Raw genomic sequence first — 117,655 nt, forward strand, 5'->3', positions numbered from 1 at the left:
ATCAGCTGATCAACCGATCAAACAGGTTGGGTGTGCTGAGGAGTTGTGTGTGTGTGAGTGCACGAGTGTGCATGAGGCAGTGTTCCGTGTGGACCAGCAGACTGTGGCATGTGGCCGTTACAGGGGCCCTGGCTCACTCCCTGCACCAGGCAAGGTGGCGTGGATGCCCCACTTGCTTTGATGTCAGGGTGGCAGGAGACTGGCTCTGGTCAACGAAACGTAAACAGAAGTGGGGACACCACCTTCAGGAAGCAGCTTCAAGACCAGGATTGCAGTTCCCTTCTCCCTCTGCCCAGAGCTGCCCGCCCTCACTAGGACAGAGCCCCATCAGCTTGGGCCCTGGGGTGACTCTGATGAGGGGTGTCTCCCAGCTCCTCGGGTCAGACGTGCAGCCTGAGAAGTCATCTCCTTTTCCTCCTTTCTGCCTGTCTCATCCTCTTGACAGTGCCTTTCACAGAGCAGAGGTTTTAAATTTCAGTGAGGCCCAGCTCATCAATTCTTTCTCTGATTGACCATGACTTGGAGATGTATTTAAAAAGTCATTGCTCAGGACTTCCCAAGCAGTCCAGTGGTTAAGATTCCATGCTTTCACTGCAAGAGGTGAGGGTTCTATCTCTGGTCGGGAAACGAAGATCCTACATGCTTCCCAGTGCAGCAAAAAGAAAAAAAAAAGTCATTGCTCAATCTTTGTTCTTTTAAGGCTTAAAAGTCACTGAGATCTCGGGGCTGCCTGCTATCGCAGCACAGCCTCACCTGTCCTAACTAACACAGCAATTAGAACTGAATTGTCAAATTGTCACCTGGCTCACAGAGTCAGGCTACAGAATGGACTGTCCAGCTCTGCTATGACCCGGACAGTGGGGAACCAGGGACCCTCTCGCCACTACAGCAGCCCCCCAACACTCGCAAGCCTGGACCCTGGAGGCTGGGTGGCAGCAGCGGCAGCAGCAAACGCCTAAGGCGGGAAGGAGCCCCTTGCTCACTCTCCTTTCTGGTCTTGGGGGTCAGCACACTGTATGGTCGGGCCAATTTCTAATCTGGAACCTAGCTGCACGAGATCAGGAGCAGGGTCTCAGCTTCCGCCTCTGTCCAGGGAGGCAGAGAAGGAGGCAGGAATGGTGCCGAGGGTCCCTTGACTCTGGTCCACTGTGGGGGTGGGGAGGAGGGTACCGCTGCCAACAGAAGAGGCAGAGAATGAGGCTGGGGGTGACTGGTGGGAGGGAAGAAAAGCCTGAGTGGGCAGGGGGCAAAAGTAAGAGGGAGCCAAGAGGAAGGGCAGGCTGAGGGTTGGCTCTGGAGAGGGAGGCAAACTAGGGAGAGGTGGGGGGTTGGGAGATGATCCTGGCTGTGGAGGTTCAGCAGTGCCCACTCCTCCAAATTCATGTTCCCCTGGTCCCCCACATGTGACCTCCTGTGGAAATGGGGTCTTTGCAGCTGTAATCAAGTAAGGATCTCAAGGTGAAATCACTGTGGATTTAGGCATGAATCCAATGACTGGGGTCCTCAGAAGGGGAAGAGGGGACACAGAGACACGTGGAAGGTGATGGTCACCATCATTCCCGGTCAGTCAGCGACCCCAGGGAGCAGGGGCCACCTGCCTGCATGACAGGATGAAAGGACACTGAAGACTTCCTCCAGCATCCTGGCTTCCTGGGCCTGGGGATTTCTGAAAGGGAACAGAACCAAGTCCAGATTGAGGGTTAAGGACCACAACACAGCCCAGCAGTCCCAGAGATGCTGTATCCACCTGCTGGTTATTCACAGGTTTGCTGACCTGCCTGTGACTGATTCTCCACATCGGGCCTCTGGAAGTGAAAGCGGGAAGGACCCCGGGCATCACTGGGCTGGCCAGGCACGTGGCTGCCTCTGTATCTCGTCAGTGACACGCCTGCTGGTCGTCAGCACTGAGGTAGGGAGAGGGCTGCACGGAGCCCACTAGTCAGAGGCATCCTGAGCTTGAAGGGCCTACCCAGACTGGGACCTTGGGTGGTGTCCGCGAGGGGCGGAACCCCAGGAAGCATCGTCAGAAAGAAAGTAAAGAGGAACCAACCAGACAGTGTTGGTGACCAGGGCGAGGCGAGGGCACTGGGGACCGTCCCCCCACCCGCCACCGCCACCGCCACCGCCACCGCCACCGCCACCGCCACCGCCACCGCCACCGCCACCGCCACCGCCACCGCCACCGCCACCCGGCGGCCAGTGCCGGTCATGCTCCCGCTGTCCACCAGGTGGCGCTGCTCCCCTGGCGATGACTCCCTCCGTCAGTTTCCAAAGCGCTGTTGACGCCCGGGTTCCACCTGCAGCCCTTATGTCTGCTCTCCCAGGCTTAGCTCACCTAGTGGAGGAGGCTTGGCAACCAGCCCAGGGTGAGCCGCCAGGAGGCTGCAGAGTCGGGAACTGGGCCCGCCTGCCTGGACGCTGAGCTTTGGCGCTGCCTGGGGCTCAGGATCTGATGCTGAGTGCCTGGCCAGCATACCCCGCCAGCCTCAGCTTGCTCCCAGCGCTTCTGGGAGCAGCAGCCACCTCCCACAGAAGTCACTGCTCTGGAGGCCTCATCTTGGAGTCTGCCTCCAAGGACACCCAGCCTGAGCCCCATGTGGGCCAGGGCAATTGCAATGTGGCCCGGTGAGGGGTAGGGAATGGGTGGGGGGGGGGGGTGCAGCAGCTGCAGGACAAGCACCTGGTGTTGATCTGGGGACAGGAGTGGACACGGCCCAATGGCTCACCTGCCCGGGCAGTCTCTAGTCACAGCCAAGGGGGCCGATGGTGGTATTGCAAGGACCCTAGGGCGTGATCCTCTCGGCACCTCATGGCATAGCCCAGTCCTCCTGCCTGTGATATAACCAGGGCTGCCCCTCTGCCTCCTGCAAACCTGGCCCCCAGATCCTCACCTGGGCCACCCCCAGGTGTGAGTGAGCAGATATGCTTACTTTCTAGTCAATACACATCCCACAGAAAGGACCTGAGAGTGGACGGCCCACCTCCCGGTGAGCACTGTGCGTGTCCGCCTCCTCCCAGCCATAGAGGTGTGTTTAAACACTTCTTTTGTTTCTGTGAGGTCAGCCCAGAGCTGGAGCTTGTCATCAGGGTGGTTTGGAGGGGTCAGCTGTGGAGTGGGTGATAACAGCACAGCAATGGGTGGGAAGGAACTGGTCAGGCTCATAAACCAGCCACTGGGTGTTGTGCTCACATGTCACTTGGACCACTATCTCAACAATCACACGAGGAGGGAAATCCTACCACCACTGAATCGATGCGGAAACCGAGGCTTAGGGGGATTTGTTCCGGTCACACAGCTCAAGGGCTCACTTCCTGCCAGCCCTGTTCTGAGCACTTTACCTGTGTTGATACTAATACATAGTTTTCCCAGCGAGCCTAGGAGGTAGGTAGTGCTATCATCCCATTTTATAGATGAGGATACTGAGGCACAGGGCTCATGTACAGCCAGGGAACGACAAGCTGGGGGACCACAGAGCTCACATCTTCACCCCAACAGCCGTGGTGTCCGGTCTGTGGATCAGGGAGACGACAGAGCTTCCTGAGCTGGCTGAAGGGCCCAGTGAGGCCCTGGTACCTGGATGAACCTAGGTCAGCACCTGGCACACAGTAGGTGCCCTGCCCCCAGCCGCTGTCGTTACCCTGGGCTCGTCCCCAACCCCTCTCTCTGCTCCTCATATTTGTCTAAATGTTGTCTGCCTGGGAGCATGTCCTCCCGCCTCTGGCTATTTTTAGGTCCGTTTCTTTAGAATTCCGGATTCTACATGTAAGCCCCACAGTTATTTGTGGGGAGATGTGACAGCTGCTCAGATGGAGTAACTGGGAATGCTGTGTTTATTCTGCAGAATCCACTGACCCAGCCTTTGCTGGGCAGTGACTCACGGACCATCCTTCCTTCTCCTGGGGACGCAGTGCAGCGTCGCCGAGTGACTGGATGATCTCTGCTGGGAGAGGCCTCCTGGACAGGTGTCGAGGATACACTGAAGGCTTCCTGGGAAGATGCACAGGACGGAGCTGCAGGTGGACAGGGGAGGGTAGGCACAGGAGCCATGGGCTCTCCCCTGACTTACCCCCACAGAGCCTCGGGCCTGGGAGGAGCAAGCATGAGGGAGAAGCGGACTTTTCAGTAGCAGCCCCAACTATAGGACTGGAAATTGAGGCGGACACCATTGGTCTCATTCCTAACACCTATTCCTTTTGACTAGTTTTTGATACAGTGCTCTAAGCCAATCATGATCATTTTGTCATCAAATTTCCCAGTTTTTAATGCTGGTTGTGTGACCCAGTTCTGGCCCATCAGTCCTAAAGTGACAGTATGCTGGAGACATTTCTGGGAAAGCACTTGCTTACCTGATGAAAAGAGGTGAAGCTACTGCAGCCCTTGACCTTTCCTTTACCTTTGGCTTGCCTGGAACCCAGGTGTGATGACTAGAGTTATGGCAGCCATCTTGTGACTGTGAAGTCAAAGCATAAGGCTGAGAAGTCAGTTGTATTAGGGATAGTGGAGTCAAGATTCCTATGCTAGCAACTGCCTGTTTCTAGTTGTGTTAATGAGGATAAAAGAACTTCTTATCCATTTGTTTGCTTCTGTTGGTTGTAATTTGGTGCTTTGCAGTTAAATGTGTTCCTCCTAACTGATACAGACATGAAGGCCAGGTGGGCAGCTGTGAGGCCCATCCATGCTCAGAGGTCCACAAACAGCTCCTGGGATGGCCCTGGGCTAAGGCCTCTGCTGGACTTTGGTGAGGTGGGGGTGATTCAGACCCACCTAGACTTACCCCTCAGGGTGTCATGGGCCACCAAAAGAGGCAACAAGTTGTGTAACTGATCTGAACTGCTCCCAGTTCTCAGGGGGCAGGAAATCCCTTTTCTTTAGGAAATCAGATTTAACTCTACCTTCGTGCTCATGTGCCAGGGTTGGAAGACCTGCACAAGAGTGTGATGGGGGTGGGGTTCTCAGGGTCAAAGTGTGGCCCTAAAGCTTCAGCTGTAAAAGCCCAGGGACCTGGCCCTGCATACATGAGGCCTGTGCAGATCCAGGAATGTCTGGGTCCAGGTCTGGGCCTGGTTTACACCAGCATCTCAGGGACTCCCTGCGTGGACGGGAGCAGAGGGCAGGAAGCCACACAGGGTTGCCCTGGGCAGGCCTGCATGGGCCAGACAGAAGGCAAGCGGGTATCACCTCCTCCTGCTCCTCTGCTGGAAGGTGATCACATGCCCCCGCCCCTGTGCCCTGGATGCACCTGCATCTCCCAGTGAATGCCCACAGGACCCAGGACTGCCCTTGCCCTACCCATACCTGGATGGACATCTGCCCACGTTGGAAATTTCCTCAACCCCCTGGCTCTGGGCCTGGACCCCGCGTTGTAGGAGGCTGAGCAGCATCCCAGCCTCACCGGTATCCATGGCACCTCCCAGCTGTGGCAACCACGGATGTCTCCAGATGGTGCCCAGTGTCCCCTGATGGAGAAGCCTGGACTTGCAGAGGGCGGAATTTTGGAGAGAGAAGGCAGCTGCCTCCTCCTCCCTGGTAGGGGTGCAAGGCGGGGGGTCAGGTCTAGGGTACTCTCCCCGCGCCTACGACAGGAGAAGGGACGTCAGGATGGCAGTTCATTTCCCAGAAAGTCATAGATAACACAGTAACTGAGTGAGATCGGCATTGTGATGGGGTCTCCAAAGGACTGGAGGTGTCTCAAAGGCAGGGCCAAGGGCTCAGCTCCCTGGCCCTTTGTCCACTGTGTCCTAGGCCCTCGCATACAGTAGGTGCTCAGAAAACTGAATGAACCAGTGAATGAAGGAGGCCACTCATGGCAGATTGCCTGTGCTGCCCTGGGAGGCCTGGGTTTCTGTCTGAGCAGTCCAGAGCCATAGCAGGGGTCTGAACAAGGGCCACCTGCTGTCGGTGGAGGATGCTTTGGAAATGGGGGAGGGAGGCTGGGGAGGCCAGCCGCCTGCATTGTGCAGGTGGGAGGTGATGAGACCTGAGTCCCAGAGGAACAGTTTCAGGAGGTGAGGACTGATTCCTTGTGGTGGTGTTGGGGGGCGGGGAGGAGCAGAGGTCGCTGGGTGGGGGACCAGGGAGTAGAGAGGGCTGGGGGCGAGGTGCTGGAAGATACCACTCTACCCCAGGTGAGGAGCTCGGCAGGTGGAAGGAGTCTGGAAAAGAAATCTAATGAGAAATGGAAAATCATGAGTTAGTCATGTGTAGTGACTGGAAGAAAAAGAAGCCACTGTAGCTATTTCTGTGTTCATAGGAAGCGGCAGCAGCACTGATGCTTAGAGGAAGGGCAGCTCTTGGCTGGGAAACACTTTCAAGAGCCCCGGATTGGGTGGAAGACCTTGGGTTTTCCTGGAAGCAACCTCCCAGGGGAAGGACTGATGCTAGAGCTGAAACTCCAATACTTTGGCCACCTGATGAGAAGAACTGACTCATTGGAAAAGACTCTGATGCTGGGAAAGTTTGCAGGCAGGAGGAGAAGGGAACGACAGGATGAGATGGTTGGATAGCATCACCAACTCGATGGACATGAGTTTGAGCAAGCTCCAAGAGTTGGTGACGGACAGGAAAGCCTGGTGTGCTGCAGTCCATGGGGTCACAAAGAGTGGGACACAACTGAGCAACTGAACTGAATTGAACTGAACCTCCCAGGGAAAGCTGTGCTCTATCCTCCCTGGATATGGGGGAAAGGGCAGCCTGCACAGCAGGAGCTCATGTCCGGCGATGGAAGCTGAGATGTCCTGCCTTCTGTTTTAAAGACTCCGATGTGTGATTACCCCTTGCCTTGGAACTCAATAATAGGAAGGCAATAACTCAGTTAAAAATGGGCAAAGGAGCTGAATAGACGTGTCTGCAGAGCTCAGAGCTTTCTTTAGACATCAGGGAAAGGCAAACCAAAACCACACTGAGGCACTACCTCACCCCTGTGAGAACGGCAGTCATTACAAAACCAGGGAGCCGGCATGGAAGATGTGGAGAAACTGGAACCCTTGAATGCTGCGGCTAGGGACGTGAAGTGGTTCAGCTGCTGCAGAAAATGGTCTGGAAGTCCCTCAAAGAGCTGAATACAGAGTTGCTGCGTGATTCAGCAATTTCCTTGCTGGAGCACATCCAGGAGAAATAAGTGTCCGTTAGAAAACACCTGTGCATGAATGTCCACAGCAGCCCTGCTCACAGCCACCAGAAGGTAGAAGCAGCCCCGGCATCCATCAGCAGGTGATCAGAAATGTGTGTCCAGCCGCACAGTTGGATGTCTGTCATTCAGCTGTGAAAAGGACTGAAGTACAGACACCCGCCACCATGGGCGTGAAGCTCACAAACATCACACTCAGTGGAAGAAGCCAGACATAAAAGGTCACCTGTTGCCTGGTGCTGTTTGTGTGAAACTTCCAGGACAGGCAAACCCCTGGAGACAGAATATAGATCAAAGGTTGCAGGGGTAGAAGCAGGATGGGGAGTGACTGCCAATGGCTTCTGGCTTTCCTGAGGATGCCAGGGATGTTCTGAAAAGAGAGGTGATGATGGTCACACAACACCATGAAGGTGGTGCTGCTGCTGCTGCTAAGTCGCTTCAGTCGTGTCCGACTCTGTGCAACCCCATAGATGGCAGCCCACTAGGCTCCGCCGTCCCTGGGATTCTCCAGACAAGAACACTGGAGTGGGTTGCCATTTCCTTCTCCAATGCATGAAAGTGAAAAGTGAAAGGGAAGTCGCTCAGTTGTGTCCAACTCTCAGCAACCCCATGGACTGCAGCCCACCAGACTCCTCCATCCATGGGATTTTCCAGGCAAGAGTGCTGGAGTGGGGTGCCATCGCCTTCTCCAATGAAGGGGCTAGAGCCACCTAACTGTAAACTCTGTTTTTTTATATATATTTCTATTCCATTATGGTTTGTCACAGGATATCAAATATAGTTCCTATGCTATACAGTAAGACCTTGTTGTTTATCCATCCTATACATACTGTTAATAGTTTGCATCTGGAAGTAGTGTTACTTTATTCATTTTTAAAATTTTTTGGGCGTGCCATGTGGCTTGTGAGATCCTATTTCCCGACCAGGGATCAAAAGCATGTTTGGAAGTTCAGAGTTGCATTCACACTTTAACATGGTTGAAATGATTGCTTTTATATCAGTACAAAACCATTTTTTAAGTATATGGGAACTGTCTGTACCTTCTGTTCAAATCTTCTCCAAACCTAAAAGGACTCTGAAAAATAAAGTCTGAAAAAGCAGAACGGAACATGAAGTGGCCATGAGCAGGGTGCAGTCCTGTGGCTCTGTGCCCCACGGTGCCACCTGCAGGCCTCTGGGTGCCAGGACACTGCCCGTCCACTCAGGGTCATCAGCACTGGAGGAGCCTCCCCAGTGCCCCAGCTCACCGTCTTCTTCCTGAGCATCCGACGGTCAGCAGAAGTCATCTGCCTGGAGCCAGATAAAGGGCTCCTGCCTTTGACCCTCATGACAAGCTCATGAGGACCTGGGGGCCTGGGGAGGCCGGGGCATCCTCTTGGGATCAGTCAGCAGGTGAGTGCAGAGCTCGTGTGCCTGGCCCCGCAGGGCAGGAGGGTGCTGCTCTCGGGTCAGCTCCCGGCCTCTGGACAGCAGTGCTCTGAACCCTCGCATCTCTCCGGAGGAGATGCCTGTGCCCAGAGGTCAAGCTCGAGCAACAGGCAGGGCAGCTGGACGCAGGCTCGGAGGACACAGCACTGAGGAGGCACTCTGGCCCCGACACCACCAGACAAAACCCACTCAAGGGCCGGTCTACGTAGCAGGACAGTGGGTGGAATGCTGACAGGGCCTCGGTGTTAGCCGTGCTCTGGATCAACCATAAACTTGATTTTGACACGACTGTATTGAGATTTCCTAGCAGAATGTTTTTGTTCTTAGGAGATATTCAGGGAAGGGCCTAGGGGTCAAGAGTCTGCTACACACGTTCAAATAGTTCATATAAAAATAACTTTATGAAGGGACTTCCCAGGTGGTCCAGATGTTAAGATGCCATGCTTCCACTGCAGGGGGCACAGGTGTGATCCCTGGTCGAGATTCACATGCTGAGCAGCACGCCCCCCCCCCCCAAATGCTGAGGAATAATAAGGGGTCAATCCAGGTGAAGGATATGGAGGTGTTTATTTCATAATTTTTGCAAATTTTTTGTGGGTTGGAAAATTTGCAAGGTAAAAACAAACTTTTAATCACTTAAAAATTACAAAGGCCCAATTCATTTAATTAAAAAGTTCATGTATTTGCTGAGGTTGAAGCTCATGGGTTTTTTGGAAAGAAGGCCCAGGAGATGCGCTGGTAAATACTGCAAATAAACACTATTCTGATCAAAAAGAAAAGCCCATGGGAAAATGGCCAGCATCACAAACAATGGGGGAAAAGACAAGTTAAATAAGGTATAATTATTCAACTATTAAATTAACGTAAGTGTGTTTGGAATACTAGGAGACCACGCTGATGAGTGAGCCAGGCACAGGCCTGTGGACCCAGCTGGACTGACTGAGTCCTCTTAACTCCTGGAGTCCCTTGCTAAGGAAACGGCCCTAAGCCAGATCCCACACTTCGAGCCAACCCTGCGCACAGGCGGCCCTGCCGAGCCTTGGCTGTGACCAGGGGCTTCTAGCCCTGCTCTGCCTCCTTCCTGTGCATGTGCCCTCGGGGCGGGCGGCAGGGTCTTCAGCCTGAAGACCTGCTGGTGTCCCAGTCGTCCTGAGCTCTGGGCCAGGACTGTGGGTTCCCACACCTGATCAGCTCCTTGGAGTCCCACAGCCCTCAGAGCACCCAGTGCTCTTCCCCAGCCCCTCTCCTCGCTCGCTCCTGGAATCTGGAGTTAAAACAGGAAAAGCTGCTTTTCCTAGAGTCTCCTTGCTCTAATCACTCCAGGTAAAGTTCTTGTTGGTCCCTGGACAGCTGGCCCAGGTAGAAGCACCTGGAAAGCATCACTGGGGTTTAAGTAAAATGTTTTGGTTAGTTTCCAAAGGTTGGGATGTGAAAGTCACTGAGCTGTGTCCGACTCTTTGCGACCCCATGGACTGTATATGTCTACTCCGTGGAATTCTCCAGGCCAGAATACTGGAGTGGGCAGCTGTTCCATTCTCTAGGGGATCTTCCCAACCCAGGGATCAAACCCAGGTCTCCAGCACTGAAGACTGATTCTTTACCCACTGAGCTATCAGGGAAACTGATAGTTGTCTTCCTGTTTTCTGGCTTAATCCCACTGTTTGGGAGAATAAACCATGTGATCACAGTTCTTCCAATTCTGCTGAGATTTGCTTTATGTTCCAGTGGTTGGTCGATTTGGGGAAATGCTCTGAGTGACCTTGATAAGATCACATGATCTTCTGCTGATGGGAGGAGGCTCTGTGGAGACCAAACCCTATGGGGCTTTCCCTGACCTTTATGCTCCGTTACCAAGGTAAATATTTTAACCCCCACAAGATATTATTGTTACAAACATCTAATATCAGATTTACTTTCTTGTGCTCTTCACTCCTTCCTGCATCCCCGGGCTCCCAGCTGGTATCCTGTTCCTTTTGTCTGAAAACACTTTTTCTTTGCCTCCATTTTTGAGGGATAATTTCCCTGGACTGAAATGCAGCTTTGACCTTTGTCATTCACTTGTGTCTTTGACGAGAGCTGACTGGTGCTGAGCGTGTGCAGGTGCAGGACATGCCCTTGCTCTCCAAGAAGAAGGGGACGGGTATGCATGGAGCACAGGGAGCAAGAAGGGCTGCAGAGTGGCTGTGCCCGAGCCACACGGGACCTCGGAGCGAGGATCACACTCTGCCCTCATTCTTACAGGAGCAGTGAGGCTTCTTGGAGAAGACATGGCTTTAACTGGCCCATGATGGGGGCAGCGGCATGTGTGAAAAGGAACCAAGGAGAGGGCAGAAACAAGATGGGTTTGAGCACTGAGTGTCCGAACCAGTGCTGGCTCCAGCAGGGGTTCCCAAACTGGGCTTCCTCTGTCACCTGCTCTAGGCTGGCAGGTTCCAAGCCCGCCACTCACTCAGCTGTGTGATCATGGCACTTCCCACGTGAGTCCACTTCCCCTCCCTCTCTCTTCCCCTCCCTCCCACTTCCCCTCCCTCTCTCTTCCCCTCCCTCCCACTTTCCCTCCCTCCTATTCTGCGACTCAAAGAAAACTGCACTGGGCTCTGGGCCTGCAGCTTTGGAAGAGCTCAGACTTCTTAGCTCTGGTCTTTACAGTTAGATTTCTTCTTCTGAGAGTCAGAGAAGGTTGATCAGTCACTTGCCGGAGGCCACACAGACAGGATCCTTCACCCTCTCCATTCCACAGATGGGGTCTGTGAGGCCCAGGGAGATTGTTTCCAAGGATGCTCCAGACTTGGGAGTGGCTGAATGACTCATTCACTCACTGTTTACAGAGTGCCTGCTTCATGTGTGGAACCAGGAACGAGCCAGGTGCCAGGGAGAGTTGTGTAGGAACAGACAAAACCCTGCCCTCTGGAAGCTCATCTTCTCCTGGGTGGGGGGAGGGGGGACTGACACTATAGAGAATAAATAAGTAAACTAAGTCCAAGTCTTTGCGACCGCATGGACTGCAGTGCACTAGGCTTCCCTGTCCTCCACTATCTCTTGGAGTTTGCTCAAACTAAAGTCCATTGGGCTTCCCTGGTGGCTCAGACAGTAAAGAATCCACATGCCATGTGGGAGACCTGAGTTCAATCCCTGGGTTGGGAAGGTCCCCTGGAGGAGGACATGGCAATCCACTCCAGTATTCTTGCCTGGAGAATCCCCGTAGGCAGAGGAGCCTGGCGGGCTGTAGTCCATGGGGCATGACTGAGCGGTTAAGCACAACATCCATTAAGTTGGTGATGCCATTCAACCATCTCCTCCTGTCATCCCCTTCTCCTCTTGCTCTCAATCAGACTGATTCCATGAACAGAAAGGAGACTCAAGAGTAGGGAACGGTTTAGGCTTTACCCAAGGCCACCCGTTAAGCAAATGTTAGCTTTAGTAATAAAAGGAGCCAGGTGCTCAGATGCAGGGCCGCTGGGGGAGGGGACAGTTGGAAGAAATAGCCATTAGCTTTGATCCTCTCCCAGCAAAAGTCAAACGCCTGGCCAGAGAGGTCATCTGGAGACGTTTGCCCTGGAGCCTGTGACGGTAGCTGCTCATGATAAACAGCTCCGGATATGTGGAGAGCCATCTAGGGGTAAAGAGAGATAACCCCAGGGTCGGGTGTGGGGCCGGCTGGGGGAGAAAGGAGCTATTTGTTAAAGCTCCAGAAACAGGGACTTTGGGTCGGAATCTGGAACAAATACTTTGTCCACAGAGAAGCACGCTGCCTCAGAAGTGACTTCTCTGTTTGCCAGGGATGCGGGAGGAGGCATAGCCCCTGAAAGAAGTCAGCCTGGGTGGCTTCCCTGCAAGCTCAGACAGGGGCGTTTCAAAGGCCCAGGCTGGACTTCTGGCCCCAGATACCTTCAGCAGGAGGTTCTTGACCTGAACAGTTCCAATCCACTGACCACACTGGAAGCTGAGTCCGGTTTCTGAGTTTTGGTGTGCTCCTTTCTAGGAGGGTTGGAGTGGATTCCGCTGGTTGCATCAGCTGTGCTGTGATCTCTGACATTTTCTTTGTTCCCACATAAACCAAGCACACAAAAACTAATTTTCCTGGCTTAATAAAAGAACAAGGTGGGGGCGGGGGGAAAGAATGGCCAGGTGGGGAGAAAACTGGGGCTTGGGTGAAATGGACTGTGGTGGGTAGGGAGTGCCCCCTGGGGGCCCTCCCTCTTGGTGAGCTCCCCAGAATCGGCTCTGGTTCCAGCAGGCCCTGCCTTGACAGCCTGCACGAGGTGGTAGTTGGGCAAACCAGCCCTTCAGCACCTGCTGTGCACCCAGCCCAGTGGTGGCTAGTGGTTCTCAAGCACTTTCCAGCAGTCAGGTCCTGTGCTGTGGGTTTTACCAACAGGTACCTCATTTGTGCTTCTGAGGAACTGACAGCTGCCCACAACCACGGAGCTGGTGTGTACACCAATGCCAGCGTCCTTCCTGTATCATGGTGGGCTTGCCTCTGCCCCATCCCAGGGGTGTTGTGGAGGTTGCACATGATTGGGCACACGGTGGCAGCTCACAAATGCCCTGCGCTGGCAGGTGCAGGGTGGAGGGGAAGCAAGGGAGAGAGGCGTGGGCTGGAATCAGATGGCTTGCCAGGCTTCCAGGTATGTGGCAACTAGCTACAAAGAGGGCTCTCTAGGGACCCAACCAGCCTGTAACCCACCTACTTTCCAAAGCCTGTTCCCTCCCACTGTCCCCCCCCACCACTCCTCCAGCCTTTTCAGGATTTCTGAAGGACCCCTCCTGTCTCCTAGCACCTGCACAGGTGAGCCCCTTCCTACCCCCAAAATCTGCATGTCTGGCACCTTCTCCAGCTCTCAGGCCTCCCTCGGGTCCTTCCCTGAGCATTGCAGGGCAGTGCCCCCTCACCTCCCCGTTTTGCCATCCCAGCTTGCAACCATTTATTGCTGCTCGGCTCTCATACCCCAAGGGACAGTGAGGGAAGCCCCGGTGAGTGCTCGAGGGCCACTGGAGGAGGGTCGTCGACTGGAAGCGGGAGGTGAGGGGCGTTCCCACCCCTCAACACTCCCCCTCGTGCCACAGTCGGCCCCCGGGAAGGACTAGGGGCTGAGTCGGCCAAAGTCCAGGTCCTCAGGTGCTAGGCAGCACGCTACTTAAACCTACGACCCGCCGCTGGCGGCCTCCAGCCAGACGACGGCCAAGAACAGGAACGCCAGGTCAGTTGGCTGGCCGAGTGGGTAGCCGGGGGCTGGGGGTCGGGGGCCGGCAATCGAGGTCCCCGCGGCTGCGTGGCAGCCTCGGGACCGGCCAGCGCCGCCGCGCACGGCCCTGGGACTTGTAGTTCTCGGCTCCCGGAGAGGCTAGCGCGAGCCCGGGAACTCGGCGCTGCGCGGGGACGGGGACTACATTTCCCAGAAGGCCGAGGAAGCAGGGTCACGGCGAAAGGACCCCGGCCGGCGGCGCTTCTCGGGGCCGATGGGGCCGGTTCTGGGTGTCGGGGGCTTCCTCGAGGCCCAGCGCGATCCCTGCAAGGCAACCCGCGGCCAACGAGTCCGGGCCGGGCGGGGCCCGTGCGCAGCTCGGTGGCTGCGCCGGACTGCTGCGGAGGCCTCGGCAACCTCGACTTCAGGAAGGTATCGGGCGCCGGGCTGGAGGGGTGCCGCGGGCGGGGCCTCTTCCTACGCCGGGGGGCGGGACCGCCGTTACCAGGCAACGGAGGCGGGGCGCCGGGCGGTGTCTAGGGCCCCGCGCCTGGGCGCGTACACCTGTGCACCCCGGGATTTCGAGGCTCCGGGAGGGCGGCGCCCTTAGCCGAGGCCGGAGGACTGGCCTCCTCCCCGGTGGACTAGCGGGGAGTTCGCGACCTGCCGAGCCCTGCACGGGCCGGGGCGGGATGGAGTGGGCGGACCCGGTGCTGGAGACCCTCCGGCCCCCGGCCCCCTCCCTCGGAGCCGCCTCTGAGACAAGACAAACACGTTTCCGGAGTCTGGCACTCCTGGTGGAGCCCCAAATAGGTCTCTGCTCGAGGCCACCTTTTGTGGTCCATTCGTTTGTCCCGCTGGTCTTGATCGAGAGCTGGTGTCCATCGAAGAAAAACGCACAACCTCAGGGTTGCGAGTTATGTTCTGTTTAGCGTCTTCCTGCGGACTGGAGCCCGGGAAAGAGCCTCTCAGGAGCTCTGAGAGACTGTTCCAGAGAGGTTAGGGAGGAACCAGGATATATAGAAGTTTTTGCTGGAAACACAAAACCCCAAAACATGTCGTGGAACATCAAAAGATTACTGGTAATCACACACACACACACACACACGAAACAGACATCTCTTTCATGATTTTAGCGCATTTCTGGATCTGGGAAGATGCAAGAGTCTGGGCTCCTTGAAATTATTCCTTAGATCTCATCCTGTCTGGGGCCAATCTCCTGTTTTTCTCCATCTTAAACCACCTCAGGGCGCACCTGGGTTGGCAGCAGCGGCCAGTGGCCTGATGGGGCAACTTTTGTTCTTATTGGAATGGCCGGTGACATTCTTTGTCGGTTCTCACTGACTTTTCACTCTAGTGAGCCTGGAAACCTAAAATTCTCTCCCAGAGATAAAATTGGACACTGTTTTAGAGACTGGCTGGTGGGGAGGGGGACTGCGATCCCGAGATAGCTCGTCCCCTACCTAAGGAGGTGACCTCTGATCTGAGCCCTGAGAGGTAAGCCAGGGGGTCAGGTGCTCTGGTGGAGGGCTGGCAGAGCCAAGGCCGTGAGGAGGTGGATTTGTTCCGGAACAAAGAGAAGCCTCACGTCTGTCCCCAGGAAGTGCCGGACAGCCCAAGGGGATGGGAGGAAAGCAGAGGAGGGGAGGAAGACTTATTATTTCAAAGAACTTTCCGTGAAGTGCTGGGTCACTCTGCATGACTTGGGCGGTTCAGAGCAAGCTCTCTGGTGTAATGGGCACCCAGATCCAGGTGAATATCACCAGCTGCCCTGGGAGGACGAATGTATCTGACGGCATCCTTTGAATACTGGATTCCTGATGGCGTTAGAGGACTCAAAACCCATGAGGTCATGGTGTGCCGTGCTTTCTATCCTAGCAGATCTCAGATGAGAAGGGCAGAGATCTTATGCCAGAGGGGACCTTTGGGATTGCCCAGCCTGGGGTGGCTGCTTCACGGATGCGAACTCCGGGTGGAAGGATGGGCACCGTTGACTAGAGGTGGGGAGACCTTCAGGGCTTTGGACAGTGGAGCCCCTGCAAGATTAAGGTCTGAGCAAGGCCTGGCAGCGGGGGAGGGGGAGACTTCCTGGGTGTGTGCAGGCAGCCCCTTCTCTCTGGGGCTGTGCAGTGGGACTGACCTGGGAGCTTTTGGGAGATGGGTCAGGGTGACCCTCACTGGCTAACATTCCATTTTCCACCGCTGCCCCTGTTGGTACAGTTAAGCTTCCTGTTGCCAACAACATTCCACGTTGTCTATTTGTGCCTCTTGGCAGCCCTCCCTCCTCTGTCAGAATCTCTGGTTTGGAGAGATATTGTCTCCAGGATGGTTTCTTTGCATCCAACACATCTGAGCTGCAGGCTGGCACCAAGCTGACCTAGCCCCGTCTGATGGCCAGGGCGGGGGTGGTGGTGGGGGTAACACGGTCATGGTGAAAATCCAAACTCCTCTAGTAGCCACAGTTTAACAACTAAGAAGAAATCGGAGAAGTTACTTTTAATAGTATATTTGACCCAATACATAAAAAAATGTGATTCTGTCATGCACTACCGCACGACCCCAGCAGCCACACGCCTGCTGACATGGGCACAATGCCCTTGACCAGTAGCTCCTGGGCCTGCTGCAGTGGGTTTGGAATCAGGACTTTGTTTTTAGCTTAGAAAGTAGCCCCCCACCCACTGCCGCGCCCCAGGCTGGGGAGTGTCCCTGCTGCACCCTCATTGACCAAGGCCCTCTCTACCCTGAACTTGGCTCGGCTCCTCCTTGGCTCAGCAGCCGCGTGAAGCCCACTGACTGGTGGGAGATGGAGCCGGACAGAAGGGCTCCGATGGTGCCTCATGGTGCCAGCTTCTTGGGGAGCTTGGGCTGCCAGGGCACAATTGGAGACTCCGCTCATGCCCGTTTCCAGATGGTTCCCCAGCCCTTGTCCCTTGTGAGCATGGGTGGGGTAGATGTCCAAAGGGGCCGTTCAGTTACCTGCTCTGTAAGATGAGAGCTCTGTCAGCTGTGAAGTTCGGGTGACCACACTGAGGGTGGGTGGTTTTCAGAAGGCAAGGTTCAGGCTGCGTCCAGCTCATGCTTGGGGGCCGGGCCCCTTGGGCTGCACAGTCCCTGTATGTGACTGCTCTGTGACCATTTGGGAGGCAAATCCCAGGGGGTGACAGGCATGTCGGAGCTGCCTTCCCGGGTAAGATGTTTGCCTACTACACAAGAGTTATTTTTCAAATTCTCTTGGCATTATCACATTGGTCAGAACAAACATCAGGCCATTTCTTTGGACAACTTATTCTGTGAAGTTCTCAGGGATGTAATTTTTGTCTTCAGTGTTTTGGGGTGAGAGTCCAGACATTTGGCAAGTCATGTCAGTGTACAGAGCGTTGGTTTCTCCTGCCTCTGTTGAGATGGCCATATGGCTTTTCCTCTTCTGTCTGTCCGTGCAGATGTTGGTTGTCACACCAGCCCCACATTTCTGGGGTGACCCCCAACTTGGTCCTGATCTGGTCTCCTTGTATTCGTTGCAGGCTTTGAGTTTCCATCATTTTGTTCAGGGTTTTGGAGGGCTGTGTTCATGAGGAGTATGGTTTGTAGTTTTCTTGTAGTGTCTTTGTCCAGTTATAGCGTTAAAGGAATGCAGCCCTCTTAGTGGGAGCTGGGAAGTGTTCTGGGAGAGACTGTGCGGAATTGTGGTTCTTTGTTCCTTAAATGTTTGGTAGGATTCATCACTTTGCCGACAAAGGTCTGTCTAGTCAAAGCTATGGTTTTTCCAGTAGTCATGTACGGATGTGAGAGTTGGACCATTAAGAAAGCTGAGTGCTAAAGTATTGATGCCTTTGAACTGTGGTGTTGAGGAAGACTCTTGAGAGCCCCTTGGACAGCAAGGAGATCAAACCAGTCAATCGTAAAGGAAATCAGTCCTGAATATTCGTTAGAAGGACTGATGCTGAAGCTGAAACTCCAATACTTTGGCCACCTGATGCGAAGAACTGACTCATTAGAAAAGACAGGTTGCACCTGTTTCCCCCGCTTATCACCCCCCCAGGGGAGGAGGTCACAGAGGCCCCCTCTGGTCCTTCTGGAGGGTGGGAGGGAGCCCCCAGCCTGGATTGTCTGCTGCCTGGAGACCTTCTGTGCCTGGTGCCACGATCGAGGTCATGGCTGCCTTAGTACAGAACTTTGTGGCCCTCCTTCGTGTGTCTGTGCTAGTGTGGGGCTCACAGCACTGGTTTCCTGGTAAATGTCTCCTGAGTTGCCCTGAGATGGAGGGTCCTGCTGGAGGCCGACACACTGTCCCCAGCCTGTCTCCCGCCCTCTGTGCTGAGCAGTACGTGGGTCCCACCTGCGGTCGATGTGACTTTGACTCCTGGGCCCCTGCTGTTTGTTTGGATGTCACAATGTGACCCGGGTGCTGTTGACCCGCCCCGTCTGTGTACCCCTCACAAGGCAAGCGGTATGGTCCAGCCTCTGAGCCCCTCACGGAGCGTTGCTGGGGTGCGGTAGGCGGAGCATCTCCTTTGCGTTCCAGCGCCGGGACCCTGCAGCCCGTGACCTTGGAACCGCAGGGGCTGCATCGTTAGAGTTACCAAGAGCAGAGGGCCAGGACTTCCACGGCTTTAGTAAGGTGGGGGGACCCTTCCCATAGCTGAGGTGGCCTGGGGCGGAGTGCAGGGTTCTGGGGGCAGCATTGGGGACCCACCTGCTCTGCTCCTGTCTGACGGGGTTTTGGAGGGAGGGCCTCCTTGCGTCACGGAGATGACAGCAGCCCGAAAGGGACCTGCCGGCCTCAGAGCCTGAAGCCAGAAGGGGCCCCTCTGCTGCCGCCTAGCCTGTTCGTCATTCTCTGCTCCGCACGCCCCTCTCTGGGCAATGCAAATCCCCTTTCAAGGTGACCAGATGCTTCCCGGGTGATGAGGGCCCTGGGACCTGGGTAGGGGCCATGGTCCTAACGGGGGGTTGGGGGGGACCTGGCTGGATGTCGGCTTCCGGTGGCCTCAGCCAGTGTCTTTCTTCTGCTCACTTGTCTGGCCCCCTAGGGAATGTTCAGAACTTACCTTTGCCCCAGTGCCTGAACCTGGAATCTGGAATGTGGAATCTGGAATCTGGAAGGGCTGGTTGACCTGGCCTCTGCGAGCCCCTGGCTTGCTTGTCTCCGAGCGGGCATGACAACAGGGCTGGTGCTGCTGAGTGACTGCCTGAGGTGAGGCGTGAGCACTGATGCATCAGGAGATGCATGTTAGTCTTGCTGCAGCGGCTTAGCTGGCAGAGTCCCCTCAGAGTGGTGCCTCCTGGGGGTGCTCCGTGTCTGCTGAATGTAAATACCTGAAACCTGGCAGGAGGACCACGTCTCTCCCTGGGCCCTTTGGGGAAAGAGGGCCAGTTCCCAGTTCCCCTGCTGACTTTCTTTCCTGAGGTGTGATTCACATAGTGATGTCTGCCCAGATGGAGAGTTCTCATGTACCCCTGACCACCCAGGCTCCATCACCCCAAAAGACCCCTCTGCGCCCTCCAGGCAGCCACTGGACTGCGTGCTGGCTTCCTCCTGCTCACTAGCCAGAGCCTGGGTGACCTCAAGCCCCTGGCCACCATCTGCACCTGCTCCCCACGTGGGCAGGCCTCACACTTGACCCTTTGCCCTCTCTCCTTCTGGCCCTGCCAGCCCAGGGTCACTTGTGGGGCACGAGGCACAGCCTGAGGACACAGGGCTTCTATGGGACTGTGGGGTTTCCTATCCTTGTACAGGTGTCTGCTGGCTGGTGGTGAAAAGTGACAGGGGCTGAGGCTGTGTGAGTGGTGGGGCCTGGAGGATCTGACCCGCCGGCAACCTCTGTGAGTTTCCCCATAAAATGTGATGGGTGTCAGGGTGGACACATTGAGTCCCAGGGTTGCTGGCACGGCTGCAGGGAAGGGTTTTTGACTCTCCTCTGCTGAATGGGAACAGTCCGCCGCCACCTGCGGGCCCTGGCAGTTGGGGGCGTTGGTCTCCCCATGGACACGGTCGCCAAGCTGGAGGCTCTGGATTCTTCCGGTTCAGAGGAACTCCTTAAAACGGCATCTACTGACATTGACACCCTTGTCTGCAGAAATGCCACAGAAGCTCCCATGGGAGTTGTCGCTGTCATAAACATGTTGAGAAGCACGTTTTGTGTGCTGGCCCTAAGCCAGACATGGTGATTCAGAGGACAGGCCGGGCCTGGGGGCCATTAGCGGGAAGTATGGTTCACGGAGTTGGTGAATGTGATCGAATATGGCTCAGGTCAGAGCTCAGACTCCCAGTACGTCCCTGGGCTCTTCATTGCACATGGCTGCCCCCCAGCTCCGCCCCCCTGGGGATGGGAGACTGACCCACCCTGAGTAGGTTCCACCCCTGGATTTCTAAGGAACTGAGGACTACACCCACACCCCCGGTCAAGGTTTGAGAACATTGCTTGATTTCTCAGCTTAAGAGTCGCCAGAAAAATACATACTTAGGAAGCACAGCTTCTGGGCAGCTGGTGCATCTCTGGCCTCAGAAGCAGAGGGGTCTGCAGGCTCAGGGCTGCTCCCTGCAGGGCCCACTCACGCTACCTGGGCTGCTTCCTGTCTCGCTCTGAAGTCAGAGGGAGGGGGTTGAAGTCCCTGGAGCACAGGCGGCTGAGATATTCCCTTACCACCGTGTGTTTTACTGATGAAGAAACAGGGGCCACCATTCACCCAACAAACACTCTGTGCCAGGCGATGATACAGAGATGGGGAAGAAATGGCCCCTCATCTGGAGGAACCATCACCAAACAGGGACAGATGACAGGGACAGGGACAGATGGGGTACACACAGAAGACACAGGAGGGGGCCATGGGCGAGGGTACCGGACATGCTCTCACTGGGTCTTGAGGGATGAAAAGAGTTTGAGGGACAGAGGGTATTTCAGAAGGCATTTGAAAAGGTTCAGAACATGCTGTTTGTGGGTGAGGGTGGCAGGAAGAATGGCAGGTAAGACTGGTGGAGGGAAATCCATCAGAGATGTTGGGCTGGGTGGGGAGGCATGGGTGCTGGTGTGGCAGGAAGTGAGGCTTGGGAGCCAGCCCCTTCCTGGGGGCACTGGGACACTTGGCAGAGTTTTGAGCAGGAGGATAATGGGGGCACCACCAGAGAAGACTTGCTGTGAGGGGAGGGAGCTGGCAGTGAGGCAGGGTGAGCAGGAGGAGCACTGGGGCCAGTGAGGCCCCCTGGCTGCGAGGGTCTGCTTTCACAGGGGGGGCTGGTGCCGGCTAAGCAGGACCCAAGCAGGACTCTGGTCCTTCCCGCCCTCCCACCTCCCCCGCCACAGACAGCATTTCAGTGGGCGGAGCCTCACAGTCAGACATGCTTAACCACTCCTCAGCCACTCCTCAAGGCTTTGGGGCTGGTGGGGTCTCCCTCAGGCTGCAGCCTGTCCTTCCTAGGGGCTTCCACACCTTGGCAGCCACCTGGTTGTGGGGGGGGGGGGGTGCTAGCCGAAAGGGTGGCAGCGTACAGGGTGCCTCGCTGTGGCCCATCCAGGCAGGGCCCTGTGTTCAGCCTTGCTCCCCATGGTTGCTGAGGGGGCTTGGCCATCCTCTGTATCCTGCACCTGTGCTTCCATGGCCCTGGCCTGGGCCACTGCGCCCAGCATTCCCGCAACCATGCACCTCTGGTTCTTGGCTCAGCTTTTCTCCTGTCTTGGGCGGTCAACTGAGTCCGGCTTTTCCCTGGTCCCTGCCAACTGACAGGCAGAGGAGGCCACGTGGGAAGGACATGCCAGCATCTGAGCTCCGAGACGTTCCTGAATCTTTCACAGCCATGCTCAGTGGCATGGCGGGCCGAGCCATGCTGGGAGTGGTCACCTGTGGAGTGTCTGCAGGGCTGGGTGGCCTGAGACAAACATTTTCCAAAAGAATGAAATGTGTCTCTGAGAGAAATGAAGTGCAAACGCCATTGCAGGTGATATTATAGGAAAGGCCAGAACCCCCATGGTCCTGACTTTCTTCCCAGTTGAGGCTTATTTTTATTGTGGATTGCATGTGGACTAAAGAGCCTCTTGATAAGAGTGAAAGAGGAGAGGGACAAACTTGGCTTAAAACTCAGCGCTCAAAAAACTAAGATCGTGGCATCCGGTTCCATCACTTCACGGCAAATAGGTGGTGGAACAATGGAAACAGTAAGAAACTTTATTTTCTTGGGTTCCAAAATCGCTGCAGATGGAGACTGCAGCCATGATATTAAAAGACGCTTGCTCCCTGGAAGAAAAGCTATGACCAACCTAGACAGCATATTAAAAAGCACAGACATTACTTTGCCAACAAAGATCCATCTAGTCAAGGCTACAGTTTTTCCAGTGGTCATGTACAGACTGAGAGTTCGACTATAAAGACAGCTGAACATGAGAGAATTGATGCTTTTGAACTGTGGTGTTGGAGAAGACTCTTGAGAATCCCTTGGACTGCAAGGAGATCCAACCAGTCCATCCTAAAGGAAATCAGTCCTGAATATTCACTGCAAGGACTGATGCTGAAGCTGAAACTCCAATACTTTGGCCACCTGATGTGAAAAACCGACTCATTGAAAAAGACCCTGATGCTGGGAAAGATTGAAGACGGGAAGAGAAGGGGACAACAGAGGATGTGATGGTTGGATGGCATCACTGACGTGATGGACATGAGTTTGAGTAAGCTCAAACGAGCTCCACGAGTTGGTGATGGACAGGGAAGCCTGGTGTGCTGCAGTCCATGGGGTCACAAAGAGTCAGACATGACTGAGTGAACTGAAATGAACTACATGTGGAGAGGTACCATAGATCTCTAAAAAGAAAAACAGAGAGTGATGCAGTGACTTAGCACTCAGAATGTCAGTGGTGTCTCATCCTTTTTAAAGAAGGAACTCAGTGCTGGAAGCATCTGGCTGTCTCCTCCTTGTCCCCAGAGGTGGGTGGGGAGCAGATCTCAGTTCTGTCCCCAGGGATGTCTGGGCTGTGTCTGGAGCCGTTTTTGGTTGTCATAGCTGCGGAGGGCTACCAGAGTGGAGTGGGTGGGGGCCACAAAGAGTGAGTGGCCAGAGGGTGGACAGGGAGAAGGTGGGAGAGACCCAGCCCAGGCACAGGAGGGGTGCTCAGCTGTGTGGTGGTAGTTCCTGAAAATGCACTAGGGCTCTGAGGTGCTGCAGCTTCCTTGTCCATTTGATGTGTGTTTGAAATCAAGGCAGGTTGGCACAGACCTGGTCTGTTTGAATTCTCTAGTTGCCTTGGGAATGGTGCATCTGGTTTTCCCAAGCTCCTGTGATGCACACATGTTGCATGCGTGCCAATAGGAGCAGCCATGCGCACATGTGTATGTTCCTGGGGCTGGTGCCTGGGGTTGGGGACCCCCCACCAACATTCAGGAGCGCAGTCCAGCAGGTGGGAAAAGCCACTGCTGCTCTTTTCATCTGGTCCTCAGATGCTGAGCATCTTCACACAGGTGTCGGCCCCTCGGGTTGGCTCTAAACACCTCTGCAGGGTCCTGGTTACCCTAGTGGGGTCGCTGCCCTACAAGGTGCTGGATACTCACCTTCAGAGTCACTGATTTTCTCCCTGGCTTCCACTGTGGCCCCACCGCCCTCCAACAGGCACAACACGGCTGGCTGGGTTTTGCTTTTTATCTTCAGATTTATGAGATTACACTGTAGTAACTTTTGCCGGACTTGGACGCACCAGAGCCTGCTGGCCTGTTCCCGGAGGGTAACTTTGCTTCTGAGCTCTGGGCTTGTCTTCTCTTTGGTGTTGGCCAGGCGGGGCCAGGTGGGGCAGGCCCGTCTCCCACTGACGTCACTCTGTCCCTTCAGGCAGACCTCTGCATTATGACCCGGCTGCTTGGCTACGTGGACCTCTCGGAACCCCACTTTGTGGCTGCCGTCCTTGCCATTGTCTTCAATCCGCTCTTCTGGAATGTGGTAAGTGCACCCAGGGCGGGCTGCACGGACAGACAGGTGGACAGACGGACAGACTGGCAGCTCTTCCCTCCCCATCTGTCTCTGGTCAGCGTGGGAGCATCCTCCTGCTTCCCTGCCAAGGTCGGCACCCGGGGAGGACGCCCCTCCCCTTGGGGTCCTGCCACATCTTGGCTTTAGCAGACAGCCCAGGGCTGCCCTGCATGCCTAGGGGGGCCGTGCTGTTCCGGTGGGTGAGTTGGAAGGTCTTGGCTGGGGTTGGCTCCCCTCCTGCTACGTGCGCAACAAAGCCATCGTCTTGTGAATCTCCCACCCCAGCACCAGATGTGCTTTGTAGCCATGGTCACTTTTCCAAAATGCGGCTTCCCTCAGAGTGGTCTGCAGCCCCTGGGCTGACAGGCAATGGGGAGCAGGAAGGAACCCACAGCAAGTGAACTGGGTGGCAGACCCCTGCCAGGTCATCTGTGGGCATGGGGCCTTGCACAGTGGGCTCTGGGCCATCCCTCTGCCAGCCCTTCTGGGAGACGCCTCTCCCCGGGAGGATGAAGGGAAGCTTTGGGGGCCTCTGGTCTGCTGTCTGCAGCAGCATCTTGGGGGTGGGGGAGAGGCCACCCCCAAGGCGCCGGCTGGCAGAGCTGTGGACGCCTTATGCTCACCTCCAGGGCGTTGGCACACGCTGTTCCAAGCTTTCTTCATCTCAGGTAGCCGCTCGGTCCCCGGGGCAGAACAGGACATATTTGCATTTGGTTGACCAGTTAGGTCTTCACTTCATCTGGTGGGAGCAGGGTGGGGGTGGGGCTGCTCATCACAAAGAGGCCACAGCCAGTGTGCTGTCCCTCCCAACAGAGTGGTCTCCTTGAGGGGAGGGACACGCGTGATCAACGTGCCGTCCCTCTGTCCTGACAGGCTGGTCTCCTTGAGGGGAGGGACACGCCCTGGTCAACCTGCCGTCCCTCCCGACAGACAGAGTGGTCTCCTTGAGGGGAGAGACACGCCCTGGTCAACGTGCTGTCCCTCTGTCCTGACAGACTGGTCTCCTTGAGGGGAGGGACACGCCCTGGTCAACATGCTGTCCCTTCATCCTGACAGACTGGTCTCCTTGAGGGGAAGCATTTGTGTCCTTTTCCACATGCCCTGCTGGTTTCCCTGACACGTGACCACAGGCTGGGTAGTCCAGAACAGCAGGGACGCTCTCCCCCAGATCTAGGGGCCAAAAGCCTGAAACCAGTGAGCAGTTACACAGAAGCTGGTGTCTGGAGTTGTCCTGGAGGCAGGCAGCCAGTGGAGTCGGGGCTCCTTGGTTGGACTGAGCTTCCGGAGGAGCCAGGCAGGGGTGGGTGGGGAGGTGGACAGGCCGGCCGTCCTGAGGAAGGACCCTTAGTGCTGGCCTGCACCCTGGTTGTGTTTCAGGCAGCATTGAGATGTGTGTGAGAGGTGCACACGTGGCTGTACATGCATGTGCACATGTGAGCACGGGGAGCTGGGCTGGGTGTGGACAGGCTGTCTGACACCCTTGCTCCCGTCTGGCTCAGAGTCTCACTCCGAGGGCATGGCTGTGCACGCACTGGGCTCCACGCCGAGCTGGATTTTTGCAGAGCTACGGGTTGTCTGGCCTCGGCTCCCAGTGGGGACGGTCAGCCCGGTGTCACCAGGCCCCACACTCGCTCCTCTGGCCTGGCTGTGCCATGTGTATGTGTGTGGGCTTCTTAGGACGCGCAAGCAGCCCTGCCTGCCCCATGGCCCGAGCTCTGAAGGGAGAGCTGTGTTGGGCAGCGGGCAGCAGCTGGGCTAACTTTAGAGTCTAGGGGTCTGAGCAGGGCAGCATTAAAGCATACCCTAACCCTAACCCTAACTGGTACGTATGGTACCAGGTAGCTCGCCAGGTGCCCAGACCGTGTGGCGGGCAAGGGAGCGAGGAGGGAGTCCCAGCGAGACCCCAGCTGATTGGGCTTCTCCTCCCCCAGGGTCCTGACGGTCCAGGGGTGCAGCCTGAGTTTCCTCTCAGTCCTGCCGGGGCATGGGGATAGACAAAGCGCCTCCTCTGGGGTGCTTCACCTCTGGAGGTGGTGGTGGGCAGTGGGGCGGCATTTGCATCCAAGCTTGTGTTGATTTGGTAGGACAGGTGTGGGGGGCTAGTGGGTTATCTCTGGGGTCCCTGCTGCATGGAGGGGCGGTTTGATGACACATACCCCCTGGGTGTCCTTGCGTGCCCCCTACCCCCCTGCCTTTGCAGGGTCTGCTCCCTCCGAGAAGGGCCTCCCCTCTCCCACCAGCCCTCCCTGAGCCCTGGCCCCAGCAGACGTCTGTGGGTCCTGATCCTTGTGAGTTTGTGTTTCACCCCACCCCCTCTTAGACCGAGGGCTCCTGGGAGCTGAGGGCAGGGCCTGGACCAGTAAGTTGTTGTGGGTGAGCCCTGAGTGGCCTGGGGGCCAGAGGCCAGCCAGGTCGTTTCTCCATTTGGGGTGAGTAGTAGGTCCTCCCACTGACCTACAGGGCCAGCCTGGCTGTGCTGTTGACTTTGCACTACTCCCTGGTCCTCCTCTGACGCCATCTGAGATTCAGGAAAAATGTCCAAGGCGTGGGGTTTGTCTCTATTTACTGCCCACTTGCTCTGGCCTGGGCCTCAGCTGTATCATCTGAGGTCTGGAGAGTGTTGGGGCAAGGGGTGGCCTTTGTACAGCTCGCCTCCAGGGTGGCTGCCAGACAGCAGGGGAGGGGAATGGGTGTGAAGGGTCTGGAAGCCCGGGCCACGCTTGGCCAGGAGGAGCAGCCGTGGGAGCCTGTTCTTGCCACGTTTCCTCTGATCCCGCCTCCTGGCCCTGCCCTGGCTCCCTGAGCCTCAGGGGGGCTAGGGTGGGAAGCGGTCAAGGCCCAGCCTGAAGACCCTGGGACTCGATGCCCAGGGCACCTCAGGGAAGGCCCCTGGGCACATAGTGTTTCTGGACCTGAGATCCCTGTAGTTTCTCCAAAGAGGCATTGGCCTTGGAGTGTGGGCTCCAGGGGACAGAGGTCATGAGAGGGGAGGGGCCGGACCCAGAGTCCTGGGCAGAGCGGGATGGAGAACCAGGCCACCTGATGCGTCCGGGGAATCAGGGGAGGGTGGGACTGGGGCTGCAAAGCTTCCTAGACTAAATTTGTCCAAATCCCATCCTTGTTGTCTGAGGTTCCAACCAGTCTTGGAGGACAGTCCCTGTGCCCACGACCAGCTTTGCAGGGAGGGGGGCTGCCTTGGGAGATGATGAGCTGGTGGGGGGTCACCCCGGGGCTGGGCCTGTCCTTGCTGCTTCTGGGACCCACCTTCCTCGGGGCAGACCCACCATTGTCCCCGGTGGGGACAGAGGTGAATCTGCCTGAACTCAGCTTTCCCTGTCCTCTCTCAGGGTGTCAGGCACGAGTGCTGCTCAGCATTGGGGAGCATGGGAGGAGAGGGTGCAGGCAGAGTGCTCCTGCCCATTCCCTCTGGTCTCAGCTCTGTAGAGTCCAGCTTTGTCCTGCGGGTCCTGGGCGAGGTGGTGGGCGGGGGTCAGCCAATTGCTCTCAATGTCCCCAGCAGCCTTGGGTGGGGGGTCAGGGGGCTGCTCTGCAGTGAGGTGGGTGGGACAGAGACTGGGGGCGCTGGGGGCAGATGTACTCACTGATGGCCATCCTGGGACCAAACACTGTCACCACCTCCCCAAAGGGATTTGATGTGCAGACTCCTGAGAGGGGGATGGGCGGGTCCACCCCAGGTTTTTTCAGAAGTGGCAGGTAAGGACCAGAGAGGTTGCTTGACCTGCCCAGGTCACACAGCTGTGAGAACAGAGCCGAACCTGACAGCCAGGGCTGCTGCTCCTGTGTGTTATCCCCTCCTCCCCGGCCCTCTCCTCCCTAGGCCCCCCTTCTTCCCCAGCCCTCCTCCAGGAGGGCCTGCCCGGTGCAGACACAGACGTAGCCCTGAGTGGCAAGCTGGCTGGCCCAGCTGGGGCAGGACCAGGGGCCCGGCTGGGCAGGAGAGGCCCTCCTGGTCCCTGTCGGGGGTCCAGCCTTGCAGCCCCAGCCCCACCCCCTGCAGCTTAGGGTGCGCCTACTGGGCTGGGGTGCACCCCGCTCTGTGGGCTCTCTGTGGGGTGGCCTTGAGAGGCAGCCACCTGGGAGGGGTGCCAGGGGCAGGACGGCTCCAGTGACCTTGGGCCCATCCTTGGCTGCTTGGCCCCAGAAGCCAAGTGCAGCTGTGCCTCTGCCCCCTAAGTCCTCCCTGCCTGACTTGCCAGCCCAGGGAGGGGCATGGGCCTCTGAGCACAGTGGCCTGTCCTGCTGCTGTGGTCCCCTGACCTGGACCTGGGTGGGAATTTTGGCTTCTCTGAGCCAAATTTTGGTTTTTCTCATCTGTAAAACAGGCACAGTTGTCAGGGACTCGAGGTTGGGACTAGAAGTTTGCTTGCAGCTGGCTGGCAGCTGCCACCCCTCCTCCTCTCCGGGCACCTGGCACTCTCTGTTGGCCTCTCCTGGTCACTCTTGTGGCTGGGCTGCCCGGGCAATGGTGCTATCCTGCAGTGACAGGGCTCCACTTGCAGCTCAATTCGGGACAGGTTCTGGGATAGTCACTCCATTGTCAGCCACACTTGGATGCCACATCAGTGCCTAGCAGGTGGCTTGGAGGCAGGGCGGGAAGCATGAAAGGGTCAGCCCTGACTGTGAGGCTGCTGCCAAGGGACTGGCCAGGTCTCACAGGTCGGCTGGTAGCGGAGGTGAAGGGTCCTGACCGCCTGAAGCTGTCTCCTTGTGCCGACAGCCAAACACCTGCACGAGCTGCTTTCTGAGAATCAGGCGTGGGGAGAGGGCAGGTGTGGTCGAAAGCACCAGGTTTCTCGGCTGGCAGGACCGTGACCTCCCTGAGGCGGCCCCATGGATGCGACAGGCAGGGGCAGGGCCCTGCTGGGAGCACCTCGGGGTCCCTCCAAAACAAACCCCGATGGCAGTGAGAGGGTGTTCCATCGTGGGCTCAGCCCTCCGGCAGCTGAGCCCTGACGGCAGCCTGGCGCCAGGTTTCGGGCAGAGCGCACTGGCCAGGTCTTCCCATCTGGGGCTTAGTTGGACCCCTGACCCTGGTTCTCTGGCCCAGGTCTGAGCGTGGCCTATAGGGTGTCTCAGCACTTGGTTCGAGGACGCGGCGGGGACCTCACAGCCTTTTTATACCCCTGCCTGCCAGGTACCCTCATGTTTGAAATTGTGCAAATGGTGATCGGGGGGCTGGGACCCCGAGGGCTGTGGCATATAGGCAGGCAGCCAGCTAGCTACCTGGCGGACGGAGCAGCGTGTCCAGAAGATGTTGTTCCTGATGCAGATTTGACACCTTTCTGGATCAGCGCTGACACCCCCCCTTCCCCAGGAGCTCAGAAAGTCAGGTGTGAGATCCAATGGCCTAATTTTAGACCTTGAGTGTGCATGTCAGAACAGCAGGAGAATTAGAGAGGGAACAAGGACAGCCCGGCCTCACCCCTTGTTAGCTGTGAAGCCAGCACGTTCCCCAGGGTGGAGGAGGCACCACCGGTGGCCTCCGTGGCGGGGGAGTGGACAGGAGCAGAGCTTCTCTCTCGGGGCCCCTCCTGAGCGGAGCTCGATGGAGACACAGAGAGGGACTGGCCAGCGTGTGGGCCATGGCCTCCATTGCTGGAGGGCAAGTCACTGGGTAGACAAGGCAGGTTTGGCCAGCACCTTCTGGGAGGAACCTGCTTCGGGCAATATTTGCCCAAACTGGTCAGGGAAGCACTTAGGTCGCCCGGCCCTGCTCTCCTTGGGAGCCCAAGGGCTCAAGAGGACGGGGCACAGGGCAGGGGGTGAGCAGGCTGGGAGGCAGGCCCTGGGCTCATCCGGTGGTTCTGACTCCTCACCTGCTGACATGTCTGCTGCCAGCATCTCCCTCCTGGCCTGCCTCTCACCTGCTGTCTGGGGCTCCTTAGAGTTGTGCGTGAAGTGCAGCCGTGTCCACTGGAAGCAGTAGTCATCGTTCCCCAGGGGGGGTTCACCCGGGAAAAGCACATGACCCCCGTCTCTTTGGCCTTGAAGATGTAGGATCTTTCGGCTCCAGCTCCCCTGGGGTCCCTGCTGTCTGCCCCTCCCCCGGGGAGGGGAGGACGGTCTCTTTTTCTTGGTCTCTCTGAATTCAGTATGTTGAAAGTTTAAATGTTGGCCACGCACATGCGTGGCCCATGGCCCACGGTCTGCAGATGGTGGATGGTGAGAATGGCTGTCTGTCCCCTGCCCCCAGCCCTGGCCGTGCTCTGCATCAAGGCTCGGGTGCATTGAGATGCCTCCTGCTCCCGTGGCAGGCCCAGTAGGCCCCTCATTGTCTCCTTCAGAAAACTGGGGGACGCTGACCTCAGAGCAGTCGTGGGAACTGGCCTGTGCTGGGGTTTCCTAAGTGTTGGGCCCTGTTCCCATGACCCTCCACGGCAGAGGCCTCTTCGCTCTCTCAGCCCCTTGTGGGGACGTGCTATCCTCAGCTCACCGGGCTTCACCAGCGGATGAGCACCCAGTCTCAGACTCGGCCCATAAACAGCTCTAGAGCAAATATGCTCGTCCTGCTTATCTGCTTACATCCAGGATCCACTTCGGGGACCTGGCAGCTCCAGGTCCCGGGCAGCAAGGCTCTGATGGGGAAGATGGCCGGGAGGCCCAGGCCCTGTGTCCCGAGGCTGAATGGAGGCCAACCGGCCAGGTGGCTTGCGCATGATCCTTGACCCTCAGGTGCCGCAGGAGTCTCTGAGCCCCTCAGGAGGCCATGCAGCCTCTTCCTGGAGAGAGCGTGCTGCGGCGGGAACCACACTGTTCCGTATTCTGTCTCATGTGTCCTCGGGGACACAGAGCCGTGATCACTACCCCCCGCCCAGGTCCCAGGCATGTTCCTGCCCTGCTGGAGGGGGAAGATTAGCTAGCCCAGAACACAGTATTTTGACCCAGGCTGTACCCAGCGAGGAGAGACTGTCCCCAGTCACACAGCTCTGTGAAGGGGATTGGGTTTCCATCAGGATGAAGCCTCTCTGTGCTTCTCTGCTGGGGGGTGGCGTGGGAGGGGGAAGCCGCTGCTGTGTCTCCACAGCCTCTGGAAGGACTCAGGCCCAGGCGGTCCATGGCCGTGACCAGGACGTGCTGCCTCGCAGCGCTAAGGCCCAGTGGGAAAACACAGCTTCTTCCCAAGGAAGGGGTGGATTTTCTTAGCTGCAGTTGTAACAAGTGGGCAGGGGGTCTGGGGGGCGACAGCTTCGTGGGGAGGGGGCCAGTAGCTGGACATGGGGACCCCCATTCTGTCTCTGCCACTTTAACAGAAACTTACTTGAGTCCAGAGTAAAAGGCTAGGTTGCGGTCACTGCAGAGCTGGACCCAGCGCCGGGTCAGGGAGACCTCTGGACACGTCATAGATTGGGCACATGTGTGGCCAGTGCCACCTCTACATCCACTGCCTGATGGGCCTCCTGCCCATCTTCGAGGCCTGTGTCCACACCTTTGCCCACTGACCGTGGGGCCTCTGGGCCTCTGGGGGCCACAGGCATGATGACTCCTTGTCCTTCTCAATGCCTCTTGAATCTTCCACCATGGGTCCCCCTCCCGTCGAAGCTCCAGGCCTCGTACTTGCTCCCCACTGGACACAGGCAGCTCCCAAGTCTGGTCTGTGGATGGCAGAGCCTGATTAGCTGTGGTCCCAGTGAGGTGGAGTGGTGCCGATGGGCCTGGCCGCCATGGGTTCCCCCTCTTGGCCCCCGTGTTTGCCCTTCTGACCTGCTGCGTCTGGGGTAGGAATTTCCCTCTGTCTCTGGCTCCTCTGCTCTGCTGTCTCCTCTGGTTGTGTGATGTCCCTTGTTGCTGAGACTGCCTGGCCCTCCTAGCACCTCTGGCTCTTCCTGATAAAGACACCTTACCTGCCAAATACCATGTCCGAGGTGTAGAGCGGAACCCCGGCCCACTCTGTCTACCCTGCACTGAGGCCACACACGGCCTGGCCAGCTGGATGGGGCTTGCTGGTCTGGGCAGGACAGCGCCCCGGAGCATGGCAGGCTACCTGCTCCTGCTGCAGGACCCTTTTCTCTGCACTGTGTTGACCTCCTTTTCAGCCCTTAGGCCTCCAGTGAGGGTCACCTGCCAGGGAGGCCTCGCCTTGCCCCCCATGCCAAATTATTCTTCCTCCCAGCACCTGTTCTCATCCAAGGTGATCACATCCTTGGCATGCCTGCCCACACTGGAGGCCCCGAGGGCAGAGACCACACTCCCTTGGTTGCCTCAGTGCCCAGCAGCTGCTGGGAGCCTGCCCTGGCCTGGGCTCCTCTGTAAACACTTCCCTCTGGTGCCCCTGGGTGCTGGATTAACTGTCCTGAGTCTCTGCCCCAAGGAGGCCATGCCCCTCTGGCAGCAGGTGCAGCAGGAGGGGTGCTCAGCTCCGGCCTTTGAGGAACCGCGGGCTCCCCAGCCTCAGGGGGTTACCAGGCTCAGCCCTGAGATCATGTAGACTTGTGCAGAGGCCCAGCCGCCGGCCACCTTGTTCCTGTCCTTTAAAAGGAGAAGAAAGAACATGTGGCCAGGGCCGGGCTAGGCATGTGGCAGAGGGCATGACCCCAGCTCGGTGCTATAGCAGCTGTGAGAGCCCGGGCGCACCTGTCAGTACCGGAGCCTGGCAGTTTTCAGGAGCTCTGGGACTTGGTGGAGGCCCTGGGTCATAAGCCACAGGCTACAGCCCTCCCCTGGGATGGCAGCCCCTCTTCACCTGTTACAGCTGAACCCCAGGGGTGACCAAGGTGGTGTTGATTCCCACCCCACCTGGGGTGAACAGTGGGGTCCCCCTCCCTGGGCTCCCCTGGTTCCCAGCATCTTTGTGCTGGTCCCCGGCCAGAGGCTGGTGGCCAGCAAGACTGTGTGTGACACAGTCTGTCACGCCCACCGTCCCCAGCCTGGCCATGTGCGTACAGCTTCATCTGCTTCTGCTCAGAAAGTCCCACTGTACCTGCCAGGGCCCCAGCTCATTTGAATGAGTGCTCAGTGAGTTGGTGGGTTCTAGGCTGCTGGGCGGCACCAGCCCTGTGGGCTCCTGCCAAGCCGGGGCTGAGTGACACACTCTTGCCGACACCGTCACTGCCCTCCGTCCCCCTTGTGGCTCCAACTGGGCTCCTGCACACGCAGAGGCGGCCACGGATGTGAGCTCTTAGAGGGTTGGGGATTCAGCCCATGTCCACACACACGATGCCCAGGAGGCTCAGGGAGGCCGAAGTGGCTCCTTGTGGCTCCCAGGCTGCTTGGGGGGGTGTTGCCTCTGGAAAGACTCAGGTTCAGAAGATGTCCCGGGGGGAAGCAAGGTACAGCATGTGGGCCCAGGGACGGAGGGGACAGGGTAGAGACCCCTGAGGATGGGAGGCAGAAGGAACATTGCTTTTAATTGGCAAAATTTACATCCTTGGAACAGAAAGCAGCCCGCGTCACCCAGGTCCCAGGACACCTTGCACAGTTGCTGTCCCCACGTCTCCAAAGCTGAGGACGTCTCCTGCCTCAGCACGGCCTCATTATCAGGAGAGGGAACATCGTGAGCAAAGTTTGGAAGCAAAAGCAGGGCTTGTTCTGTGTTCTGGAACGAGTAGCTGAGTCACAGCTCACCCTGGAGACGGGGGACAGGAGAGGCTGTCCAGACCCTGCGGTGGGGAGTCTGCACACAGTGAGGCCGGGACCCAGTTTGCAGGACGAGGTGGAGAGGCTGCCCGAGGAGAGCCTCCGTCATGGCCGACAGCATGCAAAGGGCGGGGGTAGCCCCTCCAGGTGGCAGAAATGGGCAGGAAGCCATGGTGTCTGGGCAGATGGATGTCAGGGACACGGGGCCTGAGGCCTCTTGCATGGGTTGAGGTGCCTGGGGTTGACCCACGTGGCTGGGCTCTATGGCCAGCCTGCCTGAAGTACCCAGGACCAGTTCAGCTCTGCAGGGTGGGGCTGTTTGGGGGCCCGGCGACCAGCAGCCCTCAGGAAGCTGGGGTGCCGTGGCCCTCATGACTGGGAAACGCCTGGTGAGGCTGAGGGCTGGGGCCAGGATGGCTCAGGAAGGAGCTCAGGGTTGTCACCTCCGCCACCAGTGCGCCTGTCCTCACTCCCACCAGCATTTCAAGCTCCCATGATGGAAACACTGAAGGCTTCTGCAGAGCAGTGGGGTGCGTCCCCGCCCCTCCCCCGTCCCTGGCTTCACATGGGCAAATTCCTGGTCTGAGGGGAGAAGGCTGATGGGCCGCCAGCCTGCCCCCTGGGAAGTGGGGCTCAGAACCAGCAAATCAGGGGTGGGGGATGCCTGGGCAAGAGGTAGCCAGGAGGCCCAGGGGCTTAGTGGTTAGAAACAGGCTCTGGGTTCAAGGGTGGGCTTTCCCACTTCCCAGCTGTGTGGCTTTTGGTGGGTCACTCAACCTCTCTGTGCCACTGTTCCTGTGTGTGTAGACTGAAGCGCTTTCCTGGCGGGCAGTGGCAGGGACTGAGATGGTCCCTGGCTGGTGCTGCTCACAGCTGGTGCTGTGTCCTGTGAGAGGTGCCGACCTCTCCCGGGAAGGCATTGCTGGGACCCCTCAAAGGGGGATCTCCATCTGTGAGCTTGTTAATACAAGTGCCTGACCACTGCTAGGGTCCCCTGGAGAGTGCCGTGTGTGGTCAAGCTCAGGCATCAAGGAAAGCAGGAGCTTGGTTTTGCTGTCTGCCTCCAGCCGGCCCCAGGGGTATGTGATGCCATGACTGCTTCTAGGACAGCAACCTTCAGGGGTCATCCCATGGGTGGAGAGAGCTCACACACCAGCTAGGACCCAAGGAGTCGAGTGTCAGCAGGGCGGTGAGCGTGCCCCAAGGGGCCCAGGGCTGGCTATGGAGGAGCTGAGTCAGTGGTCAGTGACTTCTGGGCCCCCACCTGTCCTGGAACAGCACAACGCTCCTCCACAACCCCAGGCATCTGGTGGAAGTTCAAACTCTGACTCGGTGGCTACCCTGCTGTTCTGGGGACCACGCTGGGTTTGATGAACCCACTTAGAGGCAGCGGGAGGCCAGCCTCAGAGGGGAGGCAGTCAGGAGGAGCAGCACCCTGTCCCCAAGCCCTCCTGGCGTCAGGAACCCCAGACGGGGCTGCATCCCCGACGGATGGCACCACCAGGCCAGCCCGGAGGCCTCAACCTGTGCCCCCGATGACCTCAGGAAAATGAGGGTTCCAGGCCCGGCTCGTCCCGCTCACACCCGGTGCCAGAAGGGGTGCCGTCCTTGCTGAAAGGTTCAGGCCATGCTCCTGCCTTTCTTCCTCGAAAGACAGTCCCACCAAGCATGAGACCCTGCCTTGGCCAGCTCACTCAGGGAGGCCAGTGGTGGCCAAGAGACAGGCGCCTCCCAGCCCGACGCCTGGCCATGTGCATCCTGGAAGTGAGCCGGGATGAAGGCCCCGGCGGGGTGAGTGCCCTTGGTGGCCTGAGCTGGCCGCCTCCCTGCGAGCCGGGCCTCCTCAGGCTGTGTCACTTCAGTCCATGGAGACCTGCCTCTCTCCTGGATTAACTGTGAGAAACACAATTAGGCAAAGCACTTTGCTCAGTGCAGCGCTGGCCCCGGGGGATAAGAGGATTAGCTGCACCCTCGGGCTCAGCACTGATGTTCTGATAGTCCCTGGGGGGCTTCGCTAGCCCCATAGCACCTTCTCGTAGGCAGCACTGGGCACAGGCCCATCCTCTCTGGGCAGGGGGCTCACAAGCAGGCCTCTCTGTAGACCTGGGCACAGCCCCGCTCTGTCACTCCTATCTCTGAACGCTGAGGTCTCCCCTGGAACATGGACACATAGCTGTTGATCTCTGGGGCCTTCTCTCCCCTTCCCTGCACCCTCCCCAGAACCCTCCTGTACCCTGCCTGTGGCCCCACTGGCCGCCTCTGCCCTGGACCCCTCACCCCTTTCCTTTCTGTGTTGCTCTCCAGTCTCGGGAGGGGATCTTCGTGCCCCACACCTCGGTTCCTCGCTGTCTGTCGGCAGGAGTCCTGCCCCCACCTGCTCTGAGCCTCGGGCTGTGGACTATGGGAAGTACCCCCCGAGGGTCTCCTGCCCACCCCCCTGGGGTTGCACAGCAAGGGGTGGGTGGTGGGCACAGGCCCCCAGGCCACTGAAGCCTGGCTTTCCTCCAGCCCCGCAGCCATGTGTGCTGTAGGGCCCCGGCCGGGGCTGTGGAGCCAGCTGAGGTCCATCCACGCACAGCACCCTGAATGATCTGGTGGCTGAGGGAGGGCGGCTGCAAAAGGCGGACTTCCATGTGGACAGGCGCTGGAGAAGGCTGGACAGGGCAGAAACCAGAGCAGAGGCTGGTGGGCAGGGGCGGGGGTAGGTTGAGGGGAATTTCCCAGTGCAATGGAAGTGTCCTCTGCCTCAGTGAATTTTACTTTACCTCTAAATCTGCCCTGAAAGAGTGTCTTCTTCTAAAATAAACTACTCTTATCTCAGAAAAAAAAGAAAGAAGCCTCCTAGACGGAGGTGCTCGTGCTGGGCTGACACTGACGTTGATGTTAGTGATGGTGTCGGTGGTGTGTCCCACCCAGCCCGCCGATGCCGAGGGAGGCCCAGCCAGCTGCTTATTGAACCCACATACCCACACAGCCACCCAGCTGTCACCAATACGGCGAAATTTCCTTGCCGGGGGCTGAAGTCCATGTAAATATTGATCAGAGAAGGAAGCTTGGGTTTTGCTCTGTTTGGTTAATAGTTGAAGAGCCACTTGCCCCTTGGCTGTTTTCCCAGTGGCTTCATACCGGTGGGCCTTGTTTCATTTAAAATTTTAAAGAGATCCTAAAATGCTGTGTCATTCAAACACTGTAAGTGCAGGAGGAAAACCTGCTCATTTAGGTGAATCCCCGAGGACCCCTCTCAGTAAGAAGTCTCCCTGTTTAGTGTATTGATTATGTAAAACTTAAAAACAGGCAAAGAGAATTTTAGAACCACTCTGTCAATTTGCACCAAAAGCCTGTTAGGATTTTGGGTTGCTTTAGCAAAGACCCTGTCGTTGGGATGCGCGGCCCTGCTGGGCCTGGGGCTCTTGGGCCATGCAGCCACCACATGGCCTACTGAGGATGTGACTAGCTTTCTTGTGGGGGTGCTGGGGGTCTTACCTGCTGCCTCCAGGTGGGCATAGGTGGGGTGTCTCCAGCACTGGCCCCGTCGTGGGTCCAGGGAGGGTGGGTCAGACAGGGTGGGCTGCCGTTGGGGCCTCACAGCCGAGCCGTCCTCTGAGAATTTGCCAGTTGAGAGCCTCCAGACCACCCCACCCCGGACCTTGCAGTGGGAGGTGGAGGGCAGCTCACTGCCCCAGGGTAGCATGATAGCAGCCCCGGCCCCTCCCTCAAGTTCGTTCATCACATCTCCTCTGCAAGTCCTGTGTGTCTAAGACGTCGCTACATAACTCAGACTACGAATTTTCTAGTATGTTTTCCTCTAGAAGTTTTGTAGTTTCAGGTTTCATATTCAGACTTTTAACCTGCTTGTGTTCATTTGTGTACGTGGTCTGAGTTACGGGTTCTGTGTGTGACATCCAGCACCGTTACCCTCTGCCCTCTGAACTAATCGCCCTCGCACGTGGTCACACATCAGTTAACCCAACACACGTGGTCCTACTTCAGGACTCCCTGTCTGTTCCGATGGTCCGTGTGTCTGCCTTTGCACCAACACCACAGTCCTGATCCCAGTCGCTTTATAACATGGCTCAAAATCTGCCGAGTTGGCCCACCTCTGTTCTTCTTTTTCATTTGTTTTGGCTATTCTGAGTGCTTTGCATTTCTGTGAGAATTTTAGAACCAGTCTGTCAATCTGCAGCAAAAAGCCTGTTAGGATTTTGATTGGGGTAAGTTGAATCTATAGACCAGTCAAGGAGAATAGACTTCTTACTAATGTTAAGCTTCCAGACCCACGGACCCTCTATTTTTTTTAAGATTTTTTTTGATGTGGACCTTTTATAGACTCTTTATTGAATTTGTTACAGAATCGCTTCTGTTTTATGTATTGTTTTTTTGGTCTTGAGGCTTGTGTGATCTTAGCTCCCTGACCGGGGATCAAACCCACATCCCTTGCTTTGAAAGGAGAAATCTTAACCACTGGGCCGCCAGGGAAGTCCCTCTTCGTTTATTGAGGTCTTTTCTCAAGTTCTTAGCAAAGCTTCAGTTTTCGGGGTGCATACCCTGCACTGTCTGTCAATTTCATCAGTTTGTGTAGGTGGTTGTGGGTCGTACGTGTTTCAGTGGACATGAGGTCTTCCTGGTCTATGGGAGCATCTGGGGTGATGTCAGCGGCTGGGTTTTCACAGGTGCCTTGCGTTCGGACAAGGGTGTCCCCTATCACACCTCCCGCGCTGACTTTCTGTCAGGAAGGTATGTTGGATTTTTGTCAAATGTTCTTTTGCGTCTCTTAAGGTGATCATAGTGTATTCTTCTTACGTAGTTTGTTTATATGGTGAGTTACACTGATTGGTTTTCAAATGTTAAACCAACTTTTCACTCCTGGTATAAACCTCACTTGGTTGTGTGATGTATTATCCTTTTAGTATATTGTGGATTCCATTGGCTGATTCGTTAATGTTTTGTCTAGAATTTTTGCGTTTTGTTCGGGAAGGGTCTTTTTCTCTAGTTTTTTTGTGATGTTTTGGTATCTGGTAATGCTGGCTTCATGGAGTGATTTGGGGAGTGTTCCTTCCTTTTCAATTTTTGGGAACAGTTTGTACATAATTGGGATTATTTCTTCCTTAAATGTTTGGTAGGATTCACCAGTGAAGCCCTCTGGACCTGGAACTTTCTTTTGTGAAGATTTTTGACTCTATGTCAAAATACGTGGATGGACGTAGTGTATGCTGGTTGAACCCTCTGCTTCATTTCCTGCACAAGCTTTAGTCAAATTTACCAGTGTAAAGTTTTTCATGTATCCTTTTTTGCCCTTTTAATGTCTGTAGACTCTAGTCTTGATGTTGAGAATCTGTGTCTTTTTTTTCTTGCTCAGTCTGAGTAGAGGTTTTAGAGAAACAGCGCTTGGTTTCATTGATTTTTCTCTAGTGTTTTTCTATTTTCTATCATCGATTTCCACTCCACACTTTCTCCTACTTACATGGGTTTCATTTTCTCTCCTTTCTCTAGTTTCTTGTGGGAGCTGAGACCAGTGACTGGGACCTTCCTTCTCTCTCCTGTGGGTGTTCAGTGCCATAAACCCTCCCAAGCCGCAGCATCCCACAGACGTTGGTATGTTGTGCTTTCATTTTCACTCAATTCAAAATCCTTCTTGTTTCCTTTTCCATTTCTCCTTTCCCCCAGGAGTTGGTTTTTTGGGAAATGTGTTACTTGGTTTCCAGATGTTTGGGGATTTTTTCAGAGAGCTTTTTCTGTTATTAATTTCTGATTAACTCCATTGTGGTCAGAAAACACATGTTGTGTGATGTGGAACTCTAACCGTGACTTATTTTACTTCCCGGAATGTGGTCTATCTTGGTAAACGTCCTATGCACACTTGTTGTTGTTGAGTGAGGTCTTTTATAAACGTCGGTATACCGAGTTGGTTGACAGTATTCAAATCTTTATCCTTACCTGTTTTATCAGTACTGAGAGAGGGGTATTGAAGTAACTATTTCTGTTTTGCAGATTTATCGGTTTTACTTCATGGACTGTAAGGTCTGGCATCAAGTGCACGAATGTTTAGGATGTTATGTCTTCTTGGTTAATTGTGAAACAATCTTCTCTATCTTGGTAATAATGTTTGCTCTGAAATCTACTTTGTCTAAAATTTATAAAACCACTCAGCCTCCTTTCCTCCAGTGTTAGTAGAGTGACTGTTGTGCCAGCCTGTTGTGGTTAGCTGGTTTGAATCTTTATAAATAAAGTGTATTTCGTGTAGCCAGCATGTAATTGGATTACTTTTTATCCAGTCTGACAATCTCTGCCTTTTAATTGAGATGTTTGGCCATAAGCATTTTATGTTTTTATTAATGGGGTGAGGCTTAAATCAGTATCCTTCACTCCTTCATGTCCAGTGTTTGGAAAGCCCTTATATATTTGTTTTGTGTGTGTGTGTGTTTCAGGCGAGTGGGTAAATGCCATCCTTCTTGGCTAGAAGTAGAAAGGACAGCAGTAATAAATGTCACTCAATACTCAGTGTGTGTTCAGTTTTTCTCGATTGTGTCAAAACTGTCTTGTTCCAGTTGGTGTGTATGCATCAGGATCCAAATGAGGTCTGCACGTTGCACTTGGTGGGCATTGCACTTGGTGGACGTGACTCCTGAGCCCCTCACTTTCCTCTATGTCATCTACTCGGGGAGGAGTGAGTCACTTGTCTAGTAGGGTGTCTGGCTTTGGGTGATTACATCTTTGTGATAATGCACCCCACTCTGTCCAAGGGTCCCATTCAGTGGCGGGGGGGGCAGCTCTGAGAAGCAGAGCAAGGAACACGCTTGGTCCCACCGCACCTGGTGGTCCCCGAGTGTGGGGGAAAAGTGGCGGCCTGGGTCTGTGGTCCTCCCACTGGCCTGCAGGAGGGGTGAGGACATGACTCCATGGCTGATTTTGAAAGCATTACCTCATCAACAGGAAAAAAAAATTAATGGCCTTTAAATCTGCATCTTGACATACCACACCAGAAACAAGGTTTTGTGCCAAAGATAGCATTTTTGAAGAACAGCTGAGCCCCTCAGACAGAAAGGGTACTAGGCTAGGAGCTGAGGAGCCACTCAGATTCTCCTCTTACGGCTGGGTGGCCCTTCTGGTCACTCCTGAGGAGCCCTGGCTTCCCCACATATAAATGGATCTCACCCCACCCACCCCAGGCTGGTTTTGAGTGTTAAGTGAGCTCAGGTGAAAACACTTAAAATTGTCAGGTGCTGAGTTGATGTTGGTGTGATTTTTACTGTTGGAATCTTGACATCCCTGGGTTCTTGGAACAGTGTGGAAGTCCTATCCATCCTTGTAGCTTGAGCCTGGGGTCCATGTGTGAACACAGGCTGCTTCCTCTGGCCGAGGACACTTTACCCTACGAGGACCTCTCGTCACCCCTCAGTGGACCCCACCTTGGTCCAGCTACTCTGGAGGGGGATGGTCCCCCAGGCCCCCAGAAGGAACCATGTGCAGGTTCCTGTCCTGAAAACTGACCTTCCAGATGCCCTCCCAACTGAGAGTGAGTCAGCCAGCTGGTTTTCATGCCAGAGCAACAAGCAAGGGGATTGGGGACAGTAGAGGCAGGAGGGCCCCTGGGGAGCCCCCTCCCACTTTGCTCCACCATTAGCTGCAGAAGGGAGAGAGTCTGGGCCTGACGAGTTTGGAAAAATAAAAGGCTTCTGTGGCTAAAAAGTGAAAGCTCCGGGAGTGTAGAGTCAAGGGTCTGGGACAGTGGGCGTGTCCAGTGGGAAGGGGTGGCGCTGGGCTCCTCCCAGACTCCCTCCCCTCCACGGTCCCAGACCCCACGTCCATGGCATGGCGTGTGTGATTCCGAATGTTTTCCGGACCCTGGGTGGGGGAACCGAGCTGCTCAGGGCCGAGGGGCTCAGCTGCCCCCGAGTCTCCTGGCCTCCTCCTGCTTCAGTGTTCAGCCACTTCCAGAATGACTTTGTGTTCTGTTTGCACAGGTCGTCCCCACGCCACCGTGGAGGTGGGCCGAGACCCCTCCCCATACCCCGCCCCTGCATGACCCCTCCACCATGTGACCCCCCCACTCCACCCCCCCAACAAGGGCCCCTTGGGTCTCAACTGCTCTCTCTGCACGTAGGTTGCGAGATGGGAACACAAGACCCGAAAGCTGAGCAAGGCCTTCGGGTCCCCCCGCCTGGCCTGTTACACCCTGGGTGGGGCCATCCTGCTCTTGAACGTCCTGCGCTCCCACTGGTAAGGACCCCTCCCCTCCCCCGCTACCCCCTACCCCACTCCAGGCCCCGCCCCACCCCCACCAGGGAAGAGGTGGGAGGCCCCTGGAGCCTGCGCAAGGGGCCGGGTGGGGCGGGGGGAGGGGGGGACTAGGCCGGGGCTGCTCTGAGCCCATCTCACGCACTGGCTCTGCTGGCTCAGGGAAACCCCCACTTGGGCTCCACCTGGAGAGGTGGCCCCACACAGCGAGCAGTGACCTGGGTGGGGGGCAGGGCAGCTAGGCCAGCTCGGTGGACTCCTCCACAATGGGGTTGGCTGCTGCACACCTCCTTCCTCCCCCAGTTACTCTGAAAACTCAGCTTATGGAGGGGTATGGGGGGGTAGACCCAAACAGCCCCACCTGGTGGGCAGCCCAGTGCAGGAGCCTTTGCAGGCACTCTGGCCCGTTTGAACGGGTGAGCGAGTGAATGAATGAATGAGTGAGCGCAGAGCATCCCCTATGGCCCCTTCTCGCTGGCTGTCACCACGGGGGCATTTAAAGCTCCTGAAACATCGCATCTCAGGAGACGGGACCTGCTGCCTGTTTCCCTTCAACAATGTGCTGTTTCTACTTCTTGTGTATTCTTGGCCTCCTGAGTCCATCATGTAGGGGGAAAGAACCCAAGACCCCAGGCCCAGCCCCGCCACTGTTCCTATGGGGTGGAGCTGGGTGGTCCATCCTACCCTGCAGGTGGGCTGCACCAAGGTGGGCGGCCAGGTGGGCATGGGGGGAGTAGAGGGGCAGAGGGCAAGGTGATAGCCTGTCTGTCTGGAGGGCTGACGGGGTCCTCCATGTGGCCCCGACTTGAACCCCCATTGGCCTGCAGAGGCCAGCAGAGGCAGGTCTATAGACAAGCTGCTATCCCTCCCATCCTACCACAAGGCTGGCGCTGGCAGGACGTGTCGTGTCCTGGGCCCTTGAGAGGGCCTGGCAGAGGAGAGACCCAGGCCCAGCCCCTCTCCCTGCGTCACTGTCAACCTTTTGGCTACGGCTGTCCCCCCAGACGAACTAACCACCCAGGGAATTTGGGGGCAGAGAAAGGACCCCTCCACCGCAAGCAGGCCTGTTTTCCCTTCTCCCCTCTATGGTCCTCCTCCTGTTTGCCCCCTGCTGGCAAGTCTGGCTGGGGTTCAGGGGCAGGGCTTGTGGGAGTCCTGCCCCACCGCTGCTCCCCAGCATCCTTCACCTGTTGCTTTATGTGGTTCCTGCAGGTGGGTTTCCTGTGCCTGGGTGTGGGTGTATGTCGTAAAAGACACGTTACTAAAATTGACCATTTCAGCCACCCTGAGGTATAGTTTTGTGACATTTAGGACCTTTCCCTGGGAGTGGTGTCCATCAGTCAGCTCACAGGGCTGTGTCCAGCCCACTTGCTCTACAGACAGGAGAGGTGGAGAGGTGGGAGGGGGCTGAGCTGTGGCCCAAGCTGCCAGCTCTCAGGTCTGCGGGTTTATCAGAGGCCAGGGAGGGTGCAGGGGTGGGGCATGGGCGCGGCCACCGGGCACCACATGGGGTGTGTGGCTCTGAGCCAATCCCAGCAGCTCAGCCTGGAGCTGCGGGGTGACCCTGAGCCCAGCAGCAGGAGAGGTGGGTGGAGAGCAGGGGGTGTGGGCAGTGTGACCAGGGGCCAGCTGTGCCCTGACACATGTGCCGCTGTTTGACAGGTCACTGTGCAGGCCTCTGCCCGTGGTGTCCTGTTTGCTGTTCAAACAGATGCTTCTCCTGCCTCCCTGTTCCCCTTTCTTCACTTTGGGGAAGGGGGCTGCTTTTCCTGGTTGATGAACACAGACTATGACCCCTTCTGCCTGGCGTGGACTGGCGCCAGGGAGGTGCTCAGGGGAGAAGCCTCTGTTCTCCAAGAGCTGACCGTAGTCTGAGGAGAGAGTTATAGGGAGGCGGGCTTTAGCTCAACCTAAAGAGTTTGTCCCATCACTTCATGGGAAATAGATGGGGAAACAGTGGAAACAGTGTCAGACTTTATTTTTGGGGGCTCCAAAATCACTGCCGATGGTGACTGCAGCCATGAAATTAAAAGACGCTTACTCCTTGGAAGGAAAGTTATGACCAACCTAGATAGCATATTCAAAAACAGAGACATTACTTTGCCAACAAAGGTTGGTCTAGTCAAGGCTATGGTTTTTCCAGTGGTCATGTATGGATGTGAGAGTTGGACTGTGAAGAAAGCTTAGTGCCAAAGAATTGACGCTTGAACTGTGGTGTTGGAGAAGACTCTTCAGAGTCCCTTGGGCAGCAAGGAGATCCAACCAGTCCATTCTGAAGGAGATCAGCCCTGGGATTTCTTTGGAAGGAATGATGCTAAAGCTGAAACTCCAGTACTTTGGCCACCTCATGCGAAGAGTTGACTCATTGGAAAAGACTCTGATGCTGGGAGGGATTGGGGGCAGGAGGAGAAGGGGATGACAGAGGATGAGATGGCTGGATGGCATCACTGACTCAATGGACGTGAGTCTGAGTGAACTCTGGGAGTTGGTGATGGACAGGGAGGCCTGGCATGCTGCGATTCATGGGGTCACAAAGAGTCAGATATGACTGAGCAACTGAACTGAACTGAAGGAGTTTGACGACATCCGGCTAATGGAGTGGACAAATGGAGATGGAACTTGCTCTGCTAGAAAGAGCCTGGCAGGGTTGTCCAGTGGTTAGCACTCCTGCGTCCACTGCCGAGGGCGCGAGTTCAATCCTGGTCAGGGAACGAAGATCCCACAAGCTGTGGGGTGTGTCCAAAAGAAGGAAAGAGAGAGAGGGAGGAAGGGAGGACGCAGGGCGGGTGGGCGTGCTCATGACGGAGGGCGAGTTGGGTGGAGGCATGAGTCCAGAGTCTCCTTCCCTCTGCAGCGCTAGTCACCCTCAGACTGAAAACCTTGCTGTCCTGCAGAGTCTAAAATGTTGTCATTCTGGAGAAGGAAATGGCAACCCACTCCAGTATTCTTGCCTGGAGAATCCTGTAGACAGAGGAGCCTGGCAGGCTACAGTCCATGGGGTCATAAGAGTTGGACATGACTTAGTGCACTGTCTTACCCCAGAGATCCTGCCACATATACCACAAAAAGCAAACATCCCCCAATGACCTTGGCCTCACTGTTCCAATCACTCCCAGGTGGGAATTCAGGCACATGTCCACAGAGGTCACAGACAACATACATACGGTTCTGTTATGTCCCATATATTACCCTTTCATGTCCCAAGGAAGACATTTTCTCTTAGAGATTTTCATTTAGTGTATCTTTAAAAAATCTTGTGTTAAACTTGCCTCCATCTTTTTCTTGGGTAAGGACAACCCAGAAATGGCCCTTTTGTGTCTGTGATGTTGCCATTCACAGCTTTGATAGGCCTAGTACAATCTTGAGAACAGGGTTGCTGTATGCTGAATGTCAGACGGTAGCTCTTAGCTTTGCCTATCTTAGGTAGTTATGCTGTGCATTTTTTATTGGTGTACCATGTTTGATTTGTCCCTAATACCTTTGAAGTTTTTCTGAGAAATGAAATAATGCAACATGAACTTATTAAAATACATTTTAAGCCTTTAAAAAAAAATAAAAAAAAATAAAATGTTGTCATTCATAATCTGTTTCTAAAAACCACTGTCACAAGTCAGGAATTCTGGCTTCTCTGGAAGCAGGCACCAGCCCCATATTCCAGTCACTTCTTCTGTGGTGGCCCCTCAGCAGGCCACTTGACTCACCCTCAGGACTCGCCTGAGACCCCTGGACAGGCTACTCTGGGGGCCTGGGGGCAGGGTGGGTGGCCCCTCTGTGTGGCGGTGACCTCCCCGCCCTGCCTGCAGCTTCACACAGGCCATGCTGAGCCAGCCCCGGATGCAGAGCTTGGACAACCCTGCCGCCTACCACGTGGGCCTGGCGCTCCTGGGAGTGGGCGGCGTGTTCGTCCTTTCCAGTTTCCTAGCGCTGGGCTTCACCGGGACCTTCCTAGGTAAGACCCTGAGTGCGGGGGGCCGGGGCCCTGCTCCCCCCAACTCCAGGCCTCAGCCTGCCCTGCTCAGCATGGGGGGCCAGACTTTCAAGCCCCAGCCAGCTGCATGGCCTCCAGGACGGGACGGGCTTCTGTCACTGTGTTCAGGTCTGATCGGGGCTGGTGCAGGTCTTGGGCTGGTGACAGGTGGGGGCGCTGGCCCCTCTGCTTGCCCGTGGCTCCGGAGCTTTGGGGCTGAGAGCCTAGTGCTGGCAGGGCTGACCGTCCTACAGACACCAACTCCCAGTCTGGGACTCTAGGGGGCGGGAGCAGGGCGGCTGATGTGCGGAGGGGCAGTCGGGCCAGAGCAGAAGGCCAGCCAGGGATCACGTCCCTTGAGTCCCTGAGGGCCATGCAGGGGACTGGGGCATCCTCCCAGGAGGAGGGTCCCACAGGGGAGGTCCTCTGGGGGCCAAGGAGCAGATGGAGATCATTGCGTGAGCCTCACAGGGGTGGGGTGAGGGAGGGAGCCAGGGGAGGGAGGGGTGGTGCTGTAGCCAACCTCAGGAGACCAGGGGTTAGCAGCCCCACAGCAGGGGCGGGGGAAAGGGCAGCCAGGGTCTGGAGGAGGGAGGGGGAGGGGCCTGGAAGCCACCTGGGGGGCCCCAGTAGAAACGGCCTGGAACATGGGGCCCTCAGGCTCAGGAATGTAGGTCAGAGTGGCCGAGTCCCCGCCCCCCCGCCATGAGCCACCCCACCCTGAAGCAGACTTCTGTGCCACCGGAAAGAAAGGCTCCCCGGCCGCGAGCCCTCTGTCCCCAGACAGTGGTGATGGTGATGCAGCTGCTACTCCTCCAGGCCCACCTGTGCCTGGAGCGCAAGGGACAAACCAGGGGGCCCTAGTGAGCAGCGCTGCTCCCTGTGGGCTATGCCTGGGCCAGGCTAGACTGCGCTGGACACTGGGTCTGTGTCCCCTGCCTCTCGGACCACCACATCCTCCCCTGGGAAGCTCTGGGCTGGCTGCAGGGGGAGAACTGATCTTCAGGCTGGTGGCCCAGGTGGGGGTGGCCCAGCCGAGGGGGGAGGGGGAGGTGGAGCAGAGATAATGAGTAGGGGTAGGCATGCTTTAGATGGTGGGGGGCAGGTGAGGGGAAGGTTGAGAGGAAGTGCCACGAGCCTAGGAGATGGCAAAGGAGGAGAGGTGTCCAGAGGGTGGGGAAAGTCCCCAAGCAGAGGGGACAGAACATGCAAAGGCACAGAGGCAAGAGCAGGTGGGGACGCAGCCCCTGGGGACCCCCAATGCCTGCACACCTCCCGCTGGATGGGGCAGCCAGGCTGTGACCCTCCTTCCTGCCCGCCCTGTTTGCAGGCGACTACTTCGGGATCCTCAAGGAGGCCAGAGTGACCATGTTCCCCTTCAGCGTCCTGGACAACCCCATGTACTGGGGCAGCACAGCCATCTACCTGGGCTGGGCCATCGTGTGAGTCAGCCCTCGTGCCCCATGGAGCCCAGGGCACTGGTCAGGGCTCCTTTCCTGGGGAGTTCCTCACTGGTGGGAGCAGAGAACATCCTAGAACAAGGTCGGCAGACTTCCTCTTAAAAGAGCAGGAGGCTTCTGGGCAGCAGGTGACGGAGTGGCCGTGGTTGCAAAATTTGAATTTCACGTCATTTTCACAAGTCACAAAATATTCTTTTGATTTTCTTAAACAATTACAGATTTAATTGGGGGGGGGACCTTGGCCTAGGGACCATAGGCTGCCAACCCAGTGGCAGGGAGGCCTCCTGCCCGCAGCCAGCCTGCAGGATCCACGCCCCACTGACTGGGGCTCCTCCGGCCAGCAACCCACAGTCCAGGAGCCTGGCACACATGACCCCGAAGGCATCTCCTGTCTGTCCATTTTCTGGATTAGGATTTCTTCCATAGAAAGGTTTTCTTTGTAGAAAGAATTCTGCTTTTACTGAATGCTAGAAAGCAACTTTCCAGGAAGGTCACAGGTGCCCCCAGAGTCCAGAAGGACGATAGGACCTAAAGGAACAAACTTCGATGGTGGACCATCTGGAGTGGATGCTCCCCCACCAGCCCCACCTTCAGGGGTTGGGGGGTACATGGGATCCAGGCTCTGGGCTTTGAGTGACAAGGAGCTGGAGGGGCACTTGTGGGTCTGCTGGGACCCCCTGCCTGTGCCCACTTCAGACCAGGAAGCCCCCCACCCACCTGCCTTCAGCCTGGCCTCTCTCTCTTGGACTGGGGCAGTGGGATCCAGGGAGGCATGCTGCCCCCACAGGCTTACCCACTCCCCATAGTGTCTCCTACCTGAGACTGGCAGGGCGAACCCCACAGAGGTTCTTCTGCAAACTTCCCTGCCAGCACACCCACCTTTCCTCTCACTTTCACTCCCAGTCAATCTTTCCAAACCTAACTTGAGGTGTCCCCTCCTCCAGGAAGTCCTCCCTGACCTCCCACAATATGCACACACACACAGGTTCTTCCTCTGTGCTTAGACGGGGCCTCCCAAGGCAAAATCACAGAGTGGGTCTTCTCTGTCTCCGGGAGTGAGAGGTTGCCCCCTCTACAGGGCTGTTAGGCCAAGGCTCTCAAGAACACATGAGGAACCCTAGGGGCCCAGGCTCCCACAGGCCCCTCAGGAGGGCACCAGCCATGTGGTGATGAGGAGGGGCCTCAGTTGTACAGGGGAGGGAGCCCTTCCTCTGAGAGCCCATTAGACATACTCCATTACCCAGGGCTGCCAGACGCTGACCCAGCAGGGCTGCTCCCAGGCCTTCCCAGCCCATCTGTCCCCAACCTGGGGCCCCACAGACAGAGCTTCCGTTGGCCCAAGCAACCAGGTGTGTGGAAGCCCCAGAAGGTCCAAGGCGCTGGGATTCCTGGGGCACCAGCTCGTCAGCCTGAGTGAGACACCCCTCCTCAAGGTGCACAGCTGGGTCCCTGGGACCCCCCCCCCAACCCCACTCCAGGCTCTGGGCTCTGACACATGGGTCCCTGTGAGCCTCAGTTTCCTCATCTGCAGTGTGGGATGATCACTTGCACACGGTTGTTCAGTGACAGTGCTTTCAAGGTGGGAAAGTTCACACAGACAGAACAGAGAAGGGCATTTGGCTCCCGTTCAGGGTCTGTGCCCGGCTGACAAGGGACCGGCTTCCCAGGCTGGGGCTGGCCACCTTAGGGATGCTGTGGCCACAGAGCCCTGGCCCTGAGGTCCCCTGGCGGGTTGGGGGTGGGGTGGGAGGAGGCTCTGCCCACTCCAGGAAGCAGCACCAGGGCCGTGAGCAGGGGCTCAGGAGGGCAGATCTCGTTTCAGCCCCAAAGCATCTGTGCCCTTGGCATGTCCTCGTGGCAGTGCCGAGGACCAGGTGGCCCAGCTCACCCTCAAGGTCGATTTGAATGGAGTCCACAGAATGGAAGGTGGGGGTGTCATAGGGGGCACTTGGCCTTCACTGTCCCTGAAGCCCCTGGAGAGACAGTGTGAGGTTCTGGGGAGTGGGGGTGGGCAGGCAGAGGGTCCCTGGGGGGGTACCCATATGGCTGCCTTGAGCCCCCCAGCCTGGGCCTCATGCTCCCCTCCAGCTCCTGGGCTCTCCAGGGGCTCCTCTCGTCTCCTCCTCAACTGTCTGGATGTGGGGGCATAGCCCCAGCAGTGGTCACCAGCAGAGAGCCCGTGCAGGGGCTCACTGGACACTCCACCTGGCTTTGGGTGCCCTGGCCCCATTTCTAGAAAACAGCCTGAGAACAGGCCTTCTTGTGGGCAGAGGCCCCACGACCTCCTGTGCGGAAAAAAAACACACCGACCGCTCGGGTGATTCGGGGAGGCCAGTCGTTCATCTCTCCCTGTGTTCTCCCTCCACTCTGTCCTGAGTCTCCAGCTGCAGCTGGAGGCTTGAGGCCCGGGCCTGGACGGGCAGTGGTGAGGTGGACCCCCGTCTGAGAAAAGGCTGGCCCCGGGCTTGCCCCTGACCCAGCGTTTCCCCGCAGGCACGCCAGCCCCACCGGCCTGCTGCTGACCGCGGTGGTGGCACTCATCTACATGGTCGCCATCGTGTATGAGGAGTGAGTAGGCGCTGTCGCGGGCTGGGGACGCCGTGTGCCCGTGGGACCCGCACTGGGCCTTCCTCTCCCTACAGGGCCTCCCTGTGACCCTGGCAGCTGGCCATGGCCAGGTCACTGTCAGAGCAGCAGATGGGCAGCTGACCGGGTACAGGACAGGCCTGGGAGCCAGGCTGGCAGTGCTGGCTCTTTCTGGTCACACACGGACCCCCAACCCTGTCCACCCTGGGTGGGGAGCATGGGTGGCAGCGTCAAGCTCAGCACCAGCTGACCGAGCCTCTCTCACCCCTGCAGGCCCTTCACCGCCGAAATCTATCAGCAGAAAGCCTCCCAGGCCTGCAAGAGGAGCTGACAGCCACGGCCACTCAGGGAGAGTTCCCCCCTCAGGCCTGCCCCGAGCACAGGCCCCTTGACAGGGAGAGCGGTGCTTGGCGAGGACTGTCCAATGCCTTGGAAACATGGCTTGAGGGCTCTGGACAGGCGCCTTGTGGCCCCAGAGTGCCCTGCCCTGCTGTCCGCCTTGTCCTGACTAATAAAAGGCACCTGACCCATCCCCCTTTGGTCTCCATCTGTCCAGGTTAGGGAGGGGCAGGCTGGGGTCTAGGAGAGGGTCCATGAGCTGGGATGGGTGCCGCCATCCACACTGGACAGTCGGGGGACTGTCCAGGCCTTTTGGCCTCCTGTGCTCCCCGCCTTGCCCCACTCTGCCCTTCTGGGGAACAGCCCGGCCTCAGCTTCCTGGGAGGGAAGCACTGAGCCCCTCCCTGGTATCTCTGGCTACTCTGACATTTCTCTCCTAATGACCCGTGGACCTCATGTGGCCACAAGAATCAGCAGCCATGGGGCACCGGGCCTGTGGTCAGGCCTGACCGCAGAGCTGTGGGCACAGGGTGGGGCCCTTGTCCAGGCCCAGCCTCACCTGCACAGCCCCTGGCCCACCAAGGGCACAGAACATACTTTACTCCCTTTGGGATGGGAGACAGGGGGCTCCACCTGTGCACCTGGCCCCCTAGCCTCAGCATCCTCACCTGTGAAGTGGCCCCTGTAGCCATGCTCACCCTGGGCGCTGTGGGCAGTGCCAGCTGGCCTTGCCATGGAGCTCCTCAAGGCTGCCCTCTGGTGTCTGGGATTCAGAGGTCTCAGGGTTCGAGGAGCTGAAGGAGGCATGGAGGCAGGTCTTAGCAGTGCCTCTGCTTGCATACCTGCAAGGACAGGAAGCTCACCCCTGTGGGCACCTCTGATGTCCTGGCCCCCATGGCCTGAGCTGTCTCTCTGTCAGGGCAGGACTGCCTGACTCCTGGGTCACGCAGCTGTGGGAGTCAGGCCTGGGGCAAGGAGGGTCTGCTATGATGGGAAAAGCCCACAGCTGAGGAGGAAACTGCTGGACAACTGTGACCTCGGCTGTGGAGGCAAGGTCAGAGGGGAAAGCAGCTCTAGTTAGCTGTGTTCTCTTCGTCAGGCTGTGGCTGTGAGCTGGGGTGACACAGGACCCTCTGTGCAAAGAGCTCCTGGGGGTGGTCTTGGGCGGCAGGCCAGCACTCCGCATCAGGAACCTTCTAAACCACTCTTTACCAGCAGACCAGGCCATGGTGGACACTTCCTGCCTTGGGGGCCAGCTGTCTGCTTCCAGCCCACCCCCAATATTTTACCAAATGGTTTAAAAGTTTCCCATTCCACTCTGAGCCAGAAATTTGCTGCATTGCAAAGAAATCATACAGGCAGGAGCCCAGGCCCAGAAAGCAAGACCATCGGTATCATCATAAACCTGGGCAACCTAGAATTAATGCAGTGGCTGGAGAGTGGGGGCACACTCTGGGGAAAGAACGGCAGGTGGGCTCAGGGCCTAATGAACTTAGCTGACTTGAGGGGACAAGTCCCAGAACCTGACATCTGTGGGTGGAGTCACGCCCAGGTGCTGGGAATTGAGGTTGAGAACCCAGGCTGGGCTCAGTACCTGCCACTGTCACCAGCTGGAAGGGGCCAGAGGAGTGAGGTCATCCCAGTCCTGACATCTGACCAGGGGTTGGGGGGAGGAAGGCTCTGACTCTGGGCTCGGTCCTGGCCCACTGGCCTCCCTAGGGAGAGCTGGACCCTGAAGCTGTGGGCCCTGGGCAAGTCATTCCCCTGCCTCAGTTTCTCTGTCTGTAAAATCGAGTTAGTAATAGTTTCCACCCCTCAAGGGTGCCACGAAGAAGGATAAGGACTGTGCCTGAAAGTGAAAGTCACTCAGTCATGTCTGACTCTTTGCGAACCCATGGACTATACAGTCCATGGAATTCTGGCCAGAATACTGGAGTGGGTAGCCTAATCCTTCTCTAGCAGATCTTCCCAACCCAGGAATCAAACCGGGGTCTCCCGCATTGCAGGCAGATTCTTTACCAACTGAGCTATTTAGGGAAGCCCGAAGACTGTGCCTGGGATGGGATAAATGGGAGCTAACATTTTCCTGGCTCCCCTGCAAAGGGCAGGAGATTCTGCTGGAATCCCGGTCACACAGGGCTGCCTGAGAAGCCCATGAGAGTCCAGAGGCCCTGTGCAAACCTGTGTGCGGACTGGTACCCTGTCACTGCCCAGAGCTCGGCCTGTGTGGATGGGTTGGTGGCACTAGGTGATAGCCCTGGCTTTCTCCCAAATCAGAAGCAGCACAGCCCAGCCTCGCCTGTCACCATGGGGAGCAATGGCCTTTCCACCAGTTCCAGGCTGCAGTTGGCCAGCTCCGGCAGCCTCTTCCCAGGCCTTTCAGCAGCAACCCACTCTTGGTTACTGATCAGCCTGCTGCCCCCTGGTTTGTTCTGCGGCCTTGTGGGTCATTTACCATTGTTGTTATTACCACAGCCCTACACTGTTTGCAAGTTCCCAGCCAGAGCCAAAGCTCCATTTTTCAGGAGAGGAATACCAAGTCCAGAGAAGGCCAGCGACTGCTGTGATGCCCACGCAGCATTCAGGGTCATCCTGGCTTCCAGACTATCTCCCCCCAACTAGAAAATGGGAATGCTGGCCCATGGGACTCCAAAGGCACAAGATGTTATGGGGAAGGGAGGGAGGGGACATCGGCCTGACTACTGAAAGGCAAGCCTCTGGTCCTTCCAGGCTGCAACAGGAACTCCTGCCAGGAACCAGCGCTTCTCTGGTTGGGAGAAAGGAGCTGAAGCCTGGCGTGGGGCGCGGGGTCCGGAAACTCCGGCTTCGCAGATTCCAGCCCCGAGAGCCGAGCTCCGGGATCCCGGTTCCGCCGGCGAGGCCTCGGCTGCCCTCTGGCGGCGGGAGCGCGCCGCGCCCACCTCCCGCGGACACCGCCGCCCGGGACGCCAGGGGGCTGGGCCGGCCCGGTTCTCAGAGCTGGTCCGAAGGTGCGCAGGGACCCGGGCGCGGTGCCTGGCACCTGGCACACACCTGCCGTCATGCTGCCCAATGTTGTTATTCTCCGAGGAAAGTGCGTTCCAAAGAAAGCGTGCGCGTGTGAGTCCTGCGGTGGGGAAGCGGGGGCGGAGGCGGGGGCGGGGGCGGGCGGCGGGGTCCTTGCAAGGGGTCGGAAGCACAGCCAGAACTGGGTCCCCGACGCCCTTGCGGCCGCTGAAGCAGCGGAGAAGCACAGGGTCCGCGCGCCCGCAAGCCGGAGGCAGACCCTGGGCTGCTCTTCCCAAGTCCCGCCAGCGGGAGAGGGCAGCGGCCAGCGGAGGTGGACGGAGGGTGCAGTGGAGCCCGCGGGAGTGCGCACCGTGACGCGCAAGGCGGGGCGGGGCGGGGCGGCCACGCGGGCTGCATATAAGGGCGGTGCTGGACGCGCAGAGCCAGAGCTTTTGTCCGGAATCCAGAGCCCCGCTGAACCCAAGCCCGAGCCGGCCGAGCCGAACTCTGCCCTGCGCTCGTCTCACGGCCCCGCGCCCGGCCCCCTCGGTCCCTCTGCTCAATGAAACTGTCTGCGATGATCAAGAAGATGTGCCCGAGCGACTCGGAGCTGAGGATCCCGGCCAAGAACTGCTACCGCATGGTGGTCCTCGGCTCGTCCAAGGTGGGCAAGACGGCCATCGTGTCGCGCTTCTTGACGGGCCGCTTCGAGGACGCCTACACGCCCACCATCGAGGACTTCCACCGCAAGTTCTACTGCATCCGCGGCGAGATCTACCAACTGGACATCCTCGACACGTCCGGCAACCACCCGTTCCCCGCCATGCGGCGCCTCTCCATCCTTACCGGTGAGCCCGGGCGGCCAGCAGCGGGCGTGGGGAGGGAGCGCGCCGCCTTGGTGACGGGAACCCCTTGTCCCGGGGTGCGCGGGCTGGAGGCGCGGTCCGCCCGCCACTATGGGCGCTGGAGAGGGCACCGCAGTGCCCCTCGCGGCGGCAGGAGCCCCCGAAGTCAGCCCGCCTCAGCTGTTCCCTGGTAGCCACCCTCACTCTCTTCCGCTCTGTCCCCCGCAGGAGACGTGTTCATCCTGGTGTTCAGCCTGGACAACCGCGACTCCTTCGAGGAGGTCCGGAGGCTCAAGCGGCAGATTCTCGACACCAAGTCGTGCCTAAAGAACAAGACCAAGGAGGACGTGGACGTGCCCCTGGTCATCTGTGGCAACAAGGGGGACCGCGACTTCCACCGCCAGGTCGAGCCGCGCGAGATCCATCAGCTGGTGGGCGCCGACCCCCGGCGCTGCGCCTACTTCGAGATCTCGGCCAAGAGGAACAGCAGCCTGGATCAGATGTTCCACGCGCTCTTCACCATGGCCAACCTGCCGCGCGAGATGAGCCCGGACCTGCACCGCCGCGTGTCGGCGCAGCACAGCGAGGCGCTGCACCAGAAGGCGCTGCAGGGCAAGAGGCTGCGGCGAGCGGGCGGCGACCGCGACGACGCCTTGGGCATCCTGGCGCCCTGGGCGCGCAGGCCGAGCGTGCACAGCGACCTCATGTACATCCGCGAGAAGGCCAGCGGCGGCGGCCAGGCCAAGGACAAGGAGCGCTGCGTCATCAGCTAGGAGCCCCCGCCCCACGCGGCCGCAGAGCCTCAGAAGGCCCTGTAGTTCGAGTGTCCAGGCCACGTGCCCCAAACCTCGGGCGTCTTCCTTCCCGGCGCCCCAGCCCGTGCACCGGGGAGACTCAGCGAACAGAGAAGGGACCGTCATCTGCTCGGGGAAGGATCGAGAACTGGCTGAGGCCCGACTCCCCCCACTTCCGATGCCCACTGGCGCCCACCCATCCGTTTCTCACAAAGCCCTAAAAATGGGGGCGGGGGTGGAAGTTAAGCTTGTCCTGCCGGCAGGAGGAGCGGGGCATTATCTATGTGATTGGGGGTTGCCATGACAGCTGGCCTGAAACCGAGGGTGGGGTCAGATCATAGGGAGTGACTTGTTTACATGTGTGTGCAATTGCACAAAGCAAAACATAAAACTTGCACTTTATAATAGAGTTCTGGTGTCACCCTGGACATGAACAAGATCTTACCTAGGTGTTTGTACTGTGTTGAGTCTTTAAAGTTATTGTTACTGTTTTTTTACTATAAAATAAAGTAATTTAAACTGGAAAACCATGCTTCCTCTGGCTTTAGAAATGGGGGAGGAGGGAGGGCAGGTCTCTACTTCTGTGGAACTGGACTCACTTTTCCCAGAGCTGGAGATTAACCCTGGCCTGAAAACAGCTCCCTGGAGAGAGGCCCCAGAAAAGCTCCTAACAGCTGGAAGCCCTTCTGTTTAGGAGCCATTCTTGAGAAAGCCAGAACACAAATAAAGGGCTTCAGGGTTTAGCCATGCACCACCTACTTGTCCCCCCACCCCCTGCCCCCCCAAGGGCCTCCGGGACTGACCAGCATGTCCTATGCTTAGCACAGGCCCAGGGCAACAAAACATCACCAAACCTGGAACTATCAACGGTTCAAGGGGTCACTCAAGTCCTCCTTTGTGCAGGACCCTTGTCCTGAGTCGGCTGCAGGCTCCACCACTGAGCCACCTGGACCTAGTCACCATTTGTGGCCCTGGCTCCTCCGGCCTCCCTCCCTCCTCAGGGGGTCCAGCACCCCCTCTGCAGCTGAGGGCACCAGCTCCCGCCTGGTGACCCAGCTCCCTCCGCCACATGAGACTGCACAAGTCCGGGGCAAGGGACAGCTGGCAAGCCCAACTTTACACCTGTGAAACAGAGAGCAGACACTTCTGCTGGGGGCTGCTCTGAGGGCTATGGGCAACGCCTCCACATGGTGCCCGCTGCCCAGGAATCCAAGTGAGGAGTCCAGGTGTCCCAGGGGAGGACTGTAACTCTGCTTTAGTGGACTGCTCCCTGCCAGGACCTGACCTACATCCACAAGGAGGGATGATGGCCCAGGGGCTGATCACAGGCAGGACGACCCTCCGGACCACCTGTACCCTGGAGTCAGATGCCACTCCCAGAAGGGTCACCCCATGCTGATGCTGGTGTAGCTGGTGTGGCCATGTCCTGGGGCTGGCGGCGGGGCATGGAGTGGAGGTGCTCCCAGTTGCTCAGTCTCCTCTGCGTAAAGGGGAGGTTTTCCTCTCAACTATCACGGGGATGTCCTAATGTGAATGTCTCAGTACAGACCCAAGATGTCCTGACAGCAGAGCACAAGTTCTTTTAATCACACTCTTGCAAAGCGTCACAGGTCACAACACTGGAGCACAGAGGAGACCCACAAGGAGCCCGTGTCCACTGCAGTCTCGCAGCAAGGCCCAGCCGCCTGGTATTTCTGAGCTTCACATTCCATGGTTATTTGGTTGGAGCCTTAAAATCGACCCACACAGTACTGTACTCTTGAAACTTCAAAAAAATAACTGATTCAGTTTATAACAGCCCCGCAGCAGAGCTGGCCTCAGGTAACACCCACTTAAATTCAGAGCCTGCTCCTCTGGATGAGGCTGCTAAAACTTCATCCTGCCCCTGGACACCTGACAGGTAGCTGCCAGCAGACTCAGACAGAGCTCCTGCTCAGAACACCCTTAGCCTACATTCCTGCCAACTGGAAGGCGCCCGTCAGCCCTGACGCGGCTGGCACAGGGATGAGCCCACTCTAGATCTGAGTGATACTCGCCACTTGTCCCCACGTTTCAGAGGCTTTCACCTCAGGCTGGTCACACAAACACAATGTCTGTCTGGAGAAAACAAGGGTGTTTATAAACATCTGTGAACCAGGCCTGGGCCACACGATTGCCAGGGCCAGCTTCCCCCACCCCAAGAGGCCATCAGAATCATGGCCCAGAGCTGTCCTTTTTCATGTGACCCCCCAGTGCACGCAATGAGGCCAGAGGGGAGGTCATTGGTGAACCAGGGACAGGACTTGGGAAAGCTGAAGAGGGCGCCTGTTCATCTCATCAGACCATGGCTGATGAAACCACGTGGTCTGAGGTGGCCTGGCCATTCTCGGGCAGGAGATGGCTAAACAAGCTGACTGAAGGTAACAGGGGACAAAGAAGCAAGAGCTACAAGTAACAAGGACATGGGTGGCAGAGAACCTAGGCGGCGGGTGCCTGGTGGGCTCCTGGTTGATACCCATGAACACCCATGCTTCAAACAGAAAGAAACAACTATTCCAGGGCAAAAGGCTACCCCATAGTCTCTGAAACCATGCCTTTCTCTCAAGGCCTTTCTCCATACGTGTGCAGGCCTAACTGTCCACACACACTGCTCACTGGACACCAGGTTCCTGGTACAACCACTGTCTGGGGTGGGTGGGGAGGGGCACAGGGAAGCCGCCTCCCTTCCTGCAGTGTCCCTCCCCAGAGGCAAGAGGAGGCCCCACTCCCAGCCCCACTCCCAGCCCCAGGAAGGCTTCCTCCTTCAGCAGGCAGTTACTGCACATCTGGACGGGGGGACAGCACACGAGGATGCCCAGGGAACCAGCTCGGGCACTGGCTCTGCAGTCAGGGGTAAAGTTCAGCTAAGCAGGCAGTACCAGAGCCATTCCACAGGGCTGGGAGATAGGACGCCGGTGCCCCAGCACTCCTCCTGGGGTCGGCTCGTCACTCCTTGGGGATCTCAAACATGCACAGGCTCTTGTACTTCTGCAGCAGTTCGTTCTTGGTCCGGACCTGCTCTCGGAGGCGTTGCAGCTGCTGCTGCTGCTGCTCGGGGCTCAGGTGGATGCCAGGCATGGTGCTGACCACCTTGCGCATCTCCTGGAACTTGGTCTTCAGGGTGTTCAGGTCCTGGTGGACGTCAGGACTGTCCTTGTCCATGCTGCGGGGGCAGAGGGCAGGCGTTAGCACCAGCAACCTGGGAGCTCCCTCCTCACTGGCCCCAACCCCGCATTAGAATGCCTGTCGCTTGCACATTGATTAGTGCTCTGGGGGATGGGCAGGCACCCCTGTCCCCCTCCCCACAGCAGGTGCACATGGGAAGCTGGGTCTTCCTCCAGGGCTGCCTCCCCAGCCCAGCCTGCAGGCACCAAAGTTACATTTGCTGAAAGAGTGAACACAGGTAAGTTCCTACATATCTGCTGAATGAATGAAAAACCATCACCAACATCAGGCAACAAGTGGCAAGTAAAACCTAATGAAGTACCACATTCCTTCTAACGTGAGACACTATAGGCCATTCAGGAGACGATCAATGAGCAAGAGCTAATTTTAGCTGATGTTCTGAAGCCTGAACCTGTTAACATGCAGTCTGATTTCCACAGAGCTATTCATAAATTTTACATTAGTCACAGTTACTGGAAAACTTTCAGCAGATACTCGCTCTCTCCCACCTTTCCCACCAACTCAGGTAAACTGAGCCTTCTGGTCCCACTCACTTTAAAGGTGGGATATCTTCACTCATAGCTATTGTCGGCTGCCCGGAGACCCATGTTCCCGGTCACAGCAAAGTTAAAAGGAAGCAAGAACAAAACCCTTCACCTGAGAACACAGAAACACCCCATCAGTTGCTCCTGTATGTTTTTTAAAAATTAGGAAATGGGTAGATGAGCCTTTGAAAACAGGCGGTTGAGACTAAAATCTAAAAGCCGATGCACAGGGTGTTTTAAAAGTCACCCACTGAGGCACAAGAAGGGAAAGCTGTCAAGGATCATTTATTTCTCTCAATAAACGTTCATCCCTATTGGGCAATTTCAACCCAGATGGTGCTAATTCATGTTTATTATTAATCATTTCTCTGCTTACGCAGACAGAATAGCCATCTTTCCTGGTGATCCGCTAGTTAGAGCTCATTCCTGAAAGATGAGATACACTGGGGCCTGCTCACTATTTATCAATAACTCGAACTCAGAAGCAAGATCTGGAGAATCAATAGTTTATTCTGGGGAACAAATAAAGACATTTCCTGTTGTCTTCTGAGGTCCTTGATTCACACACACCAACTCTGGTGCACCTCACCCCTTCAAGGAAGCATTTTATATTCTGTTTCCTTCATGTCTCAGCTCTGATCTACAACTCTTGACAGACACCATCTGGACTTCTGAAATCATTCCACTTGGATGGCATATGTGCTAACACATTGTTATGAATTTAAGTCCCAAGGCAATTTTGAAATTAAATTATAGTTTTAAGAAAACTGATTCACAACACATAAGTCTGAAAGGACAAGGTATAAACAAACAAAAAAAAATAAAAATTTCCTAAACAATAAGGTTCTACCATATAGCACAGAGAACTATACTTAATAGCCTATGATAAACCATAATGGAAGAGAATATTTTTTAAAAAAGAATGTCCATATATGTGTAACGGAATCACTTTTCAATTTGTTTTGACAAAAATGTAACCACACTACACACATGGTTCTGATTCTTGCTTTTCTCACCTGAAATGCACCTCGGACAGCTAGATGACATGGCTGTTATGGGTATGTGGATGTTTGTAACTGATCACCTGCGGTCTGAATGGGGATGACCATCCCACACCTGCACCTGTGTGTGCTGGGCACCCACCATCCCCTCAGTCAGTGCTGCAGCTCTGCCTGCCACCACCTTCAGTTCATCCCTGTTCCTCCTCCTACTCCCCAGCTTCCTGTGGACCCCAGTCCTCTCCTCCTCCTAAAGCCCTCTGTCCCATCTACCTTCACAAAACCCAAGCACTAGCTCAAAAACTTCGGATGACTCCTCGACTCCCTGGTTCAGTGTCTCTGGGGTCAGACACCCAAGAGAGTCTATTTTCTTTGGCTGTCAGTTGAGAAGCTGGGGACAGGAAAGGGGAGGTATGGGTGAAGGGTGGGGCTGGGTCTCAATGTCCAGTCTGTGGACTTGCTCTCAAGCTCCTATTCTCAGTATGGCTCCCCTCCCCCAGCTCCCACAATGTGCCTAGTGTTCCCCAGTCCAGACACTCTGGCTGACTCTCTCCTAAAACAAATCTTGGGAAAGTACAAGCCTTTAAGCTGTCTGACCAAGGTCATTCACCTGGTACCTTATAGAGCTATCATTTGTGGTTCATTTTTGGATGGCAACACCTATTCAATGGACATGAGATTGAGTAGACTCTGGGAGATAGTGAAGGATGGGGAAATCTGCAGTCCATGGGGTTCCAAAGAGTCAGATATGACTGAGCGACTGAACAAAGAACAATTATTACTCATATATTAGAGATAAGAAAATCAAGGCCTAGAAAGGCTATGCACTTAACTAAAATTCCAACACAAGCAAGCATCAACATGCAGATCTGAACTCAAGAAGATCTGACTTCAAAGCCCATGTTCTTTCTCACAGACAATACAGTTCCATCTTTAGGCCAGCCCAACCCAACTGCTCTATCAGGGTCAAAACTAGACTCGGAGAATGTGTACACTGTGTGTTTTCATTTTTCCATATTTTTTCTAAAACCCAAATAAGCATATTTGGCTTGATCCTGGATAATGCCTGGGACTCCAGGGCTGCTTCTGTGTGTGTTTGCTTGGTCACTCTGCCTAGAAGTGCTACCTGATCACAGGTTCCTGGGAATAGAACAGTTTGCCTTGCCCGATAAACACTATGTTCACACCAAGTGAAGCCAGATGAAGTCAAGGTCTACTGTGACTACTGTGAGAACAAAGTCTTCACAGTCGTCTGAAAAGCAGTGGAAGTGTCAGGTCATCCCAGGGCAAGTGAATCTAATCCGCCTCAACTCTAAACCGGCTAGGCCATCACCAATACTTTTGTATTGTGAGTATCAATTCCATTTCAGCAAAACATCCAAGAGCATGTTGATGTTCACTTGAATGTTACTGTAAAAGTAACAACTTTGTTACTGTAAAAGATTACAACTTTGTTGTAATCCACTTTGCTTTTATTTTTTAATGGCTGAATAAAAAGTTCAAGCCCAGGGGTTTAAACTTTGCTATCATGTGGACATAAATAATAGTTAATAATTTTGGCAAATGTGGGGATTGGGGAGATTTTGGCTGTGTGTGTGTGTGTGTGTGTGTTTTCCTTCTAAGGATAAGTTTGAAAACTCAGGTGATCTGAAGACTGGCCAAAAGAAGACAATCACCCCATGTCGCCGGGACAGGGCACCCCAGTGCTGTCCGGAGGTCAGCGTCCTACTCCTGTAAAGTTCCCAACATACCCCTATAATCTCTTTGCATTATGGGTTATTCCGCTCATGAGTTTCCCCTTCTAACTGGTGAGCAAGGTGGGATGAAAAGTCGGCCCCTCCACGTGTACACGCCACAGCACTTAGCAGTGTGCCACACATGAAGATGACCCGTATCTGTCGGATCTGTGGGAAAACAGGCTCACCAGGCTGCACCCGAGTGGTCTGCCCGCAGCGTCTGTGCACTTGCTGTCTACATCGGCTTCGTTTTAAGAACGCTGCTTGCCAGCACGGGGCCTGCTAACTCCCAGGAGGGACTGCTGAACTCTTGGGACTGCTCGCGGTGGCCTCGGCGTGGCCGCTCCCCTCAGGGTGTGTCTCCCCCTTGGTACCGCGGGGCGCCCCTGGATTTCGGACATGTGATGGGCAGCGGGGGGCGTGCGGGCTGATTCCCCCGGGCCCTTACCATTTGATGATGCTGTGAACCAAGGGAAGGAAGGAGCAGTTCTCCTCCGCCTTCACGCCGGCAGGGGATGGAGGCTTTGGCGCGGGCTGCGGCTGCTGCGCAGAGACAGACGGCGGCGGCTGCGGCTGCGGCAGCGGCTTCATCTCCGGCAGCGGAGGCTCGGCGGGCGGCGGCAGCGTGTCCTCAGCCTGCCGGCCGGCAGCAACCCCCACAGAAGCCATCGTGTCCCGGACCCCAGCAGCCCATCAGGGGGGGCAGGCGGCTTCGCGCGCCGGAAGTGTTGCTGATTGTGACGTCACCATCGTGCGCCGCGGAGGCGGGGCCGGGCCTGGCGGTCGTTACTAGGCAACAGGCGGATGGTCCTTGGTAGCCTGGATTTGGTGTTGCGCAGAGACAGCTAAATTTTTCTATAGTCAGAAATAGAAGGTATACTTCAGGAATAACATCTCATTCCTATTCACGTTACAAAGAGAATCCAAAAGCAACCTGTAGAGGAAGATAAATGAGGCCTCAGGAAGAGTGGACAGCACCTCCGCACCTGCGGGTGTCAGGCTCTGGGCCAGTGGAGGATCCGAGGGGAAGGACCCACGGCTCCCACCCGCGCAGAAGCCTCCAGGGACGAGGTCTTGCGCCTACCCTATGGACCCTGAAATAAACCGAACAGTTAATATGCATCTTCTGGGTGACACACGCTGTGCTAACTGTGGGGGAAGGGTGGGGTCTGTCTCAACTTACTCCGAGCAGAGATGGCCGAAGGGGATTAGTGCCAGGAATAAATACTGTATCCAAGGGAGAAGTCAATGTCAGCTACTCTCCGTACCTCTGGGCCAGCTCCTGAAGCCCCCGGTCTCAGTGTGCTCACCTCTAAAATCTTTAGTTCAGGATCACGGCAGAGCCCAAACCACTTTCCAACTTCAGACACATGGCTGACCTTTGAAGGTGTCCTTTGCATGAGCCCTGGGCTCTTAGGCGGAGAAGGCAATGGTACCCCACTCCAGTACTCTTGCCTAGAAAATCCCATGGATGGAGGAGCCTGGTAGGCTGCAGTCCATGGGATTGCTAAGAGTCGGACACGACTGAGCGACTTCACTTTCACTTTCATGCATTGGAGAAGGAAATGGCAAACCACTCCTGTGTTCTTGCCTGGAGAATCCCAGGGGCGGCGGAGCTTGGTGGGCGGCCGTCTATGGGGCTGCACAGTCGGATACGACTGAAGCGACTTAGCAGCAGTGGGCTCTTGGGTCAAAGTAGGGGACTCCTGGTGGGTTTGTGGGTATGTTCCTCAAAACAAGCCCTCCCGAGCCACAATGAGGGGGCTGTGTGATGGGGACTGGCATCCTAGCCGGGAAGTCCCCCCCTATTGAAGAGCAAGGTGGCTGGTGCCAAGGAAGCATCAGTGCTGGTATTTCAGAGGCATCTAGGAGGAGTCTGTGGAGGCAAGTCCCAGGGGAGGAGACTGTGGAAGGAAGTGGGGAGGGTGGACGGTGTGTCAGAGGGCACTTTGGTAACAGCCTTAGCACAGCTTTCTTATAAAAACTGCACCCCACAGGTGAGCACAGGGAGGTGGGGGGTTGCTGACTGTGGGCCTCTCCCCCTGAGGGAAAGTTCAGGGTTCTGGTGGAGAAGGAGGAAGAAGGTCCTCCTGGGACAGGACCAGACGGGCTTGAAGAGGCTGTACACCCTTGGAATTGCCTGGGGACATAAGGGCGGTGTAATGATAATAATAGTAATTACCACAACTACTGTGGATTGAAAGTAGGTACAAGGAACAGAGCACAATCATCTCATGTAATCCACAAAAAACTCTGGAAAGTAGATGTTAGCGTCTCTGTTTTATAGATGGTTAAGAATCTGACCCAGGCCACACAGCTATCAGACAGCCAGACTCTGGTCTTAACCAACACAGAGGAGACCGCAGGTCCCTACCAGCCCTGTGACTTTGTGGTTCAAAATGTTAATGTGAGGTTTTTATTCAGAGTTGGAAAAGAATTCCACATTCATCAATAATCTCCCGGTAGAAATCACACGTCATCTTTCCCTCCTGGCGTTTCTATAACTTCATTACCAGCCTCAACTTTATCATTGGTAGAATAATGAGGATATCTCTTTAAAAAAAAAAAACACTTCAGGTATAAATAGATATGGGTAAAGAAAATGAATTGAAAACATAGGAAGCAGGAATGGAGTAGGTGCCTTGACAGTTTGCCCTAAAAATAGTTAATTAGTGGTGAAGAGTGGAGCTGACCTGATAACATTTCAGGCAGATGTCAGGGAAACACTGCCTGTGCTGGCTTCATTAAAGCTGAAATTAACAGAAGTGTTTGTCTGCTCAGAACTTCTCTGTTGAAAGTAAAAAAAAGAAGAAGAAGAAGAAAAGCAGAAACCCCACAGAAAAAACCGTGTGGCATTGACGCCCAGAGTAAAGCTCGCTGAGTCCTTGGGCAGCTCTTCCTGCTTCTAAGGCCCCTGTGGGCTGCTGGTGGCCAGGCCAGGCCCTGCTCAGTCCATCTGAGGCTCATAGCTTCAGACTCTGCATAACCTCCCAGGAAGACTGAATGGGTTATTCCACATATATCACTTAGAAAAGTCCCCGGGAGCAGTAACAATCACTTCTGACTATTGAGACTTTCTCCCAGACTTAGGGCGTTTAAGAGGAGTGAGCTGAATGAGCGCCCTCGACAGAGACAGAAGGCAAAATACTTCTGTCGTTTTTAGTATTCTGGTAGCCACACACAAAGAATCAAAAGAAACAGGTGAAATTGATTTTGGTACTGTATTTTACTTAACTCGTGTATCCAAAATATTATCATTTCCACATGTGATCAGTAAAAATTATCAAAGAGGTATTTGAAATCTGGGCTTCCTTGATGGCTCAGAGGGTAAAGAAGGAGACACAGATTTTATCCCTGGGTTGGAAAGATCCCCTGGAGAAGGAAATAGCCACCCACTCCAGTATTCTTGCCTGAAAAATCCCATGGACAGAGGAGCCTGGTGGGCTGCAGTTCACGGAGTCACAAAGAGTTGGACATAATTGAGAGACTAAGCGCTCTTTGAAATCTACTCTATACTTTACATACATAGCACATCTCAGCTGGAATAGCCACGTTTCAAATGCCCAGGAGCCAGGTGTGGCCAGGGTCCACGAACCTGGGTGACACATATCTATCTGGACAGATCTCAATCCTAACCATGAGAGCAAAAAACTAGCAAGTGATACAAAGCAAATAGAGTATATTGCTACTTATACATATGTTTGCAACGTGAAAAATAACAATGTATATGATCCATAGATACAAAACATACATGTCAAAATGTTTGTAAAGAACTGAAGGGTGCACCCCATGGTCACAGGGCTGGTGAAGTTGTATAACAGGCCCTGCACCTTTCTGTGTGGTGTCAAATTTCTTTTATAGATTATAAGGAAAACTGTGAACAAGTGCCAAGTGTGGGAGTGGGTACTGAGGAACCCAGGCTCTGCTCTTTCTGGCTGTGTAACCTTGGACAAGTCTTCCCGTGCCTCAGATTCCTCATCTGAAAAATGGGATCATAATGGCTCCTAATGGGAGGTTACCCAGGAGGTTACTCCTGAATGGGTTACAGGAGTTACCTTGTGGAGAGGAGCCCAAATGGTCCCTGACACGTAGGAACCACCACTGAAGCTTTAGCTACTACTGCTACTGTTCTCAGAGAAGGCAATGGCACCCCGCTCCAATATTCTTGCCTGGAAAATCCCACTGATGGAGGAACCTGGTGGGCTACAGTCCATGGGGTCACACAGAGTTGGACATGACTGAAGCGACTTCACTTTCACTTTTCACTTTTCTGCATTGGAGAAGGAAATGGCAATCCACTCCAGTGTTCTTGCCCAGAGAATCTCAGGGACGGGAGAGCCTGGTGGGCTGCCATCTATGGGGTTGCACAGAGTCGGACATGACTGAATCGATTTAGCAGCAACAGCAGCAGCAATTACTGTTCTCATAAATGTCTCAGAAACCCCTCATGATTACTCCTGAAACAAACTGTTACTACAAGAACACACTTGAGAACCAGGCTACATCAAAACCCTGAGCTCTCTGATTCTCTCAGCGGACCTACACCACAAATAGCTGTAAATAGGCTCATGATATATCTCTGCTACGTCAAATCCAAAAATAGTCATTCCTCTGTCAGACAAACATCGTGGGGATTGTTAAACTGATCTTGTCATTGAATGATCGGGCTTTTTCTTCAAACCTCTATCTTACAATGATTCATCCTTTTCTTTCATTACATGGAGCCTCAGGCAAGTTGGAAAACTACATGATACTTTGATTTTTGCAAGTGAAAAAAAAAAAAAAGGCAGTGATCACAGTTCAGACCAGCACAGTGCTACAGATACCTGGAATCAGCTAATCACAGCCATGACTCACTGCTCAGGCCTTACCTCAACCCACCCTGAGGATGGCCTTTCTCCTCTCCAAATATTATTTCATCTTCTTTTTATTCCTTTCAAGCACCCTCTTCTTATTCTAAGCTCCTCCGTGATGACCAGTTTCTCCACTCACTTATCTTGGTGTTTCATTTCTCTGAAGCACTCGTTTCAGCACACAAATTCGACTAAGTCTCTTTCAGACTCAGAATTTTCTCCATAAAACCTTAAGTCTTTATTCCTTCTTCTTCTTTTTTTTTTTTTTTTTGCCAGACCTCCATCCACTTTGGATGTAATAAAAATGAGAGGCAATCCCTTCCAGGAAGCGGTTTGGTCTAAAATGGTTCGTTGCGTCCTGATGCCTTACGCTGGCTGACCTCCTCACTCAGTCATTTTCTCTCAGAGAATATGTGAGCCAAGCTTTTCTGTCTCAACGGGCTCAGCCTGAGCTGGTCCTGTTAACCCTTTTCCTCCCTTGAATTCCTCTCTTTTCTGGTAGTTACTTCGTTTCTCTTATCGGATTTACTGTAAGACTTTTGACTTTTGATTACTAACTGCAGTTGCAAAACTACAGTTAAAAATTATTATGTAGCTGGCTGTGCTGCTGGAGATGACCAGGCACGCTGCCTGTGAGCTGGTCAGGTGGCCCTGGTCCCGTGGCTGGGTTTCTGACCTCTTGGGATGGGAGGAGGTGCCTGTAATAGCAGACATTTAGAATGTCCCCAGGCTGTAAGAGGAGAAGGCAATGGCAACCCACTCCAGTACTCTTGCCTGGAAAATCCCATGGACGGAGGAGCCTCGGGCTGCCATTTATGGGGTTGCACAGAGTCGGGCATGATTGAAGTGACTTAGCAGCAGCAGCAGCAGGCTGTAAGGATGACAGGCTTCAAACTGAACCCTGGAAGTGGCGTCGAGAAGGACCAGCAGCCTTTGTCCATCTCTGCTCACCGTATCTCTGGAAAGGTGTTCCTGTGAGTGCTGAACATGTCCTGCCAGTCTTTGGCTCAGCCACATGGTGTGATCTGAAGAGTCATCAGAACACCTGCCTGCTGGTCCACACACCATGTCTTGGCCCTTGGTCTGTACCAAGACCTGCCGGACAGGGAGGAGAGAGACCCCAGGCCCAGCCGCAGAGAACAGGCCTGGGGGTCCCGGCTTGTCCCCATGGCACCCTCATCTCGTAGACTAGGAAGCAGGGCCTGGGGAGGTGGAAGGAGTCACCTGTTGGTGGGGGAACTGGGAGGAGCCTGCAACGCTGACTCAAGGGCAAAATCAAAATCGGGAGGGGATATTCAGGGACGACATGTGCTTCCTCCACAGCATCTTCACTGGGTAGGAACCTGCAGGAAGTGCTCACTGTTGCTGGAAGAACTCAGGGCTGGTGGTGAAGAGAGTGCTTAGGGGCTCAGAGCAAATGGGGAGTGGGTGTCACACCTCTGGGAGCATCTCTGGCTTACCTGAGTCTTGATTTTTCTGGTGGCCTCAGTGAAAGTTGACCAGAGGGCTGGCTTTTGTCACAGTCTGACCAGTGTCCACTGTGGATGCAAGGAGAGGAGACAGCATGGAAGACTTTTCCCCTAACTTGGGGTTCCAGGAGCTCCCTGCCCACTTTTGAAAAGTCTTGAGTGGCCAAATTACAGAAAAACCAGGCTTGGATGGAGGGCCCCAGGGGCCAGCGCTGCCCTCCAGGTGGACCTTGGTGGATGCCAGCGGGTTTCCTGGGTGACAGCTGGGTTTTCGTGCAGTGAGAATCGGGGGAGAAATAGCCAACGTTCAGAGTTAACCTGAAGCAGTGACAGGAGCCCCTCCACCATGTGACCTCAGGCTGTAGGGGACCGTGTGCCCTGGGGACAGTGTGCCCTGGGGACAGGCCTGGAGAAAAGGCTCCCACCCCACATGTGCCAGGTGCCACCAGCTCTGTGCCCTCAGGAGAGTGATTCCACCACCAGTACACAGGCATCTCAGTGGTACCCATCCCTGCCCACCTAGGCATGGGGGCGGTGAGAGACCACCTCGTCCAGGGTGAGACACAGTGCCTGGGGCTCGGGCCCAGGGAACGGGTTAAAAGACAATTTCCTGTTTGTTCTTCCTGGTCTGTGGCTACACATCTGGGAAGCTGTCCACACGTGGCATCCAATTAGCCAGCAGTGCAGGAAAAGCAAGGCGGATATCAGAGCAAATAGAATTGTCACTGCGTCTTCTTTCCTGCTCTTTCTGCATTTCAGCCCTGGTTTCAGCGTCACGTGCAGCCGGGCTCACAATCTCATCATCGTGTGATGCGGTGCTGGGGGCAGGAGGTGAGGGGTTAGTCAGCACTGATGGAGCCTGGCCGAGAGCAAGGAGAGGAGGCTGAGAGCGCTGGGTGTGACTCAGGAAGTGATTTGTCTTGTGTATGGGGGTGGGGGGGACAGAGCATGACCCAAGGCACAGGGCCGTCTGGCATTGGGCCATAATTGATTTCCCCAGAGGTGATACTTGCTGACCCTCCATCCCCACATATCAGGGGCAGATGCCACTGCGTCTGGTCTGAACAACGTGGGCCCCGCCAGCTCAGGGGGCAGGAAGATGGGAATGACAAGCTCTCTTCAGGTGGCCTTGGTGGAAAGATGGGAGAGGTGTGGCATGGCTGGCCAGCCTTCACACACCCAGCTGCTGTGCAGCAGCCACCCCCCAGAAACTGCCAGGTGTGCTCTCGGTGAATGAGAATGTGGTCGCTGCTCCTGGGTGGTGGTGGGGGAATGGGGAAGTAGTTGGGGTCTCTCCTTGGGTCTCTGATGGCCTCATTTCACAGCAGCACATGCAAACTTCCAGGCTTATTAGGTGGGAAAAAGAGGACTTTTAAGGATTTCTTTTTTAATTCTAAAAATAATATTCCCTATTTTAAAGTCTGGTAACAAAAAATATTCGATGGAAGAATTTTGGGGAAGTGCAAAAAAGCACACAAAAGAAGAAAAATACTGTCTTCCAACATCTAGATATCCATGCTTAACATTCTGTTGTCTGTCTTCGCCTACATTTTAAATATATACTTTTTTTAAAAGCAAATTTGACATCATGCTGTTTTGTAATCTGTTTTTTTCCTCAACAATTTGCCATGAATGGCATACCATAGAAGCTAATATTTACCTACAACTTGGTTTTCAATAAAAGGATGCATGCAAAAAAAAAAACACACAAAAACCCCTAAACTAAACCAAGGAGAAAAAAACACAAATTCCTTAAAAGGGGCAATAATAGCCAAGACTCCATGAGGAACTGGGCTCCCTGAGAAGCCTTGCAGAGTTTGGGGAATCATAGTCATGGCAGGGAAGCTCTGGGGACCATTTTTATTGAAATGAAGCAATTTTCACTTCCTCTGAGATTACTGTTTTTGTTTTTTTTTTAAGTTATCTTGGATTCTAATTTCAGTCTCTTAAACATTTTTAAAAGGAAAATTGGTTTTTGTCAGTTTCCTGTCATCTCTTTCTGCCAAAGGGCTTAGGCACTGGCTCTTAAAAGTGACATGTGTCTGTACACCCACCTATGGCTCTCCAGCAGAGCCATGCTGCTCGCGGCTGGGAGCAGGTGCCCAGCAAGCGTGCTCTGTGCTGGTCTGGTCTGTGGCCTCTGCCTGAGGATGGCTGTTTCAACTGAGTCCTGAGTAGACATGTCCTTGCTTTAATGCTCTTCCCTCCACACATGGTTCATCAAAGTCTCAGCAACCAGGAGACAAAACAGTGTTGCCTTAAAAAAAAAAAATCACTGGAGAGGGACACAGGCCCCCCATCCCCTGCCTGGCTAGAGCTACACCTGCTCTGTTCACCCCAAAGGGCACCCCTGTGAAGCCCCAGCTTTTAAGCAGCAACACACAGCCTCCCTCCGTGGGCTCAGTGAGACCTAGAAGGGCTTTGAAGGACATCGTGTCACAGCTTCGTTTGTTTTACAAAACAGAAACGTAACTCAGCTCTACCAGGTGAGTTTATCATCTAAACACACACCCACATCAGAAAGAAAAGATTAGAAATTATGCTCAAGGACAGAGTTGTTTTGTTTTGTTTTCATTTGGGAATTAGAGAACAGGACATTGGGATTCCCGAATAGGCCATCAAGAGGTCAGTTACCAGATAAACCTAAGTTTTGCAATGTGAGAATGTGGTCCAGCAGGCAGGCAGAGTTCGTGTGAGCAGCGAGCTGACTTGCACATAGTTCAGTGTGAAGTGACAAGCTGTTCCCGTGTGCCCAGGTGCTGAGACATAGCAATAAACTCAACAAAAAAAATAAAATAACCTGATTAAAAAATGGGCAAAGGGCTTGAATAGACATATGTACAGCGATGATATACAAATGACCAACAAGCACATGAAAAGATACTCAACATCAATAATTATTAGAGAAATCAAATCAAAACATCCACTAGGATAGCTACTATTAAAAAAAAAAAAAAAACTAGCGGGGGGTGGAAAAAAAAACACTAGAAACTCAGCATTAAAAGAACTAAGGTCATGGCATCTGGTCCCATCACTTCATGGCAAATAGAAGGGGAAAAAGTGGAAACCATGACAGACTATTTTCTTGGACTCCAAAATTACTGCAGACGGTGACTGCAGCAATGAAATTAAGAGAGGCTAACTCCTTGGAAGGAAAGTTATGACAAACCTAGACAGCATAGTAAAAAGCTGCTGCTGCTGCTGCTAAGTCATGTCAGTCCTGTCTGACTCTTTGTGACTCCATAGATGGCAGCCCACCAGGCTCCCCCGTCCCTGGGATTCTCCAGGCAAGAACACTGGAGTGGGTTGCCATTTCCTTCTCCAGTGCATGAAAGTGAAAAGTGAAAGTGAAGTCGCTCAGTCATGTCCGACTCTTCTCAACCCCATGGACTGCAGCCCATCAGGCTCTTCCATCTATGGGATTCTCCAGGCAAGAGTACTGGAGTGGGGTGCCATTGCCTTCTCTGATACATTGCATACATTGCTGTATTAAAGTGAAAGTGAAGTGAAAGTGAAAGTCGCTCAGTCGTGTCTGACTCTTTGCAACCCCATGGACTGTAGCCCTCCAGGCTCCTCCGTCCATTGGATTCTCCAGGGAAGAATACTGGAGTGGGTTGCCATTTCCTTCTCCAGGGGACCTTCCCAACCCAGGGATCAAACCCAGGTCTCCCTCATTGCAGGCAGACACTTTAACCTCTGAGCCACCAAACAGTTGATATTACTCACCCAACAAAAGTCTGTATAGTCAAAGCTATGGTTTTTCCAGTAGTCACGTATGGAGAAAGAAATGGCAACCTATTCCAGTATTCATGCCTGGAAAATCCCATGGACTGAGGAGCCTGGTAGGCTACAGTCCATGGGGTTGCAAAGAGTCAGACACAACTGAGCGACTTCACTTTCACTTTCATGTATGGATGTGAGAGTTGGACCATAAAGATAGCTGAGTGCTGAAGAATTGATTCTTTGAAACTGTGGTGCTGGAGAAGACTCTTGAGAGTCCTTTGTACTGCAAGGAGATCAAACCAGTCAATCGTAAAGGAAATCAGTCTTAAATATTCATTGAAGGACTGATGCTGAAGCTGAAGCCCTGATAGTTTGGCCACCTGATATGAGAGCCGACTTATTGGAAAAGACCCTGATGGTGCATTCCCTCCCTACTTGAAGGCCCTGGGGGCTCCCAGTCTCGCCACTCCTCTGGCAAGTGGTTCTTATAACGAGTACAAGACACACCTCAGCAATAACCATCAGGGAACTTTGTAAAAACAAGGCTTATTACTAACAAGTCCTGGAAGGTACATGGCACACCCAGGGCCACCCAGCAAGATAGGAGAGAGAGAGGGGGCACAGATCTGGGGTTCTACCTTTACTGGGATGGAGAGTGGAGTACCTAAAATTTTGTAGGTTTAGTCTTTGTTGATGAATTTAAAACATAAGAACAAGAGTTGGTGTGTTGGAAAGGAAAAACGGGGTCCCTCAAACAGGTAGTTATCTGGGCCATCCAGGGCTTTCTGACTGGAGACTTGATGGGTGAAGCGGCCTGTCTCTTCATCTGCTTGTGTAGCTGGTAACTGTGTCACACAGCTGGAGGTATGTTTATTCGAGATGGATGTCTCTGAATTGGCAATCAAAAGCTTATTGTCCAGGCACTCTCTTTATAGCAGGGATGGTGACTGCTATTAACACCTGGGGGCCTATTTCTAATCGGTCTCTAAGGCCTGTTCCTGGGGGTCTTCTGTGAAATCTTTTATTATCCATAGAATCAACCCAAGGTATCAGCAGCAGAACCACATGTCAGCAGGGCCCTGGGCTCCCCTCTTCCAGCCTGAGGTTAGCTTTCGTGGCTCACTCAGGCTACAGTGACAGCCAGACCTACTTTCTGGGATGACTTGTGGCCTTGCAGATGTTAAACTTAGCTGTGAGTCCTGGTTGGGCCTGGCCACCTACACTCTGGGCTACAGACGTACAGAACAGTGACCCACGGGCCCCCGTATCCCTCCAGAGAGCAGACCTTGTCTGTATCTTTGCAGACAAAGCACCAACTCCCTGGACACCTGGTGAACTAGCAGGCTGACTCCCAGAAGGCCCCACCCCATCTGCTTCAGGGCCAAGCACTTCACAGGTTCCCAGCACATGACAGAACTCCCACATTCTCCTTCCTCACCAGCAAGGTGTCTCCTGGAAACTTGGGTGATGGCCCTGATCTGTGCTCTACCCTTGGTTCTCGCGAGGTCTCTGCAAAGCTAAGGCGGTTTTGTTAACTTGCCTGAGAATGGGGCCAAGGGCCAGAGGCCAGGCCACAACCCCATAATGGCCCTTACCAGTCCTCAGTCTTCTTTCTCCATTTCCGGCCACGTTGGAATGTGCTCTGGCTTCTGACGTCCAGCCTTGCGAGGACACTCATGGGGAGGTTGTTGCTACTGTCATTTAAAAAGTCCTTTTCTTCTCCATCTGTTCCTCAGGGATCATCCTGCTGACGGGGTCAGTCGGTTTCTGGTTTTGGAGAGAGGATTTTGGGTGTGTGTCTTTTTAATAGTTTTAAGCCATTTGCTCATTTTATTAGTTTTATGTATATATTTTTGCCACGCCTTAATGTGAAATCTTAGTTCCCTGACCAGGGATGGAACCCACACCCCCTGCATGGAAGCGCAGAGTCTCACTGGACCACCAGGGACGTCTCTGGAGGGAGTTTCCCCAAAGCATCCCAATTCCTGTTTGGACCCTCCTCAGACCGAGCTGGAGTCTGCCTGCCAGGAATGAGCAGAACATTGTAGACAAAGTGCAGCTGGCACCCCTCCTGCAAGACGTTTTCTTCCTTCTCTAAATCCAATTTTTTTTTCTAATAAAGGAGGATTGGAGGAAAAAGGGTCTCAACGTAAATAGATTTAATAGACACCTGTTGGCTTCGGCTGGGCAGGTTTTCCCATTTGCTCTTTAGAGCTTCCCTGAGAAAAATACCCAAGACTTCCTGAGCTAGGTAACACCTGGGAGCCAGTTTCATGTGGGGATGTGATGAGAATTACATTATTGAGAGTGAGATAGTGAAAATCTCCGGGAAAACGTCAGGAGTGTTTTAAGGCTCCTGAAACGAAGGCATAGTCCTGGGGTCAAGCCACTGCCCGAGCTGCACCCAGGAGAGCTCGGAATTGGCCAGGGAGGTAGGCTCAGTCCATCCTGAGGCCCAGGAGGAGGCCTTGCTAGGAGAGAGGCCCCCGCTAAAGGCCCAGGAGGGGACCTGACAGAGGTGGAAAGCTGGGCGGAGCTGTGCCTCCAAGCAGCCCACCTACGCTCACCCCTTGGACACACCTCTGTGTTTCTAATACCAGTGACTCCAGGTGGACCCCGCGGGTCAGGGACACTTGAGGCTGCTGCAAACTGGCCACTCCTCCTGCTGGCCTGCGAGATTCCTGAGCTCTGGCACCTCCTGCTGCAGGTCCCTGGCCCTCTAGGGGCTCCAGGGGTTCCTCCACAACACCTGCTCCGGGGACTTCAGTGATGCTGAACTCATGAGTCAACATGGTAGGCAGTCACTTTCTCCCAAACTCCCCAACATATCACTATCTGCACTAAGTGCTGAACACTGCGGTAGATGCGGGGAGGACACAGAACAAAGATGGGGTTCTGGCTCCTGGAGCCCGCCCTCCCCGCTTCCACCGGGCTTGGGTGTGTGGCAGTGACTCTCGGGGGAGTGCAGGCCACACAGGGACCCTTTGGTGCTGGGTCACTTTCTGCTCACAGAGGACCTCCCAGACACCCCACAAACACCTCGTCTTTGTCTCTCCCACTGCACCCATGGGAGGAGGCAGCTGGACAAAGGAGATTCAGGAATTGACCTGAATCTACATGACTAATAAATAAAATGAGCCCTTGTAGGCTTCCTGTCTGTGGAGAAAAAATGAGGACAGTTCCTTCTAAAGATTTGCTTTGCTCTGAAAAACCCCATGAAATTAGTGTTTTTCTGTAATTGGGGCAGTCACAATGGAACAGTGCAGCACTGCCTGCCCTCTGCTCCCAGCTTGCGTTTGAATGAGGCCCGTCTGTCTGGCCCCCGGGTCGGGATTCAGGGGAAACTGGGTTTCTGAGGCTGCGTGAGTGGGATGGGGAAGGCAGCCGTGCAGACAGCCCTCGGTCCCCCATTCTGACCCAGTTAGCAGCACAGGACCAGGAACAACCACACTGGGAACCTGGGGGCACCCCGTGGGCTGAAGGAGTGTCACCGGGGTCCCTGGAACCTGCACCTGCAAAGGAAACCCAAATGGGAAAGGGGACAGGTGACATGCCGCCCCCACCACAGGGACACACCCCGTCACACCCTTCATTCCCAGAGTTTCAGGCGTGAACAGGTCTCCACTTATCTAGTTCTCACGCCCTGCTCCGGGCTGTGGCTGGAGGGTTCTCCAGGCCTGATCTACAGTACTGACATCTGGGTCAGGAACCCTGATGCTGCAAGTCCTTGCATGGAGGGAAGGGTCACAGCCAGAACTCTGGTCTGAAATAACACTTGGCAAGGCCTCCGGGCTTGACTAGGATGCTCGGTGCTAAACAAGTAGCCACATTCTAAGCCTCTAGGCAGACAGATCCTCTAGATACATGATCTTTAGTTTAATCTTCGAAAAATTTACATTCAGGGAACTTCCCTGGTAGTCTAGTGGCTAAGACTCCACGCTCCCATTGAAAGGGGCTCAGGTTTGATCCCTAGTCTGGGATATAGATCTCACATGCCACAACTAAGACCCAGCACGGCGACCCCTGAAAAAATCTACACTCAGTGACCAGTCTGCTTCTAGCCATGCCTTGTTCTAGGTGCAAGGGGTACAGCAAGCAGCAGGAAGATGCTCAAGAAGTCTTGGTCTTTGCATAATTTCCAAAAGGGGAGGAGAGAGACATCATGTAACAAAACAGCATCAGATGGCGAAACTATCAGCTTTGATTTCCAGCTGCACCCTTGGGTTGCCCCCAGCATCTATGTTCTTCCACACCAGTAGCAGCCCAGGCTTCCCTGTGTGCGCGGTAACTTGAAACACAGACTTCATTTCCCAAGGCCTCTTTTTCTCCTGGTGAAGCAACTAATTTGCGGCCAATGGGATGTAAGCTGAAGTCATACGCGAAGGCAAAGGACATGACCTTCCTCCCTTTCCTCCTTTTGGCTTCCTGGATTGTGGCTGGAGCTCCAGCTTGTGGTTTGGACTATGAAGAGAAAAATAAACTAGTTTGATAAACTGTTTATGAGTCTTTGGGGTTTTATTTCTGTTATTCACGGCTGAACTTAATCTGAACTACTTTAGTTGCCTTTACTAATTTATTCCCTCTTAATAACTGTGTAATTTTGAGCAACTGGCTCAAGCCTTCTGAGGTTCCTTTACCTCGGCAATAAAGCAGAATACATTGCAGTGCCCACTTCACAGGGCTGCACAAGCCAGTGGCTTTCACCTGAGCCAGTGGCCTGAGGTGCAGCAGTTACCCGGAGGTCATTAAAGCACGGAGCACTGAGCCCCACGGGCAGAACTGATTCAGTGGGAACTCAGAGATGTTCATTTGTACAAACCCTCAGATACTGCTGCTGGTCAGAGACTGTACTCTAACTACAGCCCACGTAAGCACCAAGGCCACGCAGCCTCCCAGAAGGGACACACGAGAGGTCCAGATTGCACCCCCAGGGGCAGCACCCTGTGACCTCTCACCTCTGTGCCTCTCCTGAGCCTCTGGGGCTCCAACCCCTGATTTCTGGAGGAGTGAGCCTAATTTAGACGCCGAGTGCAGAGGGCTGCAATGGGAGGCTTGGGGACCATCCCTAGGGCAACCTCTGCCCACTCCTCACCTGTGGTGAAGTGGCCTCCACTCTGATGAGTCATGGGGTGGCTCGGGTTGCTTGGCAGTGAGCACCACCTTCCAGGCCCTCCTTCTGCCTGATACAAATACAGATGTGGATGTAACATGCCCCCAAAGCCCCCCAAAAGCCCCAAAGCCAAAACTAAAAACCAAAACTCAACCTAGGGGCGGGGACCACCCACGTGAATAGTGCTCACATGTGTCGCCCTACTGCCTGCAATGGCCAAAGCGGGGCCAGCCTTGACCCAGGGCTCCTCGACAGTGAGCAGGGTAGAGGCGCACTCTGGACACACACCCCTGTACTTGGAAAGTCTCCCGTGCCCAGGAGTCCTTTGGAGGTCAGGTCGCCCCCTCTCCACTGGTCGGCAGAGCCCACCTCTTATGTATGGGGTTCTGGGCACCAGCTGACACTACGAACCCCTCCCCTCCCCAGCCGCTCCAGCATCATCAAGGGAGCGATTGTTCATTGCCAAAGGCTTTACCAAGAGGTATGACCTTGGGCAAGGGGCCGCACCTCTCTGAGCCTCAGGTTCCTACTCTGTGAAATGGGGGTTACCATGGTCTATACCCTACATCGATCCAGGTGCTTACTGTGGGCAACAGAGAGTTGATTAGCTGTTATTTAAGCAGAAAGGCATTTCCAAAAAGGACACTGAGGGAAATCTCTCATGATCCAAGTGGCTAAGACTCTACGCTCCCAATGCAGGCACCCAAGTTCAACACCTGGTTGGGGCACTTGATCCTGAATGCCGCAACTAAGACCCGGTGCAGCCAAACAAGTACGTAAAATAAATACACATGGAAAGGATGTCGACACAGGAGACTTCCATGGAGCCCCTCGGGGTGGCTCTTCTCCAAAAGGCAGGTGGTTGCCCAGGTTCCTCTAGAGAGTCTGATCTGGTGGGAGGCCCAAACACTGCCACTGTTACTTTTTAAGCTTCCCAAGTATCTCCAAGGTGAGTCGAGGTTGAAAACTACTGCCCTGAATCTTGGTATTTGGATCCTGGAAACTTTTTAGAGGGAAGTATTGAAATGCTCTAACTGCCCCAGAGCCTGCAGAGTTTCTGTCCAAATTCAGGGCTGCCACCCCAGCTTTAGAGCAACTGAAATACAGTCCTCGAGGCTGAGCAGACTCGGCCAAATGCCTGTTTAAAAAGTCCGCGTTTGAGGGGTACGTAAGCAGTTAAAATCTGACTCAGTCCACTGCATCATGATTGCTGTAAACAATCTTCAAACAAGATGGAGAGGAACAAACCACACAGTGCTTTGGAACGCCCGGCTGGTTCCGACAGTCTGGTGGCCAGCCAACCACGCAGGACCAGTGCCTGCAGTCTGGACTGTATTTTGGCTTCAAGGAGCATTAAAAAGAAACAAGGAGAGGACTGCCCTGGTGGTCCAGTGGCTGGGACTCTGTGCTCTCAATTCAGGGAGCCTGGATTCTATCCCTGGTCAGGGAACTAGATCCCACATGCCACAACTAAGACCAGGTACAGCTGGATAAATAAATAAAGAATAAATATTAAAAACAATTTTAAAAAGGAAACAAGGAAATGAGGAGGAACAGAGCTGAGGTCACTGGAACTGGGGACCAGCCAGGTTATTGCTTCTTCTTGGGTCACTCTTGGCTGTTTTTCCTTCCCTGTCTGGGAAGGCGTGCGTGGCCACAGCTTCCTGTGGCTGCCACAACAAATGACTACAAACTGGGGGCTTCCAAGGACCCAGATTTGTTCCCTGTCTGAAATCAAGGTGGTCCCGGGGCAGTGTGCCCTCTGAGAGCCCCTGGCAGCTGTGGCCGCTGCCCTTGGCCTGGTGTGTGCGTCCGTGCCTCTGCTGTCTCTGACCTGTGAACACCAGTGTGGTTAGGAGCCTGCCGGGGAATCCATGGGCTCATACCTTGAGATCCCTTGTCGTCTGCAGAAACCTCGTTTCCAAGTAAAGTCGCCATCCCAGGCTTGGTGATGAGACACACCTTGGGTACCTGCTGCCGCCTTTGTTCAAAGTGTGTTTCTACGTGAAGCCCGCACTGGTTCAGGGTTCCGAAACCAAAAGCATGCTTTGACCCAGCTCTGGATTCCAGATTTGGGTAAAAACATCAGCTCCAAAAGGCCCCTGCTTAGCCGAGACCCTGATTCTCAATCCCTGCTTCTCCTTCTCCACGGATAAAATACAACAGTCGGGGGTGCGGGAGTGGTCATCTAAAGTTATGTAAAATGCAAATTCCAACTAGTGGGCCTAGGGTAGGGCCTGACCCGTCTGCACTTCCAAGGAGCTCCCAGGTCTCTACCGGTCCAAGGTCCACAATGAGAAGCAAGCCTCTGGTGAATATGAGAAACACCAGTTCCCCCCACTGTACCACCCACCTAGCCCTCATCCAGGACGGTGCATGCTGGCAGCATTTGTCACCTTCCAAGAACCCGGTCCAGAAGCCCCCACCCCAGGCCCAGGCGCAAGGCTATGGTGGCCACCATCAGGAATTCCAGTGGAGCCCACAACTTCCCCGGAAAATCTGTGCTCTTCCCACTCGTCCCCTCTTTCCTGCCCTCTGACGAGTCCACAGTCCTCTACTCAAGCCAGACCCAGCCTGCCCACTGGCCCCTCGCCCACCTGTGGGGCCCACAGGGTGCCCCTCCCTCCCACCAGCCTGGGTGCAGCAAGGTGACAGACACAGGGACAGCAAGGAGAATGGGAAGAGGCTGGAGATCGGACGTGGCTCCAGAAAACCACGTGCTTCCTCCGCTGTGTGAGGTGAGCACCTCACCTGCGGCCAGTGCACATGTCCTTCCCGGCGGGCGGCATGGTGGCCAGTGGTGCAGGGTCCCGGGAAGGAGACTCCTGCTTCCGTCCACCCCCTGGGCCGAGAAGGAGCCGGGAGAAGGGCGAGCTGAACAGGGCTGTGATGACACCACCCTCCTCTCATTCAGCCAATGGCAGCCCATAGCTAGTGTAGACGTGTCCCCCCTGGACTGACCAGGCGCCGAGACACTTCAGAACTGTGCCTCGTGTGCTTTTGAGCTTGAAGTCGCTCACGCAAACATGAGACGGAAACAATTAAAACAACCTTGGACACATTTTAACTTGACCCCCACTGTGTGTGGCCGTCTCTCCCCTCAATTTGACGTGAGATGGGAGGGCCGGGCATCGATATGATCTATAAACAAGGCGAATTCCTCTGGGAGAAGGTCACGCTCCGTGGACGGGATGCTTATTCGAGGTTCGCTACCCCAGCCTTGACCTTCCCCGTCTCTCTGTTTACACTGGGCCCTGCCTACTGCTTGGCTGATGTCAACAGCGACCTTCCAGGAAGGCCTGGAAACCAGGCATCTGTGGATAGCTTACCTCGGCCCTTTCCTGCTCCCCAGCACCCTGCCTCCTCCAGCGAGGAAGTAGCTATTTGGGGCAGGGAAATGAGATGGCAGAACTGTCCCTTTGAGATCAACTCAGTGCTCTGTGGCTCCCTGGATAATGGTCCTGTGCGTCCAGCCCATCCTCCAGTGAGTTTCAGGCAGAAGGAAGGAAAGGGGGAGAGGATGGGTCCTGGTGGTTAGTTATCCTGGTATGAGGCCGGACTGGCCCAGTTGGGGACAGACACCGACAGGAGACCAAGTTTATAGAGGGAGTCACTCCTGGAAGTGGTGAGCTCCCCATCAGAGAAGGTATGCAAGCAGAGACGGATGCGAGTGTGGGGATGGAAGTGGACTATTACTGTTTTCAAATGAGTCTCCTCACAGCTCTGTTTCCTCTCCCTGCCCACCACCCACGAGGCCCAGGAGCTGCCCTGCTCACAGCCAAGCTCCAGGAAAGAACCAGAGATGAAGGGAGTCCTGTGGACACTGTGGAGCCTGGAGCCAGCGGCCACGAGACCAGTGTGAGCTGAGGCTTCTGTCTTGCAGGGTCCTGGCTAGTACCCTGAGCAAGTACTAAATTGTGTGGCATTTCTTTTGAAGATTGTGGCTCAGCGATGAGAGAGAAGCGAGATGGAGCACTTTAGAGTTTCCTGGCAGTGCTCATAGTGGGTGAGAACATTTGGACCATCCAGGAAGAGGACACATAGGTGCTGTCACAGGATGGGGGATGTGCCTTCTTGGGGTTCTTTGTGAGGCTGGTGTGGGCTCCCCGGTGATGGCAGGGGTATAGGAGGGTGAGGGAGACTCATTGGGAAATGAAAGTTGAGCTATAACCAGGAGGCTTGGAGAGCCAGAGCGCATGGAGACTTGAGCACCTGGATCTAGCTGTGCCTAAAGCTGTTGAGGTTCATCCTTGTTCTCTCCTATGAGGTGGGGCAGTAAAGCCCTTTTTGAGAGGATTGCTTGTTTGTGCTAAGTCACTTGAGTCGTGTCCGACTCTGTGACCCTATGGACTGTAGCCCACCAGGTTCTTCTGTTCATGGCATTTCCCAGGCAAGAAACACTGGAGTGGGTTACTGGCTCCTCCCCCAGGGGATCTTCCCAACCCAGGGTTCAAACCTGCATCTCTTAACATCTCCTGCACTGGCAGGCGGGCTCTTTACCACCGTCACCACCTGGGGATCTCCTTAAGTTCACGTGAGGTGATATTCCGTCATCACAACTAGAAAATAATGGGGCCTGCAGTAAAAACGAGCGGATGCAGCAGGTTTCATATCTTTATTACAGCCTGACCAAGACCAAGGATTTTCACATTCCTCTCTGCAGCCTCTAAAACAGCCCTTCCTCCACCACCCAAGGGAAGAAGCTAACAGAAATGAGAAGGGGCGGACAGACTACAGTTTGTGCCAAATGCTCTGCAGCTAGCTGGCCCCACCCGGAATAGGTCTCCAGTCCCAGCTGCCCTCAGAGTCTGTGCTTCCTGTTTTCACGGCCAGCTTCTGCACGGACGTTACCAACCAACGTTGAAAAACGGCTCCTCAGATGGTCTAAAACACATAAAGCTTGTTCTTTTAATGACAACGAGAGTTGAATGAGTCCTGAACTCCATGCCGGGCATCAGGCCAAATGCTTTAACCTCCAGTATCTCATTCAGTCGCCAAGCCAGGGGAGGTGGTTTCTATTATTAGCCTAGCGTTACAGGTGACCAGACCCAAGCCCCAGGGTTAGTCACTTTCCCAAAGTCACCAGCTTCTGGAGTGATTCAGCTCCACCACTGTCGTGTTTCACTCAGTTCCTTGGTCCTGAAACATCCTTGCACATTCTTCTCTCTCGCTGCCTCGTGATCTGGCCCTGGCAAAGGGCTCGACACCAAAACACAGTGTCCTCTCCCTGCTCTTGGCCACCATCACCCTCACCGCCCAAACCTCGTTGTCCTGAGAAAGCCCGGTTGGGATTCTTGGGAAGCCAAGTGTCCAGCACCTGGCCGGGCACTTCCCGGGCACTTCCCGGGCACTTGTGCATGTCTAATCGTGTTTTCTGTGTCAGAAGAGCAGGCTGTGCTCGTCAGAAGCCTGGTAGGACTCTGGCCAAGGGGTTGTTTGTGATTTCAGGGCCGGGCAAGGAAAGTGCTGGGAGAGGGTTTTGGTTCAAAGTGGCCTCCTGCCGAGCAGTGAATCAACGGGTCATCATTCGCCCTGCCTCGCGCTTTCCTGTTTGTTTTCCCCAAACTTGTTTATTTTGCCTCTACAGATGAAAGCCAGAGAGTATACATGGCTACCAGTGGGCGCTGGGGGCAGATTGTCCTGGTCCTTCCAAAGGCAGAGCAAGCCGGGCTAGTCCCTTTCTGCAGCACATTGAGCCGAAAGCTAAGAATTCGTCACCTCTCGGCCTGCTGGGTGAGGCCAGTCAAAGCACCAGCAGCCCTGAGCAGGCATCTGCCATGAGGTCTTGCCCATTCCCACCAAAGTCCCATCAGGGCCGCCTCGGTGTTAGGAAGTCCTGGCGCCTTGCTCGTGCCAGCAGGAGGACCTAGGCTTCTCCTTGAGCCCAGTTACATGTCAGCAGGATCAGTCTTCTTTTCTAATTGTGTTTTTGTGTCGTATGCCCTGGAGGAGGGCATGGCAACCCACAGCAGTACTCTTGCTTAGAGAATCCCCATGGACAGAGGAGCCTGGTGGGCTACAGTCCATGGGGTCCCAAAGAGTTGGGCATGACTGAGCGACTGAGAACAGGCACAAGCACTGTGTGCCAAGCACTGCTTGAGGTGATTAGACTGTACATCAGTCACACTGGACTGTACATCCATCACACTGGACTTTGCATCAGCTACATTGGACTGTACATCAGTTACTGGGATTCCCATGGTGATTAGACTGTACATCAGTTACATTAGACTGTACATCACTTAACGGAGCTCCCACAGATGGAGACGGAGCAAACAGCCTGCCAGGTGGCATGGCCAGAGTTTTGCCAGGCCCGTGCCTGTGTTGGGGTCCCTTGTGCTCTCCAAAAACTGGGGTCCTAGGCTGTGGCTGCATCCAGGTTCACTCTTCTTTCTTTAGCTGACTTCGGAGATGGTACGGGGCACTGGTCCTGTTTCCCACCTGCACGTGGCCGTCTGTCTGTTTTCACAGGCTGAGGTGAGCCAGGCCTTTACACGGAATCTCAGGGAGAGGAGAACCATCCGCACACAGACTTGGGGTTTGGAAGGTGCCCTCTGGCTGCAGGTGGAGGATTCAGGTAAGACCTCATCCTCAGGACTGGGAGTGGGGGTGGCCATGGGGCATCTTTGACATGTTAGGGAGGCAATTGACATCAGCCCCTCCTCAAGGTCACTGAGATGGAAAACGGAGGAGGACGTGGCCTGGGAGGCAGGCAGCGAGTTTCACTTTGGACACGTGGAATCTGAGAAGTGGAGATGCAGGTGAGGGGGCAACTGGCCAAAGCTGACCTCCAGAGAGATGAGGGAGGGAGCAGGAGCCCCGCACCTCCTGAGCAGAGCTGCGGAAGTCAGACCTCTGGGCCCGGGTCTGCAGCCCAGGCCAATGCCCCAATGCCCCAATGCCTCTGGGAGGCAAGCTCATGGGACCATGTGGATGGGGAGGCCTGTGCTTCTGACTGTACACCTGAGAGAACCCTTCATGGGCCTGGTGCCACCGCTTGCAGAAACAAAGCGGGACTCAGTCTCCGGAGGACACGCCCAACCAGGCACCAGGGGCCCAGCAGCTGTGTTCGCAGCATCCCCACATGGGGACACCGCCCACAGCAGCCACTGGAGTGGGAAGAAGACTGTGCCTCTCTACTGCTTGGGTCTGGGGAAGAGAATGGAGAGAGAACCAGAACGTCCAGACCTGCAGAGTCAGAGGTCAGAGGGTGGCGCCCCCGGGAGAGGGGTAATGTCTGTATAGGGGTGTTGGCGGCATGAGGACACCCCCTGTCCGTGTCCAACTCTGCGAGAACAGATCTGAGACGAGTCCCAACCCCATCCTCAGGCCTCCACCCCTTCTGCCCAGGTCACCCCCGTGCAGCCCAACTAGTTTGACAGGCTTGTACACATCCCACGCGGGGCACTCCTGGCCCCACCAAGAGGGGAGGGGGTGCAGGTCTCTGCATAAGGGACTGTGAGACCCCCATGCTCCCCGCAGCCCCAGGAGTGCAGGAGCTTGCCTCATGCTTGCCCTCAGAAATGTTTGTCACGCCTCAGCCACGCCAGGCTGAGCAATGGGAAGAGCAGGAGCCCTGAGTTTCTAGGAGACCGAGGCTCTGGGGCAGGAACTGCGACCTGGACCCCGCCTCTGTCCTCAAGCTCCAGCATGTCTGCAGCCCAGCAGCCACGTAGCCCTGATTCTCACTGGACAGGGCAGGAGGAGGAACTAGCTGCCCGTCACATTCGAGCTGCTGCACAAGCCTCTGGGCACTCTGGGTCCCTTCTTGGGGCCAGTTTCCTCATCCAATGACGCACCTTTCTAAGGGCTATGTGGCAATTCACATTGGCCCCTTGGCGCTTTTCTAGAACAAGCCAGGCTCGCTGCCTTGCTGCCTCAGGGCCTTCGCACTTACTATTCCCCTTCCTGGACTGTCATTCCCCCAGATAGGTGGCACCCCTACTCTGTGCGCATCACCTTTGCTCAAATGCCACCTTCTCTGGGAAATCTGCAGAGTTCCTGGTGAGGAAACTCATCCCTTGTGGGTGGCAAATTGCAAGGCAGGAAGTACAGTGAAATTCCACACTTGTACAAAGCATTTCTAAGCCTGACTGTGTATATTTGCAAGGGCATAGAACACAGTCTGGAAGAACATACACTAAGCTGTGTTAACTGTAGTTCCTCTTGGAAATGAGACTGGGAATTTTCTAGATATGTTTGGGTCCTTTTGTAGTATTTCAGTGTTTTTAAGAAGATTGGTCCCTTGTCCCTTTTTTAACTTAGAAATTTAAATCAGGAGTGTGCTCCTGCCAGTCATGGAATTTGCAATCCGATCCTCACGAAAGCCCCACTGAAGTGGCAGTTGCATCTGTCACCCATTTTACAGATGATGGAACTGAGGTACAGAGGACCCTGAAGTCACAAGGTGCAGGGCTGGCATCCACTGGGTCTGGATTCTTAGCCACGCCACTTCCATTCCTCAGAAAGGAAGACAAGGGGCATCTGACTCTGGTTTTTAGCACCAGAAACAGTTCTTCCAATAAAACTCTGGCTGGAAGCCCAGTTCGTAAAATGGGTGGCAGAGGGGTCACTCTGGTGCAGAAGTGAGGCTGAGAGCCTCTGGCTCTTGGACCTCTGCCCCTACGGCACCCCAGAACCCAGGGGATCCAAGGACCCTAGCCTGAAAGTTGCCCAGTGAGGTGATTCTGAAGGCCAGGGTTCTAGAAATACTGCTTCTGCTGAAAGGGACGAAGACAGAAACGTGTTATGGGGTCATGTAAACAGGTGAGGAGTCATCTTGCTTTAAATAAGATTGCCCTCCATTATTCTGAACCATGGCCCCATGGAGAGTTTTTGTGTGGAAGACTCACTTGGCCTACTTTGGTTTCAAAAACAAAACAAAACAACCCTAGACCCTCAGCAGCTGGCTGGAATAAATGCAAGCCCTCACTCTCCCAGCCCTCATTAGAACAGGCCCCAATCTCCCCTGTTTCCTTTGCTGCTGGGCCTCCAGCTGTGCCGGCGCAGGGCAGGGGCCCAGTGATTTTTGTCGAATGAACGGATGGCTGAATGAGTGAGCCAATGAATGGACCGATGAGTGGACGGACAGACCGGGGCTTGATTGGTCGACCTTCTTGCAAACAGACATCAACACAGAGCCTTCAGCCACACTGGCTTTGAGATTTGAGGAACAAATCAAGATGAAGAGTAGTACTGGATTTGGGGCTTCCCTGGGGGCTCAGTGGTAAAGAATCCACCTGGCAACGCAGGAGCCATGGGTTCAATCCTCGGTCCAGGAAGATCCCACAGGCTATGGAGCAACTAAGCCCGTGCGCCACAACTTCTGAGCCCGGGAGTCCCAACGACTGAGCTCACATTCTGCAACTACTGAGCCCACGTCCTGCAACTACCAAAGCCTGTGAGCCCTAGAGCCTGTGTTCTGCAACAAGAGAAGCCACAGAAATGAGAAGCCCAAGCAACACAAATAGAGAGTAGCTGCCTCTTGCCACAATTAGAGAAAAGTCCATGCAGCAAGAAAGACCCAGCACAGCCCAAAATAAAGAAAGCAAATAAAGAAAATAAAATAAACAAAAAGAAACGTGGAGGCATGAGGGAGTCAGCAGGTCACAGAGGAACAGCAGACTTTGCTGCTGCAGGCGAGGGCCACCGTGGACGCTACAATCAGCGGAAAAATGTTTAAGAGAAGCAAGATCTGCATGGTCGCAAGTTATTTCTCCCCAAACATTCATTAGTTACAGAGGAAAAAACAATAATTCTGTAATAGAGAGACCTGGAGGACGCCAGGGTCACTCGTGGACAAGGTTGGGATCCCCAGCAATGGCATGAAGTGCCGTGTGCCTCCTGACGTTTTTTGCCATTTTTCCGATAATACACAGCCCCCGTCCAATCTTTAGAAAGCATCAGACAAGCCCAAGTTGAGCAACATTTCACAAAACACCTGGCGAGCGCTCTTTGAAAAGTAAAGTTCATGGGAGAGAAGGAAAGACTGAGGAGGCTTTCCAGGTCAGAAAAGATGGAGGAGATGTGCAGCCAAGGCCACTGAGATGGGGCAGAACAAATACACACGGGGCTCAGTGGACCTGGTGCTTAACTGGCTTAAGACAGCAAAAGCGTCTCCACTCAGTTCTGGCGATCAGAGCCCAACATGAGGGCAGATCTGTGCTCTTGCCAGAGCCCACCGCAGCCCTGGGTGGGCAGGGTGGGCATCTGTTTCCTGCCTTTTCCCAGCATCCCTTGACTCTTGGCCCCTCCTTCATCCTCACAGCCCTCTGACCTCTGCTTCTGTCCTCACCTCTCCGGACACCCTGACCCTCCTGCCTCTCTTACAGGGCCTTTGTGACAGCACTGGGCCCACCTGGATTGCCAGGCTACTCACCCTGTCCCAAGGTCCTCACCTTGGTCACACCTGCAAAGTCCCCTTTGCCAGGTTCAATCACATATTCTTGGTCCCAGAAACTCTGATGGGCTCACGCTGGGGTCAGGAAGCCTGCCTCCTAGGGCATGGATGGGGAACCCAAGGCCTGCTCAGCCCTGGTTGTGGAATGACCCCCAGGAGACCTGCATACACTCTTCACGTGGCAGACATGCACCTGGAGATGCACAGACAACTCTTCAGCCTTGCTGGACCCTGTGAGTCAGGTGAATGAGCCCATTTTACAGATGAGGAGACTGAGTCTTGGCAAGTGGATTTGCACAAAGTCTGGCAGGGGGTCGGGGTGGAGCTGAGTCAGTGTCCCTGCACTTTCTTGACAGTGTGTCTGAATTACTCAACTCCGTGCCCTCTGCACACAGGCCCTCCGGTCCCCAGAGGATCCTAGTTTCCCTGGCATGGTTACTTCCCTTCATGCCTGCAGAGATGGGTGGGGGAGGGCAGGTGGGTGTGTCCCGCACTTGGGCATTTTCCTCCAGAACACAAGCCCAGCAGGTCTCAGTAATGGCCCTCCACCGTGGGGAGTGGACTCAGGTCTGCATGTCTTGCTTCTTCTCGCTTTCCCCAAGATACGTTTGGCAACAGTGCCTGAGCCCCATCATCCTTCCTCCAGCCCCCTACGTCAGCACAACATGTCCCTGCGGATGGACGCCAAAGATCAGCAGACAAGTGTGGGTTGAAGTGAGCTCTGAGCCAGCTGGACGCGAAACCTCCCCTGACACGGCCAGAGTTACATCACTGGGACAGGCAGGTGCTCCCCACCAGCCCAGTCCGGAAGGGGCTGGGGACATTGCCTCAGTCGTGGCTCCTTCCACCTGTCTGCGCCTCTAGCGGCCCCTCCACTTCCCTTCTGCCTGTGAGGTTCCCTGGAAAATTCTGTGTGAAGAGGCAGTTCTGAGAGGGGAGGGTGTACACCATCCAGTCTCCACCCAGTCACGCCCCTGGAAGGGGCAGGAAGCTGGCCAGAGAGGGGACAGCATTGTCCAAGGTCACTGGGAAGTGGGCCATCCCTTGAAGACCCAAGAGGGGACACCCTGCCTGGTCATCCTCCCATCTGATTCCAGGGAGCCACAGGAGCGTCTTCCTGGGAGAACCTCAGCTGGGGGAGGGCCAGATGGGCGTCTAGTGTCTTCAGGGGCCCCCGCCCTTCTCCTGCATTGCCTTGTTTTGTCTTTCCAGAACCCGGGACTCCTGGTTCCTAATCCATACCCCCCACCATGCTGGAGAAATGTCCAGAACATAACAAACACCCCAGTCCTGCTGCCTCAGCTGTCACACAGGTGGAGGGGTGAGCTAGCCACAGCCATCTGGCCTCCAGTGTTGTACCTTCCGGCGTCTCTGAGTGAACTGGACACAGTGGTTACCAGGCTCCTCTCCTCAGCCTTGGGGGTCCTTAACACAAGCAGGAGCAGGAGGCAGGTAGGAGGATGGGAAGAGTCCTATGAAGGCTGTCACGTCCCTGTCTGTCATGTCCATTTCAGCTTTACCACAACCCCAGGAGGGGCTCTGCCCCTTTTCTGGACAGGAGACTGAGGCCCCCAAACCCCACACCATTCATAGATGTGTGCTAGGGGCTCGCTGTCACCCTGGGCCTCCCAGGGGCGACATCTGGGGCGACAGCCAGGGTGTTCAGGGCTAGGAGGGGGAGATGGGCTCTGAGCCCGTTGCGTGCTCAGGCCTGAGCCAGTTCACACCTCCTAGACCCTCAGCCCCTTTGTCTATAAAATGAGGAGGATGGTGCCCACTGCCCAGGTCATCAAGAGAGTCAGTCCCAGGCACAGGCCACGCCAGACCCTCTGCAGCCCCAGCCTGAGTTGTGATCTCATCTGGGGTCATGCCCTCTGGAAGACCATGGGCCTGATGTGGGCTGGCCTGACAGAGCCCAGCCACCTGGAGGTGGCTGCTCTCCTCAGGTAGCTGGCCTTAAAGCCCCACACTCATCTGGGACCATGGCTGGGGTCTGGCAGGAGATGGAGGTCATGCACAGCAGGTCACTGGCGGGACAGGGTATGATGTGGTCTGAGCCCTGTCGGAGGAAACCAGCGCCCAGGGCTGGCAGAGTGGAGGCTGTCACCACCCCAAGGTTGCAGGGCAAGGAGGGGGGCAGACCCTGGAGCCCGGAAAGAGCTGTCAGACCCTGGTCTGACACGGGGTCCTCATGCTCCTTCCTCCTGCTTGTCTGACCCCCAGGCAGCCAGAGCATGGTGGTGGAGGGTGGTCGTCTGAGCAGGCAGGGGGCAGGGCAGGGGCAGAGCCTGGACTGCGGGGGTGAGTGGGGGTGGCACCTGCCCTCACCCCTCCTGGCTCTGGGGGTCCTTTAACTTCCCTGCCCACGGAGCAGGTGGCTTCTCCCCACAGTCAGCGTGCTGGCTGACCTCCTCCTCTGCCCGCCCACCTCCCCTGCACTGGAGTGTGCGATGGTAACTGAGAGGCAGCAGCAGGCACATTGCCCTCCGGGCACAGAGAGTGGGAGGAGGCGGTGGTGGGTGTGCTGACGAAGGCTCTTACCAGCCACTCAGCGGCAGGCGGAGCAGGTGGGGGGCTGCAGACAACCCCCAGGCTGCCCTGTACACCTGATGCTGTGTGTGGACACAGGAAGTCCATTTTTCCAGGCATATTTTTAGAACCTCGGTTTAATGGTCTGTTCCTATTCTGGCCACTCGGGCCACTTCCCCAGCTGCTTCAGATACATCGTCAAAGGTGGGCAGACCAGCTAGACCCGGTCGTCAGTGGCTCTCAAGCCAGTGTGTCAGGGAGCTCAACTCGGTGCTCTGTGACAACCTAGAGGGGTGGGATGGGTGGGAGGTGGGAAGGAGGTTCAAGAGGGAGGGGACACATGTATACTCACGGCTGATTCACGCTGTAGTACAGCAGAAAGCAACACAACATTGTAAAGCAATTATCCTCCAATTAAAAAAAAAGCCCACATGTTCCGTGTTGGTGCATCAAGGACGGGGCTTGCTCCTGACTTTAGTCTCCTCCACCGTGTCCGGTCCCAGCCCAGGGCACAGACCAGAGGCTCCCCAGTCTCGGTGGCCCCACGGGCTGAGCATGTGGGCCCCACCCTCAGAGGCAGGGATGTTGACTGTGGTTTTGCCGGGCACCCGTGACCACGGCGAGGAGCCACTGCCAGTCTCTGGGCCTTTCCACAATCCCCGCAGCCCCACAGTTACACCAGAGCTGATCTTAGTCTGTGTCCCCAAGAGCCGCCCATCCCCAGGGCCGCCATGGACAGCTGCATGGGTTGTGCACTGCCCGAAGCGTCCTGCCCTCCCCACTCCCCACACCACACCCTCTGACAACAAGGGCCCCAGCCAGTGCCCTTGGCCCCTCTGACCCCTGATCTGGGCACTCTGTCTGGCGGACACTTGCTGAGACCTCATCTACCATCCACACCGAGAACACTGTCCCTGCTTCCTTCCCAGATACACAGCTCTTAACAGACTTATCTTCTGTCTCCCAAGGCTCAGACTTAAGTGAGAGCCCAAGGTTCCCCAGGGAGGAGCTGAGTCAAGATTAAGACCCAGGACCTCAAGGCCCTGCTCCTCCTCCAGAAACAAGCTCTGCTGGCCTCTGGGACGGGTGGCCAGGAAGCGAAGGGCACTCTGGATGGGGCAGTGACCTCACCCAGGTTGCCTGGCCCTCAGCCTCAGTGTCCTCATCTGTAAAATGGAAGCACTTGTTCATGGATGTTCAGTGCAGTGCTAGTCAGAATATCCAAGAGATGGAAGCCACACATGTGTCCATCAGCAGGTGATGGATAAACAAAACATGGTCCATGCGACAATGGGACGTTACTCAGCCACAGAAGGAGTGAAGCGCACACCATGCTGCAAAGTGGATGAGACTGGACTATGCTCACGAAGAACCCAGTCACCTCAGGCCACACGTGTGCAATCCCATCTACATGGAGTGTCCAGAACAGGTAAGTGTGCTTCCAGACAGGGGCCAGAAGAGGGGTGGTGAAGAGGAGCTGGTTCCCTTTGAGGGTGGTGGACATGTTCTAAAATTGATTGTGCTGATGACTGTGCAACTCTATGAATGGACCAAAAGCTGTTGATCTGCACACTTTAAATGGGTGAATTGTATGGTTTGTGAACTATTTATTTATAAAGCTGTCACAAAGCGGAAATGCTAATAATAATATATGTCTCTCAGCATTTCCAGGAGGTGAAGTGAGGCGATCTGGTCACGGTCTTGGCACAGAGCCTGCCGAACAGCAAGCACCTGATTAACGTGCCTGCACCCTCACAGCTCAGTGCAGGTCAGTGGCCAGGGGCATCGGGCCTCGCTAGAAATGCAAAGTCTTGGGCCTTCCTGGGCTGCATCAGCAGCTACTTTTCAGTGACTCTACAGGTAAGTCCCGGTCAGGTTCAAGTTTGAAAAGCATGGACAGCAGCAATAATTCTACTGCCACTAGGGCAGGAACCTCAAATGTGAGAGCCCTGGAGGGCTAGGTCCACCGCCAGAGTTTCTGGTTCCAGGGTCTGCGGCTAAGCTTGAAAAGAAAAGTGACAGTCACTCCGTCGTGTCTGACTCTTTGCGACCCCATAGACTATGCAGCCCATGGAATTCTCCAGGCCAGAATACTGGAGTGGGTAGCCTTTCCCTTCTCCAGGGGCTCTTCCCAACCCAGGGATCGAACCCAGGTCTCTCCCACACTGCAGGTGGACTCTTTACCAGCTGAGCCATCAGGGAAGCCTGAGCATTCCTGACACCTGCCCAGGTGACGCTGTGGCTGCTGCTCCAGGGGCCCCCCCTGACAACCGCTGCTCTGGGGTCTGAGACGGGCCCCACCTGCCCCAGGAAGGGGAGGCTGAGCACCCGAGGCCTTGGGCACCAGTGGTCTCAGCCCAGCTACACAGGGAGGCGGGACCTTCACCGTTTCCCACACGGGGCCCTACTCCCCACCAGCTGCCTGGAGTCCCAGCTGGGCTTTCTGCACGCAGCCAGAAGGGAGACACTCGGGTGCTGCCCAGAGGGAGCCCCGTCTGCAGGACTTTCTCCTCCTCGGGAAGGGGGAGAGCCGAGTGCAATGCCCCTAGTGCTGGGACACAACCAGGGCCTCACACTGAAGGGTCCAGTCCTGCCCAGGTCTGATGGCCCTGGGCAGAGGCAGAGAGGCAGTTCCCCCCACATGTAGCCCCTCTGGGTTCCAGACATTAAAGAGACTGGGAGCGGCGGGGGCCCTGGGACAGAGCGAGCTGGAGTGGGCTGAGCTGGGCCTGACACCTCTGGGCTCCACCTGCCCAGCAGCTCAATGACCCTCAGGCTGCCTCTCCAGCCCATTCGTTAACAGCTCCAACCTGGAGCTGCTCTCTTGCCTGGATTGTTGGGAGTTTTTCCTCTTTATAGAACAATTTATATTAAGTAGACTCTAAATAGAGCTCTTTAGGATGGGGTTCAGTTTAAGCTGCCCTAAGTTTAATGGGCTGTGGGGGAGGGGTCTGTGCTAATTGCCTCTCAGGCCACTCTGAGTCCACTTTGTGGCCAGGGTCATTATTCTTGCAGCCGTCCATGACTGGTTTCTCCAGGCCTGACCACTTGCTCCCAGTGGCCCGACCCCACCTTTTTCTGGAAGGTCAGCGTCTCTGAGCTCAGATCCCCGCTGATCCCTGCAGGCCTCTCTCAGGCCACAACACTCCGTGGGGGAGCTGCTGGCTTCCTGGAAGGCAAAGAGGACATAATGAAAAGGGAGGTGCCCGGGGCTGGGAGGCGGAACACAGGCGGGAGGATGGAGTCTTCTGTGTAAATAAATAAAAACCAGGCTTTGGGGTAGAGACGCACTCATTCATGCAGCCCCTGTGGGTGCTTCAGAAAAGACACCTCTTTCTCCCAAGTGCAGCTTGGTAGGAACATTCAGGCTGATCTCAGCTCCCCCTGTTCCACCGGCTGGGCAAGTCTTGCAGTGTGCAACCTGAATGACTGCACAAGGAGGCCTGTAGGCACTCTGCCTCTCCTCCTGGCGCCTGGCAGTGCTGGGGCCCATTAGGGACCATGAACTCATCAAGTGCTCTCGCTGACTGTGTGCTGGGGAGACAGCTGAGAACAGCCTGTGCATTGCAGACCCACTCTGTTGGCAGAAGCAGACAAGAAGATCCTCACTTGAGAAACAAGATGACAGTGTGATGCCAGAGGAAAACAACAGGAGTGAGAGCAAGGCAGGCCAAGGGCGCACCAAGGGCATCGTCGGCAGGGCTCTGGTTTCATCCTCTGCAGCCAGGATGCATAGTGCTCTCCTGGGCTCCAAGGACAGTCGCTATTACACTGCCTCTCAGAGCCCCCAGGGAGGGCCGCCCCTCGGGAGAGGAGGGGGCCGGGAAGAGACCCCCAGCTGCTTCCTCCCACGCTTGCTCTCTGACGGATCCTCCCACGGAAGCCAGAGTTCCAGGAAGGGTCCAAGTCCAGGACTACAGCAGTGGACGGGGTGGATGCTGAATCTAGAGGGACGAACACTGTTAACCGCATTTTGGAAATGAAACAAAACAAAAAAGACATGAAGACTCACAGTGGACATAAGCACTGGTCCCTCTGGACCCTGGTGGCTGTGCCCACTGCTCCCGCAGCACGTCCTGTGGGTTGTGTGTTTGGCCAAACTCAGACCAGGCGCAGGAGCCTGGCCGCCAGAGCCTCAGGGAAGCACACTTCCGTCTTCCCCGTGGGAAAGTCCCCTGACCTGGGATGGATGCTCAGAAGTGCCAGTCAGCCAGAGTGTCTGGTGTTGGTCCCGCGGAGGAAGGCATGGGCTGTCTGGGCCACGGCAAGGGAGCAGGATCAGTGGTTGCAGGTCTGGAACCCGGGTCTCGACCCTGCCTCCCTCCACCCCTGCAGAAAATAGTTCTTGAATCACCCAAGAGGAGTGGGAATCCACTCACCCAAACATCTCTTTTTCATAAGGCAGAAACCAAGGCACAGATGGGAAGGGGCTTGGCGGGGACACAAGGGGACGAGGGGTGAAGTGGGCTGGGCCCTTGGATGGGGCTGGGGGCAAAGCATAGGGTGCTGTTCAGTGAGACAGAATGCAGGTGTTATCCTGCTTTCTGAACAAAACAGCTGGCACCCGGCTTTTACATTTTTAATTTTTGTGTGTGTCTTTAAAAATGTTTTCGTCAGCCATCCCCAAGGCTGTAAAAATAGAGCTGCACAGACGCAGACGAGGCTAAGCCGGGAGTCAGCCTGAATATTCAGCTGGAGGGCACAGTGCTCAGGAAAGCAGTGAAACCTGATGAATTAAGCAGTGTCCCCAAGCTGGGCTGGCTGCCCGTTTCCACTTCCTGTGGCCTGGGAGCCAGGGCAGGGGAGCCCCTGATGGAAAGGAAATACACTTGGTTTCTGGGTTCCAAGCTGAGTAAGCTTGCCTCCTCCAGGAAGCCCTCCAAGTTTTCAAGAAGTTGCTTCACCTCTCAGGAGAGCCTGGAAGACCTATTTTCTTATTGTCGGTGTTTGGCTCCTGAAAGTACACCCCTTGCCATCTGGAAGGCATCCCCTAGGGGGGCTGCTCTACCCACCCCACCCCCCAGGAGTTCAGGGTTAAAGCAGGAACACAGATCCTTCAGCCTTACCTAATCCTTGACAGCTTGGTTGCTTGACCTGAACACCTATTTATCCTCCTGGCAGATTTCCCCAGGCATTAACCCGGACCGGCACCGGGCACTGATGAGGCTGAGAAAGGTGGCCAGTTACCCAGGAGACGTGTACAGTCACCCAGGGGAGCCAGGTGCGGGGGTCACTGTCATAGCAGGACCTTGGGCTAGCGGTCCGAGGACAGCAACAAGCTGAGGTTGGGGCAGGTGGAGGCCGTCTGTGCTCTCCTTTCTCCTGCCCCACCCGCTCCCGACCCTGTCTACACTCGCAGCCACTCAGGCCTTCTTTTTTCAGCCCTCCTGCCCTGGGTCTCCAGGCTTCCCTGGTGGCACTAGTGGTAAAGAACCCACTCCAATGTAGGAGCCATAATGAGTCCCAGGTTCCATCCCTAGCTGGGGTAGATCCCCTGGAGGAGGGCCTGGCAATCCATTCCAGTATTCTTCCATGGAGAGAGGAGCCTGGTGGGCTACAGGCCATAGCGTCGCAGAGTCAGACGCAACTCAGCAATTAACCCATACACAAACTAAAAAACGAAATACAACCCAAGCCACATCATCTGGCCCCTGGCTGACGGCTTCTGGTCGCTCTGTTGCCTTGGAGGCTCCTTGCGGGGACCAAGCTCCATCTTCCACCCGGTGTCACATAGGAGAGGCTGGACCCCCGAGGTGAGGGCAGCCGCCTACCAGCGGAAGGACCACAGGTGACTCAGGACTTATTTGTGAAACGACAGTGTTAGACTAGAGACAGGGTTCCGGAGAGTCCGTCTTTTCGCTCTGAATGTCCTGTCCTGACCTGTGGGTGTGCCAGAAGGGCCCGGGCAGTCAATCCAGGGCTTCTTGGCCCCAGGGAAGTCTTTGCCCATCCCCATCCACCCCTATGCCTGGCTCTTGGAGTCCCTCATTTCCAGTTCTGGGAGGCATCCCAACGTATGAGTCAGGGGTTCTTAAAGTTTTCTAGCTCACAAACTTCTTAGAGGGTCAGCTGAGACGGCCAGCTCTCTCCCCAGAGGGACCGGAGCAGCGTCAGAGCAGCTCTCACGGTGGTTTATGCTCCTCCTGGGGGTTCGCAATTCCTGGCTGTGTGGGCCGCTGATGGGTCCAGATCCTGACTCTGGCCCTGCTGTGATCCCCTAGGCCTGTGTGCAGCTCGGGCTTCCCATCCGCAAAGTGGGTGTCAGGAGTGGCTCACGGAAAGGTCGGGGGGCTGCTTGGCAGAGGTTGGCAAGTCTGGACTCACAGGCAAGCCCTGCTCCCTCCCGACCCTGATGCCGCCTCCCTCCTCCCTCTGTCCCCTCTTACTGGTCCCACTGCCCTGGCTATGGTTTCTGCATGAGAGGATGCGATCTGACCGGTCTGCTGAGCTCAGCCACAGGTTTCTCTCCCTTTACTAAGGAGATGGTTTATTGTGTCCAGAATAACTAGCTCCTGCTGTGGTCCACACTTGGGCTAGAAAAGAATTTCCAGAATAAGAGCGTGGGGGTGTGTGTGTGTGTATGTGTGTATGCTCAGTTGTGTCCGACTCACTGCAACCCCATGCACTATAGCCCATCAGGCATTCTCAAGGCAAGAATACTGGAATGGATTGCCATTCCCTTCTCCAGGGGATCTTCCTGACCCAGGGATCGAACCTGTGTCTACTATCAGCAGGCAGATTCTTTATCACTGAGCCACCTGGAAGACCAGGTGGGAGGTGCTGTTAGAACAGCCGGGTGGCTTAAGGAAGAGCCAAACCCTTCTGCAGGCTAGCAGCCAATTTTTATAGCCTCAAGACAGAGTAAATTCCTGCTGGAAGGGTGGCATTAGGTGATTATTAGGAGGCTATAGAGTGGGTCCCTTGGACTGCAAGGAGATCCAGCCAGGCAATCCTAAAGGAAATCAGTCCTGAATATTCATTGGAAGGACTGAAGTTGAAGCTGAAGCTCCAATACTTTGTCCACCTGATGCGAAGAACTGACTCATTGGAAAAGTCCCTGAAGCTGGGAAAGACTGAAGGCAGGAAGAGAAGGGGAAGGCGGAGGATGAGACGGTTGGATGACATCACTGACTCAATGGACATGAGTTTGAACAAGCTCCGGGAGTTAGTGATGGACAGGGAAGCCTGGCGTGCTGCAGTCCCTGGGGTCGCAAAGAGCTGGACACGACTGAATGAACTGAACTGATAGGGTGGGTAATAGAGTGGGTATTTTACCTAATATGGGGTCAGGGAACTGGCCGGTTTAGGTCCAGAGGCTCATGGCAACAGTTGCTATGAGGCTTGATACTGAGGTTTTTGCCAGAGGTTTTTGTCATGTGACCTTATAATAACAGGGCTCCACAGCTTCATCCTTCCTTTGCCAACGTTTTGTTTTTATGACCAGTCCATCCATATACATTTGTAAACAATACAATGTCTCTTTGGACTGCTTGTGTACATATATTCCTAGTCATGCCTCTGACCTTCAGTTTCGGAGGGAAAAGTACTAAAACCTATCCCTAACTGAAACCGACTGTTTCTCTTTATAGTTCTGTGAGGTTTTATTTTAAACATGTTGAAACTATGCTGTTAGGGGAACGACATTCCATAACCTTTATTTTGCTGGCGGATTGCTTCTTGCAGCCTTGAATGAATGAGTCCAACTTCGTCCCTTTTAAAGTATTCTTCCTTTGGTTTCTGTTTTGTCTGATTCTGAAGTGCACTCATCTATTTCCTTTGGTTAGGACTTTCAAAAGAATGTATTTTCCCTTCTGCTATGAAACTGTTCTGAGTCGTTATCATTTCTATGTGTTTCTTGAAGACAGGATTTTGTTTCTTATCTCTGGAGTTTTTTCCTGAATAGGCATATTTAACCCATTGGTAAAGAATCCACCTGCGTGCAGGAGACATAATGAAACGCGGGTTTTACCCCTGGGTTGGGAAGATCCCCCGGAGAAGCAAATGGCACCCCACTCCAGTATTCTTGCCCGGAAAATTCCATGGACAGAGGAGCCTGGCAGGCTCCAGTCCATGGGGTCGCAAAGAGTCAGACGCAACTGAGCGTACACAACACACATACACATTTATTGCAATTGCTGAAATATTTGATCTTACTCCTGGTGTCACTTCTGTTTTCTATTTCCTGTGCTTTGTTTCTCACGCATTCCTAGTATTGTTGGATTTATTTCGTTTTTCCCACTTCAGTGTTTCCTTCTAATAAATAGTTTATGTTACACACTCTATTTTATGGAGATTTCCCTTAACACTTTCACTCACATACTTAACCTTCTGGTACCAGTACTGTACTCATGCTGAATCTGCACCTCGACAACAGCTTTGGCATGCTTTCCTGTCCCATAAACTACCTCCTTTTTTCAAAACATCTATAATTTTAGTACTAAATTGTTACTAATCCTTAAGCAGCCAACACATTCTTAGAAATTTTTATCATTCTTGACTCATCATTGTTTCTTATATTCCATTTCTGGATTAGTTTTTCTTCTTGCCAGAGAACATCAATTAGTAGTATTCTCGAAAAGGAATTGTTTTTGATGCCATATGATCTGAGACCTCCCATGTCATCAGGAAGTGTTTTTAGTCTTACATTCAGCTGGGTAAAGAACTCTGAGTGTGCAATTATTTTCCCTCAGGATGTGGAGATAATTACTACCTTTTTTTTCTTGTTTCTAGTATTTGTTACATTCTCTTGCAAGTTGTCTGGTTTCTGTTTGGAAATATTTAGGCTCTGATAAAACATCAACCCCTGTCCAGTGGTAGATTCATCCTGCCTGGCCCTTGTGGCCTCTTTCAATCTGAGTTCTGGGACATTCTCGGCTTTGGGAAGTTCCCTCCTGCATCTTTGTCTCCTTTTGGACCAAAAAATGAACTCTGTCTTCTGCATCTACACCTTCGTCTCTCGTCCTTTCATGCTGCGAGTCCTCGGCTTAATCACCCGACGCATCTACTTGCTCTTCAGCTGCGTCCACTAACACATTCAACCCATTTATCACGTTTCTTTGATGACCAGATTTAATTTTCCAAACACTCTAGTTGGCCTTTTTGAGGGCACAGTGTAAGGCTAAGGCTCTCTGCCCAAGGCTGTTGAGTATTCCTGCTCCAAGTTCTTGTTTTCATCATACTAACCCCGTTCCTTTGGTATCGTTCCCTTGTTCAGGTGTCTGATGACTGTTGGTTACCTGAGGTTCACCCCAGCCACACAGCCTTCCCACATGTGCAAGAGCAGAATCACCCCTAAACAATGCCCAATGTGCTGGGCTGGGGGCTTCCCCACCCCCCTGGGGCCCTGCCCATCCCTTCAGCCTGGCTCCCACATTCAACCTCCCAAACACAGATGCCTGTCTTCTCTGATTGGCCCAGGTGTGTGTGGGGGTTGGGGGTGATGAGGAAGAGGGCTCAGCTCACCTGGTGGCTCCCACTAAGGTGCCCTAAACAGGTGTCCTGTGAGGAGCTGGGCCCCTCAAGCCCCAGATTCCCCCCAGGCTCCCTCCTTCCCTCAGGCCCCACTGCTACCCACATTTAAGGTGTTCCCCCCAGGCTCAGGTTCACCTCCTGGAGGAGAAAGTTGTCCTGCAAGGCTGGGGCCTGGGACCACGGCAGGGGGTGGAGTCATGACTTCAGTGCGAGTCATCCGCACCTGGGGCTCCTTTCTCCCATCCCGGCCCAAGCAGCAGCTGTGGGTGGTGGGAAGGACACAGCCTTTGGCATTTGGACCGAGCTTGGGCTCTGCATTCTCACCTTCAGATTTCACAAAATTAAAATGATTCTCTAGCTCAACCTCGTGGTTAGGATGGACAACTTGGTTTGTGCCCAGCCCTCCCCCTGCTCCCAACTCTTTCCACTCGCTTAGCAGATACTCCCACCCCCCAGGGCCTGAGTTCAGGCAGTCAGTGCTGAGGAGGTCTGAGGACAGAGCCAAGGCCAGGCAGCGCTTGTTTAAGTCTGAGGTCAGGGGCTCCGATGCCACCAGGGTCCAGGACTCCTGGGTCGTGGGGGCAGGGAAGAACCCTCAGCTCCAATCAGAGCAGTCATGCCCCCCACTTGGTCCCTGGGTCAGACCCCTGGGTGCCTCACCCTGTAAAGAATATGTCCACCTGTAAACACATCTGAGGGCTCCTGTTTGCACCTCTGGTTCCTATGGAGCCTGTAAATGAGGGGAGCCAGGAGGTGAGGCTGTTACCGCAGAGGCCTCCAGGAGAACAGAGAGGGACACTTAAGGTGTCCCAGCTGGACCCACCTGGACCTCAGTCTACCTTCTGGTCTGTCCCTGGGGTCCAAACCACTCCAAGCCCTCTGCTTTCAGGTACCGCCCACTCAGCCATCAGCAGCCGGGGTCCCCTCTGTGCATGGCCTAGGCCTTGCCCACAGTTTTCAGAACCAGGACGTTGGGTCCAGGCAGGTCTGATCTGAGTGCCTGGCTCTCACCGGCCTGAGAGGTGAGAACTGCCAGCGCTGGTTCTCTGGCGCCATCCGGTGTCCATATGTGTGAACTGCAGGTCCCGCACCGGCGGACACCACCTGGGAACTATCCTTTGCGAAGGAGGGTCGGGTAGGGAGGCAGCCTCACCAGCAGCGACCCTTTGGCGCCACGTCTCTCACGATAAGAACCTTTATCACTTCCAGCCTCTTTAGGCCCCAGCCTGTGGGTGCAAGCCAGCACTGCACAATCAAATCAATGATTTTTTTCTTCTTAATTTCACCAAAATTGCCAACAAGGCCAAGGTGTTGGCTGGGGAGGTGATTGGTTCCCATTTCTACGAACTTCTATCCTTCAGCATTTCTATCATTCATCCCAGCATGGCCCAGTCTTTTGAGGCAAGCAGCTGTGTGAGCCTGCAGGCCTGCCCCCTCCCCTCTGAGGCTCAGCCCCTGGGACAGGGCAGCTCTGGACAAAAGCCTACAAATGTAGCTGCTGGGGCCCCTCATTCCCTCGGGCACAGCGCTGGGGAGACAGCGACCTGATTCCCCACAAGGTCAGGGGGTGGCTGTGTGCAGAAAACCCTCTAAATGGAAAACGGACACGAGACACAGGAGTGATACACCCCACGAACTGGGGGGCACAGGGCACTGGGGGGTGAGGGGAGTCTGCGGGTGCTGGGAGTCTGGGGGGTGTGGGGCATCTGGGGGTGCAGGGCATCTGGGGGGGCTCAGGCACAGGCCAAGGTGCCCGGGACCTGCGCACATGCCTGATGCAAAAGCAGAGTGATATCTCAGCCACTTGGAGGTCGTAAGCATGATGGGTATCTGAGGCTTGTGGCTAAGACAGGATTCCTGCTGGCCAGGCAGGCTGGATACTGTCCTCAGCTCAGTGGACACCCAGGGTCCAAGCTTGTCCACAATGGCCAGGGGGATGGGTGGGAGCTGCTGCTCCAGGAGCCCAGAAGTGGGCTTAGGAGTCCTTCCTTCTCGTCCTTCCCCAAGGTTGCCTGTGTCCCCAGTAATCACTGGCACCCCATCACCACAGGCACACACACACACAGACACACAGACACACACACACACACAGACACACACACACACACACACACACACACAGACACACACACACACACAGACACACACACACACACACACACACCTCACACACCTGCATCCATTTCAATAGGTCGTGCTGCCACCAGGTGGCCAAGTCAGGACCAGTGCCCGGGTTCCTGTCAGAGCCTTCCAAGCCCACTGATCTGGATGCCAGGGCTCCAGCCACTGGGGCTCTGGTCACCGCACCTCCCCCAACCTCGTGTCACTAAGCAAGTCCATTTCCTCCACCGAGAAGCAACACTGTGGAATACATGTCCGTTTTTTGCAACCCTTTCTCATGCAGGCTGACCAACCCTGGAAGAGGCTCAGGGACATGTGGTTTGGCCCAGGTCCCAGCAAGTTGGTGGCAAACCAGGCCCTACCCTCCCGGCTCCCACTTCCCGGCCCCTCCCGCGGCCTCTCCTCTGCGGCCTCTGGGAGGCTGAGCTCGCCGGAGCCCTGCTTGCTGGGTGGTCTGGGCTCACCTGGAAACTCTCTGAGCCCTGGACTCCTGGGCTGGTTGTGGGCAAGACCAAAGGTATAAACACACTAAAACTCAGCCATGCGGGTTCATGTTCATTTTTCACTATCTGTTGTGGTTCGGTCACTCAGTCATGTCCACCTCCTCGTGACCTCATGGACTGTAGCACGCCAGGCTTCCCTGTCCCTCTCTATCTCCCAGAGTTTGCCCAAACTCATGTCCATTGAGTCAGTGAGGCAATCCAACCATCTCATCCTCTGTTGACCTCTGATATGCCTCCTACGTGCCCCCAACCCCACGTAAAGTGTTGCAAGCAGCAGGAGGCATTGTGAGGCCACATAAAGGGCACGTCAGTGTGCAGGATGTGATGACACTGGGGTGGGTCCCAACTGGGGAAACTCACCCAGAAAGTGGAGAAACACCCTGAGTCTTTCTGCCCAAACCTGGAGCTTCTGCTCTTCCCAGGGGCTCTACATCTTGAGCCCAGAATATCTACAATGTTTTCAAGGGGTCAGTCTCCACTCTCCATGGAGCTGAGGCATTTTGAGATCACGTGATGGAGCCCCAGTACCCTCCTGGTCGGGACCCACCTGCTGTTTTCCTATCCTTCCTCCTGGCCAACTTAGGCCCGGAGCCCGAGGGGCAAGCAGGGGGTTCCTGGAGGGCAGCTGTGGGGAAGACAGCAGAAGTGGATGAGAAAGCACAGGCAGGGGTGGCTGCTCAGGGGGCTGCTTCCCACTCGGGGACATCACAGCTGCCAGCATGGCGACCTCCACCAGGTCAGGGCCTGTCATCCCTGACCCCATGCAGCCCATGGTGAGGCAAACCTGCCAAGCTGTGCCTCCCACCCACCTCTCACCTCTTAGCTCCCAGCTGGACACCCAGGGACCAGATGCAGAGGACCTTGGGGTGGGGACTAAGAACAGCATTTATTGTTCACGCCTCCAGCGAACACCCCAGCCTGCAAACCCCCAGGTTGGAGTGGTGGCCGAGCCCTTCAGCTGGTCAGAGGCCGGGCTGTGAGGTCCCCTGCATGGAGCCAGCATGACCTGGAACTCGCACCGTGTTGCTGGATCCAGGCGGGTCCCTGGGGGAGACCCCACTGGGTGTCAGGCAGGCGGCAGGGGCTGAGGTTCAGAGGGGCCGCTCGACCATCTGCTCCTGCATGGTCCTCAGACCAGGTAGCTGCCGGCAGGGAGGGGGCTTCCCTGAGGGAGGGGAGGACTGCCCCACCGAACAATGCCCCAGCTCCTCCCAGACCAGAGGCCTGAGGTCGGCCTGGGCGCCTGGTGTCCTGTCCAGGCCCCTGGGCCCGCCCTGCACTGAGGTCCGTGGAGGGCCCGGCCAGGCACGTACAGGGCCGGGGCTCAGCCCAGCTCAGTGGGTCCGCTTGCTGTCCAGAATTGCCCTCCAGTCATCTGCCCACGAGTGCAGCCTGCGGCTGGGGGGCTGCAGCTGCGTGTGGCGGTTGTGACAGGCTGTGAACAGGACATGCTCCCAGCTGGGATTCGGCTCAGCTCCTGGGGGAGAGAGTAGTACCTCAGGCCCATGGCAGGAGCCCCAGGTGGGTCACACCAGCCCACTGGATGAGGACCTCCTTGCAGCTCTGGACCCCATCACAGGTGCTCATTGGAGGCTGACCCTCAAGATGTCTGCCTGACCTGCCCCCATGCCCAGCCATCCTGTCCCCATGCCCAGGCCAGCTTTGTCACCAGCTGTTGACCGTGGGTCCCGCAAGTCCCTCAAGCTTCAAGTCCCTCGTGTGGATTCCACTTTCTGGATGCTGATGGGGGTAGAGATGAGGATGTTTCCCCAGCCAGTTCCAAAAGTAATCAAGGAAGGAATGTTTCAAGTTTTCCCACTGAGGTGTCCGAGAGAATAGGATTTAACCCCGGAACTGCTGACGACCACCAGCAGGGAAGCATCTGCCAGAGCATGCAGGCAGAACCAGGAGACAAAGAAACCGAATCTGATGGATGTTGTCTGAGCTCCTAGATTCAGCCACACCTGAAGCCCTCCCAAGAAGAAGAAATGTAAAAAGGCAAAATGGTTGTCGGAGGAGGCCTTACAAATAGCTGAGAAAAGAAGAGAAGCAAAAGGTAGAGGAGAAAAGGAAAGATATACCCAACTGAATGCAGAGTTTCAAAGAATAGCAGGGAGAGATAAGAAAGTCTTCCTAAGTGATCAATGCCAAGGAATAGAGGAAAACAACAGAATGGGAAAGACTAGAGATCTCTTCAAAAAAATGTGAGATACCAAGGGAACATTTCATGCAAAGATGGGCACAATAAAGGACAGAAGCAGAAGATACTAAGAAGAGGTGGCAATAATACACAGAAGAACTATATAAAAAAGATCTTAATGACCCAGATAACCACAATGGTGTGATCACTCACCTAGAGCCAGACATCCTGGAATGCGAAGTCAAGTGGGCCTTAGGAAGTATCACTACAAACAAAGCTAGTGGAGGTGATGAAATTCCAGCTAAGCCATTTCAAATCCTAAAAGATGATGCTGTGAAAGTGCTTCACTCAATATGCCAGCAAATTTGGAAAACTCAGCAATGGTCACAGGACTGGAAAAGGTCCATTTTCATTCCAATTCCAAAGAACGTTCAAACTACCACACAACTGCATTCATCTCACATGTTAGCAAAACAATGCTCAAAATTCTCCAAGCCAGGCTTCAACAGTACGTGGAACTGTGAACTTCCAGATGTTTAAGCTGGTTTAGAAAAGGCAAGGAACCAGAGATCAAATTGTCAACATTCCTTTGATCACAGAAAAAGCAAGAAAATTCCAGAAAAACATCTACTTCTGCGCTTCATTGACTATGCTAAAGCATTTGACTGTGTGGATCACAACAAACTGTGGAAAATTCTTAAAGAGATGAGAATACCAGATTGTCTTACCTGCCTCCTGAGAAATCTGTATGCAAGTCAAGAACCAACAGTTAGAACTGGACATGGAACAACGGACTGGTTCCAAATTGAGAAAGGAGTATGTCAAGGCTATATATTGTTACCCTGCTTATTTAACTTATATGCAGAGTACCTCATGTGAAATACCAGGCTGGATGAAGCATAAGTTGGAATCAAGATTGCTGGGAGAAATATCAATAACATCAGATATGCAGATGATAGCACCATTATGGCAGAAATCGAAGAGGAACCAAAGAGTCTCTTGATAAAAGTGAAAGAGGAGAGTGAAAAAGCTGGCTTAAAAGTCAACATTCAGAAAACAAAGATCACGGCATCTGGTCCCATCACTTAATGGCAAATGGATGGGGAAACAATGGAAACAGTGACAGACTATTTTCTTGGGTTCCAAAATCACTGCAGATGGTGGCTAAGGCCATGAAATTAAAAGATGCTTGCTCCTTGAAGAAAAGCTATGACAAACCTAGACACATATTAAAAAGCAGAGACATTACTTTACCAACAAAGGTCAGCCTAGTCAAAGCTATGGTTTTTCCAGGAGTCATGTATGGACGTGAGAGTTGAACCATAAAGAAAGCTGAGCACCAAAGAATTGATGCTTTTGAACTGCGGTGTTGGAGAAGACTCTTGAGAGTCGCTTGGACTGCAAGGAGATCCAACCAGTCAATCCTAAAGGAAATCCGTCCCAAGTGTTTATTGGAAGGACTGATGCTGAAGCTGAAACTCCAATACACTGGTTACCTGATGTGAAGAACTGACTCATTGGAAAAGACCCTGATGCTGGGAAGACTGAGGGCAGGAGGAGACAGGGACGATAGAGGATGAAGTGGTTGGATGGCATCACTGACTTGATGGACATGAGTTTGAGCAAGCTCTGGGAGTTGGTGATGGACAGAGAAGCCATGGGGTTGCAAAGAGTTGGACACTACTGAGCTACTGGATTGAACTGAACTGAACTGAAGCCCTCCCACCCTAGCTTTTCAGTTTGGTGAACCAATCATTTCTCCTCGCCTTGTTAAGCAAATTCAAGGTTTGTTTATTTTGAGGGGAGGGGGACACCCATAAGCAAAAGGAAAAAATACAGCTCCCAAACCACCTTCAACTACAGAAATTAGGTTTTGCTTTCCTGGTTTACATATTAGATTCAGTCCAAAATTAGTTTTCAGGAAAAAAGAAAGGATTCTGTTGCTAAAAAGAAATGTTTGGCAGCCAGAGTCTGGCCCTCATTTGACAGGAAGGCAAGGCTTCAAGGTATATGGTGACTCAATCAAGGCTGCCCCAGTGCATTACCCCTGGGTCGGACCGCTCTCCCTGACTCCCTGGGGGTGCATGTGGGGAAGAAGCTTGTCTCCCTGCAAGGGAGGAGGCTCAGCTCAAGGTTCAGGGCTGGACAAGACGCCTCACACAAATCTGGTGACTGTGGGGCTGGGGGACGGGCACTCAGGTTAGGGCCCCCATGCCCCCCCCCCCACTTCAGGCCACTTGCCTGTGATGTCCACCCGGTCGTCTATGAGGAGGTCGGCGGAGACCACAGTCTTGTCTCTGGTCAGCACCATCTGCTCCAGGAAGTCAGGGCCAAAGTGCTTCTCCACCCAGGCATACTGGAACGAGAGCAGGCCAAGGGGAGGGGGCCATGAGGCCAGGGCACTGCCAGGGAGACTGCCAAGGGGAGGGGGCCATGAGGCCAGCACACTGCCAGGGAGACTGCCAAGGGGAGGGGCCATGAGGCCAGCGCACTGCCAGGGAGACTGCCCACGTGCAGGGGACCACAGGGCCGTCCCGGTCCACAACTACGAAGCGGCAGTACCGCTGCTCTGAATAAACACCCCAACCCAGCTCAGGTCCCTTGTGCACCCTGCAAGGCTCCAGCTCAAGGAAACCGGATGCAACCCTTAGGTGCGTCATCCCTTCCAGAAGCCCTGACCGGCCTGCCTTCCAGGCCTACCTGAGCTTTGGTCTGGAGGCCACATGAGAACTGGACCCACAGCAGGAGTGGGTGTGTGGTGCCAGAGCCAGGGATACAGGCGTGTCTGGGGGCTCCCCCAACACCCTGCTCCGACTGACCTTTCCCAGCAGATGGGGAACCCGCACAAATGACCCACTTCTCTTAAAGCCCCTCCACGGTCACAAAGTAACACGAACATCCCAGAATAACTGGGTGCTGTTAGGTTCACAAAACCGCTTCGTAAGGCTGTCTCCTTGCCAAGCTGGGTCTGTGAGAACAAGCTGACATCTGGACCATCCAGGACTCGGACACTCCAGGCCTGGCTTTGCTTAAAAACCCTTCAGAGGCCTTGGGGTGCCTGTTGCTTGAAGCCCAAACCACTGGTTCTGTAAAGGCCCTGCCTTTCAGCCTCCTCCTCCCCCTCCCACTTCTGCCTCTGCGCCTCCCCCAGGTCTCTTGGCCTTTGCTCAGCTGTCCCACCACTCACAACTGGTCCTCCCAGTTCCTCCCTTCCCCAGGGAGCCAGCCTGGGCTTCTGGGCTTCCTCCCTGCTGGCCCACAGAGCCTGGGACACCTGTCTCTTTTCCTGCCACGCTGTCCTCAGCTCCCAAGAGCAGAGAGAGGCATTTTTAAGCCCCAGATGCCCAGTGTTGTAGCAGGGGCCTGGTAACTGTTTCCTGAATGACAAATGTATTTACTTTTTTATTGCTAAAGTAATGGCTAATCAGAGATTTTAAAAAATCAAGAAAAGTCAGAGAAACATCTATAGTTGACAGAATTTCCTTCCTTTTTTTTAACGTTTGGGAGGAGGCCCCGGCCCAGACCCCTAGCCTGTCCCCAGGATGCAAGCAAGGTGAGCAGAGGCTCCACAGCAGGTGTCTCACCTTCTCGAAGGGACAGTACTTGTACATCTTGATGGGGCTCGTGCAAATGAAGACGTCAGTGCTGGGGAGAGAACGGGCTGGTGAGGCTGTGTGCCCACAATCCCCCTGCCTGGGCCCACACCTGCCCCCACCCCCCTGCCATGGCCCCGGCCACCACGTGGGACACCAGCCCGGAGCCTGCAAACCACACGGCAGCCCACAGGCAGCCAGCCACGCAGAGGTGAGGAGCCACCACCCAGACGTGATAGGAACTACTGGGGAAGGTGAGCAGCATCCAGCCAGGGAGGCTTTACAGGACAGAACCAGTTATCAGGGACATCAGGGCCCTGCTCGATGCGGAGCCAAGAAACCTGCAAGCCAGAGTCTGGGTCAAGGGCTGGTCCTCCTGGGCCCTCAGGAACCCCTGAGGTTTGTGCTGTACCAGCGCCTCCCACAACCCCAGACCCAGCACCCACCAACAGTGCCAGCGGGTCCCCTGCCTCTCGGGGTCGCACCCGTGGGACACTGTGTCCCAGCTCCTTCTCTCTGCAAAGTGGTCCCGAGAGGCCTCAGTCAGACTGCGGCCCTGGATCTCTCCTGCTGTGTCTCCGTGGAGTTGCCTGTTCCGGACATTTCATGTTAATGGAACCCCACAGAACGTGGTCTTGTCCTTTGGGGTTGTGTTTTCAAGGGCACTGGAACTTCAGGCCTCTTTCTCACCCGGTGACATCGCAGTGATGCACATGCTGCCAGGATGGAGGGCGCAGGTGCTTCCCCCAGGCATCAAGCTGCTGGGGACACCAGTGCTCAGGGCCTAGTGGATCTGCACCTCGATTTCTCTCGGTGCGACTGCTGGGTTACAGCAGGCTCCATGCCCAGGGGACATGGCTGCTGAGGCAGCAGCTGCATCTGTTTCGATCCCACCATCAGTGACAAGGACTTCAAGCTCCCTCCATCCTTGTCTATACTCGTCTTTCTTGTCATGGTCGTTCCGTGGGCTTCCCACTGTGATTGTGACTCATTTCCCTAAGGAGAATAACGCGGAGGCAAACTTCACATGCTTAGCTGCCATCTGGAGCTCTTCTTTGAAGAAATAGCAAACTCAGCGCCCGAGCCTGTGGTTTTAAAACCTAAGTGAGATGACACCCTTCTCTCTTCAACCACGTGCCCCATATCCTTCCTGCTCCACACTCGCTGAAACCTTGGACTCCTTTGTTACCAAATCAGCATGACCCTTGCTCTCCTGGGGCCTGTACCCCTGCCCACTCTGCACTTCACTATTCACTTCGACCCTGCAGGTCGGGGGTCAGATGTCACCTTCTTGGAGAAGCATCTGTACCTGAACGAGCCCCTCCTGGGCAACCTCCAACACAAAACATTAGACACAAGACACTTGGTTTATGACTCGACCCCTCTCTCCGTGCAAACTTTGGGGACAGACTGATCATCAGAATTGTCTACCCAGCTAAGATCCAGAGTGGAAGTAAAGGGCCAATGCATGTCGCAGGCTGGAATGTCTGCAAAATAAAGCAGCTGAGAAAAAGCTCCAGAACCCACATGCCTCCTCTGCCGCCCCCTAAAGAATCCTCAAACTTGTCTGCAAACTAACAAGTTCTGGGAACCCACCTCACCACGAAAAGAAGCCTCTCATGGACGTTCCCCATGCTGCTTTGGCCAAAGGACACTCTTCTTGCTGCTCACCTATTAAATCCTGCCAAGTAATAACAGTGGCAGCTAACGCTTACACTGTGTGCATTTTATAGGTAAAGAGACCGAGTCACAGAGAGTTTAGAAACGTGCTATGGGTCTGATTCTGGAGAAGTGGGCTCACTCTGGTTCACACTGAGCCTTAACCATCATGCATCCCAGCTCCCCAGACTACAGCTGGTGAGTGTGGTCCAGACAAGAACAGAGCTTTTAAAAGCTTTATATGGAAAAAGATAAAATAAAATAAAAGCTTTATATGGGACTCCTCTGGGGGTCCAGTGCTTAAGAATCTGCCATGCAATGCAGGGGACACATGTTTGATCCCTGACTGGGGAACGAAGATCCCACATGCTGCAGAGCAACCAAGTCTGCACCCCACAACTAGAGAGTCCATGTACTGCGACCAGAGATCCCCACACAATACAACCAAGACCCAAAACAGCTGGAAAAAAAACAAAAGGCTTTGGTGCAAAAGCTTTTTACACGTTCTCTGCCTCTCTGGGCTTTTGCTATAGGTGGAAGAAGTTGTATCACACCACTCCACTGTAAATCAAGTTCAAATCATAGACTAGAACAGAATATACTGCTCAGAGGGCCTGATGTCTATTTATCACGTTAGAACCTTGAAAGCTGATGAAGTTCAAAGGCAGTTACATGGTATGTGCATATGTGCTGAGTCACTTCAGTCGTGTCCGACTCTGTGTGACCCTATGGACTGTAGCCTGCCAGGTTCCTCTGTCTGGGATTCTCCAGGGAATAATACTGGAGTGGGATGCTGTCCCCTCCTCCAGGGAATCTTCTCAACCTAGGGGTTGAATCCACGCCTCTTATGCCTCCTGAACTGGCAAGTGTGTTCTTTACCACCAACACCACCTGGGAAGGCCAGTTACATGGCACTGCTGCTGCTAAGTCGCTTCAGTCATGTCCGACTCTGTGTGACCCCATAGACAGCAGCCCACCAGGCTCCCCAGTCCCTGGGATTCTCCAGGCAAGGACACCGGAGTGGGTTGCCATTTCCTTCTCCAATGCATGAAAGTGAAAAGTGAAAGGGAAGTCGCTCAGTCGTGTCTGACTCTTCACGACCCCAAGGACTGCAGCCTACCAGGCTCCTCTGTCCATGGATTTTCCAGGCAAGAATACTGGAGTGGGGTGCCATTGCCTTCTCCGGTTACATGGCACAACCAAGGCCAAAGCACACCAAATATTTGATTTGTCATTGTGACTACTAAATTCAAGCAAAACTGTGACCAATAAAAGTTATACAAGCCTAGAAAGAAATCTTAACATTTATGGGCAATTGACTTTCGACAAGGAAGCCAAGACTATTCCATGGAGGAAAAGAAGGGCCTTTTCAACAAACGGCTCTGGGACAACTGGATTTCCCACACGAGAAAGAAGGAAGTAGAACCTAACACCACATGAAAAAAATTAACTCAAAATGAATCAAACAAACTGAACAAAAGAGCTAAACCTATACCACTCTTAGAAGAAAACACAGGAGCAAATCTTTGTGACCCTGGGCTAGGCGAAGGATCCTTAGAGATGGCACCAAAAACACAAACAGCAAAAGAATACAACAGATAAATTTAACTACATCAAACTAAAAACTGTGGGTTCCAAAGGACACCAGCAAGAAAGTAAAACAACAATCATAGAATAAGAAACTGTATTTGCAAGTCATATATCTCACACGGGACTTGTTACCCAGAATAAATAAAGAGCTCTTAAGAATTAACAATAACAAAAACGACAAATAACCCAATGGAAAAAAAGTTAGCCAAGGATCTGAATAAACATTTATCCTAAAAGGACAGACAGCTGATATGCACACCAAAAGAAGCTGCATAGCATTTGTCTTTAGAGAAATGCAGATTAAAACCATAATGAGACACCACATCACACCCACCAGGACGGCTGGAATAAAAAAGACCACAGCTAAATAAAATAAATATATTTTTTTAAAAAGAGACTTCCCCGGTGATCCAGCGGGTAAGACTCCACCCTCCCAATGCAGAGGGCCTAAGGTGTGATCGCTGGTCAGGGAACTAGATCCCCACATGCTGCAACTAAGACCTGGTACAGCCAAATAAATAACAAATAAAATAAATATTAAAAAAAATAATAAAAGACTACAGCCAGGGCTGGGAGGAGGAGCTGGATCCCTCTGATGTTACTACTGGGAACGTAAAACGTGCAGCTGAAAACAGTTTGGATTCAGCCCATGACCCGGCAGTTCCACTCCTGGGTACACACCTAAGAGAAACAAAAACAAGCGACCACAAAGACCTGTAGGTGAATGTTCACAGCAGTGTTAGTCTCCGTATTTAAAAAGAAGAAACACCCCAAGGTCTACCAGTTAATGAGCAGATGGACAGAACACAGTGGACCACAAGACTGACAGTCACTTGGCAGTGAAAGGAGATGAAATACTGATTCACTCTGGGACACAGATAAACCGGAAACATGCTGAGTGAAAGAAGTGGCCACAGAAGGACAGATACCATAAGAAATGTGTATGAAACGTCCAGAAGAGGCAAATCCAGGGACAGGAGGCCTACTGAGGTTGCCATGGGTGGTGGGGGGAGGGCAGCGACTGTGGATGGTCCAGGGTTTCTCTGCAGGGGATGGGGAGCGGATAGGCTGTGAAGCTGATGTTGGTGATGGGTGAACACCTCTGTGACTCCACTGAAAACCACCTGGGTATGGGCTGCATGAATTACATCTCAGTAAGACGACTGTTTTTTAAGCTCTCAGAGGATGAGCACTGTGTTACTGGGTTGCGGTGGGCACTGGTTCCGGGTGCAGGGGGGCTTCAGCTCACAGGGTCAGGCGGATGTCTCCCCCTCCTCCTGCTGCCACCTCCTCCCCATCTCTCCCAGGTCCCCACTGCACCCCTTCACACATGTGGCCCTGTGTTATCACAGTCTTCCTGAGTGATGTTCTGTTCACCGCCTGCTCTCCGGCTGGACTATAAGCTCCAGGGTTGCAGGGAACGAGTCTAACAGTGGGTTCTCAGGGATTTGTTGAATAAATGAACCCAGGACACCCAGCAAAGCACGTCAAACTAGATTCCACATTCTCCCAAGTTACTAGATGGAAGCATCTTAGCCTGCAGAGAGGCCCTGGAGGATTTACCAAACCAGCCCATGCAGGGTGCAGGGCAAGCAGGAGGAAGACAGGCAGAGGGCACGCAGGACGGGGCGTGGACCCTGGGCCGGGACAGACTTACCTCTCCAGGTTGGCCATCTGTTTCACGGCTTCCACAGCCCCAGGGAGAGGTTCGAGGTCAAAGAAGAAGTTCTCAGACTCCCAGATGCTTATGGCCTTCTCCTGAGAAGAGGGGGGAAAAAGCAGGTGACACCCGGGGTCCTCAGCACCCTAAGCCCCACACCTGAGGGTAGTCTTCCTGAAGGCGGGTTGGTGGAGTGGGCATGTACTCCAGCACCTCTCCAGTAGGGGCCCAGCTTCCACAAGGGTCCAGCAGGAGTCAGCTACAGGGTTCAGAAGCTGGCTTTGCTGGAGGCCCCATGGGAGTCAGAGGGCGGGAAGGCTGGGCTTCAGGAACCATGCCCTTGCCTGATTCTAAGGGCCAGAGCACCTTGGAGGCTGCAAGGGTGGGCCAGGTCCTGCCTCGATGCTGAAGCCCTCACTCACATTCAGTAGCTGGAGGAGCTCAGGCCCTTCCGAGCCCCATGGAATAAGGGCATAGGCAGAAGGTGGGCATGGCTGCTCAACACCACCAAAGCAGCTCCTTATCTGTGCTATGTGTTGGGATGCCAATAAACAGTTGTTTTTTTTTTAAGTATTCTGCTGTTTTAAAGTTTAAAAGTCCCAAATGCAGACCCTCATTTCACATGTGAGAAAACCAAGGCTCAGAATAGGGACAAGACCGACTTAATGTCACACAGCAAAATGGTAGCTTCCAACCACCTGGCGAGGAGTGCCCACTTTATGCTGCTGGCCACATTCAAGTCTGCAGTATGCCACGTCCTTCCAGGGCCAGGCCAAGGGGAAAGTGAGAAACCCCAGCCTCTGAGAAGCAAGAAACAGACCCCCTCAGGTCAGAAGCCCCCCGTCCCAGAACAAGTGCTTCCCCCACAATGAGCACACGGAGGTCACACAGGTTGGAGGTTAACTCAAAGGATTTAAGCAAACCAGTGCTTACTGCTAACATACACTATGTCTGACTCTCACATCCCTCAAGGGGCAAGAACTGCCATCCCCAGGATACAAATGAAGCAGCTGGGCTTCACAGGCTGTTTTCAAAGCCACTCTCTGTGACTGGTGGAAAGCAGGCTGGAGAAGGAGTCAGAAGTGCTGGCCCTGGCGGTGTGACCTGGGCTAACCACTTCACCTCTGACCAACGCCCAGCTTCCCTTCCTATCCCCAACCTGCCCTGAAACCCTGGTCAAGGCATTTCTTCTCTCTGAGATCAGTTCAACTGTCCAACAGTGTAAGATTCTAAGTCAGTTACAATGAGCTATGCCTTCCTCTGCCCTGCTTACCCCTCGGTATGTGAAGATCAAAGGAAATACAGACAGACCCATGTTTTGTAAACCATGGATGCCTCCACGCGTAAGCTGGGTGCCTGACTGGGTGCTTCTCAGGCAGACACTGGACAGTTGTGCCACAGGAGACCCAGGGAGGTCCTGCTGTGAGCGGTGCTGGAGATAAGGTCACATGTGCCTCTATCAAAGCCCCATTGCCTGCAAGGTTCCCAGGGGCTGAAATGCACAGCAAGCTCTTGCAATAGCCCTCCTTGGTGCCCCTGGAGCTCTGCTCCCAGGCCTTGGAAACCAGCAAATCATCCCCACAGAGCCAGAGTCTGCACATGGGCACAAGGGACTGGCAGAGCCACTCGCCTGAGAGCTGGGGGTGGGCTTCCCTTCCGCATGGTAACGCAGTCCTGAGAGGAAAGAGGTACTGAGACTGCGCTGCTGAGTGCCCTTTGTGAATGAACACACACAGGGCACAGGAGGACGTCAGAGCCTGCAAAGTTACTAGGGCGTTTTTAACTGGGTATCAGGACTGGGAGGAGTCAGCACCCCAGGCGTGGTGTTTGTGAACAGAAGGGGCACTTGATTTCCTTTGGAACACTGGCCCCTCCACAAACCAGAATTCTGTCAAGATGCCGTTCGTGAGTCACAGAGCTGGCATTTGTTGGGGGAGGACAGAGGACAGGACCGGATGACCTTGGGACGCAGACAGACTGTTGGATCCTGGCTGCCCCTTTCACAAGGGAGAAAATCAAGCCTGCCTCAGAGAGGAGGGGATGCAGGCTAGCTGGGTTACAGAACAGGCTCTCAAATCCTATCAGCTCCCCTGGCAGCCACCTCAGAAGGCCAGCTGAGGGACAGCAGAAAACACTGGGCCTCTAGGTTGGTCCAGGGCAAAATCTGGCTCCTTTCACGAAGCAGTTTAAACGTACAAGCCAAGCCATCTGTCTGGGAGCAAGCCTGGTGTCCCCTCTCCATACACTATGGACTCAGAGAGTAGAGCACCGCGGGAGGCGGCCTGTCAGAGCCCAGGGGCTCAGAGGGGCTGGCAGGGCCAGTGGATTAAGCCAAGGAGTAGACCCAAACCCACCGTGACACTGACTCCCTGTGTGCTGTGATGTCCAGAAAGGCTCACAATCTCTCTGGGCCTAATTCTACTGGGAGCCACGCTTTGCTGTAAAAGGGTGAAAAGAATGGATGCTAAAGATGCTCATCAAATCCACGAGGAAGAGAAAACAGTAATGTGACTTGAGGCCAAGTACATCCAAAATTAAGGTCAGTTGAAGATGGAGAGTTGGGTATATTACGGTTTATGTACTCCTGAATTTTGAGAAGCCCTCGATGACAGCCAACAGCGTGGCCCCCCAGGACTCGGTGCTACGGGAGGCGAGCCCCAGGGCCACGCGCGCCCGGGGCGGGGATGCTCACGCTCAGCCCGGGCTGCAGACGGCCGTACTGCTCCGACACCCAGAAGCCGCGCCGGTCCTCCAGCGCGATGAAGGGCTGGTCGGGGAAGCGCGCGCGGAACTTCCTGAGGAAGCCGCCCTCGAAGTCGGCCAGCACGCCGTCCATGTCCACCAGCACTCGCAGGGCGCGGCCGGCAGGCCCACCCGACGCCCAGCGCCGCCCTGCCGGCCCCGCCGCGCCGCGGGGCGTCCGCGAGCACCAGCCGCGCAGCCGGATCATGGCCCCAGGCGGGCGCTCGCCGCGGGCACCGGGGCCATGACGGCGGGAGAAGACACTGCGGGCCCGGGGCCGGGCGCCGGGCGCGTGGGGTGCGGGGAGCGCACAGAGCGCGCGCGGCGCCGGGGGCGCGCGGGGTACGGGCGGGGGGCGCGGGGCGCGGGGGGCAAGAGCGCGCAAGCTCCGGCCCCAAAGCGAGGCTGCGGTTTCGCCGCCCTTAAAGGGACCCGCGCCGACCGAGGCGGGCCTGAGGGGCGTGGCCTGGAGGATAGTCCGGGGCGCTGGGCTGTCCCCGGGGCGCCCGCAGTCCCGGTATCTCCACTGGCACCTTCTCCTGGGACTCTGGGCCTGGGCTCCCTCCTCCAACTGCCACAGCGAGGATAGAGCAGGCCTGTGTCGCAGAGACGTTTACTGAGCCCCTAGAGCATCTCTCAGTGGAGCATATGGACGAGGTCCTGCCATCTTGGAACTTACATCTTAGAAGGGGAGATGGACAGGAAGCAAATAAGCCAAGACACAGGCAGAATTTAAGGGAGGGAACCAGAAGAGGGTGATGCGCCCCCTGCTTTACAGTGACTAGCTGGAGAGAGCTGCCAGAACAGACACTCGCCTTGCAGCTATCACAAAGCCTTAATAAAACTGGCGACTTTCAAATGAATCCATAAATGAATATTGTCATGTACCCTCTTATAAGTGGGTTTTGGGAGGAGGGATTTAAAATCTTTTATTGTCACTCTGGTTGAAAAAGAGACAGTTACTATTGTTATGCTGCTGCTGCTGCTAAGTCACTTCAGTCGTGTCCGACTCTGTGTGACCCCATAGACGGCAGCCCACCAGGCTCCCCTGTCCCTGGGATTCTCCAGACAAGAACACTGGAGTGGGTTGCCATTTCCTTCTCCAATGCATGAAAGTGAAAAGTGAAAGGGAAGTCGCTCAGTGGTATCCGACTCTTCATGACCACATGGACTGCAGCCTACCACGCTCCTCCGTCCATGGGATTTTCCAGGCAAGAGTACTGGAGTGGGGTGCCATCACCTTCTCCGACTACTGTTATAGACAAGCTATATAGACAAGACACATCAGGATCCTTCTCATTAACATTCTAGTCACACTAGCATTTTCTCTATTCCAGAAACACCAAACTTATCTGGGTCTTAAGACTTTGGCATACATTTATTCCTCTCTCTGAAACTCTGCCCAAGATCTCTTTTTTATTTATTGTACTTGTGTGACTGCCTTGGGTCTTAGTTGTGGCACCCTGGAATCTTAGTTGCATCTTGTGGGATCTTTCGTTGTGGCACACCAGCTCCGGAGCTCCCGGCTTAGTAGTTGCCATGCTCAGTTTTAGTTGCTCCGGGTCATGTGGGACCTTAGTTTCCCAACCAGGGATCAAACCAGTGCCCCCCTGCATTGCAAGGCAAATTCTTACCTGCTAGACCTCCAGGGAAGTCCCCCACCTCTTTCTCACCCATCTGAACTTGGAAGCATTTCCTGACCTTCCTCTACCCCATCACTGTGTTTTATTTTCTTCATAACATGTGCTAACTCTCTGAAAATATTTTATTTGCTTGCTTAGTGTCTTACTCTTCAACCAGAACTTCATGTTAGCAAGAACTTTCTGTTTAGATCACAAATATATGCAGCCCCCTGGATCTGGCACAGGGTTGGACACATATTAGAGACAAAGTAAGTGTGTTTTCAAAGAATGAAAAACAGAGCTTCCCTGGTGGTACAGTGGATGGGAATCTGCCTGCCAGTGCAGGCAACACAGTTTCCACCCCTGGTCCAGGAAGATCTCACAGGCCGCCGAACAGTTAAGCCCATGGACCGCAACTACTGCACCTGTGCTCTAGAGCCCATGTTCTGCAACGAGAAGCCCCTGCAATGAGAAGCCCGAGCACCAAGACAAAGGGTAGCCCCACCTCGCCGCAAGTGGAGAAAGCCCTCCTGCAGCAACAAAGACCCAGCACAACCAAAAGTAAATAATAATTTTTTTAAAAAAAATGAGAAAAGATGATTGAATGTGGCATCTCCACTCACTTCTGTGGCTGTTTGTTGTAAGGTGTGTCTTATGTAACTGCCGGGTTTTATACATGACTAGCTTTTAAAGAAAAAGGGAAAATATATTCAAGGTTATCCCTGTAACCATGTCTCTTTCAGTCATTTTCACTCTTGAGAGGAAGAAAGAAGGGTGGGATGTCTCTTAGCGGTACTGACATGAGTGTGATTTTATTTGTGGGTCCTCTTTGCCACATCCAGGACTTCTCAGACTTCAGTGTGCATCAAGGTTACCTGTAGGACTTGTTAAACTCAGACGGCAGGGCACCACCCTCAGAGTTTCTGATGTAGTAAATCTAAAATGGAATCCAAAAAGTTCCCGGGTGGGACTTAGCTAGTAGTCCAGTGGTTAAGAATCACCATGCAATGCAGGAGACAAGAGATGGAACCCCGGTCAGGGAACTAAGATTCCATGTGCCACAGAGCAACTAAGCTCAAGCACCAAAACTACTGAGTCCAGGGCTCCAGAGCCCATGTGCCACAACCAGAGTCTGTGCATGCATGCCTGCTCCGTCGCTTTAGTTGTGTCTGGGCCTGTGCGACCCTATGGACTGTATCCCACCAGGCTCCTCTGTCCATGGGATTCTCCAGGCAAGAATATTGGAGTGGGTTGCTGTGCTCTCCTCCAGCAGATCTTCCCGACCTAGGGATTGAACCTGCGTCTTTTAGGTCTCCTGCACTGGCAGGCAGGTTCTTTACCACTAGCACCACCTGGGAAGCCCCAGAGAGTCTGTGGGTCACAAGGAAAGATCCCACATGACACAAGGAAGACCTGACACAGCCAAATAAATCTTAAAAAAAAAAAAAAAGTTGCCAGGTGCTGCTGCTGCTCTTGGCTGGGGATCACACTTTGAGAACAGATCCTAGTAAATA

The 117,655-nt window shown here is 54.8% G+C and overlaps 4 protein-coding genes across 17 annotated transcripts; 2 read left to right on the forward strand and 2 right to left on the reverse strand.

The window, feature by feature from the left end:
- The first annotated feature begins 12,112 nt into the window (after window positions 1-12,112).
- Window positions 12,113-50,043, forward strand: PEMT (phosphatidylethanolamine N-methyltransferase). 13 transcript variants are annotated; one of them, XM_068977365.1, is made up of 9 exons: window positions 13,203-13,344; window positions 18,772-18,935; window positions 19,478-19,564; window positions 23,550-23,657; window positions 41,383-41,498; window positions 45,320-45,465; window positions 46,814-46,925; window positions 49,437-49,511; window positions 49,803-50,043. In XM_068977365.1, exons 4-9 carry the CDS (start codon window positions 23,565-23,567, stop codon window positions 49,858-49,860), a joined length of 600 nt encoding a protein of 199 aa, XP_068833466.1. In that variant the 5' UTR covers window positions 13,203-13,344; window positions 18,772-18,935; window positions 19,478-19,564; window positions 23,550-23,564; the 3' UTR covers window positions 49,861-50,043. The 13 variants fall into 13 exon arrangements, with proteins under 13 accessions (XP_068833463.1, XP_068833466.1, XP_068833470.1 ...); XM_068977363.1 differs by lacking the exon at window positions 13,203-13,344 and adding an exon at window positions 18,191-18,354; XM_068977374.1 differs by lacking the exon at window positions 13,203-13,344 and adding an exon at window positions 18,191-18,354 and having other exon boundaries at window positions 23,554-23,657.
- Window positions 50,044-53,327: 3,284 nt separating this feature from the next.
- Window positions 53,328-54,932, forward strand: RASD1 (ras related dexamethasone induced 1). 2 transcript variants are annotated; one of them, XM_068978120.1, is made up of 2 exons: window positions 53,328-53,704; window positions 54,004-54,932. In XM_068978120.1, exons 1-2 carry the CDS (start codon window positions 53,419-53,421, stop codon window positions 54,714-54,716), a joined length of 999 nt encoding a protein of 332 aa, XP_068834221.1. In that variant the 5' UTR covers window positions 53,328-53,418; the 3' UTR covers window positions 54,717-54,932. The 2 variants fall into 2 exon arrangements, with proteins under 2 accessions (XP_068834221.1, XP_068834222.1); XM_068978121.1 differs by having other exon boundaries at window positions 53,930-54,613.
- Window positions 54,933-56,156: 1,224 nt separating this feature from the next.
- Window positions 56,157-61,626, reverse strand: MED9 (mediator complex subunit 9). The gene is made up of 2 exons (XM_068978561.1): window positions 61,406-61,626; window positions 56,157-57,676 (listed from the first exon to the last, which is right to left on the reverse strand). Exons 1-2 carry the CDS (start codon window positions 61,624-61,626, stop codon window positions 57,460-57,462), a joined length of 438 nt encoding a protein of 145 aa, XP_068834662.1. The 3' UTR covers window positions 56,157-57,459.
- A 40,485-nt stretch (window positions 61,627-102,111) lies between these two features.
- On the reverse strand, window positions 102,112-114,727 carry NT5M (5',3'-nucleotidase, mitochondrial). The gene is made up of 5 exons (XM_068978583.1): window positions 114,470-114,727; window positions 111,775-111,875; window positions 106,860-106,920; window positions 105,517-105,631; window positions 102,112-102,612 (listed from the first exon to the last, which is right to left on the reverse strand). The coding sequence occupies exons 1-5, from the start codon at window positions 114,725-114,727 to the stop codon at window positions 102,470-102,472; spliced, it is 678 nt and encodes a 225-aa protein (XP_068834684.1). The 3' UTR covers window positions 102,112-102,469.
- Window positions 114,728-117,655: the final 2,928 nt, after the last annotated feature.

This window comes from Capricornis sumatraensis, chromosome 8 (genome assembly GCF_032405125.1).
Source record: "Capricornis sumatraensis isolate serow.1 chromosome 8, serow.2, whole genome shotgun sequence".
Lineage (NCBI taxonomy): Eukaryota > Metazoa > Chordata > Mammalia > Artiodactyla > Bovidae > Capricornis > Capricornis sumatraensis.

Bases quoted from the DNA above. Each gene is read 5' to 3' on its own strand.
- PEMT (XM_068977362.1), top strand. From the start codon at position 12,136: ATGATAAACAGCTCCGGATATGTGGAGAGCCATCTAGGG. The intron at 12,175-23,549 runs GTAAAGAGAGAT...CTGTCCCTTCAG, and splicing joins ATGTGGAGAGCCATCTAGGG to GCAGACCTCTGCATTATGAC. The intron at 23,658-41,382 runs GTAAGTGCACCC...CTCTGCACGTAG, and splicing joins ATCCGCTCTTCTGGAATGTG to GTTGCGAGATGGGAACACAA.
- RASD1 (XM_068978120.1), top strand. From the start codon at position 53,419: ATGAAACTGTCTGCGATGATCAAGAAGATGTGCCCGAGCGACTCGGAG. The intron at 53,705-54,003 runs GTGAGCCCGGGC...CTCAAGCGGCAG, and splicing joins GCGCCTCTCCATCCTTACCG to ATTCTCGACACCAAGTCGTG.
- MED9 (XM_068978561.1), bottom strand. From the start codon at position 61,626: ATGGCTTCTGTGGGGGTTGCTGCCGGCCGGCAGGCTGAGGACACGCTG. The intron at 57,677-61,405 runs GTAAGGGCCCGG...CTGCCCCCGCAG, and splicing joins GTTCACAGCATCATCAAATG to CATGGACAAGGACAGTCCTG.
- NT5M (XM_068978583.1), bottom strand. From the start codon at position 114,727: ATGATCCGGCTGCGCGGCTGGTGCTCGCGGACGCCCCGCGGCGCGGCG. The intron at 106,921-111,774 runs GTAAGTCTGTCC...TTCTCTCCCCAG, and splicing joins CAGATGGCCAACCTGGAGAG to CACTGACGTCTTCATTTGCA. The intron at 105,632-106,859 runs GTGAGACACCTG...CTCTCGTTCCAG, and splicing joins AGTACTGTCCCTTCGAGAAG to TATGCCTGGGTGGAGAAGCA.